This window comes from Rhinatrema bivittatum, chromosome 17, assembly GCF_901001135.1.
Source record: "Rhinatrema bivittatum chromosome 17, aRhiBiv1.1, whole genome shotgun sequence".
Taxonomy (NCBI): domain Eukaryota; kingdom Metazoa; phylum Chordata; class Amphibia; order Gymnophiona; family Rhinatrematidae; genus Rhinatrema; species Rhinatrema bivittatum.
The window spans coordinates 7,330,000-7,474,178 of NC_042631.1; the positions used below are offsets into that span (position 1 = coordinate 7,330,000).

General features: G+C 43.6%; 2 protein-coding genes across 2 annotated transcripts; one reads left to right on the forward strand and one right to left on the reverse strand.

Annotated features, from left to right (window-relative positions):
* Positions 1–17,608: 17,608 nt before the first annotated feature.
* On the reverse strand, positions 17,609–86,938 carry PDHX (pyruvate dehydrogenase complex component X). The gene is made up of 11 exons (XM_029582245.1): positions 86,681–86,938; positions 82,571–82,654; positions 75,758–75,858; positions 58,328–58,503; positions 56,782–56,880; positions 43,935–44,121; positions 41,637–41,784; positions 29,072–29,130; positions 25,740–25,898; positions 20,078–20,142; positions 17,609–18,541 (listed from the first exon to the last, which is right to left on the reverse strand). The coding sequence occupies exons 1-11, from the start codon at positions 86,880–86,882 to the stop codon at positions 18,277–18,279; spliced, it is 1,545 nt and encodes a 514-aa protein (XP_029438105.1). The 5' UTR covers positions 86,883–86,938; the 3' UTR covers positions 17,609–18,276.
* A 77-nt stretch (positions 86,939–87,015) lies between these two features.
* Positions 87,016–112,797, forward strand: APIP (APAF1 interacting protein). The gene is made up of 7 exons (XM_029582246.1): positions 87,016–87,183; positions 97,071–97,171; positions 104,355–104,403; positions 105,529–105,646; positions 107,820–107,955; positions 110,837–111,004; positions 111,278–112,797. The coding sequence occupies exons 1-7, from the start codon at positions 87,136–87,138 to the stop codon at positions 111,375–111,377; spliced, it is 720 nt and encodes a 239-aa protein (XP_029438106.1). The 5' UTR covers positions 87,016–87,135; the 3' UTR covers positions 111,378–112,797.
* The last annotated feature ends 31,382 nt before the right edge of the window (positions 112,798–144,179 follow it).

Sequence of the window (144,179 nt, forward strand, 5' to 3'; positions counted from 1 at the left end):
CCAGAATAAGACATGTGGTTTTGTTCCTTCTGGGCATTTAGTCAGGTTCCTAGAGGATCCTGGCAGTGGGGTGAGATGTGTTCAGTAACTGCTAGTTTGTTTTAAGAAGCACAGCATGAAGAGGGTAATGTACACACACCAGTACTTTTGCTTTTTACCCAAACCTGAATTCAGTTTTAAAGATACAACTGGAAAGCCAGAGGCCAGATTTCACCAAAGCCCTAACCTAGAAGGAATATATTGGCAAACAGCAGATCATCCAGATGGACTTGTTTATGTAGATGTTACTCATGAACGTGTCCTGCATGACTGAACTCAAGTCTACAGTGTGCTTCAACAGGGACCTGTCATGACTTAAAAGCAGAGAAACCTGAGCACCTGGCCATGTGCAAAAGAACTGGTCTAGTAGGGTGGCGCTGCAATAGTTTTATGCTTAACGTCCTTCTAAATAACTTCCTCAGCATATCGTGCAGTCAATGAACTCAAGATTCCCTCACATATGTAATGCAGAGAGAATATGTCTAAGAGATTATCTGATGCTTTCAGTTACTGGATCAACTTGGTTACTACAGGCGATCTATAAGTATTTTAAATAAATAAACATGAAAACACTGCAAGAAAATATTGCATATTTTGTGATGGCTTCCTGATGATCACTCCTCAAACCAGTGACCAGCAGAATTAACAGCTTTGTAGGAATCTGACAGGGGCTCCGGTGTGGACAATTCTGCTATGGGCCCTGAAACTGGACTGAGACCAGCAACTCATTTCACCTATTTCAGTTTTAAGGTCCCTACGGACCTGAACTGGACTTGAATGGGTGGACCTAGAAGTGAAAGGTCCTGGAATTGCCTAATGATAATTCCTTTGAGTCTTGAGACTGGAGTGGGGGAGAGGGGGGCGTCAGTGAAGCTCCTTTCTCAGAAGGACGCTGCAGACGTGCTCATGTCACTTCACAACAAACAGGCGCTCTCCCGATTTACTGCTGAGGGTCACAGGATGCACAGTCGGAAGAAGATGAATATCACCTCCGCAGAACAAGGAAAAAAATGTCATCAGACCAGTTTATTAAAATAAGACTGATCTGGATAAGATGCTGAAAAATTCTTAATGACTAATTTTATTACTGTCAGTGAATTCTTGCTTCTAAAACATGCTCATAAAGCATCTGAAAGACTGTACAATGTTTGTTTATTTTAAGCATTTTCAATAGTGCAAATGCCATCTCCCAGTTGGGGGAGAGCAGGGGTAGGGGTGGGGGACTGTGCGTATTTGCATTTCAGGATGGTTACAGTGGACCTGAAACATGGACCCTTATGGATCAAGTTAACAGGTTAACAAAGATTCACACAATCTGCTGTTATAGGTTGGAAATATGGAAACACAACCTTTAAGTGTCCATTCAACAGACAGTTGGTAAGCAGGGCGTAAAATCAGTACACAACCTATCAGAGAATAAGGGTGGTAGAGGCATGGAACCGCCTTTCAGGAGAGGCTGTGGAGGCAAGACCAGGAAGAGAATTCCAGAAGCCCTGGGATAAGTAGAGAGGAGCCCTAGGTTGCACAGAATTGGAAAGAAAAGCAGAAATCAACTCGAGTCTATGGCATCGCACCAGGAAGCAGATTGGGCAGACTAAACGGGACTTACAGTCTTTATCAGCCCTCATGGTCTACATTTCAATTACTTGCGCAATGCCTGACTTTCCCTGTTCTTGACTGAAGAAAGCGCCTACAGTTTAGTGTACATCTAGATGTAGGTCAGCATCCTAGGAATGTGATGGACCTCAGTTAATTCAGCCCTTTCAATGAGGCCTTGATGAAGTGGACTTGAAGTATCAGAACAAACACTTGTTATTGTCATTACCGCGAGGCAGAATGAAGGTACAAGGAGTTAAATTGTCCAATTGGAAAGTATAGATTATATTCCAAGAATCCTGATGAGAGTCCAAAATATGGGGATTTTAAACCCTATTTATAATATATGCGTAAGGCTAATTGGATCATGGTCAGAGATCAGATTATTAAACATCTAAAATACTGGAGAAAATGTCATTGTTTCTGATTATATTGTTAAGTGTGACTTTGTCTCTTTTCCCCTGAGACTCTTGTGTTTTAATAATAGTTCTGCTAGCAAGCTGATACAGCCTATTCATTAGTAAATGCACGGATTATGGGTGGGGGTCAAAAATCGCCATCACAGACGCTAAATTTTCAGATCAGGTCAACCCCCAACTCTCAGGGCTTGATTCACTAAAGTCTTCTCCCATAGATGCAGAATGGGTGGACAATCTTAGCAAACCAAGCCCTTAAGCATTCAAGCAGGGATGTCAGAAACCATGGGCACATGCGACTCGTGCACCAATACAATTTGGGCTCCAAACACGCAGCGAAAAACCTGGATGCGTCAAAAGGTGAGGCCATTGAAGGAGTACGCATGCACGCACTCACAGACTGCAGCGGTCCTGCCGTTGCTTCTGAAAACTGGCCCAGGCACTGTGAATAGGAATAGAAGTGGAAGGACCACCACGCAGCCAGTAAGAAATGCATCAGCCCCGTGCTGCAGATTGTCAGCCATATCCCACAGGAGGGCGGAGGAGCGCTGAGGGAGGAGAGAGAGGCTGGAATGGGGAGCAGCACTTTGAGAGGATGTGAGGCTGGGGAAGGATGAGTTTGCCTCCATCAGTGGATGGAGGGTGAGTGAAGAAGTGGGGAGAGCGCTGGGGGAGAACTGAAGGAATGAGGAGTAGAAGGCTGAGAAGGGGATAAAGCGGCAGGGGAAATTAGGAGAAAACGGAGGATGCTGATTTGCTGAGGGGGATCTAGTAAACAGAGGGTTTAGGTGCAGTTGAGAACCAGGAAGTGGTAGAGACAAGCAAGAGGATGAGAGCGAAAGTGAGGGAGGAGGTGGGGAGATGGAGGTTAGAGGCAGAGAGGAAAGGGTGTGAAACGAAGAGGAAAGATGGGCTGACTGAGGAAAAGGAAAGAGCGGTTGGATCGTATAAACAGGTGGAGAAGCAAATTGAGACTCCTGACCAGGGAAAAGGAGAAAGGAAGACACCTTGGGAAAGGAAAAATGGAAAGAAAATCAGGAAAAGGATTTAGAAGACAGAATGCAAAACAATCCTCAGGCAGCAAAGTAAGAAAGCCAGCTTCTATTTTTGGTAGTTACTGGAATATGTTAACACTTTGCAGTATATTTTCTGATAAACTAAAGGTTTCCTGTGCTACACTTAAATGAGACATTTTTTATCCCCTATTTGGAAACTAGAAAATCTTGCTGGCTAGCAAATCTTTGGATCCCTGCCTAGACACCCTGTGACTGCGGCAGACTAAAGAAACGTTACAGAAGATGAGTAATAAAATTAGTAATCGTACCCAGGAAGGAACCAATGCAGGGCACTCTTATGCCAGACATGTGCCTGCGTCTGCTCGCTGCCGCCCAAGACTGATAAACTCGTGTGCAGACCGCTGCGAGTGCGCAAAGCTTCCTGCTGCAGATCTTTGAAGGGGACGCTCTGAGCTCCTGCTGTTTGCTTAGGGCTGACCCCAGGCACGAGCCCCAAGATTTTTTTTAAGTACCTAGTAATGCCTTTGCTTTAAGACCATTCCCAGCGAGGACAAGTGATACAGTGATCAGAAAAACCTCTGGCCTTTGGCATTATACCATAATTTAAATTAGGCAGAGTAAATGGACCTGTGGTCCTTATTTCTGTTTCTATGTAACAGTGGCTTCCCAGAGATATCTACAATTACTATGTAGGAGATAAATTTGCACACATTGGCAGCTGAGTTTATGCAGACTTATCTCCTGCATATCCACTGTGGTCATCCTGAAAATCTAACTAGCTCTATGGGGTCCCTAGGCCAGATTTGGAAAACGCTGTATTAGAACATGTGCTCAGATCTGCTTGCTCTTGGAAAAGTGAATTTCTCTTCCTGTACTTCAGGTGATCCACCTGCAGTGGGTAATGATAATGAAAGAAACGGCCTCTGCAAGGTTTCGTGCTGCCTAAACACCAAGGATGGCCTTGTGGTAGGATCCCCTTGAATGGCAGGCACTAGGCACAATTTATGAATTAATGCTGCTATTTTCCTTTCTGGTATATCACTCAGAACTTCCTCAAAACCTCTTTGGGATGTGATCATTTAGGATGATAAATGTTTTCGGTTGTGCAAGGTTAGCTGTTACTATGTACCTGTACTTCCCATTTTCCACGTTATCATCTGTCATAAAAATTCCTCCCCCACAAAGGCCCTTTCTGAGTGAGGTGAGCAGTTAATGAATCAGTGAGGTTATAAAACAGCCAAGTCCTAGTGCACACTTTGCCGAGTACCAACAGCTAAAGCAGCCGAGCTAGATGCTTTGGACAGACAGACAGCAGAATCCAGCCAAGTGTTTAAGCAAAACAGTTTAATCAGCAACTGTATCTAGGGATGACACATGAAGGCACACATGTGACTCACGAGCGCTCAACAGTCAGGCATGCAAAGCCGACCCAAGCATCAGGGATTTCCCTTTTCTGGAAACCAGGACCTCAGTCCTTCTTATTCCATCATCTGGATGTTGCAGCAGGAGCTGCCCAGCTGAGAAATGCCATGGGTGAAACCTAAAAGATTTCACATTATCGGGAAAGGCTAGGAGTGTGCAGTTTTAAGCACAGGTTATCCTTTCCTGACATAAATATTTTACAGCGATCTCACTTTTCTCAAGAAGCTATGAGATCACCTTTAAGGCGAGTGCATAAGATTTTACACTAATGGACATGCCTGCAAAAAAACACCAGGCACTTTCAGCTGGGGTCATTGCTTCCGAAAAAGTAGAAAATACATTTGCGTCAGCAGTTGCTTGTTTCACTCTAGCCTGCTGTTGCCACTGTGCTTGTAGTTGTCTTGGTACCAAAGAAATGCCACTTTCAGAGGCGCAGTCTAAACGATAGAAACCATTAAAAGCATTGATTTGGTTCTGGAATGCAAGTGGGCACAGTTGGTCCTCTCCATAAATGTCAGGTTAAAATGTGTTCCAGATGTTGGTTGCAACATAGATGGGGGCCCAGTGAGATTCTCTACATGCTAATAACCTTACTGTCCGGATACATGAATACGTTTCATTAAAGGACTGGAACACTAAAATATAGCGAAAGCAGAACTGTTCTTCCAGTGCTATAAAACTAACATCAAGTCTTTTCCACCCTTATTCTACGCCTCAATTTAGTGGTGACACAGAATAGCAGACGAATAGCACTAGACCCTGAAGCCATTTGTTTATCTGGAGGAGGACCACTGAGAACATAGATAGGGGGTGGAATAGACAAAACTCAGTTTACAGAAGAGAATATATAGGAAGAGCTAGGAAAACAAAGTGGCCAAGGCCATGGGGCCGGATGAGGTTCATCCCAGGATACTGAGGGAGCTCAGAGATGTAGTGGCAGGACCGCTGCATGACCTGTTCAATAGATTTGCATTCACAAAAAAGCGGGGAGTAGCTTGCTTGTTACGGCGGTTACTACCCCAAACCAAATTAACCTGATACTTCACTTTCAATGCATATCCAGCATAGCTCTCTGCTTCAACGGCAGGGGGAATGAAGGAAAGTGGATCTATATACAGACAACAACCAACAAGGCTGAATTACATAGTCTGGGTAAACAAATAAGCATGGGTGTAGCTTGCTTATTGCGGCGGTTACTACACCTAACTAATTAAGCTAGATATTTCACTTAGATGCAGTTCCAACACTGCTCTCTACATTAATGGTGGGGGTGGAAGGGAAATAGAACCAAAAGGTTACTAAGAGCAAAGAGTAACAGATAAGTATGAGGAAAAAAAAAAAAAGTGCGAAACTTGCTGGGCAGACTGGATGGGCCGTTTGGTCTTCTTCTGCCATCATTTCTATGTAGATCTGTGGAAACGTGAGTGGTGCCATGAGATTGGAGAAGAGTGTTGTAGAAAAACTGAAACTGGGCAGACTGGATGAGCCAATCTGGTCTTCTTCTGCTGTCATGCACTAGGTTATCCTCCTATTTTGTCTCCTGGCATATCATATACAGACAAACTAAGGGACTGTTCCTTGAGTTAGGGCACGGCTGGAATAGGCGCTTTGGTAAAACAAAGGGTCCTTACAGGCTTCTTCCATATAATGCCTATGAAAAAAACATTCCCAAGGACCAAGACAAAAATGCACATGGTTATAACAGTAGAAAAGCAAGCAGAGTCTGAATATTTATTCATTTTTGGCTCAGAGGACAATTCCCCAGCGCTGACTGAGCCCACTCTCACCACAAGAGTCTGTGAGCCCAGGAAAGGTGTGGCCATCTGAAACAGTAATTTAAAAGGATTGGGCAGTCAAGTCTTTAGGTTTGCTAAGTGCTCTAAACTGCGCTCACTTGCCATGTCCTGCAAGTCCTCCTTAATCTTCTGTCTATCCTGGGCCTCTTCCAAAGAAGGACAGTCAGATTCTGCCTGTTACACTGCCAAAAGCAACTGGGTTTATCTGAGCTGAGGGCAAAAACAGATTTGAGGTGGGGAGAACTGAACACAGAACGTGAAGTGTCATTTTGTGGTACAATCTGATCTCTTTTCTCTTTCCTCCTCTAGCCACGTGTTCATGCGACTCTTTTCCTTCGAACCTCTTCTAAAACTTCACCTTTTTCGTTCTGCCGCCTGCCCCAGAGGACATGTTTTCTCTCTCTCTGCTTTTCTATTTGCTGATGTACATTCCCACGTACTGGATGGGAGCTTTGGCTACAGAAAGCATTTTGGTCCTGATTTCACAATATAAAAACAGCATGAAGCATGAGAAATAATCCCATACCCCTCTCCTCCTGTCTTCCTGCAGCAAGAGCTGAGCTCCCAGCAAATGCATCAGATAGCCGGGTGAAAAGCCTGATATAAAAGGGGATCTTACTTCCTTAGCTTAGGCGTGTGCATGGGAAAAACTTTTTGTTGTTGTTGTTTCATTTACTAATTGTTTTGTTTCTGCATTTTAGCACACAGTTCTAGTTTGCACTAGCACATGCTAAATCAATTAATTCAGTGCACACTAAATGTTTGGTCATTTTGCATGGGAAACAATAAAAACCAACTGTCATCATGATTTCCCTGTTTAAAAACAGCAGCACTAGGAAAGTCCCTCCATGTATTGAGAAACCGCGTAGGGACAGACACACGGTAGAAAGGAAATCCTCAGTCTGTAGGCTGATCTGTGCCCCCTATATGCAGGGAGTTTTAATTCATGAACAAACAACATTTGTGACTTAGTTCTTCAGAAATCCGAGTCATTCTTTGCATTCCTCTATTCAAGTAGCTGACGCTGAGAGGTCCGAAGCAGAACAGGGTGGCGTAAAAAGCTGTGGCTTCCCTTTAAAACAAAAAAAGCACACCATAGAAACCAAAACCAGCAGAGAAGATGCTTTCACGTCATCAGAAAGCCCCTTTTGCTTCTGTAGATAAGAGGATAGAGAATTCCCCACAGAAGCCTGCAGAGTGTGGCCCTGGTTACTGCAGACCTGTTTCTGAGATCGGCTTTTATTCAGAATAAAATTACCCTTTAGATAAGCCAGCCAGGTCACAATACCGGGTGCAACTAATGGACAGAGTGAGGCGTAGGATTACATAGGCCTGACTTTTCCATGACTGCGGCTCACCATTCACAAGAGGGAATGGATGTCATGCATTTAATAGCTGCTACATCATTGGGCTGTGCAGCCACAGTTTTTTTTAAACATTCCCCTGTGCTTCCTGAAGGCTGACAGGGAGTGGTCCATGAGGAGGGCTCTAGGATCTTGCCTCTGGAGAACTAGGCCTTGAATAGCAAGCCCATCCAAGATTTGAGAGCGAACTTCTTGTCCAGGGCACTGGAACATCATATAATGTGAAGTCCTTCCTGAGGAGAAGGCCAGGCTTAGGACAGCCACCGCACATCAGGACAGATGTGGGCTCAGCAGAACTTTCTGTATGACTGCACAGCCACACAGCTGGTGAGCAGGATGGTGGAGATTCATTGGCCATCATGCACATTACCACACTACTGTTCCCATTTAAGAAACGGTTCTTCTTGTACTTGAAAAACCCGGTACTGTCTTTTCCAGTCCACAAATCAGGATGTTGTCTATATTTAAGGGATTTTTTTTAACCTTTGCCAAAGAAAGAAAAAAAAAAAAAAAAAAAAAAAAAAAGAGTGTTTTACAAAAAATGGGAAGGAAGCTGGCCTCATTGCTCAGATCTCGGTGCTGACTCACTGCAGCAGACTCGGCTTCAGTCTGTGGTCCAGAGAGGCCAGAGTTAGGTGGGCCACAGGAGCAGCACATTCATTCCCAGAGAGGAAGAGAAAGCAGCGCGGCTCCTGCCAGGCACAACAAGGGGAGCTGAGGGACAGTCTTGGGGCCGGCAAGGTGTTCGTGGTGTCCCCCAGGCCTAGTGTCTGGGGAAGGAAGAACCCTAAGGAGCCATGTGCTGTGCTTGGACCAGCACGCCACACAGTACCCCGGAGCCAGCTCAGCCCACCTTCCCGCTTCTATTCAGAGCTCACCGAAAACTCCTCAGGGGTATATAATGGATGCCACTGGCCTGATTCAAAAGAACTGTGCATATAACACCTTATGATTTTCAGAATGAAAGCATTAAGGGCGGCATTAGCAGTGAATGTGAGAGATTGAACATGGCTTGATTTACAAGCTGTCAAGCTATGTGCAAACTAAACCCATTTGGAGTCATTATCCTGTGGAGACCCATGACTGTAAGCGAAGAGTAGAAATATTTACCAGCGGTAGTGCCTATGAAAGACATTACAGTAACTACTGTGTAAGTCAATAGATGCTTTTGTGTGTTTTCTCTTATTGTGTAAGAGTTTTACCATATTAAAATCTGGGCAAGAGGACAATGGAACGAGCTGTTCTTTATATGAAGCTGCATGTACAATAACTCATGCAACATGCATAGAACGCTGTAACCTAGCACAACGTGCAGCAATTTCACATTCACAAAGGACTTGTGCTGTTAGCTTATTTTTAAATCCAGAGGGACTGCTTACCCTGTTGTGCACAACGGAAATTCAACTTCTGTCCCATGCATACGAGATCACTGGATGTCCAAATGTGTCAGCCAACAGAGCTACTCGATAGGCCAAATAACCTCATCAGTGCCTTAAAATATTATAAATGTGCTGGCTTTATTGCTGCTGGTCATCTTTCTCACTGTGAAAATGAATGAAACAGGTTTAAAAAGACATCACGCGCAACCGAAATACAACTTTGTGCGCGCCACTGTTACGAGGGCGCTCATTTAGCTGTAAAGCAGGAGAGTGATGAGGCAAAATTTTCCCTTTTTCGCAAGGCAGGTTGGGTATCTCTCCGAGGACGGAGGTTCATCTCCCCCCCCAGGCGGTGACAGGAGATAGCCGGGGCATTTGCCATTTCCCATGGTTCTTAAAATGCTGGTCGGGCCTCTGACTGCGTCTGCAGACTCACATGGCTTCCTTCAAACCCTGAAGAACCATGGTGACAGCACCCTGACAGGAACTGCTATATTCAGCCAGCCAAAAAAAACTGGAGGATATTAAACTGCCACCATAATTCTGGCAGCAGAGACGCAATACCTGCAGTGCTCAAAGAATGCACTACAGATAAACCCTCACAATAAGACATTAGAGCCTTTGTCAATGATCACCGCCTGAGGGCTGGTGCATCTAATGCTCTTCTTCCAAGCGCACATTTTATTAAGCATAGGGAAGTGCCAGAAGGCACAAGGAACACATCCACCTGCTCATTCACAAAAAAAGCACTGCCAGAACTGGTGACTGATCTTACCTTTTAACTCCAGCGCGCACTGGCATAGCAAATATGATGGCACAAGATATTGTTAGAATTATTTGGCCTGCAAATTCTATGCAGCTCACCACTGGGAAGCTGCGATGCTTAGCATCAAGTGGCTTTTAAAATGTGCACCCATCACACAGCAAATGTGTGCAAAGGGTTGACCATGCTAGCCAGGCAGTGGGTGTGTGGGAATTTTGCAGTGCTATTGCCGGACCTCGATTTCCACTGGATAGGGTGCCGGGGTGAAGGTCACCTCCTCCACCACACTCCCGGTGGCACTTCCTCCCGAGCTTACCTCGGCATGAATGGCGACGTCCCATTAGAACCGCCTCTTAAAGGCACAGGCGTTTGTGGGCCAGCAGCATGTGGATCACTGCAAGACAGAACAGCTGCCCGCCTGCCACCTTGCCCTTGAAGGGGTGGGGGTGCAGTGGGATATTGAGCGCTGCCCGAAAGTAAGCTGTGTCGTTTTCATCACAATACAGCAGAAGAAACCGACATGGTCTCGCGTGCCGAGGGGGGGGGGGGGGGGGGGGGGGGGGAGAGGGAGGCCCGAGCTGGAACGCGATTCTGTTGTAGCAGCTGCGGATGGTAACCCCTGCCCCAGTATCCTCAGAGGGGGAATCCATCGCCCACTTCTGAGCCTAGGGGCACCCAAGAGGCAAACCCTGCCCTGGCTGCTGCTGCCTGTGCTGTACTTTCTCGCGGTGGTGGAGTCTCGGCGGGAAGCATCCATTGCTAGGAAGATTGATGCCATTCAGCCAGTTGGGCCTTCTCTTTGCCATCGGTGGTAAATTGTAAGTGAAAATGGAAGAATCTGCTGCCAGGGGCCTTTTTTTTTTTTTGGTTTAATTTAATACAAATGCTTATTTACAATGTTTATTACACGCTTATATTACCATATCTAAGAGAAGGCCAGACCCAAAGGGGGGAATAGGAAGTCATACTACCCTAATAATATAAATAACGTTGCAACTCTGCAAATGCGGCAGAGTAGGAAAACCTTAGCCGAACATTCGTAACTAAGATGGATCTTGCAGTAAAATCCTCGGTCTTGATGCCCAGGAATGAAAAAATATCACAGTGAGGTTTGCTGCAAAACATCTGTGCTCCCAATTCCCCGTTGCTTTTTTTTTTTCTTTCATGACTGTAAAAGTCAGGGATAATGGGCACGGAGGAGCTCGTTACTGGGCACTAAAAAGGATGCCTTAGTATTCATATGACTGGAGGATCACAAGACTGAATGCTCACATATCATCATCATCTGGTCATATCTTGTGATCCTACAAGATTCTTTTGGGCTAGAATACATTCCCCCTCGGTGTGGCTAGCACCCCCCTTCTTACTTAATTGGATTGTTGGTCCACATTTAAATGAAGCCACTCCAAGATCACTCCTGAAATGTCGTAGGGGGTGAATTCCTTATTCAATAAAGGGGCTTGTATATCCAAATAAATCTGGGTTTATAAGATGTGATCATTATGTCATGGGGCAAGGTCCTGGAATCGGACCCAGGAGACATGGCAGAGGGCCGATTCCTGAATCTTGGCCCAGTCAGCGCCGTTTAGGGACATGGTGCGCCCCGCCTCACTGTGAGAGAGGTTTGGGAGTGTCAGGTGGAGAGCCTGGACCCTAATTTCTTTTGCACTCTCTATGGCTGCAGGACCCAGTGAAGCTCAATTTTTGATTGTGCCAAGCTGGAGCCACCTGGCAGTCCTACAGTATCTTAAAGGAAGCTTTCTGCAGAGTCAAAAACTCATTCAGCGAAAAAGGTACTAATTCTCAGAGTGAGGCAGCTGAAAACATTATTTCCAGTCATCCATGTTGTATCCACCAGACCTGGTTCAGAGAGGAGCAGAAAATGTCTGCCTTCCTGCGGGGAAGAGTCGTGTGGCTCTCAGGGGGTGGCATTCTGGCAATGGCCTCTGTAATTAGCTTGAATTTCTCCGTTTGCCATCCTGCTTTTTTTTATAAGCAGGAATGTATAAAATTAGGAAGACAGGCCATTGGCATAAAGGACGGCATGGTGGTTGCTAATTAAAGTCAGTCCTTTTTATGTAACGCTGACTGATATTTTCGCTAAGAAAAGTACTTTCCTGTTTTATCAAAGATTTTATAAATGGAAAACATATCCTCTTTCCAGGGTGAAAAGTGCTGTGCATCTGACAGTCTTGAGCTTACGTGAAAGAGAGCAAAGCACGTAGGATCTTTTGCACAAAGCAGCATTAAAACTGGCCTGCTAAAGCAACTCCTGCTGGTTTGTAATTCTGGTGATACCTCGAGCCCTAATACCCAAACGCACCAAACTAATAAGATGCAGCATACATCAGCATTACCATGGCCACGATAAAGACAGCACATAGTTAAGCTCTGGGATTCATTGCCAGAGGATGTGGTGACAGCAGTTAGTGCAACTGGGTTTAAAAAAGTTTTGGATAAGTTCCTAGAGGAAAAATCCATAAATTGCTATTAATTAATAAGCAATAGCATCTTGAGATTTATTTAATGTTTGGGTACTTGCCAGGTACTTGTGACTTGAATTGGCCACTGTTGGAAACAGGATGCTGGGCTCGATGGACCCTTGGTCTGACCCAGTATGGCAGATCTTATGTTCTATGTCCTTTGTCACATTAGGAGGCTCAGGTGTCCTTATGGTAACTAAGCAAAAGGGAAAGGGTCAGTCAATCCAGAGACTTTCCCCCTGCCCTCGGAAGCACACATGCTCTGACTAGATCACAGAAAACCGATCTGGCCTCCAAACCCTGCTACTCCCCAAAGAACACATCTCCCCTCCTGGGCCCCTTAACCTCCGATGGCTCAGTTTCTCCTCTCTGCATGGTCCAGCATACTGGCACATCTAACTCTGAACCACCAGCAGTGCAAGGTGCCTCGTGCACCACCATTCAGAGGCAGGAGACTGAGCCGGATGGAAGGAAGGGGGTCCTTCTGCTGGTGGTTTGCTGCTATTACAGGGGGACGGGGGAAGGTCAGAAGGTTACAGGGGGAAAAGGGAGGCTTGGACGTGTCTCCTGAGATGCAGTTACCTTTTTGGCGTTTGCAGGTCACGGTGTTAGAATTTTTTTTCTAATATGGTCATCGGCACGTGTTGTGCGTTAGTATTATACAGCGCTTGCATTTATAGGTGGTAACACACATTAAACACAGAGAACCCCCAGTAGTGCGGTACCTGTAGATATAAAGATTTCCCTAATATTAGGTAATTTATAAATTCTATCCTTTATTACAGGTCCTGCTGGTTTAATAATTACGATTTTCTCCTAGTTTTTAATTTCTCCGCTGGAAATGATAGAAAGTGCCCCTAATAATCCTCCTCATGCTTTTTCTTTAGATATTTCCTGCTTGGGTCTCGATTGTGTCTGCCAAGATCCTGAACAAAAAAAAACAAACCCAGAATCTGTCGCTGCAGAAGGGGAAGCTGGGATAGGGTATTTGGGTTTCCCCAAACTTGTTAGGCCAGAAAACATTTATGGAGCTTAAATGAGCAACCAGTTTTCATTTGTGGCTTACAAAAGTGCTGCTGAAAACAATGTGAGGGCTTAGATTTATGGCAGCAGTAAAGGTCAAGCTGGACACTTGTGATCCTTATATTCTGAAAGTGCAGGTAAACTACTAAGCGGGCATGCAGATTAATATCCAGACCGTAGGTGTTACGTGCCTGGGTCGCACAGTTACTGACACATAGGCCAAACATAACAGGAGCAGAGTGAAGGGTCCATGCTATTAGCGATGCTGTCTATGTGACCTCCAAGAGAAAGCAGTATCCTTTCACCAATGTGCACATTTCATGGCCACAATGGATTCTGCTGGGTGTTGTTGGCTTTTTATTTTGGCATATCAGGTTTTCTTTGATTCCTTTTTAAATTAACATTTTTTTTTTGTTTTTGCTCAATCTAATTTTGTATTGTTTACCTGTTTTCATTCTATATGTTTATTTTATGCAGCATTTGTTTTATGTTTTGTTGTTTTTATTCATGTTAATGTAATTTACTGTTGATTTAATTGATTATTTTAACTGTTGTAACTTGCCTGGAACACACGATAGACGCCAACAGAACAGGCAGAGGCACCATCCCAGAGATAAATTGAGGCCTTGGTCTTACAGACTGATTTATTTAAAATGACTCGTATAGCCATCAATCAAATCTATTTCATTTTTTACTTTACAGCTCATGATAAGGAATATCATCGATACTTTAGCACCATCGCCATGTCCATGCTTGGGCTCAGAGGCTGACCCCGTTCACACGGTCTGGTTGATCTCGGCCGTTTATGCCACTGTAATGCATTTGTTGCTGCTGGTGAACCTTTGCTATTTTTTCTGGGGCAATGCTACTTCCACTGGAGCCAGAGCTTTGCTAGATTTTATTTATTTATTGCTTTTAAACATAATCAAGCATCCACTTGTTTAGGAAATCTTTTAAGTACAGCTTAAGGTAATATTTTTTGTGCATAACAATTCAATATCGCAATGAGATACTCTGTACTTAACAATAAAGGAAATATGGGAGAGCTTAGAAATAAGGAGCGAAACTTGTCAGAAATATAAACAAATTCTTTTAAGTGTCCTGAACTAAACCCCCCATCATAATTTCTACATTCACACCGGCGCAACAAGTTTAACTAGGGTTGGAGTGAGTATCCAAACATGATCTTAATTGTAATGGTTCAAGGAACACACATCTCTGCTCCCTAAAAGAAATACAACATTTACAAGGAAACTGTAATTTAAAAAAAAGCTCCTTTTTGAAGAGCTCCCTCCCTCATCCTTAGAAATGAATTTCTTCTCAACGTATCTTCTGGCCAAAAAAATAAAGTTTGATTATTACAGAAATATTGCTTAAAGACATTGTTCTTGTCCATCAAGAAGGTAAACGAAACTAACAGCGGTCTCCGATGAGAGACTACCATTTCTTGAGGAGGACTCCAGTAATCTACGATCTTCCATCTTTTCTTGATTTGCTGCACTGGGGTACAAATAGCTCTTCTTAGTAACGACAGGCTCAGTTTCTTCAGGTATCTTCAAGACCTGAGAGGCATATCATTTAAACATGTCCACAGGCGATATATTTCGAAATACTGGAAAATTTATGGATCTTAAATTGTGTGCCCTCGGGCTGTTTTCAATCTTTTCCAGTCTCTTTCTTGTTTCACTTTCACTCTGAACTAGACTGAAGTGAATTTTCTCCATTGCAGAAATATGGTTTTCAGTTTTTTCCAGTTTAGCTTTTTGGAGAACCAATTCATTTGCATTTAAATTCACTTGGTTTTTACCATTTCGCTTAACCCCATTATAGCGTTAACCCCATTATAGCCTTCTCAAGAGATTGAACTGCTAACCAAATCGAAGAGTTATTTCTTCTTTAGGCAGCAAAGAAACTTGGTTGCAAACATTTTGGTCCTCATCTTCCCTTCCCCCACTTGCTGCTTCTCCGACGCCATTTCCCGCTCCCGGCAAATCAAGCATTACAGCACAACGCAGTCCCCCTCTTCCATTACCTCCATCGGGGTCTGGGTTCGCTCAAGACCAGAAGGTGTTTCCATTTGCATCGCCACTTCTACCTCCCCTCGGAGATCTCCCAAAGGTCCAGCGACGTCCTGCTGCCTCAATCTATCGCCATGGCCCGGTGGTGTTGGCCTCCTCGGTGATCCGGTGCTTAATGATATTTCTGTGAGGTGAAAGCCCTCGCTCCTTGGCTGACCCCTCTGCGACCCAGCCTCCCGGCGTTGGTGGGGGAAGTGTTGCAAAGAAGCTGCCAATCCGGGGTTGAGATGTTTCCACCGGTGTGGATGAACTTTCTCCACATCAGACCCGGGCTTTCTGATTGGTATGTGGCATACTGGAAATAGTAAAATGGGAAATAGGTCCAGAGCCTCTTGCAAACACGTCTGTTCAGGACGCCATCTGGGAAGCTCTCCGCTTTGCTAGATTTTGCAGTGGTGGAACCTGCAAGTCAGCAACTTGCACTGCTGCAAATACGTCAGCCACCAGGCCTATAGCGTTACAGCTGTGGTTGTGAGTACAAGTGACCTCGTATGCATTAATTCCTAAATGCAACAGAAACATTTTCCAGCCTTTAAGTCATTCAGACCAATTAAATTGGTGATTTTTCCCCCACCGTTTAAATTCTAAACAGAGTCTAATCACCATCTCTAACTGGTTAGGCTGGGAATTAGAAACCTTTCCCACTCCTGGTTTTGCAAGTCTTGGTCTGGTTTAGGAAGTAAATTAAGAAGCAATCCTTCTGAAGAAAATTCAGTTCCAACATACCAAAGACTGTATGAGCTTTCCACTCTGCTACAAGGGACTGTGATTGACCATGCAAGGAATAAGAGAATTCTGAACTGCTGTTGGCGGCTTTTTGAAAGTCAGTTTTTCTGCTTCCCTCCCCTTCTGCTGAACCCTGAGCGATATTGTAAATTCCCATGGAAAAGCTCTTAGCTTTACAAACCACCAGAGAAGTACCTAAACATCACAGGCGCACTAACCAATAGCACAGCAGCATGAACAGTTAATGTGAAGCTGTATAGCACTGCATATGCTTAGCATCGCTGTAAAGATGGTGAGGAGGAGCAGTAGCAGTTCACCAGCTATCCGCCACTGCAGTTTAGAAAAAAAAGGAATATACATAAATATTTGAAAACAAGCCTTGTATGTGTAGTACAGTGAACATTTAGGAATTATTAATTACTTTTCACATCACCGATTCAGTGCTGAAGAACTAATAAATCATTGGCCCACCCAGGTAATCGTGGTTACTGCACTCTTGGTCGACCCATGGCTTGCTTTCCGTCTCAGACTGAGTAACATGATATACTGTACGCTCTGTACAGAAACACACGAGGCCTGCTCTGTGCTGAGAGCTAAATTACACGACAGTAATCCACACAAAACATTTTCACCTTTCATGCAGCAGCTGCCAGATTTACAGGTTTTGTTGGCTGTGCAGAAGTCAGAAACAGAAAAGCGGCTGCACAGATAATTACTGGTTATTAATGAGAGGGGATCCATGGTACTTCGGAGAAGCTATAAAGCTGCATTCTGCCTCGGGCTAGGGAAATAAGACCTGTAGATTTGTTTTGAGTAATCCTTGCTGCTGAATGCACTCGTTCCATTTTGGCATTTGAGCTCTTGAGACGGGCATATATTGAAATATGTTCGATTCTCTTTACCACAGCATAGGCAAACATGCATACGAACCAAAGAAAGACTTCAAGATCACTTGCATATGTTGCTTTATGCAACAGGAAAACAAAAACTGTGCAGTTTAAATCGGTCACCTCGGGATTTCTAAGCCCCATTTAAGCACAATATGCAGTTGATAAGTTTTAATGAGGTTTGAGACTGCCTTCGTACAACAAACATTATTCTCCGTCGAAATCAAAACTTTGGCTCCCCAGTACATCACAAGTCATTATTGTACCCCGTTGTGGAAGAATCTGGTCACTTACTTGCAGTAGTTAATGCTCCTTTAAGAGGGAACGTGGGATTCTTCTGTAGTTTCACCTTCTGACCTTGTGCCAGGAACATCTCTAAAAGGGATCTTCCGGGTTGCCCTTTCCTAAAAGCCATCAGGAACCCTAGGAACTCCGGTAATGGAGGAAGACACCTGGAAATAGAGCACCTGCAGCATTTTTCCACCATGCATATAATATGGTGGCTGGGAGATCTATCACAGGTTTGCACCACTGCAAACATGGATTTCAGTTTCTTCCAGTACGGGAAAAATACTGGGGATATTGTCATGAACAAATCCGGAGCAAGACTTGTGTAACTCATTCTCCATCCCCACACTCCCATTGCACATTGATTTAAAGTTTCACAAAGATGCAGAGAGAGATGTGCGGCACCGACCCTATTTACGAATAATGATAAATAAATAAAACTGGCTGACTCCTGCAGCCTGGTACTGCTGAGGCTATGAAAACATTGCCCTCGCGGTCACACGGAGGCAACTGGTGCTACACATCACAAGGAGCTGCCTGAGCAGCATAGAAAAGGTGCTCATCCACTTGGAGGGTTGTTTGTTGTTTTTTTTAATTGGGTTTATTGAACATCTTTAAGGCTCTCATAATAGTCTCGACACTCAAACAGTGAGGCTTGTATTATATACACTAAGCTTTGCAAAGTATTTTTACATTTCTCCATAAATACACATTTTTAAACGGTAAGTAAAGTTGTAGTATGCAGTTATTTATAATTACAAAGTTCTTAATGACACGTTTAACTGCTTAGTTTGAAACAATTTCAACTGTACAGTCCAAACCCTGAAAATACTGGCAGTAGCCAAAAGATTACGAAGGAGGGGAGGGGTCAAGTTTCCAAATCAATACAAATAAATATTTTATGTTGGCCTTGTGCTAAATATGTATAATTTCCTTCTGCTATCATTTGTAACAGGCTCTCGTACAACAACATCTTACAAACACGGACCATTCCTGCACCTTAATACAAGGCAAACTGAACAGGGTTCTCCAAGTTCGCTCTAAACTTTTCTAGAAACTTGGAGGCCAGCTCGTCGTCTACGACCCTGCTGTCGCTCGAGAGCGTGACCTGCATGAGCTGGTGCCGCTGCAGCACGGGCTCCCCTTCGCCGCCCTCCGCGAGCCGGAGCTCCGTCCGCGCCTGTCCCACAGCCAGGATGCAAGCCTGCGGCGGGTTGATCACGGCACTGAAGCTATTAATACCGAACATTCCCAGATTGGAGATGCTGCAAAAGAAAAGAGTTTTTACTTTTTTTTTTTTTTTTTACTACTTAGAACATTAACTTCAAAGTCGTCTGCTCCGACTGACAGGTTCTTTCCTTCTGCAAAGGCCTGCCTCAGACTGGCACTCTGCTTCCCGTCCCGTTTTAACAGTGCTACACTTGGAGAGAATTTCAATGTTGTCGGCTCTGGAGTCGTCCCCCCCGTCTCAGGGAGCTGCTTTAATTCTGTTACTGCAGACGCTGCAGCGATACCCAAAAGTACTCAGTGGGGAACTATGCGCGTAACATCAGGGGTTATGTAGGTGGAACGGCTTAAGTGGATGTCCAGCCCGCTAAAAGCAATGAGTATATAAAACATTTAAATAAATAGATAAATAAGTATTTTCACAGCATGCGCCCTTTTAGCTGCGTTACAAGGCCTTCCCAGGAGGCATTTTGTGAGGTGTGGTTGATGGCTAAGCATGTACTTTAATGTTCACCTGTGTACATTCTGCATAGTGCAAGCGTGCACGCATCTTTTTATCCACATAATGAATGCAAGTAACTCTGTGTTAACCAGCTGGACCTGTGCAAGCTAAAAAGTGGACACAGAGAGTGCCAGTTAGATGCCCGACTGAAGACTGGCCGCAGGATCGCTTCGCTGCTATTCTACTTCATCCTTTCACGTGTCGGCCTCTGCCAAACGGCGGCGCAGCACCCATCCACCTCATCTCCATTTTTAACAGGGGATGGAGGAATGGAGCAGGAGCCTAGTGGTTAGAGCAGGGGGCTACGAACCAGAGAAGCCAAGGCTCAAATCCCAATGCCACCTTGGGTGGGTCCCTTCATCCTCCACTGCCTCAGGTACAACATTTAGACTGCAAGCCCTGAATGTAACCTGCTCTGAAGGGTCTGAACAGCAGAATATAAATAACACATTGAAAATAAAAAGAGGAGGGTCCATAAAGAAAAAAAGCATCACTTCCGAGTTGTAAAAATGAGACAAGAATTAATGTGAGTGTGCACAGACTTCTTGTTTGTTTATTCCACTGGGTGCATTAAGAAAAATAATATAATAGAGCACTAAAGCTCGGAGGATGACAAAGGCGCACACAATCCCCGCTCAGTACTGTCAAACTGTCGGATGCCTTTTAATTAGAAAACAGACAGCAGAGCTGATTGTGCTGTTTCACAGAGCATTTTATCTCATCCGGTGCTCACATCACTCTGCAGAAAAGGCAGCAATTATTTCAATTCATTTATTATTTTGGCCTTGCAGTTTACGCCTGCTCCTGTGGGCAAGCAGTACAAATGCAGCGTCTGCTACCTGGTTAGTTTTCTCTCTTTTCAAACTCAACCTGACACCATCGCAGCAGCGGTTCTTGGCCAGAGTTGTAAGCCGTGGACCCTTCCACTGGGTCTCACATAGGATGGCCAGGCCTCCCCTTTCCCCTCTGCAGCTTCCTCAGGATCGGGTGCCTGGCACAGGAATTGAACCCGAGTCTGGCACTGAGGCACCGGGCTGGTTCTCTCATTTCACTGATTGACTGTTTCAGTTACCTGAAAGATCCACCTTGATATTCTTCAGGTAACAGTTTTCCATCTCTTGCCTTCTTTGCCAGAGCCTATAGGGAGAGCCAAGATCAAGTTATTGAACATCATCGCTTTGGAGATGAACGCCAACGAACAACGCTTTGCAAACGACGTGGGAACACTTCTGATAAAGACAGACACCTAAATGCTGCCCAGCCCATTCTGTAGTTCTGTGGCAGCGTAGGCTATTACTCCTTTCTGATTTCACCTCCTTATTTGCATTATCTCATTAAAATATGTGGAATGTGCTGTGGTCTGTACGCGTGGACCAGAGGTTTCAGCACCCAGGGAAGGTGAAGGTGTGCATGCATGGTTCTGAGATACCTCACACAACTGCAGTACAGTACATAGGAGCCTATAAGGGTTAAAACACACCGATGACAGCCCAGGGCTATGATGGAGTCAGGCTGAGAACCAACCCCAGTTATTACGCTATCTAAACTCACGCAGCACACAGCAGTACATTAAAGCATTAGCACAGTCTGAGTGCTCTATGCGTGATGGACGTCTTCTCCCTGCCAAGAACTGATACAGTTTTGCAGGTACCAAATTAACAAGTAGCAATTGTGAAGAGGCAGTAGGATAATTGAGCCCTCCCCACGCAGCCACCCGAGTACATACATTTACCCATATACACATTTTTCCATTAACTGTATATCCCAAGTTACACTACCCCTATTTAGCCATTCCCTATATTTATCCACGTTATTTTGATGAGTTACTGTTGTCTATGTAATATTTATTGATGTTCCTATGTTCAGAAACTCTGTTTATTGTAAAGCCTTAACTGCGACAGTTTTGTTCTTTGGAAACCGACCTGATTTGATACTTGTATTGAGAAGGTCGGTAATATAAAAATCCTAAATAAATAAATAAATAAATAAATAAATAAATACAACCACCACTCTCAAGCCAAAAAAAGAAAAGAAAAGCTGTAATTTCTAGAGTGAGCTCTATTTTTTTACATCTCTGGAACTCCAGCAAAACCTGCTTACTGAAAATGCCCTCAGAACAACAGAAATAAATAATAAGGTGGATGAGAACTTCCTGCAGTCACTGCCACTGAATTGCCTCTCCCTTTCTGTGGCATGCACGTGGAACGTCATCACACTGCCTCATTCCTGTCTTAGTATTAAGGATGATTCTCTACAGAAAATCTCCTTATAAAAGGATTGCTGGACTGAGTTTTCTTAACGCTGTAAACTTTTGAGATTCTGATTCAAATCAGTGCTCTCACTTTTAAAAGTTGATTACTGATGATAATTATCTCTCTTACATCTCTTAATTGTGTTTAAAAGACAAATTTAGTTTCATCCTAGCCTGACAGGCTGCAGTTTCATATCTTATGTCTGAAAAGTTAGACGTGCTGAACTAGGAAAAAAAAAATAAAAAATTATAAATTTGATACTGTGGCAACCCTAGCAAATTCTCATGACCCACCTTCAGCCATGGCAGGACTGTGGTCATGACATGGCAGAGCCCAAAGAAAGGTGTTAAGGAGCTGCGGGTGAACAATACAAACAGCTCGTACATCATCACGATCCATCTTATGTCTAACTTGTATTGGTTTTCCTGAGCTGTCAGCGTGAACGTGGCCCCACACCTCTGTCTGAACTCAAAGAAGTTTGGTGTCCTAGCCATCGCCCAACAGTATGTGACAGAGGCGTGACTGGAATGTGCGATTCAAGGTGTCACAGCTCTACGGCTCCTGCCACCCTCTCTCTCTCTATCAAAAGTTCCCACTGCTGGAAAGACAGGAATTTTGATGATCCCTGAGGGATGAAACTTTCATGTTCTGTCTGGATTCTGATGAATCCTGAAGACAGACTAGCAAGAGAGAGTTATGCTTCGAGTATGGAAGGGCTGTGCTTAGGTGTGGATGTGATGAACAGCAACAGCAAAAAAGTAGTACTAAAGAAGTCCAAACAAGGTCATCATCATCATCTCCTCTTTAAGAAACTCTCACCGTTTATACTCTGCTCTACTACTTATTATAGTGGCTTTAATAAGTTTGCAAAGGAACCAATGTCAAAACCCGAGATTTAGTCATTCACGGCCATTTGCTTTAGGGCAGTTTAGGGAAACTATGGCTAATGTTCTCGCTCTTCCATTTACTGCGAACAAATCTCTGGCTTTTTCACAACACTGTCAATTGCTACAGCTTAAGGGATGGCGGCGGCAGCAGCGGGTTTTACTACCATAAAGCCAGGTTTAACCACCCACCGAAATCAATTCTCTCTCTCTAGCAAATGCAGACCTCAAACCATTTTACAAGTTTAGCTATCACATTAGTATTATTATTCAGTGAGAGAGCAGGTGACGGAGGCAATGGGGTGGGTACAGGAGCGCCTCATACTTCAGATCCCAATCAGTGGACATTTCTTGTGTAGTAGCATTAGACGACGGACGATAAGAAGCAAATGGCCCAGCCAGACACTAAAACTGCAGAAAGCTGAACTACCACAGGTAACGGATTGGGAGGGGACCACGGGAAGGCAAGGGATGGTCAGGAAAATACCATCCCTAACCTATCCCAAACACACTGCATTGCATGGTGGCCTCTATGACCATCTCAGAGTCCCCTTCCTCCTCTGTGGCAAATGCCCAGTATATTAAAGCTCTCCTCAATCTAGGCTTAATTAGCGTTACCACTAAGGTACTAATCATTAACTCTGGAGGTAACTGCTTTTAAACTCTTTGCTGGATTAGTGGACAGATGTATGCAATTTGCATCTTTTTTGGTTTCCTAACAGATCAATGGTGAAAATGCTCCTCAGAAAAGCTGTTATGTCCTGATGAAATGAGGACTTTTATTACAAAAACAGGCTTTGATGGTGTGAACGTTTGAACAAGCAAGGCAATGTTGTCGAATTATTTCATTTTAGCAACAACATAATGAAAATTGCAAAAGAACAAACAGTCAGCAAGCATGGGAAAACCATTGACAACAAACATGTCGTATTCTCTGGCACTTGGAGAACTATTTTATTTTTAAAAGCCCCATAGAAGAACTACTAAGATGTTACGAAAGGTATTCACATTAGCAGAAGGAACCAGGCTTGCCATGGCATGTAAAAATGAACACGTCCAGTGTCAGCGGCAGGTTTCTGATTTAAGAATTACGGATAAAGTAGTTGCCTTTTTTTCTTGGATTCTCTGCAGGCTGTGATCTTTTCTATGCAAACAACTAAAGAGTTATCCAGAAGTGGTATTGTCCATGAGTTTTCAAGACCGCACAGGTTCCTAATGTGGTCTCGAAATCTCATGTAGAACCACCTCTTTGGATAATTCTTATGTTGATCCACTACAGCGCATCAGAACCTGTCAAAAATCCAGTTTTGCGGAGGAGCAATACAGCTCCTAGCACACTGCACTCTCTCTTCTTACATCTTATCGATTAGACATTTTAAGAGATCTGTTTGAAGACTATGACTTGTATTTTTCTTTGATTTTGTTTTAAATTATGCATGTAACTTGTAGACTGCTATGGTTTTTGTAAGTGACAAATAAGTATTGTACTATTACCTTTGACAGGCTGTCCCTAGGATTCGGGTACTAAAACAAAGTCCTGTGAATTGATCCATCAGTGCAACGTGCCACATGGCATTTTGTCACACATGTCGAGTCACGTCAAGCCTGGGGACGTCGGAAGCAACGCTGCAAGTCATGTGAGTCAGCAGCATGTGTTCACATTATCCATTAAAGACCTGAGAGAAGACTGGGTGGGGCAAGACGAGACGTGTGCAGCTAGCAAACCCCTCCCAGGAAAGGGAGGGGGGAAGAGGCAGCCAGCGCACAACAGATCAAAACTGTATGCGACGTGGCTGGCATTGCTTATGAAGCTGGAGAGGGTAAACCAAGCAACCTGTTCTGGGTCTTGAACATTTACAGATTACACATGGGTCATTATTATAGCAGTAATCAGGCCCAATAAAAAATACATTTTTAAGAACCCAGTGTAAGCAATTCTGTACCCACTTATCTGCTTTTTTCTCGACACCTATTTTCTGTCTATAAAGGCATTTATTTGTTGCTCATCTTGTCTGTTTTTTTTTTTTTTTTAAATCCGATCCAAAGGACCTGTGACGGAGACAATACCATGCAGCGGACTATCCTGCAAGTGCCACTCACATTTACACTGACATGGCAGGGTCCCACCTTCTGATCTCCACGCCTGCACTGAACACGACTGCTAACCCACTGTACTCTGGAGTTCACAGGAAGCAAGGGCGCTAACTCGAGCACAAACCTGTCTTGGAGGACCGCCAACCAGTCGAGGTTTCAGGATATGCACGATGAAGCTGCATAAGACAGATTTGCAAGCACTGCCTCCACAGCATGCAAATTTTGTGTCATCCACATTTATTGCGGATATCCTGACTGACTGGGGGGGGTCTCCCAGGAACTGGTTTGGGAACCTCGGCTCTAGCAGATTAGAAGAGAACCAAGAGCTTCTCTCTTTATGCAGTCAGAATCTGCTCCAGGCGACAGGCAGCCAAGAAATCCAGGTAATTCAGAACTTATCCGGCGAGGAAGCTCCCATTACACAGCTCAGAGAGCGCCACACCTGCAGATTCCAGAGTTAAACATAATTTGTTCTCTTTAGTAAATGTCGTAGCAATATCTGCTCTAATTTGTACAAGGACCTGGTGGGAATAAATCCCCCGCAACATCAAAATCTGATGCTGCTACAATCCTGTGCCGTGGCTTCCTCGGAAGGTTTAATGTGCCTCATTTGCATATCTGCTTACAGCAGCAAAATGTTTAGGAGTTTGGTTGCCATGGAAATGCAACAGCGACGGTCAAACATTTCTTACCATACGGCCAGATGCAAAGTTTCCAAAACGGCAGTTTGTGAACAGAAACCCGTCAGCCCCTTCAGCAGTGCATCACTAAAACCCTGGCCACAGACTTTCCTGCCCCTTCTCTGCACGCGTGACTGAGGGAAAAGGAAAGCAGGCCAGGCCTTCTTCTGCTAGAATCAAAAGACGAATTCTAAAGGACACAGCAAGAACTGCTTTTCATGCAGGGATTTCCTTTAGTTTTCCCCGTGAAATTGGCAAAGAGGCCCCGTGCTCCAGGACGACTCCTGCAGCTGTGGAGGCGGCAGCCAGGCCATGAGGCGCACACACATGAATTTGGAAAGGAATGTCTGCTACAGCAGTTTTGAAAAAAAAAAAAAAAATCGCAGATACTTATCAGTGACACACACGCACACACAAAAGTGACTTGACCAAAATGTGCTAAGCATCTGGTGAAAACACAGATATAAATGTGCAACACTAGTGCCGGCATCCCTCCGGTGATAAAGCCACTGTACCTGGAGGCTCTGGGACTACCCTCACGTGACTTTACACGTTCAGATTGTGGAGAGCGATAATAAAGACAGGCAGAGAGGTTCACCTTTGTGGCCCAAAAGTTAGAGCAGTGGAGCCAGGCTTCAAATCCTGCTGCTCCCACCGACACTCAGGTCACATCACCGTTCACTGTTCCACTCACAAATTTAGACTGTAAGCTCTCTGGGACAGGGACTCACTAACTGCACCCGAATTTGTGACTCGCACTGAGCATGGGGGCTTGGAAGAGGTGAGTAATTAAATCCACACCCCCCCCAAATCCTCTGACCCACCTTCGCCAAGGAGGAGATTTCCCGCACTCCCTTGTCCGCAGCGTCTCTAAGGACCGGGGTGATGAGGCCTCGCTCCGTTGCCACAGCTATCGAGATGTCTATTGAGTGCAGCTGCCTGGGGCCCTCTCCATCCCAGGTCACATTCACATCTGGCATTTGCTGGAGGAAAAACCAAAACAAAGAAATAAACCAAAAGCAGTGACCCAGCGGTTGTTAAGAAGCAGCAGGAAGAAGATTGTAAAAAAAAAAAAAAAATGGTTGTTACATAGTCTATCCTCATTAAGATAATTAACCAATCCATGGAATGCACTGCTACACTTAAGCTGAGGGAGAAAAACAAGGTTACATCTGTTATTGGCAGAGCCATGAATGACAAAGAACGTTAGCCATAGGATATAATTCATAGACTGGCAATTTCTTGTTTACTAATCACAGCAGATTTGTTAGCAAACATGGAAAGCTGATTGCAGAAACCTAATGATACAGAGGAAACAAGCAAAAAGATTTAAGGCACTGGAAAGTTATTTTGAGAGTAAAACAGACAAGTAAATAAATAAATAACGAAGCACTAGATCTAGGGAGGATGATGTGCCAAAGCCTCTCGGTGGATAAAACAGTGCTTGCCCACCGGACCTGTGCATGCAGAATTATACCCATGGTGAGCAGAGGCACTCTTGGGGGTTGGAGCCGAGAAGGGGTTTGCACTTACCTGCATATTTTAGGAATTTTCCTGGAAAAATTCTGCGCATAAATTAGCAGGGGTAAACGCGTGTGGGTGGTTTTGGTGGGATAATGAAAGGGAAAGTATATGCGTGTTTTCCCTTTGGAAGTCGGTATAACTTCTGCACATATCTGATTTAAAATTTGTGTGTTTAAAAAAACCCCCAAACACCCCTACATGTCTACTGAAATGCAAAGGACAGGATGTATTTCTTGGAGGGGCAGAGCATTAGCAATAGTCATTGTTTTAACCAAAAATGTAACTGTACATTAAAATGAGCAAGGACTGGTCACCTAGCGGAAAAGGATCAGCCAGAGTTGGTCACAGTTTAAGGAAGAAAGCGAGGTTATATGGTTCTGAAATTTTGGTTCCCGAGTGATACCAATGAGCTGTCCAAGGCACAGAAAGACATCAGACGAACCGGGAGAATGAACAATAGAAATACAGCAGTGTGTGCACCAGTGCAAGAGGATGCTGGAGAATGTTCTCGTAAAGGGACGGACACAAACCTTAGCTACTAAGTAATTTTAGAGCTAACAAGACAAAATCACCACATTTCTTGGCTGAAAGGAACGGTTTTCTCATGGCCATGTGGTTTTCCTCATAAGGTTTCTAGTAAACATCCACGCTATGGGCACAGATATTTTATCAACAATTTACTGTACAAGAGCAGGACTTGAAAAATTGTGATCTCTGTCTGGGTTTCATGAATCCTAATTGCCAGCTTTTAGCGTTATATTGGTTGTACCGTATATTGTGAAATACATTAATTATAACATCATCTGCTACCAATATAGGGAGTTTTATAAGCAGCCTACATCATGACTTGCAGGTACAGCTAACGAGACAGCGTTATTTCTATGCAAACCACACTTTCCTACTATTGTCCTACCATCTTACCTGGAACATCTCTTGTCAGCCCACCCACAACAGTCCACATGTACATGCGTCACCACTCTCTCTCTCTCTCTCTCTCTCACATTATTTGTCCTAAGGGCATATCCCATTGAAAGCTCTACCGCTGTCAGAAGTTTAAATCCAATGCAGCGCAACAAACAAAATGAAAATACACTGCTTTATCTACCTGCGTGCAATAGGAGTTGATTATCCAATGATCTCTCCCCACTATCATCAAATCAATGCAGCAGACTGAACAAAAAATGTATTGTTAATTTCCAGATGAGGACATCTGATCACTGAGTTTTGAATGACCAGTACCTTCAGAACTTTTGCTAATTATGGCCAAAGACGGAATACAATCTAACTTTAAATTAAAAAAAAGTTTACTAACTGGACAATTATATGACCGATGATTATACTAAAGACAGTGTCTGTTTTAAGACCTCGCACACACTTTCAATGAGAGCGACCAGTGTCTCGTGAACATGATGGCCATTAATTTCCACTAGTGGTGGGTGTTTGAGACTATTCTCGCCCATGTTCTCTGGTAGATTTTTCACATTTTGATTACGTTTGTTTCCACCTATATTGGGTTTTCTTTGCTCGTGCCGATTCAGGTAAAGCACGAAAGCAGAGACAGCAACTGCAGAGTGGCCCTTGGGAAAGACGCCCATCAAAGAGGTAGAAGGCATGGCCATGATAAAACTTGTTCCAATGGGATGTAAAAGCTTAACAAAGAAAAGATATTAGAAGAGAAAGACAGAACAAAACCTAAGGCCAAAAGAGGTAGCAACCGAGCCAAGTTGATATTTTGAAAAAAACTAGCTAGTTTTAAGAATAAATCACAAACTATCAGAAGGCTGACGACATCACACTTTGCAGATACATATAGAGAGAGATGTAGATCTAGCTATATCTATATTTCTGTATAAAGAATATCAGCGTTGCAGCAGCTCTGTTTCTTTTCTCAGGGCTGGGCTTACTTCCAACATTACACAATGATTCTCGAGCCCATATGGGGTTTCAGCAGCCAGAAAAGTAGTGGGACAAAAATGCACGCTAGGACTCTTTTGAGCACTGAATATAGGCTTGTCTAATTGTGGGGGGGGGGGGGGGGGTGTTTAGAATAAATATTTGAACATGTCAGACCACGCAGGTCTCTGTTCTGGAGAAGTTCGCACCCGCCCTTACAACGCAAATGCCCTTACCCAACACACACCTGGAACCAGCATGTCTTCCGCTGTGTGCCCATATCTGCCTCAAGTCGGGGACAATATTTAGCAACTACATTAAAAAAAAAACAAACCCTCACCTGCACAAAATGTGCTTCATTTTTACAGTGTTTATCTGCACTGCTCCATAGCAACCTAGAACTGGGAACTAGAAGAGCAGTCGATTTCCCCTTGGCTGGATTAGTCGGGTTGCTCAGTTAAGCGACAAGGAATACTCCTGGGAGGGCAGCTGTTCACAGGGTGGCTGACCACATCTTGTAAACCCCCCCCTTACCCCCACCATTCCCTCACAGTCTCTCTCCCCCCTTCCCCTCACATACAGTGCAGCCGGAGAAGCCAGGCATCACTCAAGATCGTTGCATCAGACTTCATAGCTGGCACCACTGCACGCAGACACCGTTAATCCTCCTCATTCCAAAATAACTTCAAATAAAGAGAGAAATGTATTCATGCAGCTGGAAGGTCAATACGCCACTTACTTTCAGTGTCACAGCTGTTGCTTTGATGATGAAATCATTTACTGAAACTTTAATATCATCTGCAAGAGAAAAAGAACAAACATATTTAAAAAAAAAAAAAATGTCCTTTAGGACCTGATGTCATCACTGTGGAATTGTACAAAACTGAGTCCCCCAGCAAATTTACTTATTCACTGCCCCACACTGACCATTTCTGCAGACAATGAAAATGCACTTGAGAAGTGGAGCTGGCAAGCCTGGTAAATGAGCTGTCACGGAGTGATTTATAATATATTTAGGGAGGACATGGGGGCTATTTGTCCTGCCCGGAAAGATTGTGCAGCGCTGCTTTTGTTACTTAGAAAAAGAAAATGCAGCTGAGAAGGCATCAAAGCAACAGAGCAAGATGGGAGCACAATGCTAGACAGCGTAATCCGAAGGGAGCCTGTCGGACGTGCCACGGATATCTGGCTTGTTTCTTTGTGTCCACATTATTCACGCAGTTAAATTACAGGCGGACTGCGAGCCCTCGTCACCTTTTATGACTGCAGAGAGCAGCAGAGGTCTTGCTCACTCTCCTCTTTGAGAGGAAAGGCTTTTATTTCGTTCTGAGCGCAGAACATCTGCTCTGCGACACCCTACAGCACCGGGAACGGCGCCTTGCCACTGGCTCATTCCCGTCAAGATCTGCATGCTCAAGATACGTGGATGAGGACGTCGTACCTTTGCGATCGCGTGCGAGCGAGCTACGTCGCGAGGCTTAAGCAAGACGACACAGAGCCTCGCCAGATGTGCACGGTATCCAAGTGGTGAGCTGCCACATGGTTACTCTATAGTTTAAACAACAGTCTCATCATTTCTTGCTGGGCTAGAAGGAAGGCAGACCTCCTTATAAATTATTGTAAGAAAGGTTACGCATAAAATGGCATAAAGTATGAGAAGAATTAGAGTGCAAGCTCTTTGGGAAGGGATTCCTACGACCTTGGTTGGTCCTGCTCATGGCGTTCTGGCTCTAGCAGCCACGCCGCTGCGTTATTACTTGATGTGTTATGCAGTGTTTCATGTTTCCCTCTCTTATCTACTGTTGATAGCGTACACTGAAAATTATTTATAAGCTAATAAATAGAAATTTCATACTAAAAAAATATGAATCTAAGTCAGTAAAAGAGACAAAAAGATTGGAGGAATAAGAGGATCCAAGGAGGCAATGATGCGACTGCACTGGTGCGGCTAGCTGCCCCAACACCTGCTTTTTGCCAGATGCTTTATGGGGGTAACAGAAATCTCTCTCTTGGCTCCTGTTTCTCTTGGAGGTCCAACGGATAATTTTGTCATCCAATCAGCGGTGGGCACCATTGTTTCAGTCGCTGTGCCGACTCTGGCAACTGACTGAGGAAAGGCCGGAGTATAAATACATGTTTAGGCAGGAAACAAGATGGCCACTGGGAGGAAGTGAGAGGCACAGAGCTGGGAGGACTGGATAGATAGTCTAAGCAGCTCACAACGATACTTTTAGGCCAAAAGGTGAAGCGGACAATAGATCCTTCCACAGGAATTTTCTCCTGAAAATTTTTTTTTCAGTTAAAAGAAAAGTCCTTTTTGTCTTTAAAGACTGGTATGTTTCTAGTCATCTCCAGGCCCAAAGGAAAGTTTTAAAATATAAGATTAGAGGTACAGAAGCTGGGGTTAGTTTCTCCTTGTGGTTTCTTGCTAAATGTAGGCTGGCTTTCAAGGGAGTGTAATACAATTTTTTTAAATCCAGATCAACTAGAGAAATTAACAAGTCATGTAACATAAGTGATAGTCAGGGATTCCCACTGATTCAGATACTTCCTAGGAATTACTGGAATTGGCTTCTTTGTGATTTTCCTAATTATTTCTGGCTGTTATTTTATCACAGGGCATTCCTGGAGCCTTTGCCTTTTTTTTCTTATTATGTTTCATTTTACATTCTTGGATCCCAACTTTATACTTTCTGGGAATTCAAAATGCAGGCTTGCAAATTAGGCCATGTAATATTGATGTATCTTATGGTCAAATGTACTTTTTCTCTCTCTTTTTGCTGCCTCCTATCAAGATTTTTTTGGTATTTTATTTATTCTTTTAACCAGCTAAAACAGACAAAGTCTGGCCAAAGTGGTATACAATTTAAAACAATAAAATGAAAAATTGTACAACATTCAAATATTAAAATATATAAAATAGCCTAAAACATTATCCCTAAGAGTAGGGAAAATGTTCCCCAAATCACATAACCTGCTACATTAAAATAGCCATGTTTTTATGTTCTTCCTAAAAGCTAAGTAATTTGATTCTAATCTTGTCTCCTATGGGATGGAATTCCACAACTCGGTCTAGTCTCCTTTCTAGGAGAAACCACACACAGAATGTCATTTTGAGAACACAAATTATGTGCTGGGGTGTAACGCTTAATCCCTTTCTATAAATACCTAGCCCCCACTCCAACATTAATGACAAGATTTTAAACTGTGCTCATTTTTTTTTATAGGCAGCCAATGAAGTTGTTGTCGTAACCACGATATGGCAGCCATCCTTCTGGGGCAGTGAAAACTCAATCGAGCAGCCATATTTTGAGCTACTTGCAATAGATGTAAATCTTTCTTTGAGAGGCCTACAAATAATGTATTGCAACAGCCTAAGAACAGGCAGATCAAAGCTTGTACAATTACCCTAAAAACGGAGAATCCAAAACTGATCTGAGCCTCCTAAGCTCCCTTAACTTAAAAAAATGCTCTCTGCGTAATAGAAAAAAAACGTACAAAAGTCAAACTAAACAAATCTTCCACTACCATCCCTAAATTTCGGACATATGTACTCTTAGTTGAATGTTTCTCACTTAAAACAAAACAAAAAAAAAACAACAACAACCCTGTCAACCAACACGTCGTCCCCTTCCAATAACCACCACTCCATTTTTGCCACATTTAATAGCAGCTTTTGAGAGTCAAACCAGTTCAGAATCTTCCCCAAACCTTCATTAATCCATTCCCATTGCTTGAACTGGGTCATTTCCCGCCCAAATGATCATCATCTGTGTATATAAATTCAACAAATCCTAAAGATCGAATTAATGTACCTAACGGTTGTAAAACCAAATTGTATAATAAAGGTGATAGTGGGGAACCTTGTGGCACCCCGCAGTCCAATTCTCTCTTAAATCGGATGACTAATCATCGCTCTGATAGAAAAGAAGAGATCCAACCAAGAATGCACCCTCCCGACCCTGAAAAACTACATTTATCCAGTAAAGCATATGACCTATTAAATTAAAAGCACACAAGAGGTCCAATAGAATCAAGTGTAAAATCTCATCCAGCACCCATTCCTTTTCCTAAATCCTGACTGACAGGCATCTAATCCCCCAGGCTCCTCCAAATAGGAGGTTAACTGGTTCATCAATCACCCTTCTCGATCACTTTAGCCAAAAATGGGCTGTTAGCCCCAGGCTGGTAATTAACACACAACTCCCTATCAAGGTAAGGCTTTTTTTTTTTTTTTTTTTTTTTTTTAATATAGTGGTCACAACTGACTGTTTTAACCTTGGAAGAATCATCCCAGTCTCTAACGAAACTAACAATTCTCAACAGCCAATTCTGGGAAATCTCAAAAATACTGGGCATGGGTCAAAACAACAGGTAGTGGATCCGACATTTTGCCCAGACCCCTCCTAATACCCCTAGTGGAGGAAACTCTTCTAGCCCCATCTTCTCTGTCTCGGAAATAGTATCTAAGGACAGTCTTCCAGATGCTCCTCCCCATGATTAAGTGTCCCTATCACCAAGCAGCTCTTCTCAATCTTTTCCTCCCAAAAAAATTTACAAAATGTTCTCCCTGCAATGACTCTGGAATCCCTACATCTGATTTACAACTACTCCCTAACAGGGACTGAGTGATCCTAAAAAATTCTTGTTGGCTATTATCTGCTCGCTCAATTCGTTTCCCCAAATACTATTTTTTTTGCCAACTTAATACATCCCACATATTATCTATTGGCTTCCTTTCACCAAATAAATTTATCCTCCGAATTCTTAGGATGATAAATGTTTAATGTTAATAAAAAAAAAAGAGGAACAATGGGTACTTGTCAAGTCAGACTAACAGGACAGGCTATCTTTTGTACAGTAACTTCCGACCTGTAGCAAGCATAAGATAACAACATATCCTAAGAGAGCTACTCTTAAGCCCACGTACACTGTAGGAGGTGAGCGAGCTACACCAACCGTGCTAATGTTTTTATAATCACAGCTTTCAATGAGCTGGCACGGCAATAAAATAAATACATTCTTTACCCTGGAGATCATTAGGAATTAGAGAGAAATGCCTTTTTAATTCACTATGACAATGTTCTATTTTATCTTACAAACCAGGATGTAGGCGTATGGAAAAAAAAAAAGTGCTTTTCCCCTGACTGAAGGAGGAAAAAAGTACTCGAGAAGGAAAGTTGTGTAATAGTATCTTAAATATCAAATTAGCAGAGTATTTGTAATACAAGACAATAACAGAGTATAAGGAAAAAAGATTACCACATCTTCCCCAACTACAATGTAAGCTGTGACTTGCAGTCTCCCACGGGGCCTGGAAATGATCCTCCCAGGAAAGCCCAATTATCACCCATCTGATACTTCTACGTTTCACTGCTCGGCCCTTCCACAATGTACGTTATAAAGACATTGACGAGGACTGGGCCTAGCACTAGCACCGGTTTTCACTGGCGTGGACACTACTGACCACCGCTTTCCGAGTTTGCTTGCTTAATCAAACTTCTCATCTAGTTCATAATTTTTTCACAAACTGGCTGGTCATTTAGGTGAAACAGTGGATTGACCAGTGCTGTTATTGTTGGCTTATGCAATGCTCCTAAATATGTTTTGAACACTCTTGCAATATTTGAACTGAAAGGAGTGCCGAAACTCTAAGGTAGCACTTCTCTCCACAGGCATAAACCTGATAATGAGGCGGCAATGCTTTGGCATATTCAGAACCTGCAAGCTGTATTAGCTGCAATTCAGATTTGTGTTATTTCAACCATTTGCCTGCCCTATGTAAAGGACTGGCGTAGGAAGAAAACTCAGTTGGTACATGGATGCAGGATGCAACCTCTATCAGATGTGTAATTTCTTTTAGCTACCAACGACAGCATCCTAAAAGTGTATCTGACAATAAGTTCTGTCAAGGAATAGTGTCTAGATCTTCTTTACTTGCTATAAATGGAGAGGCCGATATTCAAAACAGCATTTAAGTGGCACCGCTGAATATCCGGCTAGAATCAGCGGGCACTACTCGGCCGGTTAAGTTACTTATAAGTATTTAACCAGACGAGTCAGGGGTGAGGGAATGGACGTAACGGGGAGGAGCAGAGTTAGACTCCAACATTCAGAGTTAGCTGGTTAATTTGATAAGTTTATTGAGCTAACTAGCAGAGCAGCGCAATGGCTGAATATGGATCTTGAGATTATTAAATTGGATACATTGCATTTTATACAAATCTCTCACATGCATATTCACTGTGGACATTCTGAAAACCTGGCCTGCTTGCGGCACTCAGGGACTGGAGTTCCCCATCACTGCATTAGCCTGATGTGTACAGTGCTGTCCAAGTTGCCACCTGTGTGACTATAATTCAGAAAAAAAGAAAGATGACCAAAAAGTTTAATTCTCCGCCAGACCAGGGGTCCTGCCGTTCCCGTTTCCTTATGCAGCCTGCCGCTTGACTTGTCCTAGCTGTTCTGAGGGACCACTGCACGGGCGCCGCTGCTGTAATATCCAGCCCCGAATAGCATTTCCTCTGTGCGAGTATGGAGTGTTTCTCATTGAAGACTGCTGGGATGCGGTGCATTCGGATCCTGTCCCTCCCGATGCAGCTCTTGTGGAGAAACACAGTCCCCGTCAGGGGTCCGAAGCTCTCCTGTATGCTGTCGCAACTTGGAAATGCTGGAATAAAAAACTCTGGAACTCTTCAAGTGATATCTCCAATGATTATTTGATTTTGATCATTTTTGCGAGGATCACAGAACTGCTGGACATATTTTCACTTTCTACATCTTAACTGTCCGAGAGGAAGATTTTAAAGTGCTTCTCGCACAAAGCGGATGCGTACGAGCAACATGAACTTTTAAGAAGCCGCGAAGTATGTGCATGCCATACCCGTGTGTGTGTCAAGAATAAGGGGCACGAGAGAGGCAGGGCCAAGATTTACGCACATATTTTAAAAAAGCTGAGAGAAAGTCTGCAGATCTCGAGTTTTAGGGCTCCCAGCACAGCGCGAGGGTTCGGGGTCAACTGGGAGGCTTGCAGGATGAAGACCTCGATATCAACTGGAGAAACTGGTGGACTAACTGGGAAAACTTTTTTCCCTCGCGCGAGCACGTTGTAAAATCCGCCTGCACGCGCGCGTGGAAGCCGCTACAGCCCTAGCGGAAACGCACGAGGGACATTTTCTCGAGCCGCCTCTTAAAAATTACGTGCGACAGGAGTATTTTAAACGATATGCGTGTACTTGCACGCACGACACAAAATTGCAGAGTATCTCTGTTCGCGCACCGATATGCACGTTTTTGGGCGCATGTGCGTTCCTTTTAAAATTAGGCAGTAAGGGCATCAGAATGCCCTTCATCCTTCCCAGGTAGATAAAATGTTACAGTAGATACTGAACGTGAATGTAAAGTGCTTGGGGGCTTGAAGAACGACACAAATATAATAATTATAATTACCCCCACATGCCCTTGTGATGTGTCACCTGTGCACAGCACTACAAATGGAGCACTTTCTTGGGTACAGAATAAGAAAACTAGATGGGGAAGCCACTGAAATATTTAACCTTGAAAAACCTCAGCCAAGGACACCCATTTGACTGCCCATTCTTGCAAAGAAGTCTAATCCTAAACACTGCTAACCCTTTTTACTGTTGGAATGCGAGAGCGACAAAACAGCTTAACTCGGCTGCAAAGATCACACTTTTAGGAAACCAAAATCCTTTTACTGTCACACATGAGCATCTGGGGGACCTGGCAAGAGGGAAACATTTACAAAACAGAAAAATCACTCAACTAGTTTAAGCAAATAGATTTCAAACACTGACATGTAAATTAGTTTAATCTAAGGCATCAGAGTTCTGCCATAGACTGCACTCAGTTTTTTATCTGACGACGTGGGCTCTGTCCTGAAAAGCTCATGCTTCAATACATTGTTTAGTCTATAAGGTGCCACCTGTCATTTTTGCTATACCAGACTAACACGGCTATTCCTCGGATCATTTTTTGTGCATCTTTTTTTTTTTTTTTTTAAATGGCATTTGGATGTAATCATATGGTTTTGGTGAAATCCAAAGAAAAAAAAAAGTGTTTTAAGCCTGTGTGTGCAAATCAAAACACTGTTTTTGGAGGATTGAAAAGATGTTCTTATTTTTAGACAGCATAAGCTTAAGAATCTATTAGAAAAAAATGTATCTGAAAGAAGGTGAAAGGCACTGGCACAGCGCTTCGAAATTCTCAGTTCTGGTGGTTTTCACTGTCCAAAATTCAATGTTCGCGCTGTATAACAAAATCCAAACCTTCTCATGAGAATAAACTTGTCTCAACAAGAAAGTGCTCTTATATTTATCCTCTATATTTCCATAAGCTATCGCTGCTGGTTCTTGGATCCGGCAGAGAAAGCGTCCAAGTGCTGGCACCTGATGCTCAAGCAGAAAATGTAAAAAATGGCTATGAAATTATTTCAGAATAAGTGAATGACTGAGTGGACTGGGAAGTCTTTGAGAATTTACTGGCTTGCTGACACATCTGTTTGTTTTTAAGAGTTTGTGTAGAATTGGTGCCATAAGGCTTATTTTTGGGGATATTGTTATTGTGAGACAGAATAAGAGCTCTCTTTTTGGATTTGATCTGTGTCTGATACAACTGGCACCATGAAACTACACGCAAACATGTAAGAGTGTTTCTTTCTCAATGCAAAAAACAAATGCAAACTTGCCTTCTCTCAATATTAGTTGGTTTACAAATCCGAATGCAAAAGTTAGAAGCAACAATGAATATTTCTTCCTGCAACACTATTCACAGACACAGAATTCGGAAGATTGTGGTGTCCCCTCCAGTTTTAAGCATGGGGGAAGTGAATGACTTGTTCAGGCTCACAGAAAGGAGTAGAAAAGGGAAGTGAAACAGCTACACACACGGTAGGAGTAACGGTCGAAAAGATTAATGCCAGGTTCCAGCAGCAGCACTGGTCCTAGAGAAACCCGGATTCATTGCAGAAGAAGTCAACAAAGAGAAGAAAGGAAAGCCCACCTGAGCCGGTAACAAGGGTAGGCTTTAGGATGCTCTTCCCCTCCCTGCTGCTGGAGTGCTACTCGCTGTGGAATAAACCGATTGAACTGCATTAGGGCTTCTCTGCTAACTATGCAACATGGTTTAATAAATCCCGTAGGTCTTCTGATTTCAGGTTTTAACTGATAAATATCCCCCACTGCAAAAGATAAGATAAAATAGGTGTTTATTGGATAAACACTGGAAAAAACAAACCCAACACTTCCCTGAGAATCCTCTCACCCCTCCCCCCTTGCCTGCCTTGGATCCTCTGCTCTGTGGCTGGTGACTTCTCAGTTGTACAAATGTACGTATTTGATTCAACGAGAAAAGATACCCTCAATAGTATCTGTGCCTAAATTTACAATTTATAAATACATATCAAGGCAAGCTCTAAACATACCCCCATGTTGGAAATTTAACCAAGTCAACTACCCGCCGTCAGATCTGTAATGCACGAAAATTAAAGAAATGCAAAGGCAGGCAATAGTAAATCTGACAGCCTTTGACTAATTAAAGCCCTTCTGTCTCATCTCAAGACCACGTTAGTCTTTTTGCGCTGCTCCGGCTCATCTGCTGGGATAAAGAAAGAGGAAGCCAGAGACTTCCAGAGGACTCATGCAGGTAAAAACTAAATAAAAAGCAAATTTTGGTCCCAAAATGCACAAGACAGAAGTCCTTGAGATTGATCTAGAGAGGTAACAGCCAGGAAATACCCGACTTGTTTTCTCCACGTAACGCAGTCAGCACAATACCTGCCAGGAGTCCCGGGCGAGTCGGTATGGGAAAGAAAGAAAGTTGGGCTTGATTTTGTCATTTGTTTGTGGACCTGCGACTGCAGCCGGCCACAGACTCACCAACTCTAAAATTACTCAAATACATTGAGCCATCTCTAAAGTCAGTTTTCCAGCTCATCACTATTATAGCAGAGTTCCAGAAATTCCTCCAGGATGTACTCGCCATTTACTAATTAATGTTTATATACCGACATTTGTATGCACATCGCATCGGTTTACAGTGAAACAATAGAAAAGGGAGAAAGGAAATCACATGACAACAATCTGAAGGCAGGTACTCGCCGTGTACACCTGCCACCTTCCTGCTCTCTCACTATCAGGGTGGCAGGAGCGCAGGGTGCATTTCTTTCTTCTGGTGATGCACACCCCCCACCCAGGGGCAATCATCTCTCTTTATCCTCCCCCTCCTCTCCAGCCCCGAACAACTGAAGACACAGCAGAGTTTTCCTTTCGGGACTCAATTAAGATGAAAGATGTTAATAACTTCTCACGCACAGGAGAAAACCCGCTTGCCCCTGGCAAAGGGGCGAATAGATTTTTCAAACCCTTATTATTACAATTCCTTGAGAAAAAAGTATTTTTAAAACTCTGCTCTTAAAATACAAATAATAAACACAGACAGCAACCTACAACCAAAACAGTATGAGGTATTAAACCTTAGTAGTCTAATTCTGGTGTCCAGTACCCTCCTTTATGGAAAATAACCATACTTGAGGTTATATCCAAAACTTTGCATGTATCGTTTTTACTTTCAGTGAAACAGCAGATAATAATTAATATCACTCATTTTTATAATTTTTGTGTGTATGCAAATAAAAAACCTCTCAGAGTATAGAAATGCTTAACTCCCCCATTGTCCATGAGACTAGGAAACGGACCTGGTAAAGAACTGAATGTTTGTTGTACTGAGTTTTGCATAGTTTATGGACAAAGATCTTAACGTACATTCTACCGCGTTTCTTACTGGTATCAAATGTCGAGAATTAGGTGCAATTGGGATCATTTTTCCCGGAGCACAGGTAACATTAAGGAACGGCAATCATGACATTTTTCTGAGATGCAGGTCGGTTGCAGTGAGTGAATCAAGACAGCAATACGAAGAAACTCTCAGTGCGGTTTAGCCGATGTCTTTTTATAAGTAGATCACTTGGATGCTTTAGTACAACTGATCGAGAGGAGTGTACGTCCGGTGAAAGAAGAGAACATGATTGGTCAAAAAACATATAAAAAAGTGTCTGTGAAAGCGTCTGACGCTGTCCAGCAAAAGACAGATGATGGCAGCCATTTGAATGAAGCAATTCATGCTCAATAGTTATTTTTGCCTTTTTCTGGTTCAAGTGGTTGTATTCATTTTTTTAATTATTTACCTCTCCCTAGCCCCTGAAGCAGACGCATTGCATCGAAACACTGCCAGTGTCGGGCGAGCAATTTTCACAACTTAAAGAAAAGAACAGAATAAAAAGACGCCAAAAGTTCCTACTTATGAGCTCTAAGATAAGCGACACAAGCTCTGTTTTTGTAAAAGTTGTGAGGATCTGGACATCGGGGGTGTCCAGCGTTTTTAACCTCCGAGAGAATTTATTTGCATACACATAAAAATGAGTGATATTAATTATTATCTGCTGTTTCAATGAACGTAAAAACGATACATGCAAAGTTTTGGGTATAACCTCAAGTATGGTTATTTTCCATAAAGGAGGTACCGGACACCAGAATTACACTACTAAGGTTTAATACCCTGTATTGTTGCTTTGCTTAAAATACAAATAACGTTTTGAAACTTGTACCAATCTGTTAACTTTGTCAATATTGCATATACCACTTCTGCCACACTTATTGTTTATATAACCTTTTGCTTTAGGTAAGCAAAGAATAAATAGAAAGGATTCTTTGTTTTTTTGTACAATATCAAACTGAGTTCTTTGATCTATAAAACACACTGCACAATTATATGGGGACAAAGAGGAATTCAAAGAGATGAAAAATACAATTACAAGTTGCCAGACCCTTGTTGTCAAAAGCAAGCTTGCAATATACCCAAGGTAAGGCTGTTTGCGCACACACACACTTATCTATACGTGGATTTTGGCTGTTACCCAATGACAGAATGCGTTGGGGCAGGGAGTGCCGGTCAGTTCCAGATCCTTCTAGAATGGATCTTTACATTTAAATTAATCTTCCAGTCAAAAGGTTCAGTCAAACCATAGCAAGCCTTTAAGCCTGAAAAAGAACCCCCGTCATTGGATGGAAGTAGCACTCGGTTTATATTCTGGGCCTTATAGCAAGGTTTGATTATATGGAAGATGTCAGGAGGTCTAATCCCTGGGGTCAAATACAGCTACAAATATTATCGGGGGCTTGTTATTTCTGTGGGGCTTTTTTATTCTTATCAAACAGTTGACTCATCCTGTCAATGAACACTGAGATACATGACGTACTGTTATCACACACTATAAATACAGAAAAACAGAAATGAAGTTGGCCTCTGGCTTAAATTAATGCATACTTGATTGAGCCAGGAGCTGAATTCTTTGAAAATGAGACTGCAACATGGAGATAGGTTGGATCAGCACAAAGACAAAACATGGCACTTAGTTATATCTCCCCCCTTTTTTTGTGTGTCAGCTTGCAGGTTTGGACCTCTACCATCTGCTGGAGACGGAGAAATACCGAGGGACTGCAGGTGGCCCTCTCAGATATGTAGCAGTGCCTCAAAGTTTTCATTCTCTGCCTCCATCTGTTGGTAGGGATGCAAACCTCACTTGTCTGGACTGATCTGGGGTACGAACAGGAATGGTCTTTTTCTGCCATCATTTACTGCGTCATCATGTAAATGTGTGCAAGCTAGTTTCTGTTAGCATGAAAGGAAAATATATGCTAATTAGGCAATGATATGCAAAATTATGCAAAATCGGTCATTACCTAATAGCGCAGTGAAAAATGTATGTGCATTAAAATGCAACACAGATGCATTAACACAAAAAACAACCACGCATACTTTACTGTCTGCGTTAATGCGTGCCTCATTTGCATCTTATTAACAATGCATGAAAGGCAGATATTAACACAATTTAACACATTGGCCCCATATTTTTGAGGAAAAAAGCATGGAGACTTTTCTTTAAACAGGACAGATATTGCTTTTTCCTTTTTTTTCGAATCCGGTAATTTGGATAGAAAAGGCTGTGTCCTGCCACGACTGACAAGGTACAGGGGACTCTCTCTCTCACCTCCAGTGTGCAAGAGCTCCTTTTGTTGTCGCAGTTTTGCAGACCTATCATCCCAGTGAGAGCACTTAACCTCCATAAGGTTTTCTTTTCTTTCTTTCTTTTTTATTTTAAAGAAAACATATCTTAGTGTTCCACATCACCAGCAGCTAGAAGAGGTTTGGCAGCCAAGAGACAACAGCCCTATATGAGAGAGTCTGGGACAGTGCACGATAGGCGGAGAAAAAAAGACAGCACACACCTTTGGCAAGCTCTTTTCTTAGCGTTAAGACGGCTCCAAGGTCACAATCCGTGGTAGCATAAGCATGCGGTACTGTGGTTTTAGATTCTGTTAACCTCTTGGCAATGATTCTTCGAATGTTGCTGGCAGGGATCTCAGAGAATGTGCCCTGAAGGAAAACAAAAAAAAATTTTCCATACCACATATGGGATGAAAACACTGCCTAGTATCGACAAAGGTAGCGAGGCCCAATGTCATCACCGAGTATTCAGTTTCCCCTGCTCAGACAAGGGCAATCAATTCTCAACATGGACTAGGAGGCACATATTGCACCAGACAGACAGTCGTTTCATTGCTCTGCTCCTATTTCCATTCTACTTTTTTGTTTAAAACTGTGCTGAAATCTAACCAAGGCAGCTTACGATAAATGCAAGAGCTGGAGGTTTTCTGGATGAGGTGGGATAGGAAAGCCCCAAGCCAGCTCCTCCGTGAAACACAACAGCAAGGTTAGGCTTAATGCTAGAGCCCTGGCAAAGTGCACACCGCTAGCCTGTAAGCGAATGCTCACTTCTGCTTAAAATACTTCATGCTTGCCAACCTTTAACATTTGGAAAAATTGATTTTTTTTTTTTTTGGTGGGAGAGGGGGAACGAACATAGACAGAGAGAGGAAGATGAAAGGGGACACTGCTAAAACATTGATGTAGATTACCTGCTTGTAAGGATACAAATTGGAAAGTTGCCTATCTTCAAACCACAAGTGCGATAACAACAGCCGAACAGACAGCTGTACTGAGAGCAATGCTCCCCCTCCTATAACATTTAATCAAACCTAGGTCCTGAACCTGATTCAAACAAGAAAACCTGCACATTAAAATGCTGGCAGCATGGACCGTGGTCCCCAACCCGGGGTTTGCTTGACCTGCAGTGGAGACAGTGGATGAAAATTTCTATGTTGCATAATATCCCTTGTGGATGCCCTGAAACCTCGGCTGGCTTGGGGAGCTGGTCCTCAGAATTATAATTCAAGATAGGACCCCACATTAATTTATAACAGAAAGTTATCTTTTTTTTTGTCTTGTGGTCAAGTCCAATGCAACATTCATGTATTTTGTTACAATTTTTATCATTTTTTTAATTAAGATCTGATAATGGAATTTTTGACTGAAGGGTTGACAAATAGAATCTTTTGACAGTGGCAGGTTTTATTGAGATATTTGGGACTACGGCACTACCATGATCAATTACACAACAAAAAGGAAAAAAAAAAAACTAAAAATGGAAATTAATACCGTCTTCGAGATGACAGCTTCACCGTCAGAAACAGGGGCGTAAAAGTGTCAATCGTAGGTTAATATTCAGCCTTCAAACTTGAAAGCCCAGCAGAACAAAGGACATGACAGTCTACGAGGTCAATATTGAGTGGGGTGACGAGCAACACATTATCTGGGAAAACTCAACTGAGATATTCAGCAGGATCTGTTTCTTGCTAAATCTAGCTGGTTAGGTTTGAAGTTACCCCGATAACTTTAGATCTCCTCTACACCAGGGCCAGATTTGGATGGTTGGCACTGAGTATCGGTGCTAAGTTTAAGCCTCGTCCGCACACTGCCTCTGTTTTTTTTATCCGGTTAAGTTTTCGCCATGTGACGACTTACAAATGACCCATTCAGCAGGTCCATATTCAAAAGGGTTTGTCCAGCTAAGTCCAAAGTTAGCTGGACAAACCCTTTTGAATATGGACCTCTATATCCTCACTGTCTGGAGCGCATAGACAGACTAATGGTCATTAGCCAGGCCATAGGCACAAGAGCACAAAAAGAAATGCAATAAAGCAAGGTGACCAGAGAGCTCCTGGTCATATAGGACAGGTCAGGTCAGTCCTGAATTTACGCCGTTGCATCTAGGGACTTGTATTCCCAATTTCTTTAAGAACAGCAAACACTACAAGTTCAGAGAGGCCGTGTGGTGAAACCAGGACTCGCTTGGCCTGTCCCTTATAACGTAGAGTGATGTGATTACCTCAGTATAAGGCTTCTGGGACATTCCATGCACTTTTTTGGTATTTGAGCTATATATATATTTTATTATCTGCACTGTAGAAAATAAGGATTTTTTTTTTAAGTGTTGTAATAAAAATACATTCTGCCATCTTATAATTGGTTTCAGAAACCTTCAGCTAAACCAGTCAGTGCCGCACAGATCTTATAACACCGGTTGCGTCATTACTGAGGTAAAGCTAAGCATCCGAACAAAGGCAGGTATGAATTACTTTGCATTGACGCTTTTAGATGATTTTCTTTTTAACTGATGTCAATACCTGGGTAGGAGGCTGCCCTGGGACCGAAATGGGTGGGGTGAAAGGCCGTGGGAAGGCAGTCGGGGCAGATGCTGCTGGGAGGGCGGAGGGTACTGCAGTAGGCTGGGGGAGAGATGATGGAGCATCCAGAGGTCCCTTCTCAGCAGCTTTTCTTGCTGGTTTCTGTTCCAGCAGTTTCAACGCATCCCTGTGCACGAAAGAACAGCATTAAATGGTTTGCAGAGAAGAATCCGGGCTCCAGGGATGGCTGAGCAGATGTAATAAGCATGCAACTACCCTTTATAATATTCTGAAGAATTCATAATCCTAGTAATAAATGAGCCCGCCATCCTAACAAAGAAACAGCAGGGCACCGCCTTCAATTCTTAGCAAAGTAAGCATCAGCAGAAAACATGGCTTAACTGCTCTGTGCATCAACATGAGAGCAAAGATTTCAAACCAGTAAGCATTAATTGGAAAAACATCGTACGTGAGAAGAATAAGTGTACCTGGTAATTTGCTATAAAATCAATGCCCATATATTCCTCCAGAGCTGGACATTTTATAGATCAGCAAACATGCAAGGAATCCAAAATGGCAGCCGGCTGCATAGAAATATCACACTCGACCGGCCAACATCTGCGCCAGTCCTCAGATGCTTCCAACAATCTCTCACTGCTCTGCTGCCAACGACGACATTGCACTCTGTACTAACCAGCAATTACATCGCTTGTCTTCACAAGCGATGACAGCACGCTCTCTCTGTCTCTCTAAAACAGACGACAACCTCGTACGGTCCCGTAACCAGCAGCTGTACCACTTTACCCTGTAACTAGCACAAGGAATCATTTCAAAGCATTTAAGGCTTCAAATCTCAATTTTAAAACGTCAAAATACAATTGGGAAACATGGTCAGAAGATGATGGATCAGTTTAGATGCCAATCAATTTCAGAAGCAGCTGACAGCTAAAACAAGCTAGCAGATGGCGGAACAGATTTCTCTGGGGTGAACACTGTTTCTGGTCAGGTGGTTTTCTTGCTCTATAGTAGAGGATGCACCCTGTTATGTACAGTCAAGAAATCCTGCAATACCCTGGAACCATAACATAGGAACACAGAATCTGATGGCAGATAAGGGCTATCCAGCTTCATTACTGATGCAATTGATCTCTGGCTTTTCCTCATTTTCTTTGCAGCAAGGAATCCTCCATGCCTGCCCCGGGCTTTACCCCCGACTCCCCCACAGCTAAGGATCCTCTGTGCTTATTCCAGGCTTTACCCCTCACAGCTAAGGATCCTCTGTGCTTACCCCGGGCTTTACCCCTCACTCCCTCACAGCTAAGGATCCTCTGTGCTTATCCCAGGCTTTACCCCTCACTCCCCCACAGCTAAGGATCCTCTGTGCTTATCCCGGGCTTTACCCCTCTCTCTCCCTCAAAGCTAAGGATCCTCTGTGCTTATCCCGGGCTTTACCCCTCACTCCCCCACAGCTAAGGATCCTCTGTGCTTATCCCAGGCTTTACCCCTCTCTCTCCCTCAAAGCTAAGGATCCTCTGTGCTTATCCCAGGCTTTACCCCTCTCTCTCCCTCAAAGCTAAGGATCCTCTGTGCTTATCCCAGGCTTTACCCCTCTCTCTCCCTCAAAGCTAAGGATCCTCTGTGCTTATCCCGGGCTTTCTTGCATTCCATTACTGTTTTCCTCCATTGCAAGGCTGAACCTGCAACCGCTCTTTCTATAAAGACACATTTTCTGATGCTGCCCCTAAATCTGTCCTCACTTGGAGCCTCATACTGGGACCTCTTGCTCTAGAGCCCACCTTTCTCTGAAACGTCCCACTTATTATGCCTGACTTCTCCTTTTATTTCTTGATGGAAACCGTAAGCCCAAAATAGACGAATGCACAAGCAAGATATCATATCAACTATAAAGGGAATTTCTTTCACTCTTTGTCAGAAGATTTCTATCAAACCTTAGGAATTTTTGTAAAACACATCACAGAAAACTCACGTAATGTATAGCAATTGTGAGACAATAATACACAGCACCTGTCATAAGACCCAAACTATTACTTTAACTTGATGAAACCAGGCAGTTTAACTCCCAGGTAAACCGTAAGCAGATTACCAGGCAGGCGGCTCCCAGCTGTCTCCTCTGCTCTTTATTATTTACCTGTTTTGGTCTGTGAAATCTACAGTCATCAGGCATTGTGATGATGCTGCTTACAATTATTTTTTTGCCCAGATCTCAGTGGTCACCCAGGCGGCACAGCTGACCTCTGCAGGCCCTGATGCTGGAGGAGCATTGTTTCTGATGTTGGAGGAGCATTGTTTCTGATGTTGGAGGAGCATTGTTTCTGATGTTGGAGGAGCATTGTTTCTGATGTTGGAGCAGCATTGTTTCTGATGTTGGAGCAGCATTGTTTCTGATGTTGGAGGAGCATTGTTTCTGATGTTGGAGGAGCATTGTTTCTGATGTTGGAGCAGCATTGTTTCTGATGTTGGAGCAGTATTGTTTCTGATGTTGGAGCAGCATTGTTTCTGATGTTGGAGGAGCATTGTTTCTGATGTTGGAGCAGCATTGTTTCTGATGCTGGAGGAGCATTGTTTCTGATGTTGGAGCAGCATTGTTTCTGATGTTGGAGCAGCATTGTTTCTGATGTTGGAGCAGCATTGTTTCTGATGTTGGAGCAGCATTGTTTCTGATGTTGGAGCAGCATTGTTTCTGATGTTGGAGCAGCATTGTTTCTGATGCTGGAGCAGCATTGTTTCTGATGCTGGAGCAGCATTGTTTCTGATGCTGGAGGAGCATTGTTTCTGATGTTGGAGGAGCATTGTTTCTGATGTTGGAGGAGCATTGTTTCTCAGTGCTACCGGCTTGCTAGCAGCCACATTTCCCTCAGTCCCCAGGCCTGAGTGCAACGCCTCCTCTGTGGCATTCCCAGGTCCAGACTGCTCCAGCAGATGGAAGGGAGATACCTGAACCTGGATCCCCCCATGTGGTACACAAAGCCAGTCCTTATATCCCAGGGAGGGCAGTTTGCTTGGGTATAAAGGTCTGTCTATAGGTTGCTCTCTCTTAACCTGGCGAAGGCACGGGTAGGATTTCACTTTTAGCTGCGTTAGGAGCAGCATTCCCGGGGGCATGCTTGGACCAGCAGAGGCAAATCATGCGTGGAGACTGCACTTTCACACTGACGTGTGTAACTTTCCATGCAAAAAATACCTGCAGAAAAAGCAGCTGCAAACTGCAATTTTCAAGTGAAAGTACTCGTGCATTTCCACTATGAAAATAGGTGGAAAGGCCGTTAGCCAAAAAAGAATCCATGCAGCAATGTGGGAATCTGAAAATTGCCTGCTCTGGGTTTAAATATGTTCACTACGCTCCTTTGTATATTCTCACACCCTGACAGCAAACTGTTAGCCTGTTTTGTCAGGGTACGTTAACACCGCTCGCTCGATAATCTGTAAATCTAGGACCCTCTCTTTCTCTTGCTCCAGATGCACTAACCTGCCGCATCCTTGAAGCAAAAATCACTGTACAGAGTTAAAAGGAAAACGTCTATGATATGCTGGAAAGAAAAGAAGCAAAAAGAGAGAGGGCAGGCGAGGCTTATAAAGTACTCCTTGTGGGACTTCCTGATGGGCGAGCGAGAAAGCAGAGGTCGGGGTGGCCCAAGTCCTGTGAGGTATCCGGAGCGGCACCTGGGCAACAAAGCAGAACCTCTTAAGTTGTCAAATACTAATCTTTTTTTAAAAGGACGCGTGTGCTAAAAAAAATCAAACTCCACCAAAATAAAACGTACAACTCCGCAAAATCACAAGCCCCATTCTCTTTTCACTCTGCAGTAACAAGAGGGGTTTTAACGAGTAAACTGTGCAATTGGGAAGCAGAAGTCCTCCTATTGGCCACACATCAGAGAAGTCCTTAATCATGACTGTCAGGAGTCAACGTGTTACATGGGCTCTAAGTACTAATTAAGTTGCTGAAATGTAGATAGGACCCGGTTCCATGTCTTTAAAATGAAAGCTGTTCGCAGATAATGACGTTATCTAGCCAAGGCTGTGGCTACTGAAGCTTCTCGAAGTTCTAGGGCTGGTTTCTGGAGGGGGGGTTGAATTCTGGTGTACAGGGATATTTTTCTGACTTCACTTTAGCAATGGAAAGGAATGCCAGGAAAGTTCTGCGGTGCTCGCTTACTGAGAAAATATTTAAAAAAAAGAAAGAAAAAAACCCCCACTGAAGTCTGAACTGGCAAAGTGGCAAAAAAAAACCAAACAAACATAGGGCAGATGAGGTAATGACATCCAAGTTAGCTTTGCTTTTAGGAAGAAAACAATTCTGATGACAGTTTGCTGCACTTTTCTGGCAGGGCTGGAGCTTGACTTATGTTTAAAATTAAGAGAGCAATTTTCTAGGGGACTCCTGAGCGCAAGACACTGTTTTATATGCAGGAATGCCGTCGTCTACGGGTGAATTTGTGCGAGCGTAGGCCCTGCTCAGGCAGAAGTTTATCTGGACTGCGTGGAGGTCTTCCTGGGAGAGGGGGGGGGGGGGGGGGGGGGGGGAGATGGCGTTTGGACTTACCCAAACGCAATATAAAATCCGGCAGTCTGTGCGCGCGCCCAATAGCAGATGTAACCTGCGCAGGATCCTTACGCACACACTGGTGTACCTTAGGTTACTGTCCGGTACAGCTTCTGGTAATTGTGAGGGTGGACCTGCCTGTAAATAAATAGGAGGATTGTTGAGGGACTTCCTTATGCAAGAGGATGAGGGGCGCATCCTGAAAGGCAGGGCGAAAGACAAGTGGACAAATATCGTCAGGACCAAAGACACGAGCGTCCTCGCTTCGTTCTGCCGTGTGCTGCACCTGTTGCAGGTATTTGTGGCTGAGGATTTCGTTACCGAACTGAAATTCTCCTGCACGCGATAGCTCGGTTATTTAGGAGCATATTCAGCATGCAAAGCCTATTTAAACAGGGTGCACGGCTGCTGCAAGGCAGGCTTCTTGCCCAGGTGCTATTTCTTCTTTTATTTGAAATGTTAAGCTTTAGTATATAACTTGGGTTTTATAGCATTTTCAAGCCCTCTTGAGAGAGACAAACGTGATCTACACCAAGGCAACTCTTCTGAGGCAGTTTAAAGATATTTTCTGAAGACTCCGATATGAAAGTTAAATGTTAGGCGTCACAGTTAATATGCAAGCTTTATTTACGACGGCAGCCTTAAGCCACACGCTGGGATGATATTTCATCGGGCTCGCTCAGTCTGCAGGTATGATGTTCACCTGGGGTGCAAGAGGCCCTGGGTTCAAATTCTACACCATTCTGTTGTTATTCTTTGGATAGTGTCCCTCACAGGAGGCTCATAAATAAACCTAAGTACTTTGGGGGTGGGGACTGGATTACTGGCGCCAACGCTTCCTGGCTGGCAGCATGGACAGAATAACTGGGCCGACTGGATGGGATGGTTGGGCTTTTTCTGCCGGCATCTGCTAAGTTACTATATATATATATATATATATATATATATATATATATATATATATATATATAGTGTAACTGTTTCCAGTCTCTTTCTAGCTCTGTTATTTCCGACATCACTTCTGTCTCACGTCCCTGCAGAGATATCTCTCTTTCCAGTTAGTTATACACAACCCTTCCCCTCCCCCTTAGCCCCCTCACAACTTCAAACCCTGGCCAGACAAAACACAACCTGTTTTGTACAACATTGTTAGATATTTGCTCATTGCAATGTTTTAAACACAAATGTTTGCAGACTCCCTTTTACGAGTTACCCAGTACTCTAGGAGGAGAAAAATGCAGCACATTATGATCTGTGTATCAATAAATTAGCCACAGAATACAAATAACGCATCCGCTCTCTGAAGTATAATTCATTCGTGCTGGAACATGTGCGTCTCTTTCTGCCTCCTGCAGCTCCCAGCAGATACACAATCTAAATTTATGAGAACATTATGCTGAATGATTTTTGACTGATTATATATTTTTTTTAATCTATAAATTTTCTGACCACGGTCAGGGTAATCGCAATGCTCACATTTTTTTTTTCTACTTTGCATTTTGATTAAGAACTAGGGGTTGATTTTTCCTGGCCAGAAACATTTAAAAGCTTCAGTCGAGTTGAGAGGTTGCATAAGGCATTTACTGGGAAACAATGACCTCCCACAAAGAGTTACCAAGGCACGAAGTGCCTATCCTTATAAAGAAAAATGTTTACTGTTCCGCAGTCTCCCTTTTACAAACTGGAACACCATTAATGGAGCTGCTAATGGTGTTTATCTGATTCTGAGATACAGCGAGGTACATTTTTCTGGAAAATTCTAGAGTAGTATATGCATTAGCAAAAATAAAACCAGAGCAAAACCAATTAAAATTATACAGTGCAACACTGTAAAAAATATATATTTACAGTGTTGTGCTATGTAATTTTTAGATCTCGTTTAGGGTATTGTAAAAGCCATATCTCTAGAAGGATACAGAAGAGATCAAAAGCAATTCAGATGAGGGCTACCGAAATATTGCAGCCTACATCACAATCCCTCTGAAAGCAGACAAGGGCCTCCCATCCTCGTGTTCCAGGTTTCCATAATGGATTACTTACGGGCCGATACTGTAAGCTGAGCGCCTGCTTTTCTAACACGTGCGATACCGTATTTAAATGAGGGGTCGTGCAACACCGCGCCCCTAACACCAGGAGAGGTGGCGCTTTCTGCAGGTTTGGAAAACGGATGCTCAATTTTACGTGTGTCCATTTTTCCTAACCTGTGCACAGCCATGAGTTAGGAAAATGGATGCTTTTCTGTACACTATTCCAGGCTCCTCAGAAATTTCTGAGTGTAAAATGTTGCAGATTGAGTGCACCTTTTTTTTTTTTCTGTATCCCGGTCGAATAACCAATAACCTCATCAACATGCCATTTGCATCTGATGAGTGCTATTAGTTTCGGTGGGGAGGGGGGGGGGGGGGGGTTTGGATATGTGTTATGGACACGCTAAACCCCTTACTATATAAGGGATTGTGGATGTGTGTCCAAGCCGGGTTAACCAGTGCGCTCAGCTGAGTGCACTTTACAGTATCGGCCTGTTAGTCCATTTCTGAAAATAATTAGTAGCATGGTTGAGGTTAAACACCACCATCTGCGTGATCATACTGCTCACAACCAAAAAAAGATATCTGGGACATGAAAGACACAGAGGAGGAAGAGAAGGCTGCAAGACATTGTTAGAGGACACCGGAGACCCCCTGCTGTGCCATGGAGCCACTTTACCTCAGTACAGTGAAACCTCGCAGGCACGGGCAGACATATGGCCGATTCAAGTCCAGTCTCATGGCTTTAGTTCAGCTCTCCGTCAATCAGCATGGGGCAGTCAAAACAAAGCTGAGCCAAAGGAAGAGTTAAATTACAGCTCTGGGCACCAGCTAAAAATGTGATCCCAAGGTATTCAACAAAGCTGCACAGAGTCCTGCAGGCTTTCAGTGTCTTCTGCAATTAAAGTTAAAAATAGCATCCTGAAGGATGCAAGGTTTCCTTTATTTTGTTCTCCGCCTACAAAACACCTAAAAAAAAAACAAAACCCCAAACAAGGCAGAACCCAAAACAGACTGCTTATTCCAATGTCAGCATTGCAAGCAACAAACAGGAAGCCCATCCATTAGCATCCAAACAAGGACAAAAACACAAGCAGTATTTTTTTTTGAGTTATGCACACAAGAAGAAAGTTCTGAATACTTTTCCCGCTGAATGCATAAATTATGTGTGCATAAAAGGGGCATCAATAGAGGGGTTTCACAGGGGTAGGGCTTAACCTTACCCAGTAAACGCACATCTTCAGCACCAGCCACGTGAAGTTACAGGCGGACGTCCGATCAGAGACATCATAGTCCTAACTTAACCCTTAATAAAGTTAAACACATAACTTGCTCCAAGTATTTTCAGTGGGAAACACGTGTGTACGAGTCCTGCTGAACACCTGGATAAATTGACGAGTGACCTTTTGTACCTACCCAAGAGTTCCCAGACATAGAAAGGTCTATACCGAGTGGTAGGGCAAGCTACCCGCGCATAATTACTCACACGGGTACGGCTGCCACCCAATGTACAACAGTGATTTCTCCAATAAATGTAGGGCAGGAAATTTCAAACTCAGGGTCTGTACGGGTAGTTCAAATGGTTAGCCAGACAACCCTCACCTTTTGGGTTTTTTGTTTTTTTTTTATACACACAGTAAGGAGGGTAATTTTGTACCTGCCTGCACAGCCTTTGGGTGCAATGCACACAAGGATTTTCAAAGTGAACGTATGCACATAAATTTGCTTTGAGAGGCATTTGTTAACTGGCCAGGCTCGCGTGGAATGGTCCGTGCACAAGGAATGCATGCCCCAAGCATTGGCTCCGCTTTATTTTCAAGGCGCCACTTACGCGCATAAGACCAAATCAGGCCCTGGGGGAAATGTTGATACCCTTGGACCTGCAAGCTAATCTGTAAGAGGGGAAACACCTCATCGACTCTCTCTTTGAAAATTTGGGGCCAGGAGGGACTGCGGGTAGAAACGCTCTCGCACACTTTAAAAAAGATACGAGTGGGGATTTCAGATGAAATCCCACATTTCCACACCCCCCCCTCTCCCGTTTCACCTTCTGCCTGGGGAGTCTACCTGAGTTAGATACCCGAGAAGCCTCCTCAGACCTGGAAAGCTGCTAATCACTTTGGTGATCCCGTGATACCTGAGGAGTGGTACTCGCCGCTGGAAACGGCAGTCGCGCTGAGCTGAGGCCACATCAGTTGAGATGGCAGCCCATTATCAGACAGCTTTGTAATTACGTTCCTAGAACAATAATTTATGGTGTGTCCCCCACCCCTGGGACACTCTACTATCTAATTAAATGTTCCTTAGTTGTCAAGATGGCAAACCATGGAGTTCATTATAAAGACAATTATTTCTGTTACAGATATATTTTTTTAACATCTTTTTCCTATATGTTACAAAAGAAAAACCCTACACAGCGGGCAACTTGCTCTGCATAGTTAACCCAAAGTCAGAGAAAAGAAGAGAAAGCTTGACAAAATTTTCTAAAAACAATCTTTTTTTTATGTTTTTTGGTGTGAAGGTGGGGGGAGGGGGAAGAACCTGATGTGCACCAACGAGGGTGGAGACCTCAGGCGGTAGGGTCCGCCTGAGGTCTCCACTCAAAACAGTGTGAGAAGACAGCGATAAGATGAGCTGCACTGGAAGAAACAAAAGCAATAGGAAAAGGGACGCGAAAGCCTCGTCCAGTTCTGGAGGCCAGACCTGCGAATGGCCAGAGACAGGCTGGAAGACATCCAGAGAAGAGCTATAAAGCAGGTGCACTGGAAGCAGGATGAGATAAGAATAAGGGCCTAAGGATCATGTGTACCCCCTTCGGGGGAGAGGAGAGAGGAATACGATAATCAGAAATTAGGGAAGAGGCAAACCTGCTGAAGAACAAGGGCGTGATGGTACGAGGCTGTAGGGCCGGCAGGTGCAACATCAGAAAATATTTCTTCATGGAAAGGGCGATGGACACAAGGAAGAGAGACTCCCAGTGGAAGTGGGAACTCAAAAGCCCAGGGTATGCACACACAGGATCCCTAGTGACGGCGGGCAGGAAAAGTCAGAGGCTGGCTGGGGGTCTGTGGCACCGGGCTGAAGACTGAAGGGTCCGAGTGGCACTTAAAGCAGAACCTGGTGATCCTGCAAGCCATGGGATGGCCAAGTCAATACCAGCATCAGGCAAGCTGGTGCTGGCCGAGTACTGCTCAGTAAGAGACGGCCTCGCTACTTTTACAGCTCTTTTAGGTTGCTGCAGGACGGCCAAAGTGTTGGACATGGGATCCTGTATGCTCATCTATGCAGGACGATACGAGAACCAATCAGTAAAACGAAAACTGACTTGGAGCAGACGTGATGGAAATATTGTAAATATTAATTAGTAAGCGTGGCAGCTGAGATATATTCTTACAGTGCGGACAGGAACTACTGGGCAGACTGGAAGACCCAGATGGTCGCCTCCCGCCATCATTTGCTATGTGATTACCTGATTTTGAAATGGAAAACATTTTTTGTTTATATAAAAAAATAAAAAAGGGGAGGGGCATCAGATGTACATTTTCCTGTCAAGGGTATTTAAATCGCACCTCTATGATCTTGTGACCCTCTTTTTCATATATTTTAATATTTTAGCTGACAATAAAAGGACAGCATTAGCCTGCATAAACATTAACCAGCTGTGTCCATACCGGTAAGAAAATATAGTACGGCCCTTGTTGCAAACCCAGCAAGAAAACATTCCCGCAAACACGCTGCAGTAACACTGCTGCTACTGTTACCCCTGTCAAAAGCTGTGCGGTGCCGTCTACTCCGCTTTCTTATTTAAAAAAACAAAAACAGCGGATGGACTGATCTGGCACCCAAAGTAACCGGAATGAAAAGTTATGGACTGCAGTAACATATTCTGCAGAGCGTCCTACAGCAAGAGCCTTCCAGGGGCAGATCTTAGGAAACTGCAGAGGAGAGGACGCCTGGCGGAGCACATTCACTATCAGCGAGAAAAACAAATAAGAGCAAAATATTTCTACTTCCACCCTTTCGTAAAGAGACGTGGGGGCGCGCTCACGGTTTCCTGGTCACAAGCCTTCCTACAGGTTTACTTCCTCTCTGCACGTGGACAGGGACGTGGCGTGGGTCAGAAGCAGCAGAATGTTAGGGGACCCAGCGCCGCTGCCTCCGTCCCTCCTCTTCTGGCCTCTGACATTTATGTAGGAGGCAGCTCAAGGCCTTACTGTATTTCAATAAATCACGACTCAAGGACGGCCATTTCTCCAGTAACACAAGCCTGCTAGATTAGGCGCACTTGGGGGAATGAGCTTTAAAGAAACAAAGAGAGAGAGAGAGAGAGAGAGAGAGAGTGTGAGTGCTCTCTGTCCTGCCTCCCTGTACAGTGTGCAGATTATTTTACGTGAAATTCAGATGCAGTCCATGTTGTACAACAGGGGGAGGGCTCTGCAGCCTTGGAGTATCTCAAACAGGTCTGCTTTTAAGGATATCCGCATTGAATATGTATATGAGGTATATTTGCAGGTGCTGTGCTGTATGTAAATACCCCTGTCCTGAAACCCAGGTCTGTATGTGGTACTCCAGGACCAGACCTGCCCGCCCCTGTTCTAAAACCGAAGGAATAGGACAGGAACTGAATACGTGACCTAGAAACTTGATTCTGTATCTTGTTCCAGGCTCTTGCCTTTACATTTTCAGAATACCAGATGTGACCCCCATGTCTGCTTTTAGGAACGTTTCCACAGTAAATCCTTGAGAGGGCAGTGCTTCTAATCTACAGGTCCACGGCACCCCGAGCTACTTATGTCCTTAATGCTGGTGGGCACGGACAAGTGGGAGGTGCTTCCAAAAAGCAAAAACCATTCACTCTGCCTTAGGGAGGAGATTTACAACCCTGTCCTGGAGTAATCCCTAGCCATCCAGATTTTCAGGATATCCAGAATGAATATACATAAGATGGAGGTCGTGCATGCACATCTATCTTATGCATATTCATTCTGGGTATCCTGAAAACCCAACTGGCTAGGGGGTACTTGAGGACACGGTTGAAAATCCCTGCCTTAGGGAATAAATTACAAACAGATATCTGATCCTACTATTGACACACACAAGGACTATTGCAAGGGTTGCCATTCTACCACCGCCAGCCTCAGTCCAGCGGCGGACGGGCAGAGACGTGATCTGGTGCTGCCACCTCGCCCCCTTATCAGCTGCTGGCCCAGCCTGCTCCTCCCCTCACCCCATCTCCCCCCCCCCCCCCCCGGCAGATCCCCGAAGGGAAGAGGGGGGCCTCACGTGGGCTGATCACTGTCGTTGGAAGCTGGCCAGGCAGAGAAAGGCAATGTTCAGACGGACTCATTAACCCAGGTAAATGGCTTTGAAAACTGCCTTCAAGAAGGAGCTGTTTTGAACAGCCTTTGTTGACTGCAAACTTTTATCCCATGTGCACTGTGGCCAATTTTCAAAAGGTAACTAAATACATCGTTTGCTTTTAAAAATTAGCCAGTGCATAACATGTGCAGTAACAGTGCCCTCGTGTTTCGTACCTGCTGTGCGTGCAGGCAGTCGAGTGGTTGCAAAATAGCAGGCATACAATCTAAATGTCATATACGTGAGTTGCTTCAACACCCTCCTCCCCCAACCTAATCATACCCAGAGGAACGCCTGTAACCTGGTGAAAATAAAAGCACCTTGGCAGTTAGCCAAAGGTCCATATTCAGCCAAGCAACTTCATCCAAGCAAATGACTTTCAAGTTGTCCATTCCATCACATCACAGAGCGAGCTGACCCTGAATCTGACCTGGAAGGCAGCAAGCAGTGACAACCATTACCACTGAGTGGGCATCCGGCTTTCATCGGCTCATGGCCATACGATTGTCCTGGTGTCGAGGATGTTCTGCCACAATGCTACCTGCTCCAGAGCGTGATCAACGACGTTTTAGCTTCAGGAACCCATGGTTCTTATATGACAGGATCCAACATATAAGCAGAGAAATCATTTGCCGGTGGATTTAAATATCACCCTAGCAGGTGAATTGAGACATCGCATGGTAGTGCAAAGGGGAGATATGATGGGTCGGGGGTTTAACCAGAGCTAGTAAGTCCTGATGCAGCCCACACACATCTCTGAAGATCTCGGCCTGCTTTCACTATGCATTTTCCCCAGGATGGCAAGCAACTGTTTTTTTTCATTAAAATCCCAATATATGTTTTCACATCAACATCTTCAGGCAAGAAACCTAACACCCCAAGGAAGGGGCATACTTACTCTTTAGTGACGATGCCACGTGGCCCGGTTGGAACAATAGAACTTGGGTCAAGTCCATGCGTGTCTAGAATATGACGAGCAGCAGGGCTTACGCGAACTCTAGAAAAAAAAATACCATTAGGAGATAAACAAATTGAACAGATAACTCCAATACTGAGCATTTACCTGGCTACTGTAGCACATCTCAAGCACTGTGACCTGAAAGGTGTTCTCAGCAACAATTCATCCGGTGACACTGTATGTTACTCTGTCTATAGAGAGGGTCCACTTATTTTGTAACTGCACTTTCTCATAAAGGTTAGAGACTGGAGGTACCATCTATACCAAAACTATTCTTCTTCTTTATATTCTGCCTTTCAGTCATTTCAAAGCGGATTTACCTTCAGGGACTTTGCTCACAGTCTAAAGGCTCAATTTACTCCCATTCTGCGTCTTTGGGAAAACAGCTTAATAAATCAGGCCGAGGTAATGGAGATGAAGTGACGTGCCCAAGGTCACAACAGGCGGCGGCAGCAGCATTTGCATCCTTGCTTCAAACACAAGGCTACTTCTCCACTCTGAATTAACTTATTATGAACCCTCCTCGATATGAGCCACAGGCTCATTGGGAGGCCTGGGTGCAGAGCCGTCTGCACAGATTTACCTGGGTGGCACTAAATATCACCCTGCCCCCGGACTGCTCGGACCTGGCCCCTTCCTTACCCAGCTAACGTTTTACTCGCATACACAGGGGGAGGAGGGGGTGAATCCTGAACAGGTAAGGTTTACTTGGCTAAATGCTGATTTTAGAACAGTAAATCTTTTGAATCTCGACCTCGTAACGAGCCTGGCCCTTACAGGTTAGCTAACCCTAATCTGCTGCCTCATTTGCACATCGCTCCATTTTCCATCATCCTGAGATTTTCTGTGAACTCTAAATAGAGCGCAATAAAACTTCAGTTACAAGTGAGCTGTTCTCTCTCTTTTGTTTCCAAAATTATGTCTGACATGCAGTTAAATGGCTCCGAGCACAATGAACCCTCTAGAAGGTTTTGATGGCACAGAAGCCTCTGTTTAGCATTTCCCCTTTGTGCAGTTTGTCTGTCTCAATTACTTGTTTCACTAAGAAACAGACGAAAATGCCACAAGGGCCAGGACCAAAGGTCCATGCAGCCCAGCATCCTGTCTCCGACATTGGCCAATCCGGGTTATAAGCACCCAGCGAGATCCCAAAGAACAGATCCAATAATTCACTGAGGTAGGACACAGCAGGGACGGATTTCGGTGGCTGCACAGGGACAAAGCCTTCACTTTACAGGAGGCCGTTTGCAGCTACCCAGAGCTGCCCATGAAGCGCCCATAGATTCTCACAGAAACTGCAGCAGCCTAGTGCCAGGCTAAAAGCAGCACCTGCCGCCTTCTGCATAAACACTGCCAGACGGGAAAAATGCTTAACGCCTCTGGCCCACAGTTAGGCATTATTGCATCTCCCAGTCCATTCTGTTAAATGAATCCTGAAACGTGCTGCTACTGTTTAAATATTAAAACACAAAAAAAACCACCTTACCCCGGCTTTCCGAGTTGATGTTCCGTTTTCCGGGAGACGGAGGCTGGCGGTGCTGCAAGAGGCGGCGGGGCAGCAGCGTCGTCACTGGGAATCTCTACCTGCTTCCAGTCCTCTCCTTCTTCCACCAGCAGCGCAATCAGCGTGCCCAGGCGCACGTTTCTACTCCCCTCGCCCATCTATGTACAAAACAAAGAGGTAAGAAGAGAAACGAATCCAGGCCGACTTCATGCGCCAAAGTCTGTTGCAGAACGGTACGACGAACAAATCTGATGAAACGAAAGGCTTCTCGTTCTGGCCCTGTAACAGCTCCTTATTGCCATCTGCCATTAACCGTACGCCAAGATCCTCTTAATGAGCAACAAGGCTTTAGACTGGGTCAAAATGGGTGATGATGAACTGGACCTAAGAAAGCCTGATCCACTATACGGGAGGCTCCGATATCCTCAGCTGGATGAAGCAGACTTTAGCCTCTGAGAAATTATCTGGTGTTAGTATTACACAGGGACCTTCATCGCATGGTTCCAGGGCCAAGCATCTAAATTAGGGGAACTCTAAGGCAGCAACAGCTTGTGAAAAATATTTAATTCATCAAACTGAGGATAAGGGAACATCCAAATAATTCCGCTTTTTTTTTTTTAAATCTGGTAGTTTCTTTGGGCTTCCAAATCGGTCAGAACCAGGGATGAGTTTTGGTGCCACGAGACTTCATTTGTAACTACCTGGGGAATTCCCCCCTTCCCTCAATTCAATTCACTTTAGTTCAGTCATTGGAAGAGGGTCATATAGCAAGGCTCCTTATAGAGCCCAGCAAGTGAGGGCTCCAAATCCGGCCACTAGGGCTAGGAATCTCTCATGAGCTGCGAGCCACGGCATCCTCAGCCTCGGACAACCTGACCAGAGAAGTACGTTGCATTACAATACAGTGCTCTCCTCCAAAGGACCCATGGCAGCTTACAACATCTCAAAATACAACAACAACAACAACAACATGTTCATCAAATATATCAGACAACACAAGGCCATAACTGTCCCCTCCCCTCGAGTCAGGACAGCCAAAATCCAATCCCAAATGGGTGGCCCATGCTCCTCTCTTGAACAGGATCAGACTCTGCAGCTGCCCCATGTTTCAAATTCTTACCGTTCCCTGCGTCAAGAAATGTAATCGCTAGATCTCTATGGAGCATCTCACTAACTTGCTTATACTAACACACACAGACACACACACACACACACACACACCCACCCCTCAGATACATCCCTTACGTTTCATCTGAGCCACTGAACTTGGATTAAAATTAAGAAAAAAATTAAAACAAACATGATAAAACCAAAATAAAAATATTGACAGACATAACAAGAAAATAAAGAAAGAAATCAATTACAATGCATGTAAGGGGACTGTGTGAGCATGGGAGCGATCTCAAAGAGAACTGGTTTCCAATCCAAAACAAACAAAGTGCGGAAAAGCTGAGATTCAGCGAGGCAAAGCAGTTACCAAGGCAAACTCATTCATAACCCTGCAGGAATTTTCAAAGCATCACCAGGCGAATGATCCAATCACCTCAGCATCCCGGCCCACACGCCTCCTACTCCACATTCATTTTTTAAACGCTTAGGATCATGAAAGTCCTAGGACTCGGAGGTAGTTTTACTTCTGAAATTCGGTTGCCCGCACATGAGGATCAGGCAGTCAGTCACTCTTCTCTCAGGGCAGCATGCTGAGACTTAAATCCAGCTAGAGGCACCGTCCTCAGATGACTGAGGAAATTCAAGATGCAGATGGCTATCCCTTACCCAGCAACCTCCTAAATGCTATCTGAGGACAGTTGAGCAGAAATGAGCCAGCAGGGTACTTAAAATACCTCATACAGTGCAATAAAAAGAAAGGTGTCAGAACGATAATCATTGGTTTCTAACATAGCAAAGAGAAACAGCCCTGCCTGCACGGAAACATAGGCATGATCTGCGGGAAGTAAGTTCCCTGTGAAAAGCAATCCATCAAACTGGTATGCCACACTTTAAAATCAGATTTATAGAAATATACAGCCAGTTAATGCCAGTGATAAGCTGGCAGGGGAGATCCTGGGAGTCCCTGGCTGAACCATTTCCTGAAAACAAGAAGTGCTTTATCACATGCAGATAAGAAGTTGTTAGAGGAAACTGACTTTTTGATAAAGCATTAGGTACACAGCACAGTAAAAGGATCTGTCCTTCCAGCTCCTGACATCCTCCTGCAGCCTCTGAGCGGATGTCATGAGCAGAATATCCACAAAAAAAGAATGTGAAACAGACTCAAATCAAAGATATGAAAAAGGAAAAGGAAAAAAAAAAAATAAGTCAATGAATTAACAAAAATGATCCATAATAGATCGCCCAACCTAACATCCGTTCAGGAAGTTAAATGGGGTCTCAACAATCCTATCATATACCATATGCAGCGTCGTACCAACAGCGCTGGTCTTCTCTATCACAGAACCCAAATCACTATTTTTGTAAAGATCTTTAATGCTAGTGTAAACCCCTCTATAAAGGCTAAGTATGACAACAGTACTTTTCCATAGTCAGAGTATAGGAATGTGAAAGCATGTAATAACAAACCCCGAAAGATTCACGATAGTCTCCCAAAATCAATAAAACCCAATGTCCCAACACCAGCTGGCATTCTGTAGCAAGACTGCATCAAGGGAAAGATTCAAGAAAACACCTCATCGCTTAACATACGCATGGCATCCTGGATAGATGTCTCCAGTGGGTATATTCAAAAGTCGTATACGCAATGATGCAGAAGGTCAGAGTGTTGGGACATTGGGTTTTATTGATTTTGGGAGACTGTATCGTGAATCTTTTGGGGTTCGTTATTACATGCTTTCACATTCCTCCACTCTGACTATGGAAAAGTACTGTTGTCATACTTAGCCTTTATATAGGAGTTTACACTAGCATTAAAAATCTTTTCAAAAATAGTGATTTGGGTTCTGTGATAGAGAATGCATATGATATATGATAGGGTTGCTGAGACCCCGTTTAACTTCCTGAATAGATGTTAGGTTGGGCGATATTATGGTCCATTTTGGTTGATTCATGACCTTTTCCCTGAACAGCAAATGAGGGGTTAATAAAAATGATTCTAAAGGCAATCATTAACCCATGATAGCCACTAGACTGGGAAAGATAAAACCTAACTGTCAAGTGGCTATATTGCATATAACAAGAATTTATTTGCTAACTTTGTTTTTAAATTTCTGTTTTTGAATTATTGACTAGGCCGGGGGCTTCCCGACTGGATGCTGACAACACTACCATCCATACACAGTATTACATTCATGCACTCCAGGAGGCGCCTCTCTGGCACAAAACAAGCATGAGCAGCCAACTTGAGAGCCTGAGATTGTACCCAAGGTAGCCTGGCTTACGAGTGAGCTTCATCCCTGTCGTGCTGCGCGCACAATCAAACCCATCTGAAGACACTACTGCCCCCACCCTTACTGAAGTCAGCAGAACTGCCTCTGGTCTCGGGAAAATCTGAGTTTAGGAGTTTACATATGGACCATACGGCTCATCCAGTCTGCCCATAGAGCCGCGCTTTATCCGCAGAAATGGTCCTTCAGAACGCTGCACGTAAAATTAGGCGTACACACACCCCGTCTGCGTGCACTTTTACGCACAAAGTGGAGAGGTGTTCCAGGGGCTGGAGCCTGGGCAAGGTTTGGGACTTATGCACGCGTATTCTCTCGTCAAAAACTGCGTGCACCAAACAGGTGCGCATGTAGTTCTGCCGGGATCATTTCCACAGAGAACTTAGGCATGGAGGTTCGCTTTGCAAACTGATATAACCTGAACGCGTAAGAGCTCACAAATTTATGTGGACTGTTATAAAATGATCCCCTTGAAGACCAGCGATTGCGATTTGTAGTCCTGTTAAACCCACAATTTAGGAAAGTGGTAACACACATTTTATGCCACACTACAAAGTAAGTGTGAAATTGCTCCTATGTTCTTATTTTTCAAATAATTGAATTCCCAAGCTCGCTAACTGCTCTGAGATGCCATTTAAACTGCAACATTGCTCTCTGCTTCGAAGGAGGGGGGTGGGGGATGAAAGGAAATAGGAACTTGGATTCAAAGACGACCAACATGAGCCGTGACTTTTTACAGTCTGAGGTCCTGATGCTCAGACATCAAGGAAACAGCACAGGACGGCTTCTACGGCCAAGTCCATAAGCAAAGCACATCAAGCGGCACTGACTGATGCATGGGGGTAACCTGCGCGGCGCAGCAGATACTACCATGGGAGGCCTTGCTGGGCAGACTGGATGGACCACTGGTCCTCTTCTGCCGTTATTTCTGTTTCTGTGTTATAACTTCTTTATAGAGGGAACTGGCTTACTGCAGTGAGCATCTTCACGACCCTAGAATGGAGAATCTGCCAAAGCTCATTCATCCCACGGCGCACATTTCCTTGCACTACTACCAAACATTTCTACAGCAGTACTCGAAGTATGCAGCACTGTATAAACAGCGTACAAGAAACAGTCCCTGCTTAATACAATCTAATCAAGGCAAACACACAGGTCAAGAGACTTGGAAAGTTCCTGAATTCAAAGTTTGTAAATACACAAAACAAAGTGTTCTACCATTGATGGGGACTTTTACTTCAAAACCCCTTAAGAAGTATCCTACCAGCAGGTCGCCCAGCATGCGTCACTGCGTCCTTGTGGATGTGCTTGATGGCGAGTTTCATGGTTCATAGAAATAAAGGAGAAGCATAAAAAGCAAAGCATTTAGCTGTCCTGTTAATACTTTTGCCAAAAAAGGGAAATGTTTCTCCTGTTGCCTTGCTGCTGTACAGAGAATGCTGTGCCTTTAAGATAAAACGGCAACAGATTTCTCCAAGCAGCTGCCCTGATTAAAATAAAAATGTAAAAACCTTTAAAAGAAAGCGACAAGTTTTTATATGCTTATTTTGTAAGGAAAACCTGCAGGTTACATGCATTTCTCATTCTTCCAAAAGGAATATCCTGGCCTCTCTGCAGAGTGGGAATTCAGCTCACAGTCTCCGTAGGACATTTAGCAGCTCTCACAGCATTATGCATCACCCTGAGGTCAAGCTGTTAACACAGGAAGGCAGAGAGAAAACTGCTAATGATGGAATTATGCAAATCAAACAACCAGCCAGGATTTAGGGGTATACAACCTTTATCTAAAATGATTTGTGTTTACCAGAAGTCAGCAATAGGATATAAAAGACCTACAGCATTTTCAATGCCTCTCTGAGAAGTGTCTGAGCCATGTTGTGATTGGATATCTGCAGAAATCCATGCTCACCACATATTTATCATCTCAACCTACACAAAAAAAAGAAAAAATGGCCTGGAAGATATTCGGCTTTATCCCCAGGAGATTCACTCCTGTGTATTAAACATAGAAACGTGATGGCAGAAAAAGACATGCAAACCTGTCCCAGGCTGCCCATCCACACCGACTGCTGCACTTTAAGATCCTTACCACCACCTCCCTGGGGAGGCCTTTCCATGCATCCACCACCCTCTCTGTAAAGAAATATTTCCTTAGATTATTCTCGAGTCTACCCCCTTTTACCCTCACCCCATGACCCCTCGTTCTGGATGGATTCCACCAGTTTCCAGAACCGTACACAGTATTCCCAATGAAGTCGCACCAGGGACCTATACAGGGGCAATATCGCTGCCTCTTTTCTGCTGACCATTCCTCTCCCCATGCAGCCAAGCATCTTTTTCTCGCTTTTACCATCGCTTTATCCACTCATCAGATACAATCACCCCCAGATCCTGCTCTTTCATGTTGAGATGAATTTCACTGCTATACTGTATGTCTACCATGGGGTTTTACAGCCTAAATGCATAACTCTGCATTTCTGAGCGTTAAATCTTGGCTGCCAGATCCTAGACCATTCTCGAGCTTCACTGGATACCTCTCCTCATGTTTTTCACTCCTTCATGACTGTCCACGCTGATGCAGATTTTGTAACATTGGCAAAGAGAGAAAGCTCTCTCAATAATTCTTCCAAAACACTGCTCAGAAAAAATACACTGAAAAGAAATCGGTCCAAGGTCCGATCCCTGCAGCACAGCTTTTTGCACGCTTCCAGATTTCTCAGACTAGACAGAAACACAAAAAGGCATGCAAGGCTGTTTACAGACACAAAAATCCCAAGCTCATTAACAGTAGCAGCTTAAATGTCACCCAGGGAGAAGACAATGCCTGCCATGAAATACAGCAACCTGCAGCTTAACAAATCAGCTGGAAGAGACAAGTCTGCATGGGACTACTGACGCAAGCTTCCTCCTCCTTTCCTACAAGACATCGGCCATGGCTGATAAAAAAAACCAAAACAAAACACTGAGGAATATTCGCTTTGAAACGGTTTGCTCAAAGTAAACGCTGTAACACTGTAAACCGCTTAGCATGGCTGTCCTTATATGCGCTATTACAGAAATATTTAATAAATATTGAGCATGACTATCTGCACCATGTCATCAAAAAAACAACACACACACACACTCGGAAATTACTTTAATCCTGATGAGTCCTTCATGTGGGTGGCGTTCGGCTGCTCCATGCAGGCTCTTTGACACTTCTGAGAGTGGTGCCCATGAAGTCTAAAGTAGGGTAAATCCATGGGGATTTTACCCTTTCAGACACGGAGCAGTTATAGTTTACATACAGTTTATTAAACATTTCTTAAATCGCCAAATGTGTAAGACTCTAGACGATTTCCAATAAAACATGCATAATTGAAACCACATTAAAAAAAAACAACACACACATTAAAACTGTTCATCATACCAGCTCAAGGAATTTTCATTGAGAACGCCAAGGTCAAGCAAAAGCCAACTTAAATAAGACTTAATAGCTAAGGGCCCATGTCTACGCTTCATTTTATGGCTTCGAATGAATTGACTTGCATTGAGGATGCATCAAAGACAACCATTAGACTCCAGAAACTTCTGCCCTCCTAGCAGGGCACTTACAAGTACATTTTAAAAGGCCCACGCATGTAAGATTGGGTTACGCACATGGCCGGGCCTTGAGCGTACCGCGCACATTTTACAAAGGGCCTGGCCACGTGCGGAACCCCCTGTTACACGCCGAAGTGCCAGGCCTAAAGAAAGGGGCAGGCCAGGGGCGGGGTTTGGCCGGGACAACGCGCGCCGGCAGCCGGCTGGCGTGCGGAGATTACTTCTGCTCCAGAGGAGCAGCAAGTACGAAAATAAAAAAAAAAATAAATCAGGGGATAATTAGGGCAGGTTGACGAGGGGAAGAGGGAGGAAGGATAGGGTTAGGGACCGGCTGATTGCGTCGCCGTGCGTAGCTTATAAAATTCCCCCACCCTGCGCAAGTCGCGGGCCTACACATGCTCAAGCAGATTTTAAAATTCGGCGCCTACGTGGGCGCGGCCACTGCATTTTATATCATGCGCGCACAAGTTATAAAATCAGCGTGTCCACGTGCGCGGGACGAAAATCAACCCCTTTGCCGGTGCAAAGGGAGAGTGAAAGCACAAACCTTGCAACACAACATTCCAGAAGAAGTCAGGAAAGTTTAAACCTGAATCTTTCCGCCATGAACAAAGTCTTTGCAAAATTGTTTAAGAAGAGTTTTAACGTCACCTCTATACTGGACTGATTAATCTAAAAATTATGCCTCCTCAGCGCAGAACATGCAGGGCTGTAAATTGTATCAAGAATTTGAGTAATAAAAATGTAGGAACGTAGAAATCCATTTTTAATCCTCGACGTTAGAGCCCTTGAGATAAACGTCACGGTGATATTTTATATACAGTGAGGCTTGTGTTGCCTTCATTTATTATCCTATATTAATCAAGTCTGCCTATTCGTTAGCAGTGCAATGCATAATGTTAGGTGCTAAAAGCCCATGACGCTCAGTGCTAGGGGACATAAAGTAGGACAGTTATTGGCAGGGCTTAATTTGTGAGGGAACAGCCAGGACACAGTCCCAGCACTTCTTATCAGGCTTAAGAGGCAGAGCAGCAGGGTCGTTCTTCTGCAGCCCCCTCCAGGCAGCCCACAGGGAAGAGGAGAGGAAGACGGGAGCCTGGGGCACACTGAGAAGAAAACAGCTACTCTGCTCTCTAATCCAGGCCCTCCCCCCCCCCCCCCATTCCTCCTGTACTGCAGGAAACAGACGGAGAAGGTGGCGATAGTGAAGCAGACATTGAAGAACAGAGAACAGGCACAAAAAGGGTTTAAGTTAGCACAAGTTTGGAACTTATGGTTTTCAACCCTGGTCTTGATGAATGGCATTACTGCTCACAACTTTTAAACGTATGCCAATTCAACCCTTTCTTGTGTCCATTCCCGAGGGTTTCGTTTCTGGCGGAAGAGAGCATCCTTCTGCCACCTGGCACAGGGCCAGCAGTGTGCATCAGTTCTGGCTTCCCTGCAGAAACAGACCAGGGATCATTTTATGGGGGTGTGGGGATGGCGGATCAGGATGACTAGGAAGGGGTTTGAGAGAAAGGACCCCATTCTCTCTGCCTTCTCCTCCTTAGCTCAGTGATCCTGCATCCCCAGCCATCCTTTGCTGAACAAGCATACTAAGAGTGTGACAAGTGTGTCACACCCGTTCCTTTGCACAAGTCGCACCTGGCCCCATCCATCTCACCCCCTTCCACAGTTCCACTTCCTTTTTGACTACAGATTAAGCCCTGGTTATTGGGAATTTGTGAAAGACCACCATGGGTAACAGCACGGCAGGACAGAGAAAAGCCCCCATGGCATGGGTAAGCAATAAAGAGCAAGAGAAACTTATGGAAGTTTTACAAACAAACAATCACACCTGTGCAAAACCGATGTTAAAGCATACAGATCTCTAGGATTTATCACCATGTAGTCTGCTCCGTGACAACTGCTAGTCTGTAAACTATGCAAGACTCAGAACATGTAAGGTGGCAATTTTCAGAGGGCACTGGCGGAAAGTCTGAGAACTTTTTGTCCATGGACTTGGCACCAGTTATCAGAAGGGAAAGTCCATTCATACTAGGGGGAACTTTCCAAGAAGTTACACGTGCTAAATTAGCACAGAAGCACATAAGTAGCTTGCACTTGCATGCATGCAGCCTTATAAACATCAGAAATACACACATTCACACACAAAAAAGGCCAAGAGTTGCGCACGCAAGTTGCTATTTTATAAAAGACCTATACGCATATATTTGGCAACTTACTCATGCAATTTTACACCTGCTAATTATCTTGCACAATTGATATCGGACTCGCCTGTTGTCTGCTATTGGTTGTGTGGGAGAATTAGGTGAACCTAAAAGTCAGCACAAATCTGGTTTTTACAGCATGCCTTAGAGTGGCCAATACAAAAAGGTGACAAATTTAAACCTAATTATTCACGCTGACTGAATAAAACAATCCAGAATTTTAAGAAATGCACCATTCATTCCTTTATGCTACTTCCCCTATCTAACTTATTTCGAGCACCTGCCACAGCTATGGGAGGGACATCCACATTTTTCCTATTAGTGAAAAAACTGGGGTCTACAGTGCTCGTGCTGGAATAACGAATGCAGCAATTCCCTCCTTTTTAACAGTATCAGGGAGCTGATGAATAGTTGCCACTGACCTGCTGACAGCAACAGTCTGATTCAAAATACATTACCCAGTGTCAGAATGAAAAAGGTTATCAATTCTGGGTGACATTTACAACCCAACACTGCAGGATCCCAGCCAGCAGCAGCTCCGGAGGCAGTGAACACAGGGTCAGGTCAATCTAAGCAAATCATTCAACAGCCTTCCAGCCAGGGTTTATTCCCCAATTTATAAGAGCAAGGGGGTACAAAAAGGTTATACATGCACATCTGGTTAATTCCACTGCAGCTGAAAAAATCTCAGAATGCACAGAGCTGCGAGGTTACCTTAGGACGTAAAAATACATTTTCACTAAACATGCAGGGGGAAGGTTTCAACGCCGCCATCCACTACCTGCTTAAAACGAGATCTGGGCTTCCACAGCAGAGTCGCTTTTAGCCGTCCTAAAAAGAGGCAATCCTGGGTGAGCAGGATGGGGGGACCGGTTCAGATGTGCGCAGGCAGCAGACGAGAGGTACTCGGGGGCTTTTTTTTACGCTACCTATTTTTACAAAAAGGAACTTCTTGTGTAATTTCTTTTCTCTGAAACGTTTGCTACAAAGCGCACGCATTAATGGTGGCGCACGCACTCTGCATCTACAGGAGCTATTGAAAGTCCATCCTGTAATTTCCTGCATAATATTTAGCTGCATCATGGGTTCCCCTTCAAGGAAAGGCTCCTGGTGCAGAGGGCAGTCTGAATCACACAGAGGGGAGAAACCATTCCTCCAGCACACAAAATATTATTTCAGAGAAAGGCTGTTATTTTTATTGCTGGTCATGCAGCTTTCACCTGTGTGACTCTGGGAATATGCACCACTGACACAAAAGCAGGAAAACGTTCTTGGTATTAACAGAATCATCTACCGAATTCACCCACCTCGATTTCTCTTTAGCACAAGGAAAATGGAAAAACAAGTTTTTCTACTTATGATTCGTCTATGCAAACATTGTGGGGATTTTTTTTTTTGGGTACAGTCTGTTTGGTGTAGTTTTCAATCCCAGGGATGTGGTAATAGTTGTCCCTCTACAAAAAAAGAACAACCCCCCCCCGCCCCAAAAAAAAACAAACAAACCTGAGAACTGCCTTCATGGGTCATTTTAATCAGGACAGGAAACAAATGTGAACAGGTTTCCCCTCATTTCACACATTTACTTCCTGTCCTGTTGCTTGGTGTGTGAATCGTTTACCCCACCTACACTCACTTCATTTTAATCAGGACCTGATTTGCACAAAAGTCGGAATATTACAGACATGCAGCCAAACATTTGTCGGTGTTGCCATTTTGTTTGCTTTTTGGGGGGGGGGTTCTGTTTCCTTTCCTGTCGTTGCATTTTAGTAAACGCGAATCGGAAAGAGAAATAAAAGCTCATCCCTAGGGCAGTGGTTCTCATCAGGTGTGTCGCAGGCCCAGCAGACGGGTGGGAGATGGATGACTCCTCTTACACTGGGCCTGATGGGGTGGTGCTCTCACTTCCTTCTCTTCTTTCCGGCCCAGTGAGAGGCTGTTTCCTCCTTCACCCAGATCAGAACGAGAGACATTGCCAGCTCCTGCTGTTCTGGGCCTGATGGGAGGCAGACTTTACCTTCCCCTGCTGAGTCTGGGAGCGATGCTGCGGATGATCTCTTCACCCTGTGGAGGGTGGGGGAAAGGAGGTTGGAGATGCTGGGAAGATGAAGGTGGAACGGAGAGGGAGAAGGGATGAAGGAGGTAGGGAATGTCAAGCAAGGGAGAGAGGGAGCAGGAATGTGAGTGCGAGTGGATAATTGACAGGGAGTAATTGAGGAAAAGTGAAGGATGATGGAGGTGTGGAAGGGGAGTGCCGGGGTGCAAGAGCCATAATATGTCAGTTTGGGGAATGTGCATTTCTTCTATCTTTGTACTTTGCTTAGTGTAGGAGGAAATGTATCTCTGCTTGTAGCTCTCCACTTTTGCACTGCATGCACAGTGCTTTTTGAGGATTTCATTCCAGTTTTTGTCTCCACATTTATAAGTTGTGGTCTTTTATTCTGTATTTGGTGAAGGTCGGATCTTTATGTGTCACTGAGGTGAGATATTTCACTTGTATCAATCTTTGTTGCATTTTCTCACTCTCAGTAGGACATGCATTGGTGCTGCACTGCTGCCTCTTCATAGGAAAGGCTATTGCTGTTTGAGTTCTTGGAATTAGTGTTGCAATGGTATGGAAGGTTTGTTACACAGGTGCTGAGTGTTTTTTTCTCAGGTTTTGTATTTTACAACATACCTGGTAGTAAGGGAGTTTGTGTTTCTGTTACTGAGATAGCAGCAGAATCAGAATATCTTTTTTTATATGGCGAGTTGTATTTGAAATATCCTCGTTCTGCTCTGCATCCATTTTTTGGGGACTGAATGCAGAGTATATGTTTACATTTAGCCCGTGATGGGCAAGTGTTCAGCGTGCCATGCCTGTACGCATTACCTGACAAGTGAGTCCCAACAGAAAAAAGGTTGAGTACCACAGCCCTAGAGAACATCCACCAGGCTATTGACTAATAGAGTCGCCACTACTAGTCCCATAATGAAAAGAATCATTCAACAGAACCCAAACTGACTCACAGAAATCTGGAATAAGTGGCGGAGGATCGGAGCATTGGTCATGCAGTAGACATACAAAGCTGTCTCTAAATCAGCGAATCAGCGAATCCACGAACAATGTCAAGCAGCAAAGTGGAGAAAGACATGGCACCCACATTCCAAGGACCTGGTAAAATTGGAACGGCTATTTCATCAAAACCAGTGGTGCTGCAGTAAAGATGCGAAAACCAGCAACAGAGACTTAGCTGCAGCTCCTCAGCAAGAGGTGAAGGTCTTATCTTGTGCATCTTTACTGCTGTACCAGAGAGAAAGAAAAAACAGAGAAGAGTTTTAAATAGAGCATGAAATGCCAAGTTCCTTTTCTACTCAGAACGTGCAGATGCTCTTAATTTACTTTGCAATTCAAAGCGCTCGCAGTGATGGGATCATTTTTGCAAGCATTTTGGCTTTATTCTTCCTCTGTGGCATGTGGTAGTAAAAACAAGAAGCAATCCTGTCCGTTTCCATTAACTCTCTAGGGGCCCTAACTGAATGCCCGAGTTGGGGCCTGCACGTCCTGGGCCAGCTGGGAGGTGTGGATGCTGCAGAGGCAATGTTCATAGTCCCCCCCAGAGAGAGGGGGGCGTTGTCATGGCCTGGCCCTGGACTATCACGGCTCAGAATCCCCCCTCCCCAGGAAGTTGCCAATAAGGCTCCCGGCGGCAGAGGCGAACCCTGGTAGGGACAGAGCTGGAAGTGGAAAGGAGCAAGAGGAAAATGCTTTGTAAAAAGGGGGAGAGGGAGGTAGTTTGCATGAGCTTTTACTAAACAAATATCAAACATTACAGCACAACTTCAAATTGATAAGAAAAGGAATCCTATCAAAACATTAAGATACCATGAATCTTCCTCTCTCTCACTTATACCTAACATCAGCGAATATCACCACACACACACACACACACACACACACACACACACACACACACACACACACATTCATTTTTCCTGAATTAATAAGCAATTAATAATTCAGGAAAACTGGTCTTTGCTGTGTTTGGTTCAACAGAGCGACAGCTCAAGCGAGTTTACAATATTGAGAAGTTGATCATGGAGGACCCTAAATGAAGATTTCCTAAGCTTAGTACAGCGTCTTTTCAAAGATTTTTAAGCATTTTCTTTTATAATTGGGTATGCAAAATCTACAAAGAACAGGCAGTGTATAGTGATTTACACTGGTAGAAGATGTGATTCTGTGTGCTCTTCTCTGTACTTGTCCGAAGGCCACGGCGGGCAAGACACAGATTATCTCGGTATGCACACATGGAAGTCTGATACAGTTTGCAAGCATTATTATAGTTATTTCAATTTGTACATCTCATTATTGTAAACCCTGCACAACAGAAAATAAATGAAGACCACTGCTGTAACACAAATCCAAAATTAGACCATATCTATACCTAACACGCAATACCTCTGTGCCCAAGAAAATGTTCCGATTATTCTGCACACAGAAGTTAATAAAAGTTCATCACATTTAAGACAGGGCCATTTAAAAAATGATGTACACATCATCATTTTGGTCAATTAGATAATGATCCACCCAACACAACATTAAACGCCTATTAAATGCATGAGCCATGAAAAATAACTGCTGTATTATGCAATGTGTTATTTTTATGACTGCCTTCTCTCGCTCTCCCGCTACCTAGGTAAGGGCCATTTTCTGCACATAAAACACCCACAGAAGCCCCATCTGAAAGCTTGGGTCCTGATCTGCATTCATGTTATGCTGCTGCTGTTAAAGCTTTAACCTCCTGGCTCCCTCTCCAGTTAACACAACACAGAGAGAAGCTGAGGCAAGTGCAGTGCTTACAACCCTTTTCTATTTGGTTTGGTTGATTTGGGGGCTGAGCTGAACTGCTTTTGTGTTTGTCGTTACTGCGTTCTATGATCACATCTTATTTGTGTTTAGATATATTTTACTGGGATTTGTATATGTCTGAAATGTTTGTAAACCGTTGTGACGGCGGTATATAAAAACCTAACAAATCAAATAAACAAACAGAACTGTGTGGGGTCACTCTGCTCTAATTCTGTTGGGCCCCCGTCCTTCTGCCCTACAACGATTTAGGAAAAGCTGAGCCTTTCCCTGTCCTTGGCTTGTCAGTTATCCTACTCCTTTAGTTCGCCACTAAAGAAATTCTGACAATAACAGGGAGCCCAAATCAGTCTGAAAGGAGCATGAAACAAATACACAGGACCGAAGTGCACACTGCTTGCTGACTGCAGCTAGGGTTTATCGAGCTAGCGAAACACTCTCTCTCTTTTCTTCCTGTTTGGTGAGTAAGCAGCACCCACCTCACTTAATATATCCAAAGGATTAGGCATCTTAAAAATACAGATTGAAAGGAAAGAGCCGCACTCTCTTCTCATTCTCCCTCCTCCCAAAACCAAAGAAAACCGAAGTTTCAAGAACTGCCAGATCCGCTGCTCTATAAATGTGTCCTCGGAGAGATCACTTATAAGGTGACCTATGCGAGGTCTGCAGCCCGTGTGCATCATGCTGGCGCATATGTTGATGCAGAACGAGGGGGGGGGCATTCCCGGGGTGAGGCCATACACTTAAGTGCATTACTTTTAGATTTTCAAAACCATGCACCTGAAACCTCCCAAAAAACATTTCTGCGCACAGTTCAGCAGGTAGAACGGTTTCAGTGGGAGCACTGGTGATATTAGTGCTTCACCTGTAGAAACAGCCGGCCAGAAAACCACGTGAAATCACGTGCATGCACACAGGGGAGAGGCTTCCCAGGAAGCAGAGTGGGTGGGCAGCAAATAACAGGCGTGCGCAGTTTTGCCGGGGATAATTTTCAATGCAAACCAATACACACAAATCCACTTTGGAAACTGGTGTTAGCTTCTGCGCAATGTTAGAAAATTACCCCCTTAATGTGCACTACCAGGGCCTTTACGCAAGAGGAGAAGAAGAATGCCCTCTAAAGATGTACAATCCTGCAAGGCACCCATGAGGCTTCTTCTCCGCAGTCAGCCTTTCCTCGGGGCCCCCGGACTATGCGGTTTCACCGCTCCAGGCACAGGTCTTCCTGTTACAGCTGCTCTCTTAGGGACATGCGAGCAGGCCGGATTCCTGGCCCTCTACCGCCCTCTGTTGGCCTCATCCCCTCCTCTCTTTTTGTCCGACAATTTTTTTTTTTCCCCACATGGTTTAGCGCGATGATACTCCTCCCTGTGAGTTTACTCTCCTGGCACTTGTGCTGCACATGGACACAGTCATGCAGCACATCAGTGGCAACACGAATTTTCGGGGGATAAATGCGCTGCAACACCTCCAGGAGTTAATTCCAGTGAGAGTAATGGCTTAGGGCAGACAGAGAAGCTTTCAAAGCCTCATTTCCCCTCTAAAAAGGAACCGAAACCAGGAAGAAAGTCTGTGGTTAGCTGGCTTGCTTTCTGCAAGGAGGATGGAGTTATTTTGAATTACCAGCGGAACAGTACTGCAGCAGCTGGGTCAGAACCGGGCTAGGGGCCTGAAAACTTGCAGATCATGTTCACTACAGGGCCAGTTTTCAAACTGCCCACAGACCTTACACCTAATTTTCAAAGGAAAAGTACACGTCCCTTCCCTTTCAGAATTTCTATTCCAGAGACTTGTGCGCCTGCTTTTTGGAGGCTATAATTTCCATGGAAAATAAGGCAGGCTGTATTTTCAGAACTCTTCCTCCCTGGGATCACATTTGTGGCTCTCGACTGCTCCAGGGTTATCCCTCCTGCAGTGGGGGGGGGAGGTGAGCACCTCTTCCTTCTCCCCCTCGGAGAGAAGCAGCAGGGGGGACCCTGAAGCTGCCCCGACCAGCACAGGATGGGAGCCTCTTTGTACAGGGGCAAGTGAGCGTTTCAAGGCTGCAGCAAGAGCAACACTTATTGTAGCCTGGAAGAGCTCGTTTGTGTTGCCCAGGAGGCTTTTCTCTTCTGCAGGCGGAGGCAGAGCGAGTCGCCTCTCCCTTGGATGCCCGTTTCCTCTATGCACTCTGGCTTGGGCTGCAGAGCAACACTGTGGCTCCGAGGCTCTCTCTCTCTGCCCTCCACCTCTGGCGACATCACCTGCAAAGTCCAAGGTTTAGGCCTGGGGGGTCACCCCCTTCCCCCATGTCATTTGCAAAGGCCCATATTGTGCAAATTCTATGACACCTTGGAGGTGTGGGGGACACCGGGCTTTGGCAATGGGCAGGGGCAGCCTGGGAACTGCGGTGCTGTCTGGCGAGCCAGTAAGAGTGCCAATGACAAAAGAGCAAGCGGGTCAGATGAAAAGGACTCCATGGGCCAGAACTGGGCAGTGAGCGCTGGTTTGCCAGTCTCTAAGCTGTGCGCTTAATTTTCCAACCAAAACACGCGCCGAGGAATTCCTCCTCTCGATCTGGCTAAATGCGTGCGTACTTTCAGCCAGACTGAGCGAGCAAGGAAAGAACGAAAAGATCTGCTCCCTCCCCTGCATCAGAAATCAGGTGACGGAATGGACCCGCCCGGTGGCCATGCTGTGCCCAGCCCTGTGGAAGATCTCTGGCTCATTCCCCCCGAGTCGGCCGGGGAACGCTGCGGAGGCCTCGGAGCAGAGGGAGGCAAGGAGTTGCTTAAGGGTGACCCCCAGTGGCCGGATTCAGTGCTTGCGACTGCAGGATTCTGGAAGGAGCCCTGGTGGAATGGCCTCCAGCCCAGCAGCACTGCTACAATGAGCAAACTGGCGATGGGGGCTGTATAAAACAGAGGAAATATCCCCAGGTAATCATCAGTGAAGGCTCCTGGCGCTGGGCCCCAGCCCTGGTTACGACTCAGCTAGAAGCCCAGAGGCTGGAGACCATTCATTCATTTTCATAAATGCTAACATTTTATCAACATTTACATACATACGAGAAACAAAACCGCCGATCTGATAAAAACCGATCAGCACTAAAGGCAATAAACATTGTTGTCATTAAGCTTAGAAGACAGAGTGGAGTTTTGGGGGGGTCTGTATTTGGCAAATATATTAGCTTACGGTCACCATACTCCATGCAATCAAAAGAGAAAACCCAGGAAACAAAGAAACTGAAAAATGTGTGATACGTGCAGACGCTGCAGGGAGAGCAGACAACTCCAGGGCTTAGCTGCTCCTATTCAAGTCGTTTTTCACCTTCTGTGGTGGTGACCGCAATACAACAAGCAAACACCCCCCCCCCCCCCACATCCCGTCATACCATTATTTTTGCCAGTATACCATCGTCACTGGATTCCATGGTAACCACCGCTTTATCCGTCTCAATCTCACACAGCGCATCTCCAACATTCACCCTCTCACCTGGAAAACAAAGAGGGGTTTCTGTGCGTAAGGTGCAATCATTTTAGGAATAAATATAAATTAGAGAGCCATGCACACATATATATACACCCGCACCGGTCCATGTTTGTGTGTGTGCGCGTGTGTAAAATCAGTCAAAAGAAAAGAAATGTAGGACTCATGGAGCAATGCCCTCACTGATGAATGCACCGAGCACTTGTTTTCCTCACTAACGCACCCTCTCGCACGGATCTATTCAAAGGGCTCGAGACACTGAAAGCAAGAGCCACGACAAATTCAGAAAAGCAGCCCTACGTGCAAGTGTAGTCTCTGCCATGCCAGCCTGCGACCAATGAGATGGAAATTAAATATTTGGACAGGAATTCTGGGCATGAGCTGTAACGTGTACGGGAATCACAGGGGTAAAAATGTTTTTTGCAATGATAAACAGCTGCTGCGATGTGATAGCAGCTCCTGAACCTCGATGCCTTTGTGATCTGAATACTGATTGAATGACCGCTATTGAACGTCGTTACAAAAGGGAAACCTCAAACGCTCTGGCCACAGCTCAAAGGACCGAGGAAACAGGGGCTGAAAAGGCGAGCTTACTGCAGAATTTTAATTACACAGCAGACAATATAAAAGGTTTTCTTTAGGCTTGGCAGCTTCCTCTTGCTGCTTGAGCTTCTGGCTCCACGAACCATCGTTTCTATCTTCCCGGTGTTTATTCCCTGTTTTGTATCCCTCTCCTAACTCACTTACTCCAGGCAAATGAGAGCCACAGACCACGGCTCGCTCCAGAATCCTGCAATCACAGGCCTTAAGTCCAGCCACCAGGAGTCGCTGCCTCGTAATCACTAGGAACCCTTCCTCCCCCAGCCCACCCAGGGGCTGAGAGTGCTTCTTCCACACCCTGCCATGCTGGGTCAGACCAAGGTCCACTGAGCCCAGCATCCTGTCTCCCACAGTGGTCAGTGTGCAGGTCACAAGTTGATCCATTTCCTGTTACTCACTGCCAAGGATGGCAATGTCTGCCTTTGGTCTACCTGGCTAATAATGTGCTATGGACTTTTCCTCCAGGAACTTGTCCAAACCTATTTTTAAACCCCACTGTGCTCGTCGCCTTGACCATGTCCTCGGGCAACAGGTTCCACAGCTTGATAGTGAGCTGAGTGTTAAAATACTTTCTATGATTTGTTTTACATCTGCTGGTTGTTAGTTTCATAGAGTGTCCTCTTGTTTTAGCATTATTTGAAAGGGTAAATAACCTTCCTTCATTTACCCGTTCCACCTCACTCATGATTTTATAAACTTCTCTCATCTCCCCCCTCAGCCAAGTCTTTTCCAAGCTGAAGAGCCCTGGCTGCGTAGCCTCGCAAAGGAAAACCATGCCCTACCCTCTAGCGATTTTGTTACCCTGCTCTGCACCTCTCCAGCTTTTTCCCCATTGCCCAATAAAAGTCACTTCCAACTGAGCTGGGAGCTCAAAAAAGTAAAAAAGCAGGTAGAAACAGGGAAGGGGGGAAAACCCCACGTTTACCTTCAGGATTCAACTGTAATTATTAGCAAAACAAGAGCAAACATGAAAGGTTTGAGAAATAATTTCTTAATGGTATTTTCCTTCGGCTGCTCTGAGTAAAGCTAATCTGACCCTTGCTGGCTTTCCTGTGCATCCCCACTTCATTACCTGAACCAGAGATCTCTCAAAGCACCCAGAAACCTAGGGCTCGAGCGCACTGTTTAACCCGTGGTCGGACGCGCATCCACAACCCCTTACGCTATAAGGGGATTAGCGCGTCCAATCCCCCGCAAAAATAGCAAATGCACGTCGTTGAGGCTATTAATTATTCTCCCCAGATCCAAAAAAACAAAAAAAAAAAGAGTGTGCGTCCGACCCTCACATTTTTACACTCAGAAATTAACGCTTGCCCAGAGCAGGCGTTAATTTCTGAGCAGCCCAAAAAAGGGTCGAGTAAAGCAGAAAATACAACCCGCTGGCCACCTGACAGCCACCACTCCTGGGTGCCCGCTGCCAGGGAGCTGCTAGGGGTGCACATTTGTCCCTAGCGCCTCCTTGGCAGCGCGACCCCTCACTTAAATATTCAATCGTGCACCCAGGAGAGGCGCTGGGCGCACGTTAGGAAAGCAGACACAACACTGATCACCCGTTTTCCGCATCAGCCCCCCAGTATTTGTGGAAGCTGAGAGTCACACGGAGAGGCTGCTTTTGTCAGGTATCACAATGGCCCCAATTCCATAAGGATTCAGAGCTGCATATTTTGCCAAATACGTGGAGGCTTTTTTTTTACCTTGTGCTACAATAAAGGATACAAGGCTGCCCGAGAGACGTTTTAGTCTGTCCTAGGAAGATTTCCTGCTAATCTCTGAATTATGCAGCAGAGAGACATTCATAAGATGTAACTACACACGCAGATTCTACTGTCAGGATGAGCTTTCTGGGGCATAGCACACATCCAGGTTTGGTTTTCAGAGAAGAACCAAGTGTGCTGCCCCTTGGCTTGCAGCCTGATTCATTAAAACGTCTGATCTGAGCATAAAGGGCCTGATTTACTACGGCTTTTCTATGGGGAAAAAAAATGTTTAGCAATTCAGACTCAAAATGGGATAAAACACCGAAGGCCCAGTTTAAGCAGAAGCCCCAAGCTGTGACCATAAGAAGCACCAGTGGTCTCCGACGGATGCCAGTCCAGGTCACTCGGAAGTGCCTCTCAAATAGGAAAGGCCATGCCACGCTGCAACTGCCCAGAAGTGGAAGGGGGAGACACTTATGGTTACCCCGGCTAAATAACGGTTAATGGACGGGACGGGTCCCCCAGAAACTTAGCCAAGCCTTTTTGAAACCAAGCTAAACCTCTGGCTTTGACCATATTATCTAACAGCAAATTCTACAGTGCAATTATGCACCGACTTTAACAGATGTAAAACAAATTGGAGAGTTTCATGGAGTGTGTCCCAGCCCTAATACTATTGGAAAGATAAATAACCAGTCCCTATCAGCTTGCTCCAACACCATTCCTGATTTTATGAACCTTTATCAACCTGTTAAGCTTTTCTTCACAAGGGAGCCGTTCCATCCCCTTTATCATTTTCATTGCCCTGCTCTACACCCTATCTAGCAGCATTATATCTTTGAGATGGGGCACCCAGAACTGCACAGAATAATTAAGGTGAGGTCACACCACGGATCGATATAGCAAGCAGCATGATAATATTCCCTGCTTTATTCTCTATTCCTTCCTGAATAATTCCCAGCATTCTATTTGCTTAATAAATGAATAACTCATGCTTTATATGTGCATATAAATGACCGAAGAGTTTTGCCAGCTACCAGCCCATCTGGGAATACAGCACTCCTCTCAGCAAAGGGAATTCATGTCAAATGGCTGGGGCCATGAGGCATATATGAAAGTGGAAAATCTCTCCTGAATGCTGGACCCCCAAGTATTCCACAAATTCTGGGGGTGGGGCTTTCAGATGCAAGGTTGGGACCCGGGATGTTCCTGCTCCTTCCCCCATCACTGACTTAATAGCAAGGTCCCCATATTAAAGCACTTTCCATTGGGGCATGATCTGGTGACTGCAGCCCTCCTGACACAATGCCCAGATGTAGCACATTAACTACCTTTGGGCTCAAGGCACCAGGACCAAGACAGTTACTGATCTTGAAATATAAAACTATTCAAATCCTGCGTTTCTAGGGAAAATCAAACAGCTTCCCCTTCATGCGATTTTTATGCTGGGCCCCATGCTCTGCGCCATGCAATGCATTAAGAGCTTTGTAATAATCATGGGGCCTGCAACAAACGCCGAGCCATACAAGGTGCCCCGCTGAGCACCCGATGTAAATTCTCTGTTATCCTCACTGGCATCATCGCTAGATCCTTGCCCCTGTTGGAAACACACGTGTGGAGCCCAGAATGAGGATTAATGCCTCTTTGGCAGGAGACATTGCTTCAGTAGCTCTGAAAAAAGTAAATGTCTCTAGATTTGTCTGACCTGTCTGTTACTGACCTATTATGTGTATTTTGATTCAGCTACAGGATTTTTTTTTAAAGAATAGATTATCATCGATGTAGGTTCAGGGCTGGGCACAGTATGGAGAACTTATTATTCTCTGTCACTAAATGTTTTTCTTTGCAATCTCAATAAAGGAAACCTAGCCATCCTTGTTTAACTCGATGTGTCAGCTGCCTTTGACACTTTGTTCCACACTATGACTGCAAAAGTGGTTAGGTCGACTAGCAAAAGCGGTATTGAGCTGGGTTTTCTCCTTTTTATCTAATCAATCCCAGCAGTGAAATTGGGTAACAGGTTCTTCAGTCCTTAAGCAATCACCTCTAGCGCTCCCCAAGGCTCTGCATTGTCAACGATATTGTTCAATATTTATTTGCAGCCCTCAGGACAAATTATAACTTCCTGTGGTATATATATTGGAGGATATATGCTGATGATAGCCAGACCCTTTCTGCAGGATTCTGTGATTTTACTTACAAATTGCATTACTGTAATTTAGAAACAGATGCATGATAAACTGGCTCTTAGTTTGAAAGAGACCAACGTTTTACGGGTTAGTCATGATCCAGCCACTTCTGACTGTACTACCTTCGGCTGAGTAATCATGTTTGCCCTGTTTTAACATGAGGTATGTGAACTTAAATATGCATTCTGCACGGACCTGTAAGCCACAAATTAAAATTGTCTTGAAAGCTGGGTTTTATAAGCTATGACTATTTATTTATTTTATTTCTTTTTAACTTTTATATACCGATGTTCCTGTATAGGATACATATCGCACCGGTTTACATGAAAACTGAACTGTCGCCTTGGGGCGAGTACAAGGAACATGGAACATATAATATCAGATGAATTATAAAATAATAGTAAAGGTCTAACAAAAACATCAGGTTAAACATGAAATCACTTCAACAACATCTATGGTGAACGCAATAATTCTGTGAAGCTAGAATGGCTACGTGCCAGGCGGTTGGACTGTGTTTGAACGTGATGTGACAGAACCAGAGTGTATGGCCAGACTAGTGCACAGACAAACATCCTCCCAGTTTCTAATTTTCGTACCAGTATATAAGTGTTAGTCTTAGGGACATTAGACTATGCTTATGCAGGCTTACTGCTCTGTATTATGAGTAGTATTGCAGCTTAGACAAGATTTTTAAGTTTTTTTTTTTCAGCCAATCATGGAATATCGTAAGTTTTTGCTTATGCTGTTGTTCAATCTATTTTCCCACAATCGCATAATTTTAAAAAGGTGTCAATATAAAGTCCCATACAATATAATGGGAACTGCGTGGCTGCGGCAGCACTGCAGCCCAGACTTGCACTAGCCTCAAGCAACAATAAACCTATGTAGGGTTGAGGGCTCTGGAAGGTGAACAAAATTGTGTGGTAAGCAGGCTTTTGTTGCATGCCTGGGAGCATTAATGGCTCCTGTTCCCACACACTACAAAAGTGAACTTAAGGGCCAAAAATACCTTTTCAACACACATAGGAATGGCAGTTCTGTCACATACAAAACTGATGTGAGCCTTAAAAACAATGAAAAACACACAACAGGCAAAATATTGCAGTCTGTCAAAATCTCTCATCTCTGGAAATGAACAGCTGCTCTAGCGCAATAACCACATCTGCTATACAGAACCTAAATGCCTCAGGCTGACATGCAAAATCATTCCCAGAGTATGTTACATTCTGCACATAAATAGGCATTTCTTAATCTGTTTTGATGCATTGGAATCAAGATTTTCAAATTGTTAAAAAGAAGAACATAAAGAATTCTGAAGTAATCTAGCATCTCACATGTCATTTCTTTGGCTTAACCATTTTGAGTATGTTTTGTTTATGTGTTTCAGTCGTACCTATTATTGTTTATGTTGAAATGTCCCTTGCTTAGAATGGCTTTCGTTATGATAAGCAGGTCATAAGATTTTAAAGAAATAAAATTCAAAGCAGAACTAAAATGGCCTGTTCAAGGTGAGTTTCAGATGCTGTGCCCGACAACTGCTTAATTCCTTGTCTTGGACACAATTACAATAGAAGAATAAACGCCAAACCTTGCATAAATCAATTTAATTTTCTTAACACCAGCAATACTCTAAAGAACTTAAAGGTAGAAACTAACTGCAAGGCTTCAAGATGTGCACTGGATTTCACCAGGTGACAGAGCACTTTTCTACTTTAGAGGCCGTAAATAAGACCAAGAGGGACAAAGATTTCTCACCAAAAAGGGCAGTCTGCTGGGTTTCTATAGCCACCTTCACTGCTGGAGGTCTCTAATTTACAGCCATGCCTAATGACAGGCAATGGGGAGAGGAAAGAAAGACCCCAAAGCATATGGTTTAAATGGCAATGTAATTACCATTTCAGAATGGATGTCTACACAGAACATAGTGCTATGTAACACTATATGTCTGTTGCAAGCAAAACACACACACACACACACGTTTTCCTTCCTTAGTGTTATAGGCCCTTAGCCTCAATCTGATCTCTTCTACTGCGGTGTATCAGGGGGCTGCTCAAAGAGCACACATACTCTATTAAATCAAGACAGGAAAGGGAAGAAGATTTTTATGACATAACAAAAAACCAAGAAACACAGAGAACTAAATCTGCCTCTGAAAGACGCCTAGCACTACACAGAAGGCAGCTGAAGACCAGGGACAAATGCCTTGTCAGTTACTATGCCATATCAACTCACCTTCCTTTTTCAGCCATTTCACCAGGCTCCCTTCTTCCATCGTTGGAGATAGTGCTGGCATGAGCAACTTAACAGGAGGTACACCTAGAATAGAAGAATACAAACTGTTAACAAAAAGTCCTGCATTTGGAATAAAAGGTTTTGATACTGGCAAAAGCAGGAACTGTTACAAATAGGATTTTTAAGAGCACAGATACCCTTCAGACCTGAATCTATATATTGAGGGTCTCATAGCAAGTAGCAGCGAATAAAACTCTACGAGATTACTGATGCACTGGAATGACCCTCAAATATTAAAAGGAAACAAATTCTACAGTGTACTGAAAGTCCTGAGGCACACTGTACTCAATGTAGAGTGAAACAAGGGTCTTATAGAAACAGAGCACTATAGCAGATCTCCAAGCATAATTAAAAGGCATGAAGTACATGAAAAGGCAAGGAAAAAATAGTTAGCATTCATAAATTAAAAGAGGTTGCAGAAAGGAAGACAGGTGACAATATCTGGAAAAGCTAAGAGAAACTGGGAAAGTAGTCAGGAGTCTAAAGATGCAAATTGAAGAAAATATAGCAAATTCAATAAAATGGGGGACAAGATTTTCTTTTTTTTTTTTTTTTTTTAAGATGTGTTAGTGACAGGAGGAAGTGAAAAAGGGTCATTATCAAGAGGTGAAGGGGAGGTATAAGTAGAGGCTGACAAGTAAAACATGGAATTGCTTAACCTCTGTTTTACCACTGAGGTCAGACAAACTAGCCCATAGCTCCCAACCTCCTCCTTACTTCCAACTTTTGGAAATACATCCATCTTTTCCAGTACTCCGGAACTACTCCAGACACTAAAGCAGCATTGAAAAGGTCAGCCAGCAAAGCTGCCAGAACGTCTCATTCTCTTAAAACCCTCGGATATTTCCCATCCAGCCCCATCACTTTATTCTTAGTTCAGCTAGCTTTTCACGAACACAGTCTTCTGAAAATCATTGAAGGTTTACTTAATTTCCAATTTTGTGTGTGTGTTCTGTGGCCCTACTCCAGGTCCTTCCTCAATGAACACCAAACAGGAATATTTTATAATGCAGTTTTTGGAATCCAATAGTTTACTAGATCAGAGGCAGCATGGTTTTACCAATGGAAGGTCTTTCAGACTAATCTGATGAATTTCTTTGACTGGGTAACCAGGGAGAGAGATCAGAGGAAAGCATGTGTATACTTAGATTTCAGTAAGGCCTTTAAGACATAAATACAGTAAGCACCTTTGCTACTGGCCCTAAAATGACTGAATGGGAGGCAACAAAGGGTAGTGGTAAGTGGAGTTTACTCCAAGGAGAGGGTTACTAGTGGTGTACCACAGGGATTGGTTCTTAGACCAGTTCTTTTCAACATTTTTGCAGAAGGACTATCAGGAAAGTTTAGTCTTTTTGTGGATGAGGCCAAAATATGAAGACACCCAGGAAGGTGTGGTAAACATGAGAGATCTAGTGAAGTTTAAGAAATGGTCTAACAGTTTGTCATCTAAGATTTAATGCTAAAAAATTCAGTCACACATTTCGGTTGCAAAACTCCAAGGGAGCAGTAGAGTATAGGAGGTGAAATTCTTCCATCCCTGAAATAAGAGCAGGTTCTGAAGGTGATCATATCTGATGATCTCAAGGTGGCCAAACAAATGGAAAAGATGACAGCAAAAGCCAGATGTCTGGGTACATAGGGAGAGTAATAATCAGGAAAAAAAAATAAGGAGGTGATTCTGCCCCTGTATAAGTCCTGCTGAGAACATTTGGAATCCTCTAGAGAAAAGATGGGATAGGGAAGATATGACAGAAACATTTAAATACCTCCAAGGCATCAAAGCACAGGAGATGAAAAACAAATTACAACTTTCACTTAATTTTCAACACCATATTTAAGTATTAGCCCCCCAAATAGAAAGACAATCCATCTCTATTCCCACATTGAAATTGTCGGTCCAGTGTGCTCTGGCGATCAATAAAGCAAACAATGTTAGGAATTATTAGGAAGGGAATGGAAAATAAAACAGAGGATGTCATAATGCCTCTGTATTACATAGAAACATAGAAATGACGGCAGAAGAAGACCAAATGGCCCATCCAGTCTGCCCAGCAAGCTTCCCTCATTTTTTCTCTCATACTTATCTGTTTCTCTTAGCTCTTGGTTCTAATTCCCTTCCACCCCCGTATTGCTCCATGGTGAGACTGCACCTTGAATACGGTGTGCAATTCTGGTCACTGCATCTCAAAAAGGATATAGTTGCAATGGAGAAAGTACTGAGAAGAGCGACCAAAATGATAAAGGGCACGGAACGGCTGCCCTATGAGGAAAGGCTAAAGAAGTTAGGTCTGTTCAGTTTGGAGACGAGACGACTGAGTGGGGATATGATAGAAGTCTACAAAATCATGAAAGGACTTGAACAAGTTAATATAAATCAGTTATTGACTCTCTCAGACAATAGAAAAACCAGGGGGCACTCCATGAAGTTAGAAAGGAGCTCATTTAAAACAAATTAAAGAAAATTCTTTTTCACTCAGCGCATAGTTAACTCAGGAATTCATTGCCGGGGATGTTGTTTCAGCAGTTAGTGATACTGGGTTTCAAAAAGGTTTGGATAAGTTCCTAGAGGTAAAATCCATAAACTGCTATTATGGTAATTAATAAGCAATAGTAGCTTGTGAACTATCTTAATGTTTGGGTACTTGCCAGGTACATGTGACTTGGATTGGTCACTGTTGGAAACAGGATACTGGGCTTGATGGACCCTTGGTCTGACCCAGTATGGCATTTCTTATGTTAGCTGGCATAATTTCAAAGAGAATCCCCGCATAGGGTTTCCCTTTGGAAATGAGCTTGTAGTGCCATTGGCACATTGTAGCCATGGGACTGCAAGCTCCATGCAGGGTTTAAAAATGTACTTATAAAGTTGTTAAAAGAAGAAAAAAAATACATAATAGTGCTAGTAACAGTAATTAAAATAGCAGTTACATAAAAGAGCAATAACAAGGACAGTTATCAGGTTCTGTGGCTATTCTGTATTCTCCCAGGTCAAGTAACATTTCTGGCCTGGTGGCAAGACCAACATTTTGCTGCTCCCTCTTTTCCTCCCTCTCTGTGCACATATACTACTCTCTTCCTATGACACCCCCACCCACAAGTATCCCCCCAGTGCTCAGCAGCAGCATCTTGCCCTCCCCAGCTCAGCAGTACCAGCAGCTTTCTCCCCCTTCACTCTCTGTGCATAACAGTAGGAGCTCCCTTTCTTCCCTTATCTCTCTATGCCAACTCCCCTTCTCTTTCTCTGTTTCCTTCCCTGCTGAAAAAAAGCCCAGTTCACAAACTAAAATTTAAAAATTGATACCCCCACCAAACCCATTTTACCCCATCTATGGGTCCAAAATGTCCAAATGAGGCATGAGCATTCCCCAGGCACTGACACCACTCTTTCCCCCTCCCCAAGGCCCAGTCAGCCAGTACCACATCTCTCTCCTCTGCTCAAACCTAGCCAGCCCATGCAGCACCTCTCTTCCCCCTAGCAGGAGTCCCACCAGAATCTCTTCTATTGGGCACAAGGCCCCCAAATATAGACCAAAAACAAACTAAAAACAGAAATGGTAGGGTAACAGTCAATGTATAAAAACCATAAAGAGCTAATACATGCGGTACACCCTGCCGCTACTGCTGCCAAGAACATAAACCACTCCAAGCCATATCATCCAAGGGCTTTTCTTGCTACACTTACTATCATTTGTAGGGAGCTATCAAGCACATAAGCCTAACCCTCAATATCATGTATAATCAAATACTGAATGAGAAGGACTTGAGGCAACAGGTATATCTGCTGTGCTATAAACAGTACTAAAGGCTCCAGAAACATACATGAGATAGAAATGGTGGTGATGCTCAACCCCTATATAGCCAGCTCTGAATGCATCCAGCTGCTTTTCCTTTCCGGCTACCTCTCGTTCCCTCCTTCCAGCTAAAAACTTACCCGCCGCCAGGGCAGGATTCGGGGTAAAAACCTGTTATTCACACTCCGGCTCCGGCACGCTGCAATGGCAGAAGCCACCGGTGACCCCCCCCCCAAAGCCCGGAGGCGGCAGTGCTCACCCTGCAGGCCCTGCGAGGCGTGGAAAGAGCGAGGACCAGTGGCCGAGGACCGGGGCACGAGCCGCGGACCAGGGCCGAAGAATGACCTGAGGAGCCCGCAGTAGGCCAGTCTCAAGGAGGCCGCCATCTTCCGCGCCCCGGCGCCGGTCTGCCCTGCTCGCTGCCTGACAGAATTGTAATCACCGTTCTTAACATTAATCATACAAGCCCCGGAACCGCGTCTCCCCCACCACCACCCGAGTTATTATAACAGCTGTGGTGGTGAAAGGTTTGGAGGAGTCGCCCGTTCTTTGGGCGCGGTTTCGGGCTTCGGGCGTGCCGGCAGGGAGCTAGGACCCCCTTTCCCCCGGGGTCCTTCCGCCCCGACGGCGCGGAGCTCGCGCGTCACTGCAGGCCGGGAAGTTGCTGTAGAGCGGAGGGCAGAGGCGTGGGGTTTCTCTCGGGGGGGAGAAACCATGTATTACTGCAACGGAGAGGCCTGCAACCAGACCGATAATGCCAAGGTAAGGCCGGGACGGGTCCTGGAGCCAGGCCCTCCCAGATTCGCTTTTGTTGTTGTTGTAAGGATGAACAGAGAAAAGATTCAAAACAAAACAAAACATGTTTTTGTTAACTGAAAAAAAAAAAAAAAGACAAACAGGGAGCTGCCCGCCACGTCCATAGCTGGTGAAAGGGAGCTGGCCGCGGGCTCAGCCTTTTGCTGCGGTTTCTGTGCTGTTGCGTGTCTTAACGTTGCTTCTCCTTCCAGCCCTTCAAACAAGTTCTTTTTTATGGCAGGAACGTTAGAATGCTGCGGCCTTGAGTTGTGCTACCTAATAATACTGAGGGTTAAATGTAATGCACCTCAGTGGGTAGGAAAAGGAACAGATTCCCTTTCGCATTTAAAACTTGGGGGTTATCACGGTTTTCATTTTTCATGTCGGGGTGATTGCCTCGTGATGCTATTCTGTACCAAATCAATGCCTCATGTATCCCCCAAAATATATCATGTTAAATTAGGAACAATGGACAGAAGTCATGGTTCAGTCTCTGGAAATAGGGAGGAGAGGCTTAGACTACAACAGGTAGTGGAAAACGTTTGAAACCCGGTAGTTCCATGGATAATTTGCTGACAGAAGTTTTGTGAACAAGTATTTGTTGTAAGTATAAATATTTTTTGTTGACAAGTGTTGCTTATTTTTTGTTTTAGATACATGCACTCATTTTCTCTTAACTAAGCTTGCAGCTGATTAACTGCTAAGGACATTTTCTAAACAAAACTAAGAACAATAGAGCCTCTTATCACTTTCAGTATCCAGTTAAGGGTACAGTTACAACTTCATGAGGTATTTCTGTGGACCTTATAGAAGGGTTTTAGCTGTACTTGGTTTCATGTTATGTTGTTTCCACATTGTGGTATTGAGTGTTTGCAGATTTTTGCAGTTTAAGACCTTGTTGCTACCAAAAAGTATACAAGTACATTACTTAGTGCCCTTGTTGTTTTATTCCAAAAACAAACACCCTGGGGGTTTTTTAAAGTAGCTAAGTATTCTGAGACAAAGATACTTAATATTAAAATACATTATCTAATCATTAATGTGATATTGGCAATATTATAAATAAAATGTTTTGCTACAAGGTTGACATGCATGAGATTCTGGAGAGGTCCAGTAGTTGTGGTTTGTTTGGTTTCTTTTAATGCCATAGAAGAGTGAAATATTTTTGGTAGTAAAAGTGATGTGACTGGGTCAGCTTGGTGGCAAGTGCTGTTTATTTTCTTGTGGAAGTCTTTTGCTCCTCAACGGGCCAGCCAGCTAGGGATGCTGCAGAGATAGCATTCAAGGTCTGTCATCATGCAATAATGACACCTAATGGCCAGGCTTAAGATCCACATTAACCAGATTCCAGAAGGAGCTGTGGTTTGTGGTCCCTGGCCAAGGACTGTCATTAGAATGGCTTGGGGGTGAAAAGCCCTGGGTAGTCAAAAGAGTAAGGAAAATGCTGGTCCCAAAAAAAAAAATAGGGGGGTCGATTTTAAAAGCATGTGCGCAGTTTCCGGTGCACCTGTGTTATAAAATATAATGGCCACATGCATATGCATGCCGGATTTTAAAATCAGTGGCACATATGGGGGGGGGGGGGGGATTTTTGCAAAATACGTGCGGTGACACAGGCCTCCCCAAATTCCCTCCCAGTCTGCTCCAATTAAGGAGCGGACTGGGAGGGAACTTCCCTATCCCCCTACCTAACCTTCCTCCCTCTCCTCTCCTCCCTGCCCCCTAAACCTAACCTAATTATCCCCCAATGTTTTAGTTTAGTACTTATTGCTCCTCTGGATCAGAAGTAATCTCTGCACGCTGGCCGGCTGCTGACGCATACTTCCCCGGGACAGCGTTGAATGGCGCTGTCCCGGCCCCCCGTTTGGAGAGGCCCGGCACTTCGGTGCATATCGGGGTTTACGCACATGGCTGGGCCTGTTGTAAAATGCGCGCAGCACACGCAAGGCCCAGCCATGCACATAAACCCTGAAATTTAAGCGAGTAGTCTGTTTAAAATGTACGTGTAAGCGAGGAGACTGCAGCAGTGGGAACACATCTGTATTTTTTAAATTTGTTCAGGTGAATTATTACAAGAAGCTTTTAAAAACTTATTTTAAGAGGTTTTTACAACTTGTGAATGAGATTATAAGTTTTATTAAAGGGTAATATTTGAAACGCTATGTACACTAATGCTCATAGTATGGAGAATAAAGTCCCAGATCTAAAGGCAGTTATGGAAAAAACTGGTTTAGATATAGTGGCTGTCACAGAGACCTGGTACACGGAAAACCATGATTGGGATATAGTTATACCCGGTTACAATCTATTCAGGAATGACCGGGTTGGAAGGAAAGGAGGAGGCATGGAATTATATATAAGGAACAGCATTAAAGCAACAACATAGCTGGGCTTACGAGGTAAGAAGGAGGCACTGCGGGTTAATCTGGAAAGAGGGAATGGAACATCTATTTATACTGGTGAGATATGCAGACAGAGGAGATGGATAGAGATTTAATGAATATTCACAGGATTGGGTGAAAGGGGAGGTGCTGCTGCTAGGAGATTTTAATCTTCTAGATGTTGATTGGGACATCCCAACTTCAGAATCTTCTAGAAGCAGGGAGCTCCTGGATTCTCTCAAGAATTGGCAACTAGTAATGGAACCTACATGGGAGGGGGTGATACTGGACCTGATGCTCACCAATGGGGACAGTATTTCTGATGTAGTGGTTGATCATCTGGAAACCAGTGACTACCAGATGGTGTGAATCAATATTAGGACGCAAGAGATGAAGGTTCATTCTAAGGCGAGGGCCCTAGACTTCAGGAAAACTAACTCTCTCAAAATGGGGTTGTTAGCTGGATGGAAAAATCTAGGGGAAGTAGGACAGCAGACAGCACTAAGGGCAAACAGTCTTTTTATTAGGAAAGTAGATAAAAGGAATGAGGAAAAAGAGGCCATTATGGCTTTTTAAAGAAGTAGCTGAAAAGATAAGGGAGAAAATGTTAGTATTCATAAACTACAAGAGATCGCAGAAAGAGGAAGACAGGTGATATCTGGAAAAATTAAGTGAAGCTGGGAAAGTAGTCAGGAATGCTAAAATTCAAATAGAAGAAACAATAGCAAATAGGGACAAAACTGTTTTTTTTAAGATATTTTAGTGATAGAAGGGCATGTAAAAGTGGCATTGTGAGACTCAAAGGTGAAGAGGAGGAATATGTAGAGGCTGATGAGCAAAAAGCAAAATTGCTTAACAAATATATGTTTGGTGTTCACTTTGGAAGGGCTTAGAGCACACTGCATAAAACAAACACACAAATAAGATTGGAAATGAGATAAACCTCACTCAGTTTTCAGAACAGTGTGTTTGTGAGCAGCTAACTAAACTTAAAGTAGATAAGGCGATGGGGCCGGATGGGATGTCTTGGCAGCTTTGCTGGTGACCTTTTCATTGCTTCCTTAGAGTCTGCAGTACTTCTGGAGGACTGGAGAAGGGCAGATGTGCTTACTATTCATAAAAGTGGAAGTAAGGAGGAGGCTGGGAACCTCAGGCCAGTTAGTCTGACCTCTGTGATGAGCAAACCAATGGAATTGCTCATATTCAATTGCTCATATTCAATAGTTGATTAGTTATTGTTCAATGTTCTATGTAAAATTACCCCGGTCTAACCTCCCAGACCAGGGCAACCTTTTCGTTACTTGTAAACCGGATTGATTTGTATTGCATACAGGAATTCCGGTATATAAAAATTATAAATAAATAAATAAATAAATAAATAAATAAATTGCTGCTAAAACAGAGGATAGTGCAATTTTTAGAATCCACTGGATTGCAAGATGCGAGGTAGCATAGTTTTACCAGAGGTAAATCTTGTCCGACGAATCTGATCAATTTCGTTAGACATAGTGTACTCTGATTTCAGCAAGGCCTTTGACACGGTTCCACGCAGAAAACCTATAAATAAATTGTGTGCCCTTGTTGTCGGATCCAGAGGGAATCTATTTCTAAGATCCCAATTGTAGTGATGCAATGAGGCTGACAAGGCCAGGATTACACGGTTAGAAGTAAGGTCTAACTTTCTCTTTATGATTAAATAATGCAGAAATTGCTAAAGGCTAGACGTGATAGAGGGCTATGAAGCAAGCCCATAAGAGATAAGTGAGAATATAACCAGTTAGAACCAGTAGTTGTTTACTTCTTAAGAGTGTTAGGATTGTATAAGTTTAGCTGCACCTGTGATTAATGAATATTAATGAGTAAAGTACTGCAGTTCTGCTTTTTCATAACCAGTCAGCATAATGAGGCAGGTCCTCTTTTTCTTGAAATAAAGGGAAATTTAATTAAATAATTAGAGAGCTGACATTTTTATTGGATAATTCTCAGTGCCTTGCCTTATATATAAGAAGGCAGAAGTAAGAAAACGTATTTGACTGAATTGTAAGTGTGAAGCGGGCATTGTTTCTTAAACATTTTGTGCCAGTGAGCCTCTGTGTAAAATTCTGGAGATCGCACCTTCAAGAGGATATAAACAGGATGGAGTCGGTCCAGAGGGAGGTTACTAAAATGGTCAATGGTCTTCCTTCTAAAGCATATGGGGATAGACTTAAAGATCTAAACATGTACACGCTGGAGGAAAGGCGAGATAGGGGAGACATGATGAAGAGTTTCAAATATCTCAAAGGTTTCCATGCACAGGAGGTGAGCCTCTTTCAATGGAAAGGAGGCTCTAGAATGAGGGGTTGTAAGATGAGGTTGAAGGGGGGTAGACTCAGGAGAAATCTTAGGAAATATTTCTTTACAGGGAGGGTGGTAGATGCATGGAACGGCCTCCCAGTGGAGTGGAGACACAACCAATATCTGAATTCAAGAAAGCATAGGATAAATACAGGGGATCTCTAAGGAAGTATTGGATGGATGGGCAGACTAGATGGGCCGTATGGCCTTTTTCTGCCATCATGTTTCGGTGAGTACCATTGCAGTGTTTAAATGATGCCTCATTATTGCTTTTATCTGTTTTACTTTGATCTATTATGTGACTGAATGTTTTATGTGTTTCATTTCTTGTATAATGTCCATCTAGAACAGGTCCTGGCATTAGGTGGAATATAAATGATTATAAATACATTAATTTATTAATTTTAATCTTATTTTCCAATGTTCACTGTCGTATTATAAATGAGTCAGACAACTGAACTTTTGAACTGCTACTGATCATTCCACCATTGACGGTAATAATGATCTGGAAGGTCTAGGATCTCCAGGGAAAACAGGATAGGTAGTTCGGATCACCTTACAGCAGGGACTGAGAGCTGCATGGCTGTGGATGATGTTTGGTAGTTTTGTCATGAGGATTCTGAGATCGTTAAACTAAGACTGACAGTTTGCTCTCCATTGCATTTTCTGTTTGAGAGTCTGCTCAGAAAAGCACACAGCATATATTAGACACCTGGTGGCAGGCAATGGGCAGTATAGAGAGTCTTAAGTCTGTTGTGACTATCTGCATTCAGAAGTCTAAGAGAATCCTCCATGAACATGTAAGTAGGATGGAAATGCAAACCTTGCCAATGACCTTAGGCTGGATTTGTTTGGTGGTTCCATGTGATCTCACTAATACCCGTATAATATGGACATCAAATATCAGGCTCCAAGACAGCGAGACTTAATGTAAGCAGAGTCTGTGCAACTAAAGAGCCGCTCCTCTCTCTCCCTGCCCAGTTCCTGCTCTTCTTTATCCTGCTTGGAGCAAGCAGTGGGAACATTTCCTGCTGTTGAGAATTGAATGAGGCATGAGGGGAAGGGTGGGAGGCGGGGAGCAGTAGAGAGTACATGGGATGGGGAGTATGTCAGGCCTGGCGGGGACAGTGTATGGGAGGATGAGGGTGGGGAGAGTGAGAGAGCAGAAGTGGGAACAGGCCTGCTGTGGCGGCTAAGAGAAGACATGGAGAGAAATTGTGAAGTGGGTTCGCATGGGGTGAAGAGAGCTGAGGGGGGTTGGATGTAGGGGGAGTATTATCTGAAAGAGAGTGGAAAGGATGGCTTTAGGATGTACTCTTACAGTTTCTTTTTTCTGGAGTAATTCATACAAATATTTAAAATTCTGCATCTGAGTAAAAGTTTTTTATTCTATTGACTTTGAGTGATTAATAGTGTTTTAACAATACAAAGTGTACAGAAGTTTGCAGAATTTAAAATATTTTTAAATTTTTTGCCCAGAATTCCTCCAGAAATAGATTGCTTGGACAGGAAGGAAGGGAGGGTGGAGAAGCCTAGAATATGACAGTAGAGAGAGCAGTCTGCAGCTTTGTAATCTCTCCCCCTATCCTCTGTGTTTGCCCCTTGTTTTCTTCAGTTCTGATATTGTCCTCCATGGAGGGAAGGGAGAGCCAAAGAAAATTAAATAATAAAAATAAAGTAAAACCAAAAAAATTTTAAAATAAGACAAAAAATGAGTGAAATAACTAAAGAAAACATTGAAAGAGCTTTTCCCTAGTGCCTAACCATTTTTGGCTGGCACCTGAGTTGTTGTTTTTCCTAGATATTTTTCTACCCCTGCTCCATAATTGCAGCACAGTGGAAATGGGATGGCCCGGAGGCGGGGGGGATTTTTTTTATTTCTTGGGCCAATGGCAAGTAAATTAGCTGACATCTTCAGAAGGGATCCGCATGGTCCCAAAAGCTCATATACCTCATCTGTGAATAATTTTCATGTTGGTCCAATAAGAGAGCTTGGCGCATATAGCGAATCCAGTCGCCTTGTTAGTCCTGGTATTTGGGACCTGTTTAGTTTGTGAAGTGGATTAGATTCCAGACGGTTTGTCTGCCCTGATGCTGTCGAGTGGACAGGTTAGGTAGACCATGGGCCACCAGCTCTCAGAAAGCAAGACCCAGAGATATTCTGAAAGAAACATCTCCATGAATCTTTACACGTTTTATGAAAATATTACAGAATTCCCTAGTTGTGTGGATAATGACATTGGCTCAGTAAAATGCTTTGGATGTGCCTTACTTGAGTGTTATCCTGGTCAATTACTACTTGTTTTGTTCTTTCCTTGCATGCTTCAAATTATCTTGTATTATAGCAATTAGATGCCATAATGAACAGTAAAGTTATGTAAAGAAAGATGATAAAGCAACTGTGCAGATTAGCTCTGACCATTATTCATACCAATTAACTATTTCCTGCAGGGAATTCAGAGAAAGAGGATGATTTTGTTTCATCTTTAATAAGTGCTATTAATATCGGCATAACTCAGTGTCCTTCTCTGCTGCAGTTATAGGTTTACAAGTAAATCCCAGGATTGGTAATTGTCTGCTGTTTTAAGATGCTCTTACTGTAAAACTTTGTCAGATCTGATCTTCAGACAGCTGGAGTATGGCTGCTATATACATCTGTGTTGCTCAGTTTGCTAGATAAAAAAATTGTCAGCAGAATTTCAGCACTTGCTGAGAAAATAGACAGTGTTCACATTTGAAAGACTGAAAGAACGATTGGCTTATGACATTATCTGTGTTCTGCTGAAAAGAAAGCTCAGTGTGTATGGCAAAGGAGTAATTCTCTGAATCAGGGTCTTCCCTTTCACCATTTGCGTTGTTGATGGGGGGGGGGGGGTTTAAAAGGATTGTTCTATTTAAATTTGAAGGGAAAACTGTGGAGGTGCTGAGCCCTTCATTTATCCACAGAGCAGGGACCGTGAGCCTCAAGCCTGCTCCGTAATGGTCTCTGTGTTCATGCTGAGACTGCCAAAAGCAGAGCCAATTAGTGGTAAATGCCGTACTGGTTTTAATGTGAGATGAGCACTCGCCTTTTTGGAACTGGAGTGAGACCATGGGCAGACTGTAAGGCCTCCTGTGTTCCAGTGACCATGGTGCTGCTGATGCCCTTTCATACTGAAGGTTATTAATGCCAGTATGGCAGAGAGATTCTCCAGTTTTGTGTCTTTGCTTCTATTGATTGCTTTTTATATTTGAGGAGCAATTCAGAGAATTTAGTAATTTCCTTAATGAATTTAGATTGTAAATGAAGACCTCATGCAAAACACTTGTGGTGGTTCTTCCTTACTGTAGCAAGTTAGATATTTTTCTCTCTAACTGCGCAGTAAATCAGCGGAGAATGCCCTTTGTTCTTTTGATTCCTGCTGGTTCTGCTGTGCGAGCGTAAATCCTTTCACCAGTACGAATCGTTACTCTTGGGTTTTGCTGTTTGTCAGGGAGTTCATTTTGGAGCTGAGTGCGGAGAGATGGGGGGGATACCTCCAGGGTAATGGAAGTTCATGCAATCTTTCCGCTGCCTGGATTGGGATGTTCTCCCTCTAAACATAATTGTTTTTATCCTATCTCTTCCGAGCTTAGATCTTTGTCTCCATACGTTTAGCACATGTCATGCCTGCGCCCTCCTCTTTCCTGCCATTACCCCTAGGGTACAAGGTGTGAGTACGGCATGATTTAGTGAAGAACGATCCTGTGCCGCTCCAGCCAGCATGAAAAGAGAAGGCAAAGCCTGATTAGGGAATGTTCCTCCCCCCTCTTGGCCCAATTAATTTCTCAGTGAGCATGTGGGATGCTCTCTTGTTTATAGTTCAGGCTTTGGATGGGTGCCACATTCAGATAGTTACTTGGAAATTACCAGTGCTGGGTGTTCACTTATGAGATATTGAAATCAGTCTGATGTCACTGCCTCCATCCGCTGGGGGACGACACCTTACCTACATGTGTGGATTGGACTGGTGTAGCAGGATTCAGGGAAAGAACATTAACAGGTAAAAATGTCACCTTTTAATATTGGCGGTATTGCACCTTGAAGACGGAATTCAAAGCACAAATTGTGACTTGTTCTATGAGGGTTACATAGTGCAGTGTTCCAGAGGCCTTACTGATCCTAAAGAAAACTGTGTTCACCCAAAGCTGATATATATTATTTGTGTGCACCATGGGAATGGGAGGAGGAGGCGGAGATGGCATAAAAATAATCTGATTTTTCAGAGAGTCTCCATACTATGGTTATTAAAAAGGCCTGCTGGGAGAAGTTACCATCCCAGATCAGCTGAGAGGGCAAGCAAGAGCAGATAGGACTGGAGGAGAGTGGTCCGTACTCTGTGCATTATGTTCAAAAGTTATCTTTACAGCTCAAAGCTCTTAAATGTTATGTATTTTATTTTGAAGGTGCTAGAAAGTAATACATAGGAAATATTTAAACAGCTAATGTGTGTAAGACCCAGGGTTTCTGGAGGGATGTGCCGCTCCGTCATTCTCTGCAAATGTTAAACTGACCCTCTGTGCTATAACTGGTTTGTTAAATCTGCTGCTCAGGATAGCAAAAATGCTATGGGATAAGTAACTAGAGCACATTAGCTTTTGTGTTTGAACTGAGATCAGATGTACCAATGAGAGCAAGAAATCAAATCAGAGACAGGAACAACCTGCACATATATAGGCAAAAGACAAAATTGTGCTCAACCCAGGAGGGGCCCCCCCTTTCTCTTTTTTTTTATGGTCCAAAAATATGCACATTTTCCCATATTTTCAGTCCAGCCACTTTTGGTTCTTTCAGTTTGGAACAAACTGAAAATGGCCTTTTTTGGTCCTGATGTGCAATTTGTTTTAAGCAGATACGCAGCTCCCTAAGACATTGTGCAGTCTGCATGTCTCTGTTTTTTTTGTGAGCAGCTCTCAGTTCCATTTGTTCTTTAAAGTCGCACCCCTTGTGCTGTTGTGGCATTTGGGGGGGGGTAGGGTGGATGTGTTAGATTTTGGTTAGAAAGCAAATCTTTTGATTTGCCCAAACTGATAAACGGATTGCTAGAATTTGTGTTTGCAAGGTGAGTGACAGCTGCTCTGAAGCCTCAGACGAGAGTAATTGCTTATATTTTGCAGGACAAGGGACATCCCAGAAATCTGATCCCAGAGCTGTGCAGACAGTTTTATCACCTGGGCTGGGTGACTGGCACCGGAGGAGGAATCAGTCTGAAATATGGGTACGTTTTGAGCGTGAAAGGTGCCGTGCTGGGGCAGACATATTTTCTTTTGGAGGAGCCCATCCCTTTTGCTCCCTCCCAGACGTACGCAGTGGAGACACCCAGTTCTGTCTAGAGATTTGTCCAGACCTTGTTTAAACTCACCTGTACTTATGGCAGCAGATTCTGCATCTTAATTGTTTCCTGTCTGAAAAAAAAAATACTTTTTTAAAATTTGATTTAAATCTGCTGCTGGGGACCTGTTTTATAGAGGGCCAGTTGATGGAGTGGTTTGTGTACTGCAGCATCACAGCGAGAAATGAGTTTACATTCAGATGGGGGCTTCTGTTGGTCGGGGCTGGGAGTTCCGCAGAAGCTGCCCTCACTTCCCTTGAGCTAGGGCCTGCAGTAAAGTTAATCCTTCCTTCAGTGCTGGTCGTAGGGCAGCATCGGAAGGTGCTGAAAAGGGAGCTGCGGGAGAGAGGATCACGCATTTCATCCGTGCAGCTCATCGGACCAAAGTATATGTGAAGATGTGACTCATTTATGGCCACTTGCTATAATGCAACACTTCTACATACAGTAGTTGATCTCTAATTCAGCTGTGCTGCAGTATTTAGATGTATTGCTTTGTTTTATGGCTTATACAGAGAAATGTAGAATAGGGATAGCCCCATCCACCTTTCCTTTCCTGTCCAGTGTTATAGTCCCTTCCTCTCTCTCGGAGTTGCTTTGTGCTTGTTTCCTTTTGCAGGTAACAAAAAAAAAAAGAATACATTTTTTTTAAGGGTTTGTTTCTTCCATATATTTGGTGCTAGCTGAGATTTGAAGCTTTCTAACCTTTTGCCTGCCTTGTGTGAGCTGCTGTATCACAGGCCACAGAGCATCTGAGAGCCCAGGAACTGAAAGCAATCCCTGCATTACATAAATATATTTTTATTTAAAAATGTTTTACCTCTAGGGGGTGCACAGTGCTGCATAATAGCAGTATAAAGCATTTGAAGGTGGTATATTTTGGTGGTTGACTGTAATGTGTACTCCTGTTAAGGATTCAGAGCTCCCCTTAGTGGTGAGCGAAGGGGAAAAAACAACAAAATCTAGTGTACCCAGAGCAGGTGACTGTCCTGTGTTTGGATACAATGGAGACCCTTTTTTGGTTAAGGATTATTCTACTCCACTGTATTTCTCTAGGAGATTAAGGTGCATCCTTTTCCCATAAAACATTCTGGGTGCACTGTGTACAAAATGCACAGAGGAATTTGTGCAGCTAAAGATGAGATGACCTAGTCCATTCCAAGCTGGCTTTTTATTCAGAATAACAAAGTGGGACTTGAGAAAGGGAAGGCCTTGTTATTCTCACCACCACCGGTCCTGCCAGAGCTGGGTAAGAATCCTAAATGAAGTCCCTTTTATCTACCTAAGGCAAGCAACTGCAAAGCATTTCTGATGGTTTGGAGCTAAAAGGAACACACACACATGACTTCTGCTCCTATGATCCCGATGTAAAAAATTGACTTCCAGTGTTTTCTCCTTTAAAAACAAAAATAAAAGTTAAAACAAAAAAAGAAAACCTATGGAAGGCAAGCATTTTCTTGTCAGTCTGGTGAAGCTTGATGTCCAGAAACGTAATCCTGCTGGTTAGAAACATCACAGGGGCCTGAAGCAGGAGCCTTGCTCTTGTGGAGTTCTGCGACCGTTTATTGAACTAACAACCAAGAGGTGCTGCAGTCCTGCAGCTTTCAAGGCCACGTAGGACCCTCCTTCAGATTTTAGAAGAGCAAACAGATGTTTGCTGCTACAGTAATCAAGAGATGTGCTTTAGTGTTCAGTTTGCAAAACCAATCGCAAACCTTACAGAGAAGGTCTAGAAAGCTGGGCATGGAGCCTCAAGACGCCTGAACATTTATAATGGGAGCAGATAACACTGTTCTGGGAGACTTGCACTGGAATAAACATTTGCTTGTGTGTTCCGGATACTTCCTTTAAATGTAAACTCTTGCTGCTCAATACATTGATTAGCGCCCGTTGCATCCTGCTGCTCGGAATGAGAGAGAGAGATTTAAGCCAAGTTCTTCGTGTGGGAGCCAGTTCCCAGAATCCTCAAACACATCTCAACTGGTGCAGAAGTAAGAGGTGAGGTCATGGAAGTGGCAGGCAACAAGTATAGCCTTAGCCAGTCTCGCATCTCCCATGCTCCCTCTAAACTGTTTATGCAACAGAACGGCCTCAGAGCTCGCTGGTTTGCACGGGGAGAGTGGTTAATCCGGATTACTTTGCCTTGGCACTCAGCTCACGTTTCTAGTCTGCTGCGCTCAGGAGCTTGGTTTCACTCTGTCATGGCTCTAACACGGGCTTCTTTGTTCAAAATCAAAACGTGGCATTTTCCGTCCTGGCTCCCTGCTCCTCTCGTCTCCCGCCTGGGCCCTCTGCTTTCCGCATGTAGCAGACAGGTTGAACATTTTGCCTTTTTTTCTTTTAATGTAAGCTGCTGGTTGACTTTTCTCCTTTTATGAGTACCAGAAAGACTAAAGAAAATGTTTCAAGCCTGCCCTCAATGCTAATAGAGAAATCCTCCTTCCAAAAGCTGCCGGTTCTGTACACAGAAGCTGCTGCTGTTTTTCAGTGGGAGCTCAGAGTTTGAAACGGGGCAGGATTCTGAGAAGGTTCAATGTTCAGGGGCTTGGAAGGTCCTTGCAGTTCCTTCAGCTTTCTTCCCTAATCTTTTTCTTTTGGGTCCTCGTTTCCTCCTGTTTCTTTGTGCTTTCAGCTGAGATGTGGCTTTATAATCCTTCATTTGCAACTACCTGGGACGTTTTTCCTAGTCTGCTCACCACAGTGATGATCCTGAGCCTGGGGTCTGCACCTGAGCCCTGCAGTCGTGGGTCCTGAATCCTGCCACTAGGTGCTGTCCTTACAGTGACCACGAGTGTCTGTCCACGGGAGGCTGGGAACACCGTTTCCACAGCATCCCAAACACCGGCCCGTCTGGACAGCGGAAGACCTGACTTTGAAGATCAGCATTTTCCACCTGAAATAAAGAAGATTTTATTTATATTCCACTTTTCAGCACTTCAAAGTGGATTTCATTTCATTCAGGTACTGTAGTTATTTCTCTGTCCCCAGAGGACTCACAATCTAAATTTGTACCTGAGGCAACGGAAGGTAAAGTGACTTGCCCAAGGTCACTTTAGCTGGTCTCCCTGGTTCAAAGCCCACTGCTCTAACCACTGGGCTACTTTAAAGTTTTGCAAAACTCAGAAATAATGTGCTGATGGCACGGCTGCTGTGGGAGTTCACTAGTCTGCATTATCGTGCAGGTGTACTGATAGCCAGTTACACCTCGACATCATAAACTCTAGGGAATCACAGTCTTTCGCCAAAGCAGGAGGCCTGGGTGAGATCAGGATTGGGAAGGGTTGCTGAAGTACCTGAGAGGAGGCAGAAGCCCATGTCGCATTGACCAGAAAGGAAGCACGGAGTATGGTCGTCATTACATTTACAGCCGGGGACACTGGCATGAGGCACTTGTTTTTGGTGAACTTTAGAAGTACCGTACTGTGGGAGAAGGAAGGTGGTTACATTTTGTTTTCATTAACGTAAAAGTTAATGGTAGCTTAGCTGGTAGGGCTGGTTCATCTCTGATTATCTGATGCTTCGGGCAAGAGGAATAGCAAGACAGCTGCATAATGCCCGAGGAGTGCATGGATTTCCAGGCTTTAGCGCACACTTTCTGAACTATTTCTGACAGGGTTTCAGTCTTCTTACCCCTGTTGTGAGAGTTAAGAGATTCCCACAAGTGTAAGACTAGGGGAAAAAGTTAGTGCATCATCCGGTACAATTTTGCAGTGGATGGATAGGACCTGCTCCTTTGGGGAATGAGCAAACATTTTACCTCATGCTTGCACATGGCTTCCTTACCTCTTAGAACTGAAGAAATCATTTCCATTAAAAATAACTAAATAACCCTTTTACTATATCTATTGATAGCTAATCCTGTTGTGGATTACCTAATTTTGCCACTGACACTGTATTTAACGTCAAAAGGCACACTTGTCCCAAAGAATAAACCTTTTTCTATAGAGGAAGATACAACGCTGCGCATCCACTTTTGTTACATGTGTGTGCTGAGTAACCATCTTATTATAAATAACACAGCCTTTATTTGAGAGAGAGTTAAATTCTGTTGGGAAGTTTAATATTTAGGGGAATATACAGTGGCTGCCCAAGAGCTGAAGGATTTATTCTGACTGATCAGGACAAGTTCTTAATGACAAGTTCTCTCCAGCTCCCCTTTCCCACCGTGTTAAATGAGAGTAAACCGTATATTTAATAGACAGTTATTCTGAATTGGTTTGCCACATGGGAGCATGAGCACATGAGAATTTCTATGCTGGATCAGACCAAGGCCCATTCAGCCCCATAGTGGGCAGCCTGGGTCACAGCGGCTGACTTAGCTGGATAACGGGACCCCCTCCCCGGAACGCCCCCAAAACACCCCTTTTATATCTGGATAAATTATAGCCAGATAACAATATCTAGCTATAATTTAGCCGGATAAGAGGCTCAATATGCCGTTTAAGCGATTTAGATACATAAATTGTGAGTTATCCATCTAACTCTGGCTTTTGAATATCTACCCCTATTGTGTCTTGACCACATCTTCCAGCAACAGATTCTACAGCTTGATTGTGCGCTGAGTGAAAAAAAAATACTATGAGTAATTTAAATCTGCTGGTTGTCCGTTTCATGGCGTGTCCCCTTGTTTTGGTATTATTTGAAAGGGTAAATAAGTCTCTTAAGTACCCATTCCCACCCCACTCATGACTTTATAACTTCTGTCATATCCCCTCTCAGCCATTTCTGTTCCATGTTGAAACTGGAAATTAGTGCAGTCTCTCTTGTGTGGTTTGGCAGAACCGTTCAGTTTGTTTCATCGGTCTAAAGTACTTTGTTCCAAAATGTTTCAGTCTTATCAAGGTTTTGTTTTGCCTACTTAAACGATGACTTTTGTAATGGGATCATAGAAAAGTTCCTTCTGGCGTCTCTCCCGTGCAGATCATTCTGTAAGCAACAACTGTGCTGTGGACCTGCAGGCAGCTGCTCTATTTTCAAGTCGTTTGCAGTGTGGGTTCAGTTTTTCAGATCTGACCAGTTTTTGGAGATTTTTCTTGATCATCCAGATCTTGCCTTGACCTCAACAGTTCCATGTGACTTCCATTTCTTAAGTTTTTCTGACAGCTAAAATTGCTAGCTGAATGCTTTTAGAATTTTTTTTTTTCATAGCCTTCCCCTGCTCTTCATTTTCAAATTCTCAGATAGAAGCTTAGAGGAGCCCGTGGTGCTTGAAACAGTTGGAACCTGAGAAGGGCCATTCATCTATGGAATTGTCTTCACCTGATTAATTGAAGGCCTAACGAGTCATCCATATTTTTGGGTCTTATTAATAACTTAAAAAAAAAAAAGAATAATAACTCAATTGGAAGTGTCCAAACCTTTACAAATTACATATTTGTGTGTTTCTTATTTTCAATCTGTAAAAATCAGCAAATAGTACATTTGCATTGAAAATTACAAAAAGATGTTCTTTTTAACTTTGTCCATAAAAAGAGATGTGGGTGAAAAGAGACATTCTGTCCACAAATAGGTCGAATAAATAGAGTTTACCAATAGGAATAAATGCTTCAGAACGTTGACACAGGTTTGAGCAGTGACATAAGCCCAAAAAAAAAAAAAAAAGCACACACAGACAAAGTAAACGCATCTTACCTAGAATCCAATAATAAGTTCATCAGAAAGTAAGCAGATTTAACATATGTGAAGATACCTACAGCATGTAAACCCTAGAATAGACGTTGAACCCTTTAATAGTGAAGGAGCCTTAAAAAAAAAACAAAAGGCACCAAATGGTCACATGATCGAAAAGAACCAATAGGAAGAGACTGAAACAAATCGATGAAAACTCAGTAAATCAATACTAGGCTACAATATAAATAGGAAACTGTTACCAAAACAAAAAAAGAAATATGTCTGTCAGAGTATTGCGGATCACAGGAAAATGAGAAAAGTGTGTTAACTTTATACCTTGTAGGGGCTGTGTCAGATTCATTGACACACAGAGCTGTAATTTGTAGCTGGTAGCCCAGTGTGCCCATTAGCTATTGTTCCAGGTCTCTGTATCCTCGTTAAGTGCCATACAGACATTTTAAAGTAGGATTTATTTATTTATTTATTACTGTTCACGACTTTTCTTAGCAGATGATACAAGCAGTTCAGAATCCTTCAGATCTGGGAGCTGTTTATTTAAATCCTTCGGGGCTTCTTCATCAGGATATTCTAATTTTCATATTTTGTCAGTACAAGATACCTCCCTCTGGACCATTAAATAACTGGAAAGCTATTCTTCTACCTCCCTTTTTAACTGTTAGCCCCAGCAGCTGGGTTCCACCCTGGTTAAGGCGAAGGCATAGGCTCTCTCTCTCATCCCCCAAAATGTTCACCTTCCTCAGTAATCAAACCGTTCTCCTCCTCGCACCATCGTCTCAGGTACGCCTCGGGACTCCGGAGCTCGGGCCTGCATGTGGAACCGGGAAAGCATTTCCGAGGCAGCCACCCTGCAGGCGCTGGGTGTCCATTCCCTACCTAAAATCCTAAATTAAGCCTCCGGAGCTAAATGATGCAAAAGACCTGTGCGACCATATCACGACCACACTGTGACAGCTGCAAGAAAACCCAAACAGTCCTTGGCATCAGCTCTGGAAACGTAACAGCCATTTAAAGAAAACGTCCTGCGTACGTTGTATAACACATAGGAGATGCAGGGGTTTGCTGTTTATGTATTTATTTTTTGAAATATGCGGCATGGTGTCGGAGTAAATAAATGCAGGGTGGTAACAGAGGGAAGAAAATATACTGACAAGTTGTTGCAGTAACTGGTTCCTGCTACAACAAAGCAGTGGAAATTTGAAGCCAGGTTTTTTTTCCTGTGCTTAGCTTGCCTCCGAGCAACGTGTGCCTGTGAGTTGAAAGACCTGTTTCTTCTTCCTGTAAAATCATGAATACAAATTTTCCTTTTCTTTTTTCCTTGTATTTCACACACAGACAGGATATCCTGTTTGCACCAGAACGACGCCTCAGCTGGTAAACAATTTGCTGACCTGATCTTTTCTGCATCTCCCTAATGCTCTTTCTGTATTTTCCCCCAAAGGGATGAAATTTACATTGCGCCATCCGGAGTGCAGAAAGAAAGAATACAGGTAAGTAAGTTGTCTAACAAATGTCACATTGCTTGCAGCCTGATTGCTCTCCTACCCTTCTAGTGTGTGGATCAGAAGCTGATCAGATTCCTTGCTCTGGGCAATGTCTTTTCAGAGCATGCATATTATCAGCCATTTGTTCTGTGAGGTCTTCAAGCAAATCTTAAAAAAAAAAAAAAAAAGAATAAACCCACTAGTCCCCAAAACATAAAAAAATAAAAGTGAGAAACATGACTGCCAAGGAAAAGGACATCATCATTTAAAGTCCCATTTAAACTGAGCTGTGCAAAAAAAAAAAGATGAACTGGAGCAAACAAAATATTTTTGAATTTCAAACAGAATGAGTACTCAATAGCAAAAATATGCTGAACCATTTTGAAAAATATAATCAAATGCAAATATATGTATTTTTTAATTCAGTTGTGTGTGTGTAAATATTTTTCACATGTATTCAGTGGGACAGCATACTTTTTGGTTTTTGGGCACTCATATTTTGTGATTCAGAAATGTTTTGTTTGTATTTTAAAATCAAAAGAGAGAGAAAGTACACAAACATGAAGAAATGGGTAAGAGACCTTTGGTTAAGTTATGATTACACTGGTGAGCCCCAGAAAGCACTAGATAGACATACATGATAGCTCCAATTCAGCTCTCCCCTTTTTTTTTTTGCATACCTCAATTTAATTGGATTTGCAAAGCTTGTATGCCTGTCCCTGGGAGACACATTTGTCACCTTTCTGAAGCAAATGAACCCAGATCACAATTGCAGTTGGAAACAGCAGACAGGATTGAACAGATTCAGCCAAATAAAGGTTACATAATAGTCAGCTGCGTTCTGCAGTCCTTCAGATGATCTGGAAATGCCTTCCTGCCAGTTTTACTGCTGACATTAGTGCATCTCAGGCATCAAAGTGAGAGGAAATAACCCGAATAAGAGGTTTGCTGACCTGCATCTGATCACCAGCCGTCCCTCCTGGAACTAGGGGGGAAATCCGAGTAACATCTCAAAAGCCGCAGCACAGGAGAGAGACGGAGAGAGCCCTCATCTTCAGGCCTGTTGTGCAAGAAATATATAAAAAACTTGTTAAAGGTGGGATTACATTTTGTCCCATCTCTTCCTTTCAGCCAGAAGATCTGTTTGTGTGTGACATAGAGGAACACGATATTCGCTGTCCCCCTCCGTACAAGAATCTAAAGAAAAGTCAATGCACCCCCCTGTTTATGAACGCCTACACCATGAGAGGTATGCAGAGGGCACCGCGCCACTATACAGGGACCACCGTGGGTTTTAGGGGTATTTGCTTATGACCAGTGGTTTTTTTAATGTGCCTCTTGGTTAAAAACACCCCAACAAAGCTGGTTTGGAATGGTTACTTTGAGGCTAGTGAAGATTTCAAGAAGTAGGATTTTAGGACAAAAGCATCCCCTGCAGCTTACTTTTTTTTTTTTTTCCCCCCAAACTAACCTCTGAGCTAGAGCAGGGTCCAGCTGACGACCAGAGTAACTGGGTCAATTGGTCGTTATTCACCATCATCCTCTATATTATGACCCCGGCTCTTTTAATCTACCTCATTCCTCTCAACCTGCGTAGCCCATGTTTGTCCCTAGTCCGTATCATAAAATTATAAAATATCTTTTCTCCAGGTCTGGCTTTGTTGGTGCTCGGTTGGGCTGTTCCCCCGTCCACGCTTCCCAGTGTCGGCGTGTGTCGCCTAGTACAGTGTTTCCCGGCCGGATATGAAACGTAGAGCCGCCGGCAACCTTCATCCCCACCCTGCAGAGGGGGGGGGGGGGGTCAGGGAGCAGCGCCTTATCTGCTCCTGCTGCTTCCCTCTCCGTTGGCGCTCTCGCCGGACGCGCTGGCCTCGTGCTGGCGGAGGAGGAAGCAGCAGCAGGTTAAGCGCTGCTCAGACGTCTGCCGGCTCCGGGGAGGGAAGGGACAGGAAGAAGCAACAACTGAATGTGCCACAGAGTATTCAGGGGAGAGGGAAGGGAAAGTGGTGATGCCAGAGAGTGGGAAAGAGGGAAGGTGCTGAGAAGGGCTGGGTAAAGGGGACAAGGAAGGTGATGATGCCAGGGGAGTGGGAAAGAGGGAAGGTGCTGAGAAGGGCTGGGTAAAGGGGACAAGGAAGGTGATGATGCCAGGGGAGTGGGAAAGAGGGAAGATGGTGAGAAGGGCTGGGTAAAGGGGACAAGGAAGGTGATGATGCCAGGGGAGTGGGAAAGAGGGAAGGTGCTGAGAAGGGCTGGGTAAAGGGGACAAGGAAGGTGATGATGCCAGGGGAGTGGGAAAGAGGGAAGGTGCTGAGAAGGGCTGGGTAAAGGGGACAAGGAAGGTGATGATGCCAGGGGAGTGGGAAAGAGGGAAGGTGCTGAGAAGGGCTGGGTAAAGGGGACAAGGAAGGTGATGATGCCAGGGGAGTGGGAAAGAGGGAAGATGGTGAGAAGGGCTGGGTAAAGGGGACAAGGAAGGTGGTGATATACAAGGGGGGGGGGGGGTGGTAGAGGGAAGGGAAGAAGGTGAAGATGACGATGATGGTGCCAGAGGGGTGGAGGGAGATGGGAGGGAAGAGAAAGTGATTGATGATTCCAGGGGGTGGAGGGAGAAGGTGGTGATGGCAGGGGAGAGGAAGAGAGGATGCTGCTGATGCCAGAAGGGTAGAAAGAGGGAAGGGAAGAGAAAGTGGTGATGATGCCAGGGGGACGGGAAGAGAAGGTGGTGGTGCCGGGGGTGGGAGGAAAGGAAAAGGAGAGTGATTAATAGCAGGGGGTAGAGGGAGAGGGAACACGATGAAGCCAGAAGTGGGGGGAGAGGGAAGAGAAGGTGATGATTGTGATGGTGTTCCACGATGAAGTGAACGGTTGTGCCATGACACAAAAAAGGTTGGGAATCGCTGGCCTAGTGTGCACAGCTTCTTTCCAGGGGGGCAATGAACCAGAACGCCTGCTACTGCATAAGAAAACAGGACCTAACCTTGTTAATGTTAACGGGATTGAATGCACCAGCCTAGGCCACAGTACCTTTTTTTTTTTTTTTTTTTTGAAAGCATGATGCTGAAAAATCTCTGCTTATAGACCAAAGGAAACTGTGATAAATTTCCCTTCTGTCAAGAGACAGCACCTGCAATAAATGTGCATATAAGTGCAGACAGTTTGATTAATCCCTGCCTTGATTCGGGTCTGTGTTGGGTTTTATGAGGTCTGCAGCTACCATCCCGTCACTCCCCTCACTGGCTGTTTACTTCTGACTTCATGGCTACAGGCCGGACTGTATCTCCCCAGGCTTGGTTCTGAGGCCTAACTACTTCATTTGCACCGAGAGACACGCGCTTGGAGGAATGGCTGAGACAATATGAGCATTGTTCTTGGGCAGGGAAGGCGACCAAATGATCCACGCTCTTCCTTTCTGTCCTCAGGAGCCGGAGCAGTGATCCACACTCATTCCAAAGCTGCTGTTATGGCCACACTTCTCTTTCCGGGGAAGGAATTTAGAATCACACATCAAGAGATGATTAAAGGAATCAAGAAATGCACCTCGGGAGGCTACTACAGGTACTGTAGCCTTCCAAAGTTACCTCGAAGTCCCATGTGACAAAGCAGTGCCGCCTTCGGGGACTGGCAGGTACTATACGATGACATATGAAGGTACCCAGGAAACCCTGGAAGCCTGTTTTTAACACCCAGGGCAGGATATTCTAGGGATGTTGTCAGTGACACTTATGTATGTATTGAAGTTCCTTCAATACGGGCCTGTCCGGTCTATTCAGGCAGTTTGTACTGTAAACGTTGAGGGTAAAATCCTTGAAAATCCTGCAGTCTGATTGGTCCAAGCCAAGGCCTTACTGAAATCTTTCATTTGCTGAGGGAATGCTTTAGAACTTCAATGAAGGCCGATCCGTCAGCCTTCAGCACTGCCGCACTATATACATTTTCCTGGAGGGGGAAAACAGGTAGAAATGGGAAAATTGGGAAATAATAAGTAATTATAGTGCATGGTGCAACCACATGTGTTGTTAAATATTTTTGCTTGAACAATTATGAAGAAATCTGATGCACAAAATTATTTATAACAAAAGCAACTTTACAAAAATGAATAGGCACAAACTTGTGTAAAAATGATTAAAGCTGCATCTGTGAGAGAAACATCACACTAGATGCATAGTTTATTTTGTATAAATAAAAATTCGAGGCACAAACTCAATTACTTATCAAAATTTCAAAATGACACCAGAATAAAAAAAAGAACAAAGCAGAATTTTTATCATTTATTTACTGTCTGGCATTCTCAATATCTAAAACATAATTTTCTGATGAAATTATTCTGAAAATAGCATTAGGAATAAAACTCACGTACTTGCTGTCTTGTATCTCGTATTCACGTATGTTCTCTTCCTCGATCGTGTCGGTGTCCTGTCTTTTGCTAGTCTGTCTCCTGCTTCAGGATTCGTCCAGCAGGAGCCCAGCCCCTAGTACTCAGCCTGTCCCGGGGCTGGGCTCCTGGACAATATTCCCTCTGAGGTATGTGCGACCACACAGACTGGCCTGGCAGGAGTCATGCTGGGAGCCCGTCCCACAGCTGCTGACCACTGGGTGCAGTTTGTGCTTTAACGGCAAACATTTTCAAAATTTATGGGCCGGCGCTTCCTGGCTGCTGATTGTAAGGTCCTTGAGAAGCACATCCCAATAGTCCTAAGCAGGAATTTTGTACTGCTCCTCGCTCAGTTCTGCCCGTGCTCCATCCTGGGTTTTGGAGATAGTCCCTGGCAGCTTAGCAGTACTAAGTAGTCACGACACTTGCTGTCCGTGCTTATACGTTGCGCAGCACGTGTTGATAAAGGTTGAGTTCAGTCTCCAGCCTCGGTCTTGATGTCTGAAAGACCTTGGGACTCTACGGTGATCTTTCCATGCACGCAGTCAGCAGACGGGACATGCTGGCCTGTGAGGTTTTGAAAATGCTCACCATGCTGGTACAGGCTGTATATGGTGGCTGGCAGCCTGGGGGGGAGAGAAATGGAGAGTTGGTGAATGGGAAAGGCACAGGATGAAGGCTTGGGAGACCAAGAAAAGGACTGGAAAGGGTAGGAGAGGAAAACGATGAAGTGGTAGGTGAGAGAGTTTAAAGATGTGAGAAGCGATGCCTGTGAAAGGAGGTGAAATAGAAGCAGATGAGAGAAAGATGGAGAGAATGTGGGAAGAGAGGAGGAGAGAGCTGTAGCTCCAGTTCCTGGGGGCAGTAGGCAGTAAAGTGAAGGAGTGAGTCCTAGGCGTTCTTCTGAAGCCATCCTACTGATCTTAAGGAACTGGAGAGCGATATAGAGAGTATTTGGGATGCCCTCTCAGTTGAAGCACTAGGAAATCTATTTGAATTTCAGAAAGCTGATAAAAACTTTGTCTGTCAGTCAGGCCCATAATTAAGAAATTTTTATCCTCTTTTATAATTTTAACCTGTTTTATTGTATGTTTTGCATTTAAATTGTTTTTGCTGTGTAATTTTATGTTTATTTGCTGTAAACCACTTTGACTACTTTTCCCAAATAAGTCAAATGAAACAAACCATTTTAAACACATGCATTAAAATTGCCATTTTCCCAACCCGTGTATTCCCTCCCAAAATGTCACATTTTTCCCCGGTTTTACATCTCCACTCACCAGCACAGAAATGATCTACCTTTCTACTCAAAGCAGTAACACTAGTAGAACCCCCTCCCCCAGGACTGTTAGGTCTGCATGCTGATAGCAGCCTGAAACCAGTCAGTACTGCACTCTGCCACCAGGGGTCACACTGGTAGCACAGGCCTCCCTCTCAGAGGCCTCCCAAGGAACAAGCACGCCTGCAAAAAGAATTCCGTTCATGGCTAGAGTAGTCACATTTGCTGCATCCCCTTTTATTTCTTTCCTCAGGAGATATTGGCTTAACTTCTTTAAGCTTCTATTAGGTCGCTCCCATTGCTTAAAAAAAAAAAAAAAAATGCAAATAGATGGGGGCACTCTTTATCGGCTCCCTAGGCATCCCAGTGAGCAATGTAAAGTGTGAAGAGGGAGATAAGGAAGAACATTTCTAAAAACTTGGGTCATGAAAGGTGCAACACTTTTCATTATAAAAAAAACAAATGTTAAATATAAGAAATGTGAGATGGTGAGGGAACCTATGAACAAGCCCAAGAGAAAGCAATAAAGATTTTTTTATGTATATTTTTTTTTTTTAAAGGAAAGGCAAGTAGATTTTTTTTTTTTTCATAGCCGTTCTGCTGCTGTTCTGTTTCAGCACATGTTCCCAGATTTCTACTGAGACAAAAGCAAGTTGCTTATTTTTCTGTTTGTGTTTGGTTTTTTTGTTTGTGGATGCATGCAAAAAAGGCACAAAATATAGCCAGCACGGTGGAGGTGCTGCATCTGCTACTGCAGTCACCGGCAGTTTTCCTCTCCCCGTTAGGTACGATGATGTGCTTGTGGTCCCCATCATTGAGAATACGCCAGAAGAGAAGGACCTCAAGGAGCGGATGGCGCAAGCAATGAACGAATACCCGGAATCCTGCGCTGTACTGGTCCGGCGTCACGGAGTTTACGTGTGGGGAGAAACCTGGCAGAAGGCAAAGACCATGTGAGCACGAGTGAGACCGTGACTGCGCATTCAGGAGAAAACACATTGCGTTTGTGTGTGTTGTAAAAGCATATTGTGCTTTTAACTAAACCCAGACGCGTTTTTTGTTTCAATACCACGCGTGCAATAGACCTCTGTGTCTATTAAGATCCTTTGCAATGTTTTCTTTGCTTTTGCTGAAACTCTTGTAATAAATTAATGAAAGTTGGATCCTGGTTTTGTGTAGCGGAAGGCGTGAGAAGCTTTCTCATTGGGTTTTTTTCTCTCTGGTAGGTGCGAGTGTTACGATTACCTCTTCGATATTGCAGTACAGATGAAACGTCATGGACTCGACCCCTCCGAAGACCCAGCTGAAGAAAAAGGAATCGTATAAGACGACTGCGATGCCAAACATTTTCTCCTTTTTGGCCTAGAAGGAATAAGATGCTGAAAACAGAGAAATGTGTGTAGTACAATTCTGGTGACCAGTCTGATTAGTGCGGATAGTGGGGCTTTGATAGACAGTGGAGCTCTGTTACAGTGAATTGCCTATTAATGAATATATTGCCTGGAGCTATTTCCCCTCCAGTGTGTATTAGAGAGGTTAAAACCGTCCCGCTGGGGAACATGGCCAGGCACACCTACTCATGGTGTATGCAGATACACGAGCGTCAAACATTTTTTGCACACGAGTACTCTTAAAATTTAATGACGAAAAAAAAACCCAACTCAGATTTGTCAGCCCAATAAGTTTTCGATCTGTATTGTACATGAGTATTTGAAAGTATTGAACAGTCCCTGAAAGGCGGCATCACGGGAAGTTACCAGCCAAGTACTGCATGGTCCTTTTGTGAGTTACTACTTGACCAAAGCTCCCTCTCCAGAGTCTGCGGTTACTGACTAGCAGAGATCATCCCAAATGCACTCATCACTTTTTAAACAAAAGCTCAAAAACTTTATTCATAACATAATTTTAATTACTCTCTTAGAAAAAATGATTTTATATAATATATATATATATATATATATATAAATACACACACCCACACCTAGACGTAAGGCATTTACTGTAAGAGAGTTCCAGTTTGCCGTCTTATCACAGCGAATCCTCAACTCTAAAATGACATTACATGCATCATATATAATCTGTTCTTGTGACTCCGTGCATGTGTCTTTTTTTGTAAAGCTATTGATATGAAAAGTTTGTTTTAAGAAAAGATAGAGAAATGTATTTAGTTATCAAGTGTTAGTGGCTTGTTTTGTTCACTGGAAAATTCTGATATCCCTTGATGTAGCAGTAGGGTACAAGTGTAAATTATTTAATTTCATTATTACAAAAATTATTTTCATTAAAACAGTTGTAAAGAAAAGTTCATCAAATTTCCCAGCAGCAGTACTAGCTGGAGTCTTCAGAATAACAATCCACGTGGTGCACCTTTTTATAAAATTCCCACCCCATTTTTTTTTTTTTTTTTTTTAAAAACAATTTCCAGCCCTTGGCCCGCTTGCTAGTAGTTGTCTGGATCAGTATGGTGCCTATATGGGGGGGGGTTCTGAGGAGGATCAGCACAATGAGGTCTCAGTTTACTTACATTCATAATAATAGGTGTAGATTAGCATTTTTAACAAGTTTGAAACAGAAACTTCTCCTTAAGAATGTAGCACAGGTGCATCTGAATGACTTATTTTTTATTTCCAATTTGTTAACAATTTGTTAATTTTGCTGCTGTAAGCACTGACTTCAATCTTTCAATTTTAATATTGTGCTATGGTTTAATTTTAAATAAAAAGTGTTGTTTTTATGATGAAAATCATCCCAAAAATTCTTATGACTTTTTTCTTTCAAATTAAATCCCAAGAGCTGGGTAAAACAATCATGGCCTCGTATGGTAATGTGATCACAGGTCCTCCTTTCTTACAAATGGTCTCCACTGATAGCTTGGCTTACCGGCAGCACTTTGGACTGCCGTGCCAGAGATGTGGTGGGGGGGTTCTTTTGGAGAGGGGGGTCTTCAAGAGCATAGTGGAGGTGATGTGCTCGGATGGGAGAAGGTCAAGAAGAAAGAGATGTTCAGCGATTTTGTTTTGTTAGGGTGACCTCCTGGCAGTGACAGCACGGAGTGCATTGACCTCTGTAGATGGGCCCATGCTTTCAAGAAACCCTCATGTTAGGGGCAGGCTCCAGTTTTAATTGCAGTCTTGCTGGCATCCCATGCTGGCAATACTTTTCATCATCTTTTTCAAGATTATTCCTCTGCCTGTTACATGCTTATCCTTGATAAATGTAAGATTATATACAGTACGTCGGTATAGACGGCAATAACTTACGCAGGCCCTAAATACCAATAGTAATTATCAGAACAGTTCGTTTTTTATGCCCTTTACAATGGAGAGGTTTCACCTGAATGCAGCCTGCTGCTATGATGCCGGCAGGTCATGCAAATCCCGAGTACCATCTTATTTCATGTCTGAAAGCTTTGCTGATTGAACATTTGAACCCAGCAACCGAGAAAAGACTTATTGTATAGGATTTGTGCACTGGGAAAGAAGTGAGAGGCCAGTTACCCTCTTTGTCTTGATCATTAACAGAATGCCCCTTCCTCTTGAGAACGTGGTTTTCAAATAGATTTGTGGGTTATTTATTTTTAAGAAGTCCCTTATTCTGTGCAGTGCTAGCTGGATGGTGATTAGGATCGCACGTCGACTCCTATCATGCCATTCCCTAGCACTGAAATCCAATGTCCAGGCAAGCCAATAAAGTGTAAAGTATTTAGGCCCTTGGGGTGGAGCAGCAAAGAAGCCAATTTCTTGATAAATGCCCGAAGAGCAAAGTCGACTCCTCATATCTCAAGAATCACGGGGCTGAGTTTCACGAAATGATATCTGGTCATAGGGCGTAAGGAACGTTAGTTGGACAGAATGGAATTCTGCTTGGTCCTTAGTTATCGATTGTTCGTATGGTAACACAATATTTCCCCCCCCGGGAATATTTTTGAAATTATTTAGCTGCACCAAATTTTGTGTAAAGCTATAGCCCTGGGGGACATCAGACTTTTGTATTTTTCCCCAAATTCGCAAGCGATTGGTGGGAGAGGGGTGCAGGAGGAGGTAAATTTGGACATTCTCCCCAATGCATCTTGGAAAGCGCTGGGCACACTTTTATGAAATGTTCTAGCTGGCCATTGAGTGCAATAGGGTTTCATTGAAATATTAGTAGCTCCTGAGTTATTGGTTGTTCACGTGACAATGCAGTGGTTTCTAGCACGTATCATATCTTATGAGCTTGTTCTCTTATCATTCTTTGCACTTCGGTTTATAATGACCATAGCGTAAGCCTGATTAGTACCGACCATGCACAGTGGAAGTTTGGCATGATTTAACTGTCAGAAAATGGCTAGAAGTGTGAGGTGTTATGTTTTTCAGAGTGAACGACTGTGCTGTTTTGTATTCCAGAATCTATTTTGAAATTGATTTCATGTATTTTTAGATCCATCTAGAAGGGGCATGTTCTACTGGTCGTCTTGTTGACTTAGATAGGTCATTGAAACTACAGTAGCCTTATCTCACAGTTTAGCAGCCAGTATCTTTGGTCACATCCTACCTTTGTGGTGAAATACCTCCTTTTCCAGAATATCATGTTCAGACTTCAGTCAAGTACGTTCTGCATAGAATGTAGCAGTTAACATGCAGGTACCAATTAAAAAAAAAAAGATTTATTTATACTGGCAGTGGAGTGGGAGTTCTGGATTCATGAGAAATTGTGGTATTGGCGCAGATACAAAACTTGATCGCTGGAAGAAGAGGACTCGGTATTAGATCATCCTTTGGGTGTTGCTGAGGCTGTCATCCCAAGGATGATAAAATTAGATTGTGATGGCGATAAGGATGTTAACACTGGGTGTTGCACATTCTGTATGATCATGGTTAGGAAATAACTCTCTTAAATGGAGCTACTAATATATAGAATTAAAAATATTACCTTTTATGCATGTGCAGTATCTAAAAAATACACATGGCATGTATTAAGTGTGTATCAACTTTCCTTTCCATTTAAGCCATGTTTTCCTGAATCTTGTAATCTTCAGAGTAATTTATAATAATTCCAGCTGGGCCTGGCCCCCTGAAATAGTTACGACCTTATAAACTGCAGGCAGTTCATGCCCCGCAAACACCTAAGGACATTCCCCACTTTCCATGTGGCTGCCGTGTGAGTGCACTTGATTATGTGGAAATAAGACGACAAAAAAAAAACCCCATTCTAGGTGAGACCTTTTTACTGGACTAGCTCAATGTATCTGTAACTGGCTCTTGAAAGCTACAAAGCAGGAGGAATAGTGTGGGCCCAGACATCATCTGATATTTTAGCATCCTTGGGCCTCTATGCGTTCTCCTCCACTCCTTGATTTTCATGTTGGATGTTGTCGAGATGGATGGAATAGTAAAAGAGGGACAAGTCGCTAGGCTGTGGTAGAAGGGGGGTCTCCTTGTACTCTGAGCTCCTGGCTACCAGAAGGCCCCACTCTGATGAATAATGGCGACTATGTAACTATTATAACCTTCAGGATAAAATAAATCCTTTGCAGTTTTGTTTTTACATCACCTTTTGAAGTTAACACCTAATCTGGTCAATAACGTTTCTCTGTCCTCTTGAGAATATGGCTGTAACATAAGTACATTCAATAACCATCCCCATTCAGAGCAAAGGTCCATCAAGCCCAGTATCCTGTTTCCAACAGTGGCCAATATAAGTCACAAGTACCTGGCACGTGCCCAAACATTTAATAAATCCCGTGCTACTAACGCCGGCAACAAGCAGTGGCTATTCCCTAAGTCAACTTGATTAATGACATCTGCAAACCTTTTTTAAACCCAGTTGCACTACCTTGACCACATCGTCTAGCAGTGAATTCCAGAGCTTAATTGTGGGTTGAGTGAAAGAATTTTCTCTGCTTTGTTTTAAACCCGTTCGCCTCCTTACAAGTGGTGGGACAGATACCCGATCCCAGTTCAGCACCAAAAACCCTGCCCCCCTTGTGTCTTACCACAAAGCTCCATAATAGGGAGCGCTACAAATCTAAACAACCAGCCATCTAAGTCAATACAGCCTTGCTGGGCACTACCGGCCCTCCTGGGACCGACAGTGTTTCCCAGAGAGTCGTAGCTTGCTGGTGCTCCTGGTTACCCTATGGCCTCCGGTAATGCAAGGCTGGGCGCCTTTTCCTTTCTTTGCAGACTGAAAGATGGTAAAGTAGCAATGCCTCAGCCTCCCAACCCTGTTCCTGCTGCAGTCCATCCAGTCGGCCCAACCCCCCCCCCCCCCCAGCCCACCTCTGGCTCTCCCCTCACTTCTTCACCGCCAGAGATCCTCTGCATTTATCCCATGCTTTTTCAACTCCGTTGCTCTTGTTTCCACCACCTCCAGTGAGAGTTCGTGCTGTGCATGCACAGAAACATTTTTAATGGTGCTCCTCCTGTATCCACCCCCTGGCGTCTCACACCACATCCTCCTGTTCCAGAGCTTTCTTTGCTTCTTGTGCCCGATTTCTACCTTTGGGGTATTTTCATGGCTCTCACGTCTCCCCCGTCTCTCCTCTCCTTTAGGGAATACATATTTAGGTCCTTAGGCCTTACCTTGTAGAGCTTTTAGTGCAGATCCTTTATATCTTTGTGCAGGAATGGCCTCCAGAACTGGACACGGTATTCTGGGGGAGGGCTCCCGAGTGACCCCTACAGAAGCTTTATTACCATGCTTTGTGTGTGGGGGTTGTGCATGTCCCGATGCACCCTGGCACCCCTGAGGATGCTCTTTCCTGTTCCAAGCGCAGGAGTGACACGTTTGGACTTTAAAGAGCACTAATGGGTGAAAGCATCGGAAGGAGTTTAGTATGGTAGGGGCAGTCCCAGAGCTCATTCAATCTTATTTTTGGTTTGTTTTTAAGTTTTGTGGCAGGAGCCAGGAGCATTGAGGGGCCGGGGCTGGATTTGATGGCTGCTGCGTAAGGAAGATGAAACAAAACACGAACAATGCCTGAAAAACAACTGCTTTTCCAGTTTTTCCCTTCCTGCAAACCATGTTGCTATGTTTTGTTTACCACGTCCAGATGAGAAAATTACAGGATTCTCAATTTCACACCCTTTCCATGCATTTTATTGTGCACCGGTGACTGAGTAAAGGTTTCTTGTCTGATTGCTTGTAAGATATGAAGCTAAATAACTTCATATTTTAAAATGTAAGTTCCGTGTGTTATGGCTTCCTTCTGCCAGCCTAGTTGAAACGGCCTGCACGTACCCTACTGTCACCAGGGTTATAATTACAAGGCCTGCATATCACTTGGTAATGCTCCCTGCACATACAACTAATTTCCTGCTGAAGGATTGTTACATCAGAAGTGAGATTTGCAGGAACTAATTAGAGAGGCTGGAATAAAATGAATCGGATTGCCCTGATTTGGTTCCAAGAGCTGATTTGCTGTACCTTTTTAGAGGAACTTCCTGCTTACCCATTGCCTCTAAGGCATGTTTGTAATCATCCAGGGATCCAACAACCCTCCACAGCTTTTAGACAGCCTATTGTTTAGATAATTATCCCCAACAGCTTTTAACAAGGTTGTGTTAAAGCTGTGCTTCATAGAAGGTGCACCTTCAGTACAGCTGAGGCAGTGATGGTTGATGTTTAGGCCATCACTAACTTGGACTGCCTGGGTGTGGATTATTTATATGGAGGCGCAGAGCAGAATGTGGGATGAAGACTGCATGACCCCCTTCTCCCTTCCCATTGCAGATATCACAGACTGGACTGGGTCGCCAGCATTGCCCTCACCTCCCTGCAGCTCCGCTGGGGTTTCTGGCGTTCCACTACTGTTTCTCCCACCATCTCCTCCCCTAGGAGGCAGTTTCATGCACCCATTGCCCTCTCTGGGCAGAAAGACTCGGGTGTTATTTAGGGAATCCTATCTTCCTCCAATCCGCTGATTATGGCCCCCTTGTTCTTTGATTCACCCGATAGCTGCTTCTTGCTTTCTTTTTGACTTTCAGCTTAATCAGAACCAGGGCTAGGATCCGGACCCATGAGCCTTCATTCACAACTAGCTAGGGAGTTCCCCACCCCCGTGCTATATCTCTTCTCGACTCACCTAACCCAAGCCGGGGTCTCTTTCCTGAATTGTGCAATGCTGGGCTCTAAATCAAGTGTTTAAAATTGCACAAGGACACGGCCTCTGCAGCAGCTTCAGCTGAACCCAAGACCTGTGCGTGGCACCGCGCAGCACCTGTGGCTCAGCCATGGCTCCCTATGTCCTAGATCAGTGGTTCTCAACCTTTCTAATGCCGTGACCCCGTAATACAGTTCCTCATGTTGCGGTGACCCCTCACCCCGCCCTCGCCCTGCGAGGGCGGGGCGAGGGCGGGGCTTTGGTCATATGGGGCGGGGTTATGGATGGGGTTGGATTTTAGTGCATACTTATTTATTATGACATTTATAAACAGAACCACCATTCCTCATAAAACAATAAAATTAAGAAACATAAAGCATCAGTTATAATAGTAAAACCATACTAATAAAAGAATATTTTAAAATTACTGATAAATAGAATTTCTATTAATTAAAATCATATACATTTTTATAATTTCCCAAACACCAATAAAATATTTCAAAACAGCACATATATCAAATAACACACAATAATTAAAACTATTAAGGATTTTAAAAAGCCCCTGCTGTCCATACATGGGAGCTCTTGATTTCCAGTCACCCTGATATTGTCGAGGATTAGGAGGTTATCCTCTCTCTCTCACACATACACTCACATGTCCATTCTCTCTCACACATACACTGTCACATACTTACACATTCATGCTCTTATACCCACCATAACCTCTCACTCTCACAGACACTGATACACTCTCCCCCCCCCCCCCCCCCCCCCCCCACACTCACACACACTCTTACTCCCCTGGATTTTCTCACACACACTCATGCTCTCACTCTTACTGGCTCCCTCACAACCTCAGAGCCTCTCAGATAAAACTCTATGCAGCAGAAATAATGCTGAATGTTGAGAATTGTGTTATGCAGACTAATCTGGAAAATGCACTAATTTCTACATGAGTCATAATGAATCAGTCCTCAGCTGCAGGCTTCAATTGATTATCCTGGCTCCCTTTAATTTAATGTTTGCCAAATACAGTTCATGTGTAACAGCAATCCTAATTCTCCACCAGATCAAGCTGATTTCACATCCCACTTCATACTTTGTCACCTCCAGCTGAGTCAAACAATTAATCTAATTACTGCCACTGCTGCCACGTGGCTATTGGGGAGGCGCTGATTGCTGCTATTGGCACTGAAGCCCATTCTGCTGCCTCCTCTGTGCAGGCCCCCTGGGTTTCCACTTCCTCCATGTTGATCTCGTACATTGTGAGATCCGCCATAGAGAAAGTGCCACTCTTGCACATTACCAAAGATTACATGTACCAATCAGTAAAAAGTCTTTTTTTTTTTTTACATCTGCATCCCTTTATTTTTTTGCCATTTCCTTTTATATTGCCTTTTTTTCTGTTTCTTTTCTCTCCACCTGTCTTCTTCCCTCAAACACACAGTCAGGTTCTCATTCTCACATGCATTTCTCTCTCAAACACACATACACACACAGGATCTCACTGTCACATGCTCTTTCTGTCATGCAATCATTCATACACACAGTCTCTCACTGGCACAGGCTGTCTGAGTCACACACAGGCTCTCTCACACCCCCACATGCTGCCTTGCTCAAGCACAGGCTCTCACTGTCACATGCTGTCTCTTTCACACACACAGAGGCTCTCACATGCTGTCTCTGCAAACACACACAATCTCTCAACTCATCTCATACTCGCACACATCTCTCTCTCACCTCTGGGCCTCTTCTTTACGGGTTACCACAGGATGGGCTCTGCAGCGGCCCTAGTCTTCCCGGCCCCGCTGCTCCTCTTCTGCACGTGGCTGACGCGCCTCCTCCTTCCTGCCCGTGCGGCTCCGGCAACATTTGTCTTCCGGGGCAGGGCGGGCAGGAAGTAAGTAGGAGGAGCACCGCGACACGCTCCTTTTTGGGGTTGGAGGAGGCAGGTCTCCAGCTTCGCCCCGCCTCCCCGCAGCAGCCGCGGCGCCGCGGACCGGCAAAAAACCCCAACGGCCCGGTACTGGTCTGCGGACCGGGCCGTTGGGGTCGGTCCACAGATCAGTTTTGGTCGAACGACCAAAACACAGGTCGAACGACCAAAACATAGGCGACCCCTGTGTTTTGGTCGTTCGACCCCCGCCGGGGTCGCGACCCACAGGTTGAGAACCGCTGTCCTAGATAAACACCATATCCTCTCCTTGTAACGTCTTAAGTCAGAGTTGACCTGTATTACCAGTTGGACCTGTAGGTAATTTGTTGTAAAGTCTTATATAAATGCCAAAATCCTAATAATAACAGAGAACGTTTCTCTCTTGTTAGTGACGGATTTAAGGATGGTGCAAAGTAAGGCACAAAAAAAAAGATGCAGAAGCTTGCAGGACAGGTTTCCCTGCACAATTTTAAAAGACCACAGCTGCATTCTGAGGATTGAATTTCCTGAAACTTCAAGAAAGGAAAACATTTCCCAGGGGGAAAAAAAAGGGTGCAAATAATAAAAAATGTCTGCAGAAAGCCCCTTGGGCTGTTTGTCTTGAAAGCTGAATGTAAGAATCGGGTTCAGGTTGTGCACTACGAGATGTCGCCGTTGTGTGATGTGCGGGGCTCCCGGCCTCAGCCTGGTGAACGCTGGCTCCACAGCAGCCCCAGGCCCTGGCTTATCTCTGGGAGTGGGAATTTAAACCCAGGTCCCTCCTGATACTGAGCCACCAGGCTTGGCCCCCGTGCAAGTTTTTTATTGCAGTATTTTTTTACATTTTTTTCTGCAGAATCGCCTTTCCCTCTACTTTTTCAGAAGCTGCCAGAAACTGAATCCGTGTGCAGAAGATACGCTGTCTGAAATTTGTGCTGCAAATCATCTTGCAAGTTTCATGTTTTCCTGGACCATGGGAAGGTAAATATGTGCTGAACAGAGAAATCAAAGCCTGCGCCATGCAAGCAGTTCTTGTGACACTGAAATGGCCCTGGCAGCAACGTGGTCGCATGGCAGGCAAAAAAAGCTTGTGCAGATGAGGGCCAGCCGTCGCAGAACAGGCACCTGCATGCAGAGATGGACACGTTGGCACTCATGGTAGGCTAGTAATATGGTGACCTCCCCCTCCCCTGAGTTTCAGGGCCGTATCAGTTGGCTGCCCGGGTGATTGCCCTGTTGGCCCTTCCCTTAATATGGGCTTGCAAGCATTGAACCCAAAACAGACTTTATCGAAGGCCGTCCACATCCACCACCTCTCTGTTGCTGGGCCCTAGGTAATTTTAGCACCTGCCACGGGAACACACTGGGGTGGCTTTGCAGACTTGCACAATATTTGTCAAACAATTGAAATTAAGTATTCTGGCCCACACCTATAGTCAGTAGCATTTGGCCAAACCAAATGGAAATTTCACAACAAGGAGGGTGTGTGTGGATCCTCTCGGGATGTAAATAAAGGAGAGGCCCAGGGGAGTACAATGGGCGCAGCCTCAAGAAAAAAAAAAAAGTTTGCTCTGATGACTTCATGCTGGCGTGAGGTTATCTAACACAGTCATTCCGGTGCAATGCATTCACGTTATGCAAAGGGATGTTTGTCATGCAAGCGCCATCTCTTTACCTCTCGTTCTCTCAAAACCCATTTCTGGGAACAGAGCGATTCCGGCAGGGCCACCGAAGGAGAGAAGAAAATTTTGCTTTTCTGACGGACGGAATGGGCATGGCTAAGACCCTCACTGAGAGGAGGAAAGCCCTCTGAGCTCGTGGGACGTTTGATGAATCATTTCGGTTGACGTGGTAGCCTGCAGTAAAATCGGCGGATAATGCATGTTCTCTGCAGATTCTAACAGGACTGGAACATCCCAGCTTAGAGAGATGACCCCCATTGAGATATAGGAAGCACAGATGTCTCGTGCCGCCCTCTAAAAGACATTGCGGCCATCATAAAGCAGCTGTATTTGGGTTTCCCAGCACTAATTGGCTCAAAGAGAAAGGGCCAATTAGTAAAGGGAAACCTCCACCTAAACATGGCCTTCGAGCCCCTCCCCAGGATACAAAAAAGCATTTTTGCTTGGTTCATCCTCTCATTCCCCCCTTTGTACAGAAAAAGGCCTCTGGGACTTGTTCCATCCTCTCCCCTGCCAAGCAGAGAAAAGTCTCTGGCCTCTCCAGTCACCCCATATCGGTGATCTAGCCAGAACTGATATTTTGGAAGGGGTTAACATGGGTAGACAGGCATACAGGTTTGATCCCTACTAGTTGTACTCAGATCAATAAATAATGCCTCTGGGTGCACCTGACAATGGATTTCTATCGAGTCTGCAACCGCCGTCATGAGTGATGCTTTAAAATATTTTAAACCCAATTAGTTCAAGCACTAATCCACATACTCGCTTACAGTTCAGTTATATTTAAAGATGTTTCAAGAGGCAGTATCACATAATTTAAACGAAACCAGGTATGAGTCTACTATCAAGACAAACATCTCAACACATCGCAATATCCTGCAAAGTTATCCAAAATCCCGCCTGATGTTGTAACAAAATTACCCTTAATTTAGCATATATTCTTCAACTTTGACAAATAAATGCCTTATTAATCTGTATTCATTTATATTTCTTGCAGCTTATAAATACACAAAAAAAAATCCCATGTAAAAAGCAATAAAGGACACCTTGCAGAAACATTAGATCCAATCAATCATGTAATAAAACAAATCAATGTATTCTCAGTGGCATACCGAGGAGGAGAGGAGCACCACACTTAGGGGGTCATTTATCAAACTGCGGTAAGGCGTTTTCGCATGCGTTAAGGGCTTATCGCATGCGAAAAAGCCCATCCCCTCTCCGCCCCTACTCCTCCCACTCATCAAGCTAGGTGGAGAGACCCTTGCCCAAATCTCATCTTGGAGTGAGTTTCCTCACTCCGAAGGCCAGCAAATCTTCACAAGAGACCACTGTTCTGTTCGTACGTCTCATGTAGAATGTGAAAGTGGCCCCTAACCCCCTACACTCTTATCTAATCCCCACCTCGAGTTACTAGGTGGGCCTATCCTAGGGATACAAATACCTATCTACGGGACATGCTATTATGTCCAGGCTTGCTCGCTCTCTCTCTCTCTCTCTCTCAGCATAGACCACGCCCCTTTTGCTATCGCATGCGGTACTTACCGCATTTTGATAAATCTAGGCCTTAGTTAGTTAGTTCTTAAGCAGTTTTATCAAATATAATAAACTAATCTTCCATTTAAGAACCAAAGAAATGTCCTATAAAATTAACAATAATCAAGAAGCATCAACAAAAATACATGCTTAGAGGTTTCAATTAAAACAAACAATAAAATAAGATACAAAGGTAACTAAAAATTAACCACAATTAAAAATCATGACAATACAAGATCTAATTCAAAACAGCCAAATAAAAAAAAATCAAAGATTAAAACACATTAAAATGACAGCCAAACAGAAACTATTCTAGCAATAGAGCTAAACATCCATAAGCTTTACTAAAAAATATAGTTTTGAGACCCTTCTTAAATTTACTGTAATCTTTCTCGAACCGTAGTGCAAAAGGAAGAGAGTTCTAAAACATTCAGCCCCAAAAAGCGAAAGCTGTCTCTTGTTTTCTCCAATCTTATATCTTTAGAAGGACTTCTTCAAAGCTCCTTCTGTGAAGAGTACAAGCTAGGAGAAGGAGCTAAAGAGTTAGCGGTGTTGCAAGATGAGGTGGAAGAGCAAAGCAAAAGGATTTCAGAACAAGACAACCAATTTTAAACTGGATGCGCAGAGAGGGGCAACTGCAGAGTCACTCAGTTGTACTTCCTTTTCTCAGATTAGTCCACCTCCGTATTTTGAACTAATTGAAGTCAACGAACCGCACGAAACGAAAGGCGGTGATATAAAGCCTTACAGTAATCCAACCAATTTATTACCAAACAGTGAGTTAAGAGTTTTTGAATCGGCAGTACCCCAAAAGGGTCTTAGACTCCAAACTCAATGCAAAAATAAACAGGAATTTTGAATTGATTGTGCCTCAAACATAAGATGGGAGTCAAATTTGACTCCCAGAGTAGTAGTAACAGTTTTGAGGTGAATCTGAGAACTAGCAGTTTGAGATGGAAACTCAGAAGTATTTGCTTTATTGGTGAATCAGATTAGGGGGTGCAGCAGGAGTCTCGATAGGATGGTGTCGGTGTAGTTACCTCACCTAGCAGCCCTGCAGGCAGTCGTATCCTGGCTGGCAGACCAGCTGTAGGGGGTGGGCAGGATATTGTTGGCACCAGGTGCATGGGGCCTGTGCCTAGAGTCTGAGGATCAGTGCCTCAGACCTCAGCTACGGCCTCCACTAACTGTTTCTGTCTGCACACAGCATTGCACGTCCTTTTTCTGTCTCCATTTGGCCCACAGCTCTTAGTCCAGCAGAAGGTCAAGGTGGGTGAGGCCTGTGCCTCACCCACCTTGACCTTCTGCTGGACTAAGTTTACACTGCTGGGAACCACTGCTTCCTCCGGCCCCATTTGTTGCTGTCACTGCCTGCTTCCTGCTCCATTTACCACTGTCCCTGCCTCCATTTGCCTCTGTCGGGAGGCAGCAGTCATTGTTGTGTCCCCACTTAGCTGGTTGCCCAAAAAAGAGAATTGGCACGGTAAGAAGGAGGGAGCTAAGGGGGAAGTAATGAAAGTGCTTCTGCTGATATGCAGGGATGAAGGCCATGATGGGCAGAAGAGAGAGAGTGGGGATGCTGGGAAGATGGGCAGGGGAATGGTGGGAAGAGGATGAAGGGGGAGAGTGGATTCAGGGGGATGGTGGGTAGAGGATGGGGATCAGGGAGAGCTGGAGGTCAAGGGAAGGGTGAAGGGAGTGGGAAGAGGGAAGAGGGGGAGAGGCAAAGGGGGGCAGTCGGGAGGTGCTGGGCAAAGGATCTTCTGGGGTGAGAGGAGGAGGCAGCTTTTGGCCTCTAGTGAGGGCAGGAGGCAGCAGCAGTGGGGAGTGGGTGATGTTTGGTTTTCCACTGTGGCACCGCAGAGTCTGGCTTCTTGGTATTTCCAGTTTTGCGTGTTTCTATTTCTAATTTGCGGTTCCTTATTCTGTATCTGGTGAGAGTGTATCTGTGTGTTGCATACATGATCAGGGTGAGAGATTCTGCTAGTGTATACTTTCTGGGCAGGGATCTGGAGCAGCCTGGCTTGTTTCTGTTTTCATTAGGTGCACCGGCCTTCGAGGGTTTGGAAAAATATTTTCAGTGCTGTTTTTTTATCCTGGGTAGGGTTGTTACTGTTTGTACTGGGAGTTAGTGCTGTTTGAGTATGAAGATTTGAATAAATTGTATTCTTGGTATTTACTGGATCTATGTGAGACCAATATTCAGTGTCACTTAGCCGGATAACTGGTGACTTCTACGATTAAGTGGCAGCGGCTGAATATCCAGCTCCATTCAGGGGTCGGCACGTAGCTGGATAACTACTCAATAGGCTAAGTGGTGGGCGGATGGAGTTACTTATCTGCTTAACCTTAGCTGCTCAATAGCAGGAAATTTATCCAGATAAGACTGGTGATTTCTTTGGGGATATTCAGCAGCATAGCCATACTACATACACAGTAAATTAACCCAATAAATCTTATCCGGCTAACTTACTTAGATTGACTGTGCTCGTTGAATATCTACCCCATAAGTATTATCCAAAAATATTGTATATGAGCCACTGAGATAATATAGGTCCCATTTTCAGATGTGAATGTCTCGGATCTGACATCCGAAGGGGGAACTTTTGTACAGTATTTTAGGTACTTCTTATGCTGATTCAGTAAGAATTTCAGAATGCCAATATTACATTATTTATTAGATGATGGAGAGTTAATTTTGTGGAACAAAGTTAGTACTGACAGTGTCATACATGTTTGTTGAAATGAATGCTCAAAAAGTTGCATTTTAAACGTGAGCAATGCAGTCCTATGGTTATAATTTCTATAGTTGGACACCTGGTTTGTGAGGAGCTGCAAAGCAATAACCCCATGCTGCTGTTCAGCTTTTGCTGGGGATGGAAAAAGAAAACCACCTCAGCAGTGCTCTGCAGTTTGGAGGCAGAAGGTGATCACTGCCATGGGATAATGGCAGCAGGACATTAATACTACAGAAGTTTTTTCAATAAAACTCCTACTAAATGAGGCAGAGAACTGTGCTGAGTCCTTACCAGAGAGCTTGCTAGTGGGGCAGGAGACGTAACACAAGCACAGCTTTCCCCCGGGGAGTTAGCACTGTGTGGCACATTGGGTGTGCTGTTGATGTTACTTTGTGCTTGAAATCTGGACGTTTTGTATTGTACTAGAAGAAACCCCCAAAAATGATTTTGTTGGTTGTGACTTGTGTGGGCCATGGTATAATCTTTATTAGGTTAATAATATCTGGCAAATAAAAACTCACTACTTCTGTTTTCAGTGCCTGAGAAAACTAAAATCTGCCTTGTCTGAGGACTGTTATGTGATTTATTGGCACGAAGGTGTTGTGACATTTTGCCTAGCGGTGACCAGTCGAATAGCAGTTGGACAAAGAAAAGAGTGGCACCAGTGTTATCCCAGAAAATCTTGGCTTTTTCTTCTATTCCGAAGTTGCCTTTTGTTGAAATTGGTCTCCAGGAAACAGATGTTTTTATTAGAATTTGATTTGCATAATTGCTCCCGTCATAAATTTGGCAGGGACAAACCTGTACTAAGAGTGAAAAACTCCTTAGGCTTTTCATGCAAAACTTGTCTGGAACCCAAAAGAGAGCATTGATGGTGAAGACGAAAAGAAAAAAGCAGCAAAAAAAAAAACCACCCCACAGACTGAGAGGCAACGACTCTTTAGGAATGTAAGAAAGATACAAGTTTTGGAAAAAACCCAAAGCATTTTGCTTTTACAAAGCAGAGAGTGAGAAGGCAGATTCCCTCTTGTAAACAAAAGTCACCAGGTAAAAGTAAGGAGGTGGAAGGCTCGTACAATGAGGGGGTGTACAGATGTGGCCAGCGTGCTTTCCCCTGCCTGTCGCCCTGTGGCTCACGGCAGGTTCCAGAGCTCCAGCTGTTCCCTGCCCCAGCATCCTCTAGCAGCCTGCTTGATGCACACGCCCAACCGCTGGCTCTAGGACCACAGTGGCCTCTAGTGCCTCCTGACGCGTAAGGACTTACATACGTCGTGGCCCGGAGTGCTACATCAGGCGGGTCACGGGACGATGAACAATAACAGAACATGAGGCATTGTTTTTCAGGAAAAGAAACACCTAAAAATGAGACCCCCTGAGTTGTCTGTATGGTTTTTTTTTTTCAGATCTGTTCAGTTCAGTGGCTAAAATCCCATAATTGCACAATGTGAACACATTTGAAGGCTTAGGACTATGTTCTACAAGTCCGAAGTATGTGAATCAGTTTCTAGGCAGTGACCTTTAATCTTTCCAAAAAATAAAGACGAGATGAAAACAAAATAAGTCCTAAGACCTGCCATACTGGGTCAGACCCATCAAGCCCAGCATCCTGTTTCCAACAGTGGCCAATCCAGGCCACAAGAACCTGGCAAGTACCCAGACATTAAGTAGATCCCATGCTACTGATGCTGGCAACCAGCAGTGGCTACTCTGATTTGATTGATAGATTTCTCCTCCAGAAACTACGATGATAATTTGCCATTTCCCCCTAGTCTCTTTCCCCCCATTAGTAAAAAAAAAAAAAAAAAAAAAAAAAAAAGCCTAAATGTAATTATTTACTTGGGAAAACTAGGAAAAACTGATTTCAGTGATTCTACAAGCAATCACTTCTAAGTAAGGCATTGACCCCGGAGCCGGACTAATCCAATATGTAGAGCAGGGGTGACCAAAACTCCGGTCCTCGAGAGCCACAAGCAAGCCAGGTTTTCAGGATATGCGCTCCCTCCATCGGGCATGTTCATCATGGATATCCTGAAAACCAAGCCTGCGTGTGGCTCTCGAGGACCTGATGCAAAATGTCAGGGAGGACAGGGGTGAGCAGGGGAAGATGGCCACAAGGCCGTGCTGTAAATCTGGCATAATTAACTTTTAATTGTACAAATCAAGGTTGTACGATAACCAACCAGCTCAGCCACTCGTAGCAGGAAACCAGGCAGGTGAAACAAGAATTAAAAGATGTTCTTTGTATAAATGACCGTGCAGAGGATTTTTTATTTTTTAACCCTCCACCGGTTTCCATTGTGCGTCAGTAATGGTCCTCCTATAGCCATCCCCTCACCTTTGTATGGCTGCTGTGCTACTGCAGATTAGGGATTCCACTTTCAGCATCTGAGCTCGACTCCGCAGAGTAAACCTTAGCCCGTAGTCTCTTGCCACTTGCCTACGCTTGTTCTTCTTGAGTCAAGTATGCAAATAAACCAGGCTTATGCTGACTCCTCAGACCAGACAAGGAAATCTGGAATTCCAGTGAATGGGAAAAAAAAAAAAAAAAGATCAAGGTAGAAAGAAACAGCAGGAATTAGCACATCCTAGGTCGAGTGTGAACATGCGGACCTTGCTAACGCTCTGTGTACTGGTAACTTTCCTCCTTCAAAGAAGAATCCGTTTCCATCCTCTGTTCTTACTTGTAGCTTCTTCACTTTCTGTTGCAAGACTTCTTTCCTCCTTAAGATCTTGGAAGCCAAGAAGAAGGGGTCTGGCTGGCGCTTGGACAGGAAGCTAAGAAGCTGGTGTTGTCTGTTTTAGTCAAGAAATACAAAAATATCAGGTGATGCCTTTTTTTTGGACTAACTTAACACATTTCCTGACTAGTTTTCGGGAGCTAACACTCCCATAACGGAATGATATGTCTCTTTCATATTCTGTTTGACCTGAGGGACTGTTAAGAAATGTATTGTTAGTCCCATAGAAAGGAATCGCCTTCTATAATTTTTTTTGGGTTTATTGACCTTTTTTTCCACGCGTTCAATTGGACTAACATGGTAACCACCCTATTTTAGTGAACGTTTAATTTTGAGTGTGTATGTTCCCTGTAAATACTTCCTCCCAACATAACTTTTGAACCAATTTCATTCAAATAGCTGCCACAGACAATAAAGCAGGCCCCGTCACCCCCAGCTCATACTTTTCACGTGATGAACACCTCCAGCATTTACAATCCCTTGTCTTTTGTACAGGGCAACCGATCCGTTCAGCTGAGCTGAAATCTCAAAGGGGGGGGGGGGGGGGGGGGGAAGGAGTCAGAGCATGTTGTGATGTCATCAAGCATTTTCAAAGCTGCTCTGCTATTGGTTAGTGCCAGTGGTCAAAATCAGGAAACCTAGGCATCATGAAATGTTCACACACCTCCTGGTTTTTATCACACTCTCCTGCCTAAATTTCAAAAGGAGCTTCCGAAGTGCCCTTATAATGTAAGAGCTCGCCAGATATACGGCTATAAACTTCAATATCTAAAAGGGTTGGGATTTTTTAGTTCTTAAGAATATTGAAAACGATTACTCCCCCTACCCCTTTTACTATGGACTAAAGTCATTGCTGTCGTTTGGGACCGAGCTGAGACCGAATGAGGATCCTGCTCAAACAGGGGGCGGAATCACAGGGGGAAGACGCCCTTGGCTTGAAGCCTGTAGCGAATTGGGAGGCAGGAAAAAAACAGTACCTGATGCTTCCTCCCGAAGCAGAGCTACCCGGGGTCTGTCACCCTAGGAGCCTCTCCAGATGCATGGAAGTGTGAAGAACCATCTCTGCCAGGACTAGGACCAAAACCAAGCAACCTTCTGGCCTACAGATGTCGGTTAAGCTGTAGAGGCTCGGTCGTCTTTCCTCAGATCTAGTTATCACTACTGCAAGTGCATTTTTTCACCAGGAGCTGGGCCTGAAAGAGCCGTCTTCCAATGTTCTTCCAAGGCCATAGCTTTAAATTGTTGCTACTACTTCTATTCTTTTTGTTTTAATTTACTCTGTGACAATGTGGTGGATGCAGAAGCGCCCTAAAAAGAAGGATGATCAGATAGGTGAGCTGATATTAGCTTTGTGCCTACTGCATGTGCAGTTTTGTAGCCCTGCCTTTCCTAGGATAATTCAGAAGTACAAGTTCCTTAGGTGCAGTGGAGCAAATGTCACATGCCCCGCCTGGCCATTATGGCTTTGAGCCGGCTAGTACTCAGCTAGTACTCAGCTAGTACTCAGAAGGGACGTGTGTTTTCTGAGGCTCTGTCGGAGTAATGCTCCCCTCCAGGGCCGGGAGGTGGACAGGGACAGGGACAGCCAGTCCAGGATTTCAGGAATTCCAAGACAAATTTAGATGAACCAGTAAGTTGTGCCCAAACTTAGATTTGCCTTAAAAAAAAATCCTGCTATTAAGAAACAATAAATACAAATGCTTTTTTGTTTCTTTATTATCATTGTTCAAAGGGCAAAATGTTCATTCCAGAGTAATAGAAAGACTGAAAGAATAGAGACCTTTTCACGCTGGTTCAGTTTCCTCTATTTTTTGTTCTGCTTTCACTTACTGTAAATATACAGAAGTAAAGGTTAACAAACAAAAAATATATAGGGTGATACCCTTTTTTAGTGGCTATCCTGATACATTTCATGACTAGCTTTTGGGAGCTGATATTTCTCTTCCTGCAGTCTGAACAAAATGAGCCGCAATGTGTTGCTTTTACATGCAGTTAAAATCCTGCCACTGCTATTTCAGGTCCCTTAATGCTGTGATCCAGTAAGGTCTTTGCTTTCAAATGTTTTACGTACTTCCATTGCAGGCAGGATTCATGCATGAACCAGCCATGTGTATGTGCATGCCGTGATGTCAGCCAAGAGGAAAAACTCAACTCATCTCTTGCTGCACACCGCTTTCTGGTTGGGGACAGTGTCCTAATTTCTCAGTAGGAGATGATAAGTCATAAATCAAACATTATTTATAGGAAATAATTAAGGTCAAACATGACTCCTTGATGAGCCACTGTGTGTTGTATGGGCAGCATTAGGTAATTAACCAGGGCAAGACTAATTGCCATACTGTATGATGTAATTGCTTTAAAAAAAAAAAAAAAAAATTTCTATTGTGTGTCACTCAAGTTGACTTTGCAGGCTAGACACTGCCCCAGCTCCATTCTTGTTTGTTATTTAATGTTCTTGAATCATAATGGCTGGACTTTCTGAAACATGACAATAGATTAACCAAGCAGGCATGCATGTATTTCTTGTTGATACCAAAGCATTAATTTGTACTCTCTAATTTACACTCAAAAATTCCTGGCCAATACATACATTTGAAAAATAAAGTCTCATCTTCTCCTCTTTAATTCTGTTGTAGAGTAATTGTTTTAAAAATCACGTTCCTAAATGTTGCGATATAAGAAATGATAATGTGCAGTTTTATAGATTTATAAGTATGGATGGAGAATATTCTTGAACAGACAGCTCTTTTAGTCCACCTCACCCATATTTATTTATTTAACATTTTTATATACTGACATTTGTTTACACATCACATCGGTTTACAGGGAACAGTTGAAATATAAAGGGAAATTACAAATAAACAAATTTAGTAACTGTAACGTAACAGTTAGGACAGCTAAGTAGTTTGGGAGGTGAACAGATGGCAGAATCCCAAGGAAGACCATCATTTTCCCCATCCCCCACTCCCAAAATACATGCAAGAGTGAATTTACCAAGAGTCAGAGGAGGCAAGTGTCTATGGACTGTCTGCGTGATTCACTTGCTTTACATCATCAGCTATGGAGCCATCTTATCTGAACATGTTGAGCGAGGAGGGAGATAGCATGCTGTCAATGCCTAAGGGTGGTCAGGGGTATAAATCCAGCAATGCTTGGCAAACCTAACTATGTGGTTCCTGCATTTCCACTAGGACTCCCAATACTTCATATTATCCACTTGCCTTAATTCTGGCAAAACCCAACACTTGTGGAATCATTTGAATAGGGTACTTTACACACGTGCAGTCAGTTCATGCTTCTGCTTTCTCTTTACCTTTTTTGCAGTTAAGTATCCTCTGTGCTTATCCTATATCTTCTTGAACTCTGGTACTGTTTTAGCCTCTACCATCTGCTCTGCTCCCACCACTCTTTCCATGAAAAAATATTTCCTCAGTCTACCCTCTCAGAAGGTTCTAGAACTTTCTGTTGCAGACATGGACCCTTGGGCTGAGGTGGAGTTGGTGCTACCTGTAGAGAGAGACCCTGCAAATCCCCACTGTTAGCAGGCAGAACTGGATGAGGCAGAGGCCCAACTGGAGCTTCACCTGTACCAGCCCTCCTTACCCTTGGGCTGAGCCTTTGTCTGCCGGTGCCAGCAAGTCTTACATGGGGGTTTCTGCTGATGAGATAATCTGTCGAGCTGACTTGGTTGAAGTAGAGAATGAGTCGAATCCAGAGGCAAGCTATGGTTTGGGACAGGCAGCAGGCAAGAGAAGTCCAGAAGGCAATAGTCAGTACCGGTATCCATCCAAAGGAATAAGGGGATGGATAGGCAGGGCAAGGAGCAAGATGGGAAGAGAGGAAGACACAGAAGAGATGAAGAATGAAGAACTGAGAAATGGAAGAAGACCACGGATGAAGACAAGACCACAGGGACTGAAGACACAATGAGGAGAAGACACCAGATGCAGGAACTCGAGAACAAAGGCAAGAACACTGAGGCAACTCACACTACAAGACTGTAGAAAGATCTGTTGCTGAGGCACTGGTGGAGTGTCTGAAGAGGCCTTATAGAGGCAAAGTTGTGTGATCATCCAGAGGCACCTTCTGGGTTTTCCCGCCATGGGCCCTTTAAGAATATCGAGGTTGTGCGCACCCTAGGAGGAGCAGAGTCTGGTGCGATTGGTGGCATCCTGCCACAGGAGTCTTCGGAGGCATCTCGCTGCAATGAGGTGTATGGCAGCTTCAGAGAGAGAGAGGAGCAGCTCGGAGCTGGAGGTAAGTGTGGTACTTCTCAGGGAAAATCCGCGGACCACCCAATGCAACACTATTTCCATTGAATAAGATTTCCTTGTTCATCATTAATTCCCATTAGATATTTGAATGTCTATCATATCTCACCTGCCTCGCCTCTCCTCTAAGGTTAGATAGCTAAGTTTCATGGCACAGCATTTTTGGTGCAAACCGTGAACCATTTTGACATTTCTCTGGAATGTCTCCAGCCTTTCTTTGTCCTTCTGGAAGTATGGCCTCCAGAACTGAACATGGTACTCTAGGTCAGTGGTTCCAAAACCTTTCCTGGAGGACCCCCCCAGCCAGTCAGGTTTTCAAGTTATCCTCAATGAATATGTATGAGATACATTTGCATACAATTGGTTCAGTGCATGCAAATCTCCCTCATGCATGTTCACTGTGGATATTCTGAAAACCTGTCTGGCTGAAGGTCCTCCAGAATAGGTTTGGGAGCCACTGCTCTATGTGAAGTCTCACCAGCACCCTGTACAGGATAATCACTTCCTTTGATGTACTAGGTCTGCCTTTCCCTATGCACTTCTCTCTATGCACACCTGCATTCCTCCACCTTTGGCCACTGCTTTGTTGTATTGTTTTTCTACCTTGAAATTATCAGATTAACATCACCCCAAGATCTCTTTCCTGGTCTAGGGACATCAGTTTCTCATTGCACCATTGTGTATGCATCTGGATGTGTACAGGTGTCTGTAGGATGTGAAGAACACTGTGTTTGTATGTATGTTTTGTAGGTAGAGGTGTAAGCCAGCATGAATAGATATATTATTTCTTTCTATGTGGAGGGATGGCATAAGATGGGTGCCTTTGTGTGGGTTACTTTACCTGACAAGGACCATATGATGAACAGAGAAGGATGAAAAAATGATAAAGAGACTGGAATGGTTCCCCTATGAGGAAAACAGTTAGGGCTGTTCAGCTTGGAGAAGAGACGGCTGATGGGGGATATGATAGAGGTCTATAAAATCATGAGTGGACTAGAATGGGTAAATATGAATTGGTTATTTACTTTTTCAAAAAATACAAAGAATAGAGGAACTCTACATGAAGTTAGTAAGTAGCACATTTAAAACAAATTGGAGAACGTTCTTTTTCCCTCCATGCACAATTAAGCTCTGGAATTCATTCCTGGAGGATATGGTAAAGGCAGTTACCATAACTGGGTTTAAACAGGTTTGGACAAGTTCTTGGCGGAAAAGTCCATAAAATGTTATTAATCAGGTAGGCTTGGAGAAAGCTACTGCTTATCCCTGGACATTAGCAGCATTGAATCTATCTACTGTTTGGGATCCTTCCAGGTACTTTAACCTGCATTGGAAACAGAAAACTAGGTTTGATGTACCCTTGGTCTAATCCAGTATGGCAATTCTTATGTTCTTATAAACAACATTACCCAAAAAAAAGTCAGAATAAGAGAATGCACATGTACAAATTATCACAAAAAGCATTTACGTTATATTCTTATGTTCCTTCAAAAATACCATAAATTGCATTAATAATGATGTAAAAAATAATACATAAATAAACAACCACTTGGAGGGAACGCCGTCAGTCATCAAACTAGACTTCCAGCAGATACCATAGACGTGCATTTCGTTTATTCAAAGAAGGTATATTACATAGACAGTTACAGCGATGACTTTGCATAAAATGTTGGTGTTCTTCCATGGAAATTTTGTGTGTCTTGTTCTCATTTCTAGTGGATAATGCAAAAGAGTGGCAGCCTTTAGCCAGAGACCCCTGAAGCAGCAACCAGCGAAACATAGCGCTATATCAGGCTTGTTACATCTCTGAACATTGAAAGCTGCATGATACCGAAAGGATTATAGAGGGAAGTCTACCTCTGATACTTATGATATTCATGAAATTTAAATATCGCACAAAGAATTAAGTAAAACAGAATATATTTTTATCTGAAACAGCAAAGATGTTCAAAAAAAAGAAGTGAAATGGACTAATTTGTCTAATCAATATATGATTAAACATGACGCATGGAATCTTTAAAACAGAAATGATACCAGAAGATAAGTGGGTGATATTTATTTCTGCAATGGCCTTATCTTCCCTAGGAGCCCCTTTAACCCCTCAGTCATCTAATGGTCCAACCGACTCCCTCAAGGTCCTCTTGCAATTCATCACAATCCACTTGAGATTTAACTAATCAGCATAATTTTGTGTCATCTGCAAATTTGATCCCCTCACCCGTATTCCTTTACAGATCATTTATATATATATATATATATATATATATATATATATATATATATATATTAAAAAGCACTGGTCCAAGTACAGATCCCTGATGCACTCCACTGTTTACCTTTTTTCACTGTGAAAACAGATCATTTAATCCTACTCTCTGTTTCCTGTCTTTTAACCAGCTTGCAATCCACAAAAGGACATCACCTTCTATCCCATGACTTTTTAATTTTCTTAGAAGCCTCTCATGCGGGACTTTGTCAAACACCTTCTGAAAATCCATCCCTTCAAAAAAAAATGTAGGATATTTGTGAGGCAAGACTTCCCTTGGGTAAATCCATGTTGGCTGGGTCCCATCAAACTAAGCCTATCTAAATGTTTTGTGATTTCATTTGTTATAACAGTTTCCACGATTTTTCCCGGCACTGACGTCAGGCTCACCAGTCTATAGTTTCCTGGGTCACCCCTGGATCCTTTTTTAAATATCGGTTATGTTGGCCATCTTCCAATCTTCAGGTACAACAGATGATTTTAATGATAGGTTACAAATTAATTGAAATAGGTCTGAAATTTCATTTTTTAGTTCTTTCAGAACCCTGGGGTATATACCATCCGGTTCAGGTGATTTACTACTCTTCAGTTTGTCAATCAGGCCTACTACATTTTCCAGGTTAACCGTGATTTGGTTCAGTTATCTGAATCATTACCCATGAAAATCTTCTCTAGAATGGGTATCTCCCAAACATCCTCTGCAGTAAACACAGAAGCAAAGAAATCATTTAATCTTTCCACAATAGCCTTATTTTCTCTAAGTGCCCCTTTAACCCCTCGATCAGCTAACAGTCCAATCGACTCCCTGACAGGCTTTCTGCTTCGGATATATTTTTAAAAGTTTTTATTGTGAGTTTTTGCCTCTACGGCCAACTTCATTTCAAATTCTCTCTTAGCCTGTCTTATCAATGTCTTACATTTAACTTGCCAATACTTATGCATTATCCTGTTTTCTTCTCATGGATCCTTCTTCCAAGTTTTGAATGAAGATCTTTTGGCTAAAATAGCCTCTTTCACCTCACCTTTTATCCATGCCAAAAATCGTTTTGCCTTCCTTCCACCTTTCTTAATGTGTGGAATACATCTGGACTGTGCTTCTAGGATGGTATTTTTTAACAGTGCCCATGCCTGTTGCACAGTTTTTACCTTTGAGACTACACCTTTCAAATTATTTTTTTTTTTTTACTATTTGTCTCATTTTATCAAAGTTTCCCTTTTGAAAGTTTAGTGCTAGAGCCATGGATTTACTTACTGTCTCCCTTCCAGTCATGAATTCAAATTTGATCATATTATGATCACTATTGCCAAGCAGCCCCACCACCGATACCTCTCTCCCTAAAATGAAATGGATTGTATCACGTTCTCATGTAGAAGGAATAGGATTGCAAAAAGGAGTCCCTGGTTCAGTGTTTGTAACTCAACACGGAACTGAAACCAGTTACAACACTTTGATTCCAACCTATGTATCTAAGGCTATGTGAAGTCAGACCAGTTTGGAACACACCAGCTGAGTATTCTTTGGACTGGGCTAACAGGACCGGGCACATCTAGGTCACAGAGAGGAAATGTTCCTTTATACTGACTTTGCTCCACCTGAGTTTCACATCTGGTAGATGTGAAACTCAGGAACCCTAAGCCTCCCCCCGAGTATCCCTTAATACAGAGACTTCTTTACCATTTGCAAATGTCCTCATTCCTCAAACATATTGAGAATGCTGTATCATTTCACCTTATATCAGCACACTCAATTGCAGACAATTTTATTAATTGTATGAGTCCAGTGAGGAAACAACTGATTTAACCAACATTTCATGTATTCCTTTTCTATCAGGATTTCTCCTTGAATATGTCTAAAGTGAGTCAATGCTCTCCAAATCCATTTGAATCACATCTGGGTTCAGCACAGACTCCCCCCTTAAGCCTTTTGCTTTTAAGGAGAGCAAATTCTGTCGTGTTTTCTCTGAGGAAATTCGTGCTTACCTGTATAAAACGGGCCTTTGAAAATTGCCCAGCCTCTGTGTCATTAAAAGTGCATGTGCTATTTTATCCATGGGGAAAGAGGGTGTCCCTCAGGAAATGGTTGCTCGATGATGTGAACGTACAGTCGGAAGTTTGATTTTAAATTCTCCAATAGGACGTGTCTCAGTTTTCCCAACTTTCACAAATAACAGGTGAAAAGTCTGCAGTCACTTCTGTACTCATTGACTTTGTGGGTTGGATTTTGAAAGGGAAACTCTGTGGGGAGTTTCTCTTTGAAAATGAGCTTGCAGACCTATAACATGCCATGGGCTTGCAAACTCCTCAGGGAAACTGAAAATTACCATTTAATCATAAATGTATGGTAGGAAAAAGATGCCAGGATGACAGGGCTAAAAACAGAAGAGCTTATATAAGCAGAGGCAAGGGCAGTGCAAGCTCATCCAGCTGCCCTCCAGCATAGTTTGGACAGACCATTAGCAGTGAGAGGAGACTTCCAAAGCTTTTCAGAAAGCAATCCAGAATAATAATAATAATAATCTTAAAACGTCAAGCTTCCTACATGAAAATTGCACTAAGGGGAGACTGCTGTGGCACGTTCTTTCAGCCCATCAGCATGTCCTGCGGTGTGACCGACTTATTGGGCACTAAAGGCATGATGAACTGGAAGTCTAAAGCTGAAAGTCCAGGGCGTAGGCTGCATTAATGCAGCTGCTGACTTCTGGCAACTCTTAAACTGAAGTGTACAGTGTGCCTTGCTCACAGGGGTTGGCACAAGCCTGTTTTCTTAGCTGAGAGAGACTTTTCCTTCTGTCTCGCCACTGTTGCCATCCAACTGATGGATGTCAGAAAGATTAAATAAGAGAGATTTGGTTTCAGGATGGCTCAGGTAGCCAATGAACCTGGTGAGCTGCCTTGGGTAAACAAGGTCTGCTTTGCAATAACTGCCTGCCTGGCAGAGCACCTTGGCAGACACATAAGTCACACAGCTGGGTGATGTGGTGGGCACAGTGGCTTGAAAAACTAGTTTGGGCTCAACACAAATATCCTGCAGCAATCTAGAAAGTCACTGATGCAGAGATTGCTGAGACTTTTCAAATGTTATGTTGTTTATAAATTATCACAAAAAGCATTATTATATTCTTTTATTCCTTCCAAAATACCATAAATTGCATTAACCTCTACATATATGCCGGAACAATATTGTAAAAAAACCAAAAATATATCAAGACTATTCATATCGCTTTTCAATCATCAAAAAGAACTTTACGTTCCACAACACTGGCCTCCTCGAAATTCCCTCTCCTAAAAGATATCGTCTCATCTCAACAAGACAACGTGCCTTCTCGACTGCTGGCCCAATACTATGGAATTCCCTACCAATTGATTTAAGACTTGAGCCTTCTTCACAATCTTTTAAAAAAGAACTGAAAACATGGCTTTTTCAAAAAAGCATACTCAACATGATAAATCGTATTACTCTTCTATTCTCATTTTAACTATTTCTCATTACTTCTTTTTCACACTTTTTATTTTTTCTTCTCTTTTTACATTTAGTCTTCTCACTGTTATGATTATTACAATGTAACATTTCTAACTCTTTGTTATATGTACACCGATGTGATGACTCTAGTTGAATATCGGTATATAAAAACCAAATAAATAAATAAATATCACCCACTTATCTTCTGGTATCATTTCCGTTTTAAAGATTCCATGAGTCATGTTTAACCATGTCTTGCATAGACAAATTAGTCCATTTCACTTCTTTTTTTTGAACATCTTTGCTGTTTCAGATAAAAATGTACTCCGTTTTACTTAATTCTTTGTGCAATATTTAAATTTCATGAATATCATAAGTATCAGAGGTAGACTTCTCTCTATAATCCTTTTGGTATCATGCAGCTTTCAATGTTCAGAGATGTAACAAGCCTGATATAGCGCTATGTTTCGCTGGTTGCTGCTTCAGGGGTCTCTGGCTAAAGGCTACCACTCTTTTTCATTATCCACTAGAAATGAGAACAAGACACACAAAATTTCCATGGAAGAACACCAACATTTTATGCAAAGTCATTGCTGTAACTGTCTATGTAATATACCTTTTTTGAATAAACAAAGTGCACGTCTATAGTGTCTGCTGGAAGTCTAGTTTAATGACTGACGACGTTCCCTCCAAGTGGTTGTTTATGCATTATTTTTTACATCATTATTAATACTTCCTTGTTTACTAATGAGGATGTTGGGGAGATACCAGTTCCGGAGATGGTTTTCAGCGGTGATGAGTTAGACGAACTGAACAAAATCACTGTGAACCTGGAAGATGTAGTAGGCCAGATTGACAAACTAAAGAGTAGCAATTCACCTGGACCGGATGGTATGCATCCTAGGGTACTGAAGGAACTCAAAAATGAAATTTCTGATCTATTAGTTAAAATTTGTAACCTATCATTAAAATCATCCATTGTACCTGAAGACTGGAAGGTGGTCAATGTATCCCCAATATTTAAAAAAGGCTCCAGGGGCGATCCGGGTAACTATAGACCAGTGAGCCTGACTTCAGTGTCGGGAAAAATAGTGGAAACTATTCTCAAGATCAAAATCGTAGAGCATATAGAAAGACATATTTTAATGGAACACAGTCAACATGGATTTACTCAAAGGAAGTCTTGCCTAACAAATCTGCTTCATTTTTTTGAAGGGATTAATAAACATGTGGATAAAGGTGAACTGGCAGATGTAGTGTATTTGGATTTTCAGAAGGCGTTTGACTAAGTCCCTCATGAGAGGCATCTACGAAAACTAAAAAGTCATGGGATAGGAGGCGATGTCCTTTCGTGGATTACAAACTGGTTAAAAGACAGGAAACAGAGAGTAGGATTAAATGGTCAATTTTCTCAGTGGAAAAGGGTAAACAGTGGAGTGCCTCAGGGATCTGTATTTGGACCGGTGCTTTTCAATATATATATAAATGATCTGGAAAGGAATGCGACGAGTGATGTTATCAAATTTGCGGATGATAGAAAATTATTCAGAGTAGTTAAATCACAAGCAGATTGTGATACATTACAGGAGGACTTTGCAAGACTAGAAGATTGGGCATCCAAATGGCAGATGAAATTTAATGTGGACAAGTGCAAGGTGTTGCATCTAGGGAAAAATAACCCTTGTTGTAGTTACACGATGTTTTCCATATTAGGAGCTACCACCCAGGAAAAAGATCTAGGCATCATAGTGGATAATACTTTAAAACCGTCGGCTCAGTGTGCTGCAGCAGTCAAAAAAGCAAACAGAATGTTAGGAATTATTAGGAAGGGAATGGTTAATAGAACGGAAAATGTCATAATGCCTCTGTATCGCTCCATGGTGAGACCGCACCTTGAATACTGTGTACAGTTCTGGTTGCCGCATCTCAAAAAAGATATAGGTGCGATGGAGAAGGTACAGAGAAGGGCAACCAAAATGATAAAGGGGATGGAACAGCTCCCCTATGAGGAAAGGCTGAAGAGGTTAGGACTTTTCAGCTTGGAGAAGAGGCGACTGAGGGGGGATATGATAGAGGTCTTTAAGATCATGAGATTTCTTGAATGAGTAGATGTGACTCGGTTATTTACACTTTCGAATAATAGAAGGACTAGGGGGCATTCCATGAAGTTAGCAATTAGCACATTTAAGACTAATCAGAGAAAATTCTTTTTCACTCAATGCACAATAAAGCTCTGGAATTTGTTGCCAGAGGATGTGGTTAGTGCAGTTAGTGTAGCTGGGTTCAAAAAAGGTTTGGATAAGTTCTTGGAGGAGAAGTCTATTAACTGCTATTAATCAAGTTTACTTAGGGAATAGCCCCACTGCTATTAATTGCATCAGTAGCATGGGATCTTCTTAATGTTTGGGTAATTGCCAGGTTCTTGTGGCCTGGTTTGGCCTCTGTTGGAAACAGGATGCTGGGCTTGATGGACCCTTGGTCTGACCCAGCATGGCAATTTCTTATGTTCTTATGTTGGAAGATTGGGCTTGCAAATAGCAGATGAAATTTAATGTGGACAAGTGCAAAGTGATGCACATAAGGAAAAATAACTCTTGTTGTAGTTACACAATGTTAGATTCTATTTTAGGAGTTACCACCCAGAAAGAGATCTAGGCATCATAGTGGATAATACACTGAAATCATCAGCTCAGTGTGCTGTGGCATCAAAAAAGGAATTATTAGGAAGGGAATGGCAAATAAAACGGAGGATGTCATAATGCCTCTGCATTCCTCCATGGTGAGACCGTATCTAAAAAAAGATATAGTTGTACTGGAGAAAGTGCACAGAAGAGCGACCAAAACAATAAGGGTCATGGAACGGCTGCCCTATGAGGAAAGGCTAAAGAAGTTAGGGCTGTTCAGTTTGGAGAAGAGACGACTGAGTGGGGATATGACAGAAGTCTACAAAATCATGAAAGGCCTTGAACAAGTTAATGTAAATTGGTTATTTACTCTCTCAGATAATAGAAGGACCAGGGGGCACTCCATGAAGTTAGCAAGTAGCTTTCATTTAAAACAAATCAAAGACCATTCTTTTTCACTCAGCTCTGGAATTCATGGCCAGAGGATGTGGTTACAGCAGTTAGTGTAACTGGGTTTTAAAAGGTTTGGATAAGTTCTTAGAGGAAAAATCTATAAACTGCTAATAATTAATAAGCAATATTAGCTTGAGATTTATTTAATGTTTGGGTACTTGCCAGGTATTTGTGACCTGGATTGGCCTCTGTTGGAAACAGGATACTGGGCTTGATGAACCCTTGGTCTGACCCAGTATGGCATCTCTTATGTTCTTATGTTGGAAATCCTGGCCACCTTACTTGATCTCACTTTAATCACCATTTGGACTGGGTTTCCAATCACTCCATAATCCCTAGATCCAGGCAACACTTTACTCTTCTTTGCACTGTATTCACACTTCTGGCTTTGGACACGGCAAACACTTCCAGAATAGAGATGTCATATCAGTTTGGTTTCCATAATCCTCCCCAGGCAGCCATGCTGGGGAGCTAGCAAAGCTTGTTTATGGCCAGGATTAGAATTGCCTACCCCTAGTCTATAATCTCTAGGGAGAAGGTCAAAATCAGACCCCCATGGCACTCACGTATGCTGTTTTCATGGTGTGAGCTGCAGATGCCAAGGCCTTTAAGTGGTTGAGCTGGAATTCTACAGCTGTGTTCAAGGTCAGTTCAGTAAGTAATACAGGGAGGTGCCCCACTCATTCCAATGATGCGAATAGAGAAGAACATGTGAAATTGCACCTGTATGACCCAAGTCAGCCATTCATTGTACCCTTGTGTTGACTTAGCTCTGTCTCCCTTGTACAGTACCACACCTACTGTCAATGGAATATAAAAGTAAAATATGTATGCTGTATCGTCTATAGACAATATGTTCACCAATGTGAATACAACAGTAGAGTCAAGATCATGTGTGAGTATATAATTAAGCACCCATCAAATTGTAAAGAAACAGCTAGATTCAGTATTGTAGAAAATTCCCTGAAATATATAGGACCCATTTTTTTATAGCTCTGTTTGTGCCCGTGGCAGCAAGGATTTCTTACACAGTGCTGGCTATTATACCCTGAGCCTTGGTTTCAATTAGACTTTGTTTTGTTCATTAGTAAGTTTTTGTATTCTTATCTTTCAAGTGTTATGATGAGCGAGAAATATAGACCAGATGCTAATGCAAATTATATCTGGGAAGTTCAATAAAAAATTTTACAAACAAAACACTATGCAAATATTTGTAATGAATAATATGCATGGGGCCATCAAGAAGACAGAGGAGGATAGGAACAAGGTATATGATCCTTTGCAGACCCTCCTTTCAGCCAGCAGGGTGAGGGGCTTGACCTCCTAAGACAATCCGGGAAACTTTACCACTTAGCTCAGGGAAGTCTTAGTAAAACACTGTGAAGTCCTAAGCTCCATTTAAAACAGATGGGAACCCATTCCTCCTAGACCCCTCCCAGCTACTCTACCCTCCCTCATGCTGGCTCTATGGAATAAGCAGTTGTTACCTTCTATGAGCTGTGACCCTGTAAAACTATCACTTGAGGAGCAGATGTGAGTCAAATAAAAACTGATCCAAATGGCTGGGCAGCTCATGGGACTTTCTAAAATCCTGCACTTAGAGAGCACTAGCAATGCGTGCAGTACCTCCGGTAATAGCACGGTGCTAGCCACAGTTAACAGAACCACTGGACATTCAGAACCATTACAGGAAATGGACCTTGATCACAGTAAGGTCCGATGCCTTATGCAAAAGAATGAACACTACAGAGGCCACGCTGAGAATAGTGGTACTGCAGTAGTAAGAAACCTTTTGAAAAAATGCAAACAATTTCTGAGTAGATTACTGCAGAAAGGAAGCAGACTGTAAACAAACTGCTTCTCAGAACTGCCTCAAGCCCCAGGGATAAACTTACAATACAATAAACAGGTGCTGTCTGAGACTCCCCTTCCCTTCTCTTTTAATGAGAATAGGTCACCAACTAGCACCTATTTTCAAGGCTGGCAGAGCCAGTCCTTGTTTTCACCAGTTGCACGCATGGATTTGTAGTGCTGTTTGTGTTACGGAAACCAGAATTACAAGTCCACACAGTGCTATGTATCTGCAACCTTGTATAAGGCTTCCTTACCAAAAGGATGAAGCAAAGGTTTGGAGAGGTAGCAAGAGAGTAACGAAGCAGAGGTTTGAGTGTTGGTGTGCTCAGAGCCTTTCTAAATCCCTGCCACCATCTCAGAGTGTGGACTTTAGGTTGGATCTTTGAGTTAGATTTCCCGGGTCAGCCTTCAAAGGGCTGCAGCACATCCTATGCTGCTCCTAGTTCATTATTTTTCTGGGTTTACGACTCTGGGAAAAGTTAGGAGACAGAGTTCCTGTGCCCTGTAGTTT

What these genes read in the sequence shown, in the direction of transcription:
- PDHX (XM_029582245.1), bottom strand. Translation starts at nt 86,882, where the DNA reads ATGATTAATGTTAAGAACGGTGATTACAATTCTGTCAGGCAGCGAGCA. An exon ending in CATCAACTCGGAAAGCCGGG is followed by an intron (nt 56,881 to 58,327) that starts GTAAGGTGGTTT and finishes TTTTTTTTCTAG; the next exon opens with AGTTCGCGTAAGCCCTGCTG. An exon ending in CAGGGCAGCCTCCTACCCAG is followed by an intron (nt 41,785 to 43,934) that starts GTATTGACATCA and finishes GTTTTCCTTCAG; the next exon opens with GGCACATTCTCTGAGATCCC.
- APIP (XM_029582246.1), top strand. Translation starts at nt 87,136, where the DNA reads ATGTATTACTGCAACGGAGAGGCCTGCAACCAGACCGATAATGCCAAG. An exon ending in GAACGCCTACACCATGAGAG is followed by an intron (nt 105,647 to 107,819) that starts GTATGCAGAGGG and finishes TTCTGTCCTCAG; the next exon opens with GAGCCGGAGCAGTGATCCAC. An exon ending in ACCTCGGGAGGCTACTACAG is followed by an intron (nt 107,956 to 110,836) that starts GTACTGTAGCCT and finishes TCTCCCCGTTAG; the next exon opens with GTACGATGATGTGCTTGTGG.